The sequence below is a fragment of the Magnolia sinica genome, chromosome 16 (assembly GCF_029962835.1).
Source record: "Magnolia sinica isolate HGM2019 chromosome 16, MsV1, whole genome shotgun sequence".
Lineage (NCBI taxonomy): Eukaryota > Viridiplantae > Streptophyta > Magnoliopsida > Magnoliales > Magnoliaceae > Magnolia > Magnolia sinica.
This window is the reverse complement of record NC_080588.1, coordinates 3210912-3335911: the sequence shown is the minus strand read 5'-3', so window position 1 is coordinate 3335911 and position 125000 is coordinate 3210912. Positions and strand designations below refer to the sequence as shown.

General features: G+C 40.2%; 4 protein-coding genes, 1 long non-coding RNA gene and 2 other non-coding genes across 9 annotated transcripts; 6 read left to right on the top strand and 1 right to left on the bottom strand.

Annotated features, from left to right (window-relative positions):
- The first annotated feature begins 24422 nt into the window (after nt 1-24422).
- On the top strand, nt 24423-24529 carry LOC131230032 (small nucleolar RNA R71). The gene has a single exon (XR_009163760.1). It is a non-coding gene; the product is annotated as a small nucleolar RNA R71 (small nucleolar RNA).
- Nucleotides 24530-36854: 12325 nt separating this feature from the next.
- Nucleotides 36855-38255, top strand: LOC131229738 (wall-associated receptor kinase 5-like). Its single transcript, XM_058225750.1, has one exon. The coding sequence runs from the start codon at nt 37411-37413 to the stop codon at nt 38170-38172; it is 762 nt and encodes a 253-aa protein (XP_058081733.1). The 5' UTR covers nt 36855-37410; the 3' UTR covers nt 38173-38255.
- Nucleotides 38256-39875: 1620 nt separating this feature from the next.
- LOC131229737 (wall-associated receptor kinase-like 1) lies at nt 39876-43600 on the top strand. 2 transcript variants are annotated; one of them, XM_058225748.1, is made up of 3 exons: nt 39876-39946; nt 41925-41995; nt 42415-43600. In XM_058225748.1, the coding sequence occupies exons 2-3, from the start codon at nt 41983-41985 to the stop codon at nt 43383-43385; spliced, it is 984 nt and encodes a 327-aa protein (XP_058081731.1). In that variant the 5' UTR covers nt 39876-39946; nt 41925-41982; the 3' UTR covers nt 43386-43600. The 2 variants fall into 2 exon arrangements, with proteins under 2 accessions (XP_058081731.1, XP_058081732.1); XM_058225749.1 differs by having other exon boundaries at nt 39897-39946; nt 41933-41995.
- Nucleotides 43601-53999: 10399 nt separating this feature from the next.
- Nucleotides 54000-75732, top strand: LOC131229733 (protein TORNADO 1). Its single transcript, XM_058225735.1, has 3 exons — nt 54000-55652; nt 59434-60683; nt 74320-75732. The coding sequence occupies exons 1-3, from the start codon at nt 54143-54145 to the stop codon at nt 75721-75723; spliced, it is 4164 nt and encodes a 1387-aa protein (XP_058081718.1). The 5' UTR covers nt 54000-54142; the 3' UTR covers nt 75724-75732.
- A 6240-nt stretch (nt 75733-81972) lies between these two features.
- On the bottom strand, nt 81973-84826 carry LOC131228633 (uncharacterized). Of its 2 annotated transcripts, none has more exons than XM_058224422.1 (2): nt 84684-84826; nt 81973-83501 (listed from the first exon to the last, which is right to left on the bottom strand). In XM_058224422.1, the coding sequence occupies exon 2, from the start codon at nt 83477-83479 to the stop codon at nt 82181-82183; it is 1299 nt and encodes a 432-aa protein (XP_058080405.1). In that variant the 5' UTR covers nt 83480-83501; nt 84684-84826; the 3' UTR covers nt 81973-82180. The 2 variants fall into 2 exon arrangements, with proteins under 2 accessions (XP_058080405.1, XP_058080406.1); XM_058224423.1 differs by lacking the exon at nt 84684-84826 and adding an exon at nt 84525-84676.
- Nucleotides 84827-95076: 10250 nt separating this feature from the next.
- On the top strand, nt 95077-95858 carry LOC131229727 (uncharacterized). The gene is made up of 3 exons (XR_009163562.1): nt 95077-95176; nt 95382-95584; nt 95720-95858. It is a non-coding gene; the product is annotated as an uncharacterized LOC131229727 (long non-coding RNA).
- A 27059-nt stretch (nt 95859-122917) lies between these two features.
- On the top strand, nt 122918-122998 carry TRNAL-CAG (transfer RNA leucine (anticodon CAG)). The gene has a single exon. It is a non-coding gene; the product is annotated as a tRNA-Leu (tRNA).
- Nucleotides 122999-125000: the final 2002 nt, after the last annotated feature.

Here is a 125000-nt window from a genome sequence, read left to right as displayed (position 1 = left end):
GGTAGAAAAATTATAAACAAACTAAGAGTGGGACAGGCAATTGTTTATGTTTGATCTGAACTTATCAAATCTTATGACATTGATGATGCCACGTGACAACGATACCTTGATTAGAGACAAACCGAAGATATTTTTATTTTTCTAACCTTCTTTTTTTTCCACATTGCATTTTGCCAACTATGCATGGCACACGTGCGATTATTGGAGTTGTTCATCAGATGAGCTCCTCCTTGTTAACAACAATAGCATCATCGTTTGACCCTTATCCTAACTAATTGGGATCGGCTACACGAATCTTGTTCATACTTAAGGTTCATGAGAAAAAAGATGTGGCCAAAATTTACACACCAGCTGCCAACTTGATGTAAGGCTATATAGTACATGAAACAATTGATAGCTGAAAAAACTAAGAAAAATTTTGTAAGTTGTTCATTTGTTTTAAACATTGAGCCCCTTCTGATGAATGGACTAACTACATTTCGGGTCCAGACCATCTACATGGAGAGACCCACTAAATTAATTGCTTGGATCCATGCATGTGGTAGCACATGGAAGGGTCGTGTAATTAGCAGCCTCTCTTTTATAAGTTGAAGCCAAGTCCAATCACTCTTCTAATTTCAGATTTTGGAATTACATAACGTATGATGAGTTCTCAAAAAAGTTCGCATGAGTTCAGTGCCAACAGGTGCGCAGCTGAGCATTTTGGCTATATGTGTATGTGTGTTATGCAAGGATGAATTGACATTTGCACTGGCTAATGAACGGCCTAACTTCAAGGTTGGATGCAGACAACACGAACAACACATTATTTTCTAGGGGTTGACCTGTACACGAGTCTATCTAAGTCGAGCTCAGCACAGCTCGAGCCGAGTTCAAGCATGTGCGATATTTTCTCAAACGCTTTGAATGCATCTTCAATTTTTCATAGAATGCAAAACAATAACTAATCTTTATAGGTATTTCATCAAACACTTGGTGAGCAAAATCAAAATCAAGATAGGGGATCAATTTTATGCTGTAAAGTTTTTTTTAGTGGTTTGTTTTATATTCACTCCTTTTCCACATACTGATCACGCAGAGAATGTACACACCTTGAAACAATAGTTCGTTGAGTTATTTCATCAAACACCCAACGAGCAGCATCAATATATATAAAAAATAATTGAGTCATCGAGCCAATTCGAGTTGAAGTTTGATATGAGTCGATTCGAACTTAGGCAAGCTTGAACTCGGCTTGAAATTTTCTCGAGCTCTAAGATCATATCGACATAGTACGAATCCAATTTCCCAGGTGAGTCGAGCGAGCTGACCGAGCTAACTCGACTCGTGTACAGTTCTACCTAGGGGTGTCATTGGGCTGGGCTGGCCCATCGGGCTTTCAAGCCTGGCCTACCTTGGTCTGAGTTTGGACAGGACTATGAGGCCCAAGGGCTGGGCCGGGCTCGAGCTTAATCTTTGGTGCGGTTCTAAATCAGGCAATGCTACTTCACGGCGCAAGAGGAGTTGCCACTTGGGTAGGCCCGACCATGGTATTTTCATGAAATGTACCCCAACCGCTAGGTGTGTCACACCACGCTAGGCCTAGGGCCCAAAAACCAGCCCCATCTGTATTTCATGTGCACCTCACAGTTAAAAATAGTGTATAGGGCAACGCTGACCCTCCAAACTATTATCTGATGTGTGGCCCACCTAAATAATGGATGGACCTGATTTTGATATCTGATACTCATCACAGTGGGTCTCCTAAAAAATAAAGGGTTGGTGTGCGATGATGGTTATTACGTCCACATCACGTGGTGGGCGGGCGTCTCCGGGGGAGTGGATTAGGTGTGGCCCATAGCTACCATGAGTCATGAACCAAAAATTGAAGCAAATCCAATTCTCAGGTAAACCATACAATAGGAAACCGTGGTGATTGACTGTTAATAGGTTACAAAAGTTTTGGATGAAGCGATGGTCGGACGGGGATTTCCTGCGAAAGCCTTTCACAGGAATTGTGCAAGGATGTTGGGTGAGGCCCACTGCAATGTATGTAAGAAATTCATTCTGTCCATCCATTTTGTGAGCTAATTTTAGGACGTAAGACTAAAAATGAGGTGGATACAAAACTCAAGTGGATCACACAAGAGGAAAAATTGAGGAAAGAAATTCCCACCGTTAAAACCTTCTTGGGCTCCACCTTGATGTTTATATGCTATCCAAACCGTTTATAAGGTCATTCTGAATGGGATGAAGCGAAAACATAAAAAATATAGCATGATATGGAACTTTTACGGCCATGAGAATGCTTCAACGGTTCTCACTGAATTCCAACTATTTCCTCTCGTGTGGCCCACTTGAGTGTTGGATACACCTCTTTTTTTGTCGGACGTCCTAAAATGAGATCTCAAAACGGAAGAAGCACATATGAAACGTTGTCCTTAAAGCGTAATTTGCCCCTATCAAATAGATTGAGTGTGCTAAAAGGTTACAGATAAATCACTTCTAGGATACGAAGAGCTTGATGTGGACCTCGCACCATCCCCTGACCGAGCTCGGGTGTTACACGCAAGCCCGATACATCTCAGACTAGGTGGGTAAACATAACAATACTTAACTATTATTGTATATATCAAAGAATTTTTCTTCTCTTTTTCCAATATGGAACTATTCCCAAAACACTTGAAAATGAGTTTTTTTGCAAACCTTTTTATTATATATATATATATATAATATTTTTATTTAAAAAATATATAAAAACAATATTTTATAATAGTCGAGCCATTTTGTAACGATGTATATGTTTTTTCCACGCCGTTGATCGAATTTTCCTTTAATTTTAGGGCATGAGTTAAAAAATAGACAAATTTAAAGCCTACTGGACCACATCACAAGAAACACTAGGGATTGAACGCTTACCATTGAAAACTTCTTAGGGTACAAAAGTTTTCGATCAAGCTGATATGTGTTTCCTTTCATCAGTCTGGGTGACCTTATACGACAGGTTAGTTTTGACAAATAAACATCACCGTGGGCCCTAGAAGGTTTCAGTGGTGGACATCATTCTCTCTATTGTTTCCTGTGGTGTGGTCCACTTAAGCTTTGGATCTGCCTCATTTTTAGGCTCGTTTCGTAAAATAAGCTAGAAAAAAGGATGGACAACGTGGATGAAACACATAAATCATGATGGGGCCCACAGAGCTTTGACACCAGCTAGCTGGCTTAAGTTGGGGTCACCAGCAAAAACGCGTCCCCGCATTTCGTATCTTGTAGATTCTCTGGGAGAAATGACGATTTTACCCTTCTCAATGGACATATATATAGTGTGTGCGCGCGCGCGCCTGTGAATGTCAGTCTGGTGTGGGCGGCAGCCTAACATTGACCAGCTTCAAGTCAAGTCTTTTTATCGTCAAGTAATGAATGGCCTAACTTCGACGTTGGATGCAGTCAGCACAAACCACACATTCTTCCATTGTTAGTCCCCTGCTATTCTCATTTCACATCTGATTACACGTCCAGATTCAAAGGCGGATTTTTTAAAATTTATTATTATTAGAAAAAAAAACCTCACGGACAGTCCTGTCAGGGGATCTGTGGGGACCACCATGATGTATGTGGTCTATATACACCATTCATTTATTTTGACAGATGATTTTATAGGATGAGCCCAAAACAAGGAGGTAGGCTGAAGTTTCACGGGTACAGAACTTCATCTTACGGTACCTGGTCCATAGCTCAAGTGATAGACTGAGTGAAAGATACCTCGTTTCAACATTGAGGTCTTGGTACGGATTCCCTAGTGGGGTGGCTACCAGTGATGTGTGAACTGACGGTGGGTGTACTAACAAGCTAACAGAAAAAGGAAAAAAAAAAAAAATTCATCACCGGGCCTTAGAAGTTTTGGATCAAGATGATATTTATGTTGTCTCTACCTGACCTTATGATCACGATGATATTTATGTTTCCCCCCTTTTCAAGTCCATGTGACCTTATGAACAGGTTGGATGGCAAATAAACGTCAGGTGGGCCTAGGAAGTTTTCAACACTAGGATTTCAATCCCCGCTACATTCTCTAGTGTGGTCCACTTAATACTTCAATTTGCCTCCTTTTCGGGCTCATGCCCTAAAATAATCTGTCAAAATGAATGAACGATATGGATAAAACATATACATTAAGGTGAGCCCCACGGATCCTCTACCTAAGTCCTGGTGGGGTAGTTACCAATCCACCTCCAGTAGAAGCTTTCGAACACTTCTTTCTTCTTTAAGTAGAAATGATATAATCAGCAGCCTGCTCTCTAATCTATCAATCTATGCTGTTCATTAGATTTAATGCACATTTCATAGGCCACCATGAGCACATCTCCATAAATATGGACGGTCAAGATTATTTTAAAAAATTAGTCTAAGCAAGAATTTGATTCATTTATTTGTTAGGGACCATCATCGCTTGGCTATGATTCTAAAGAAGCACCTTTGTTTTAACAATGTAACCATCCCATCCATGGCTTTATTGAAAGGATGGCTATAGAAAATAAGGCCAAATCAAAGATGTATTGGATAATCCGATCAGTGTTATTTTTATATGGTGGTTCATGAAATATGTTCTGAACTAAATGGACAGTTCAGATCAATCAATTGGACCGTCCAAATGAACTGATGCAATAAGGAGCACTATAACTTATAGTGCTCCAAAGGCAACTAAGCATTTTCTATTAAAATAACGGACCCAGGGACTTGGAGAGATCCGGTGAATTGGGTGAGACGGTTCTGGTATCCGTGGATTTAGGTACCCGATTACAGCTCTAGATTCATGACTGTAGTGGCATGAGGCTCATTTTGTGAATCCACATTGTTTGGTGTGAGGCCTATAACATCAAATGGTTACAAATGGTTTGGATAAGTTAGCAATGACTCGAGAACTTTGTTCTCTCATCTAAGCAGTTGATATCATGGGCCCCATTGTATGGCACATGCATAGAAAATATCCCAATGAAAGGACAAATATTCTACGGTTTGGATCTGTTGGTGTGGTGTATATTTTGTGGAAGTGTCTCAGACTACTGTATTGTTCTACTTTTTTAGACAGAGGAGGGAGTGCTGAACGGAATCCTATCCAGTCTTCTCCATTCTCTGTTTATGGAAGTAGAAACAAATACCATCTTATCTTCTCTGTCACTCAAGTCTGTATTTCATTTAAGAGGGATTCCCTGATCTGCAATTTCTGAAGTGAAATAAATTTATGTTCTTCTTGTTTTTTAGATTCTACAATTTCCTATTTTTGAGCAAATTTTTTAATTGAATTTTTATTTATTTATTTATTTATTTTATGATGATGGCACCAAGTCCTCGAATCCTTGACTTTGGAGATTAAGAAACCATTACTTTCAACGCGTTCGGATGTAGCACTGTCAAATTAAATTGTAGTTACCAGTCTAATAGCCGGTATTTGGTTGTGGAAAATATTATGGAATCAGATTGATTAATCATGAAATTTAATGCAACCAAACACACCCATTTAATCAAAGGGAAAAAGTTTGTAATTTCCATAGAATTGGTACCGAGGAAGTCGGCTTCAAATTCCAATCACAACAAGTTTAAATTCTTTAGGTTACTTCCTCATTAAAAAGTTGGTTTTTTCACTTCATTTGTGCACTCGAGCCATAGATAGCAAAATGGCATTTGGGCATTTGGAAAAAAATTGTTCATGTTTAATTCAATCTCAATCATTAAAAAATGTGGTTAAAAAAATGAAAATGCTAAAAATTTGGTAAATGAGAAGTTCGCCTTAAATATATTGGGAACGCAACAAGCCCTAACATGACTTATCTGATGCGAAAGCAACCATATACGGAATCACATAATGCAATAGAAAAATAAAAATTCAAACAATTACAGAGAACGCATGAATTTTACGTGGAAATATCATTGCAGTAAAAAATCATAACACCAAGCAACAAACAATTGACTATGAACAGAAAATTACAAGAGAGAACAACTTACAGATGTCAAAACCCTGGCTTTCTCCCTCTCAAAACTCTTGGCTATTATGCTCTCTCAATCTCATCCACCCTAATCATGTATTAACCCAGTTTATTTAACTCATGTATAAAATTAGAAACAAAATAGCGTACTTTTGCGTTCCGCTTAGTCGCACCTTCGGTCAACGGAGACATCAACAATCTCTTAGTCAACCGAAGAAAATTTTGGTCAATTGGGAATATCATAGCGTGCTTCAGTCGACACAAGAATTCCTCAGTCGACTGAACGACACCGCAATAGATTAAAGACAATCTAACAACAATCTCCACCATGACTTTAATCCTAAAGCTCCATTACTCTAAGTTGTTAATATCTTCTTTACTTATCTTTATAATAGCACTATCATTGTCGTTTCTTGTGCATACTCCATCTTCATTCCTTTTTTAAGCGCAAAGAAGTCGAGCAAAACCTGAACTTCTTTACAGAAACCACCTTCGTAAGCATGTCTGTTGGATTCTCCCTAGTGTGGATCTTTTCAATAGTAACATCGCCTTCCTCTAACATTTGTCAGATAAAATTATGACGAACATAAATGTGTTTAGTCTGGGAATGGTATACCGAGTTCTTTGCCAAATTGATCATGCTTTCACGATCACAATGCATAGGCACAACTTCATGCCCCCAACTCATTCATCATTCCTTTCAGTCAAATAGCTTCTTTGAATACTTTCATCACTGTCATATATTCTGCTTCGTTTGTGGAACATTGCAAAAAAAACATGACAACGCCGATGGCTAAAAACTGTCAATGTAATCCTTGCCGGACATTAAAAGCCATCTAAAGGGCCGTTGGAAAAGGGGGTGTCGGCGTTGCTCGCCGATAGCCATAACCGTCAGGATTGCCAATGGCCTAAAAGCCATCGGCATTTCTCATTAAATAAACAAGAAAACTTACTATACTATATCAAAATATTAAACCAACCAATCATGTGAACAAGTCTCTCCCATCAGACTACAAGCTTCACCTCTTAGCCCTAGCTAAGAGGTTTAGCCAGTCATGGACATAGTGAAATCAAAACCCTTAAAAGCAGCAAAAGAAGAAAGAAACTAAAGAAGAAAAGGAGAAGGAAGACTCCTCTCGTGCCAGCAGTTTCAAGCTTTCTCTCTCTTCCCACGTCAAAAGATGTTCCCAAACTACGATCCCCCCTCCTCCTCACGTGCTTCTCCTCTTATAATAGGTGTAGGTCTGCTGGAGTGGAGAAACTTCATGCGGAAGTTTTCTTTACGCAGCCCAGCAGCGTGCGTAAGAGCCATGCGAAATACTCACGTTTTGGAAAAGAATTTCGGCACGAAATCAATTCATCTATTGATTCTGACATCTTGGCTAGGGTTATGGCCACCTGTTGTAACATGTGTACGGTCCAGATCATGGATCCGACGGTGATCAGAAGAACACAGGGGCCTACAGCGTCCGGATTTTACGGACTGCGAAAACAGAGCCAGCGCTTCTTGCGCTGGCTGTCGGTGGGACCCACTTATCGGCTTCGAATGATAAATCCACTCCGTTCTTTGGATTCCTTACAAAAAACTGGTCAGGAAGGGTGGGTTTTCTTCAAATTCTGCATGGTCCATTGTACCAGATCCATTCACCGTCCATCTTTCTTTTGGACGATCAAAAATGGATCTCTGGGACCTTTTGAAAATGACTTTTTGACCAGGTGTGAATGATTTCCGTAGAATACGTTGGTCATGAAACGCCTTCATTCTGTCTTTGTAAATTCTCGAGTTCTTGTACGCATCGTTCCGGATTTCTTCAAGTTCATTTAATTGAAGTTTACGTAGCGAGCCAGCGTTGTCTAGATTGAAATTCAGATTTTTGGTCGCCCAGTACGCTTTATGTTCCAACTCCATAGGCAAGTGATAACCTTTCCCATAGACAAGTCTAAAGGAAGACGTTCCAATAGGGGTTTTAAAAGCAGTACGGTATGCCCATAAGGCATCGGTCAATCGGATTGACCAATCCTTATGATCAGGGTTAACCGTTTTCTCTAGGATATGTTTGATCTCCCTATTGGAAATCTCAACTTGTCCACTTGTTTGTGGATGGTATGGGGTACTCACCTTATGAGAGATACTGTATTTCTTCATTAAGCTCTCGAATGGTCTATTACAAAAGTGTGAGCCCCCATCACTAATGATGGCTCGAGGCATTCCGAACGGTGAAAGATTGTTCTCTTTTAAGAATTTAATGATCGTGCGATGATCATTATTTCGGCACAGAATTGCTTTGACCCATTTAGTGAAATAATCTACGGCGAGTAAAATATACAAATTTCCAAATGATTGGGGGAATGGTCCCATGAAATCGATGCCCTAGCAGTCAAATGCTTCTATGATAAGGATGAGATTCAAAGGCATCATATTTCGACGGGATAATGCTCCCAATTTTTTAAAATGCTCACAAGCCTTGCAAAACTCATGAGTGTCCCCGAACATAGTGGGCCAATAAAAGCCACACTGTAAAATCTTGGTCGTGGTCTTTTTAGCAGAAAAGTGACCACCACAGGCCTGCGAATGACAGAAGGAGATGACACTCTGATACTCGTTATCTGGCACATATCTCCTTAGAATTTGATTTGGGCAATATTTGAATAAATATGGATCGTCCCAGAAAAAGTTACGCACCTTGGTAAAGAATTTCTTCTTATCTTGTGCAGTCCAATGTGTCGGTATGGAACCTGTGGCAAGAAAATTGGCAATATCAGCGAACCAAGGTGAATGAGAGATTCTGAACAGTTGTTCATCAGGGAACATGTCATTGATATGGGTCGCCTCAGGGGAATCAGAGGTATTAAGGTGAGAAAGGTGGTCGGCCACTACGTTCTCTACTCCCTTTTTATCTTTAATCTCCAAATCAAACTCTTAGAGTAGAAGGATCCATCGTATCAGGCGGGGCTTAGAATCATTCTTAGAAAGAAGATACTTAAGTGCCGCATGATCTATGTAGATAATGATCTTGGATCTGATCAAGTAGGACCTAAATTTATCCAAAGCGAATACCACGACTAGGAGTTCCTTTTCCGTAGTCGAGTAGTTCACTTGGGCAGAATTTAAAGTTCTACTTGCGTAATGAATGACGTAGGGCTTCTTATCTTTTCTCTAGCCTAGAACCGCTCCAAGAGCATAATCAGAAGTGTCGCACATAAGCTCAAAAGGAGGGCTCCAATCGGGTGGTTGTATGATGGGTGCACTATTATTAGGGTTGGCTGGACGTGAGCACGGTTTGGGCTTGAACAAGAAGACAGGGAGAAAAAGGGAATGTTTTTTTTTACTATTATTTTTTTTCTTTACTTTCTTTCTCTTATGACTTATAAGGTTATTAGCCTAATCATGGTCGGCTAAACCTCTTAGCTAGGGCTAAGAGGTGAAGCTTGTAGCGTGATGGGGAACTTTTAGCTGGTATTTTTTTTATTGAATTGAATTTGATAAATAGTTTACTTTCATGGAATGCTTTCAGTTTTTAATGATTTGTTGTGACTGAATTACAATAGATCTGCGATGGCTTTGAGTATTTCTTTCTCCTTTTTATGTTTATGACGTCAGGAAGCCCCGTTGTTCGCCATCGTCTCATGGGCATGGTTGGATGACGCTACCCTTCCTAACCTTCATACATCAATGATTGGTTGCCAATTAGTTGAATTTTATTGTTTGCTTTGTCTCCTGGTCATGGTTTGGTGATGGAATCCATTCTGATTCATATACCTTTCACCATTTGAAAACTATATCAAAGGAAGTTCAGTTTAAATTCCATAATTCTTGATGCAGGCATAAGATCTCCCTGATCTCTAAAGTGGATCCTTTGAATCCCTAGTTTCCTACTTTTGAATTCTACATATTTTTCTATTTCATCATTATCCCTCAAATCCACCTGATTTAGATTTCATCTTTTTCTAGTTCTAGTTATTTTCAGATTACGTACAGGTATCAGTCCCTTGGGATTCGACCTCGGTCTTACCGAGTTTATTACTACATCACAACCCTATACTTGGGGAGTGATGTAACACCCTGAAATTCGGGGGTCGAGCATAACTCAGCTCCCAAGTTCCAAAACATCACTTATGCAACATATTTAATGATGGATGTATGTTGTCTGTATTAGTGCATAAAACATGGAATAGATTAAGCCAAATAGCAAATATAATTCAGGGATAAGTGAAGAACTCAAGCGGAAGACTTAAAGAAATATGTGAGTACGTGTGCAAATCCCTGAAGTACATATACATACCAGGTCGTATTTCAAGTGTTACTATCAAAATTATAAGTGTCAAATTACATCATTTAATTCCAAAAGAAATCCCAGCATCCCAAAGATGAACTACAGATTAGGGTTAGGTTAACTTACCCAAAGATGAACTCAGAATCGCCGGAATAACGATTCTAAAGTGAAGGTTTAAGGATGAAGAAGAACAGGAAAGAATCTAAGATGATTCACCAACTTCTCTCTCACTTTCTCTCTCTTTTCCTCTCTCTTTCTAAGCTAGGGTTGGGAAAATCGTATGGAAAAGAGAGCTAGGGTTTTAAGGTCTATAAATAGGCCTAACATTGATGAAAATAACCCCAGGGCCAAGGTATAATTAGGTTATAACCAAAACAAACCTCTCTCGATCCAACGAAGCACTTCCGGTGGGCTTAATACCACGAAAGGTTGGACTTAAGCTCACTGACCATGGATCTTGGTCAGGCTGAGTTTTCGTACCGACCGGATCTTCAGATCAACTGTGGCGGACCACACTCAAAACAACGGTCACCGAATCTCAATCAGGTCCACAAGCACAAGGACATGCCTGGGCCACTTTTCCTGATCAGAGGGTGAAATTGGGTCAGAATCCAATGGTCAGATTGCTTAAAATCATCGCGCAAGCGACACGACTCAGATTTCATAAAATCTTATTAAATTTCCAACCGTTCTCACATCTTCACTCCGAACTCAATCAAATCAACCCAGAACATCTTCTGGGCTTGAGTTTTGAGGTGATGGTCAAGCCCAACATGGTGACCGCAACAGCCTAAGATCATCGCTATCGGACTTTCGACGAGCGGTCCAGGTCCGATCCAGAACTTCCAAAAATTTCCAAGAGCAACTGGCTTTAGCGATGAATCCTAGATTTCAGAGTAAGCTAGCGCTAACTATTCTACAGGTTTAGAGTCATGCAGATCAAATTTAAAGTGATTGATGCAAATTTCACAAGCAATCGAGTTTAGCACTAATTACCCCAAAAAAAAACTTCTAAGGAAAATAGAGGTAGTACTCGGGTCTTGGCACAAAATTTTTCAGGTCATTACAATCTACCCCCCTTAAAGAAAATTTCGTCCTCGAAATTCATACCTTCTCATATTCCTCAAGGATCTGAGGGTAGCTCTTTCTAACCTCAGCTTCAGATTCCCAAGTAGCCTCTTCTTCACTATGATCGTCCATAACACCTTCACAAGAGGGATAACCTTGCTACGCAATACCTGCTCATTCCTGTCGAGAATACGTGTCGGTCGCAGTACATATGTGGCATCCTCGCTCAACTGCACCTGCTCCCAACTAATAATATGCGAAGGATCAGGAACGTACTTCTTCAGTATAGAAACATGAAATACGTTATGCACGCCCGTAAGAGGTGTGGGCAAAGCAAGGCGGTAAGCTACCGCTTCCACTCGATCCAGAACTTGAAATAGACCAATAAATCTCGGCGTAAGCTTCCCCTTCTTGCCGAACCGCAGAACTCCCTTCATAAGAGAGACCTTCAGAAATACATGGTCTCCAACCTCAGACTCAAGCGGTTGCCGCCTCATATCAGCATAACTCTTCTGCCTACTCTGGGCTGTCAGAAGTCGACGTCGAATGGTGTCAACTTTCTCTGAAGTCACCTGCACCAACTCCGGGCCAATCAAACTACGCTCGCCAACTTCTGCCCAGCAATGCGGTGCTCTGCACGGGTGACCATACAACGCCTCATAGGGAGCCATGTCAATACTCGCCTGGAAACTGTTATTATACGCGAACTCTGCATACTGGAGACAATCATCCTAACTGTCCTTGAAATTCAAAACACAAGCTCGCAACATGTCTTCCAGGACCTGATTCACGCGCTCCGTCTGCCCATCTGTTTGCGGATTAAACGCGGTGCTGAACTTCAGTTTTACACCCATCGCTTCCTGAATACGAGTCCAGAAGATAGATGTGAAACGCGTGTCTCTATCAGACACAATCTCCAAGGGAACTCCATGCAGACGTACAATCTCCTTGATATACAGCTTAGCCAACTCGTCTGCAGAGTTTGTGACTCTGATCGGTAAGAAATGAGCCAACTTCGTCAATCGATCGACAATCACCCTAATAGAGTCATATCCTTTCCTCGTTCTCGGCAACCCAGAAATAAAGTCCATAGAGATGAAGTCCCACTTCCATTTTGCTATGGGCATGGGCTGCAGCAGCCCAAGAGGTCGGGGTTGCTCTGCCTTGACCTGCTAGCACGTGAAACAACGAGAAACAAACTCAGCAATATGGACCTTCATATTGTCCCACCAATATGATCTCCTCATATCCTGATACATCTTCGTGCTACCTGAATGCATCGCAAGCTTAAAACTATGGGCTAACTCGAGAACCTCCCGTCTAAAGTCAGGGATGTCAGGAACACATAACCCGCCACGAAATCGTAGGCCCCCATCAGAACTAACACTCCAGTCGGAGTTCTCATCTGTACCAACCCGCTTTCTCATCTTCGCCAAAATCTCATCATCTGCCTGAGCTGCAACGATCTTCTCGTCGATAAGAGGTTGTACACGAATGTGTGCGATAACCTCATACGGCTCAACCACCGTAAGCTTCTGCTCAAAATCTCGCACGAACTCCAACGTATCCCACTCTGCTATCATTAGCGGAGCTGCAAACTCAATAACCTTCTTGCTACTCAACGCATTTGCCACAAAGTTCGCCTTGCCCGGATGGTAAGAAACATCGAACTTAAAGTCCTTCAATGTTTTCATCCATCGGCGTTGCCTCATATTCAAGTCACGCTGCGTGAAAATATACTTAAGGCTCTTGTGGTCACAAAAGAGCTCGAACTCCTCACCATAGAGGTAATGTCTCTAGAGCTTTAATGCGAAAATGATAGCTGCTAACTCCAGGTCATGCGTAGGGTAATTCTCTTCGTGTTTCCTCAACTGACGCGAAGCATAAGCAATCACCCTATCCTTCTGCATAAGGACACAACTCAGACCAACGCGAGAGGCGTCAGTATATATAATATACTTAACCCCTTGCTCTGACAATACTAGCACAGGGGCAGACGTCAACTTGTCCTTCAGCTCTTAAAAAGCTTCCTCCGCCCTCTCATTCCAAGCAAACTTCAAATCTTTCCGTGTCAACTGCGACAACGGTCTGGCAATCTTCGAGAAGTCTTGAATGAAGCGTCGATAATAGCCTGCAAGACCCAGAAAGCTCCTTACCTTAGTAACTGAACCAGGTTGCTTCCAGTCCTACACTGCAGCTACCTTGGCAAGATCGACAGCTATCCCTTCCTTGGACACCACATGTCCCAGGAACTTGACTTCCTCTTTCCAGAAATCACACTTCTTGAACTGCTCAAAAAGCTGATTCTTCCTAAGAGTATCCAAAACTGCTCTTAAGTGCTCCTCGTGTTCTTCCCGGCTCGCAGAATAATCAAGATGTCATTGATAAAGACAATGACGAATCGAAACAAGAATGGCCGAAACACCCTGTTCATCAGATCCATGAACACGGCCGGTGCATTCGTAAGACCGAACGACATCACAAGGAACTCATAGTGACCGAAGCTAGTCTTGAAAGCGGTCTTCTGCACGTCCTCATCCTTGACGCGCAACTGATGATACCCTGACTGCAGGTCAACCTTTGAAAAGTACCGTGCCCCCTTTAATTGATCAAACAGATCATCAATCCTGGGCAAAGGGTACTTATTCTTCATAGTTACCAGATTCAGCCTGCGATAATCAATACATAATCGCAAGGAACCATCCTTCTTCTTCACAAACAAGACAGGTGCTCCCCAAGGAGACACACTAGGCTGAATAAAATTCAAATTTAGCAAACCATCTATCTGCTTCCTCAATTTCTCCATTTCACTCGGAGGCATATGATAGGTGGGCAAAGAAATGGGCGCCGCACCAGGCATGAGATTGATAGTAAAATCAATCTCGCACTGAAGAGGTAATCCAGGAATCGACTCAAATACATCTTCAAACTCTCGAACTACCGGCGTGCTATCAATCGCCGACTCAGTCATATTCTCCAACAGAGAAGTATAATAATCAAGATGAAAAGAGTAACTGACCTGAACTAGGAAAGTAACTGTCTCGCCCTCAGGTCCATGGATAGTCACCGACCTTCCTTCACAATCAATCTCAGCTTACATCCTCGTGAGCCAATCCATACCCATAATAACATCGTAATGATAAAGAGGTGCGACAAAGAAATCACCATGGATCGATCCACTTCCTAGATCAACCAAACAATCCATACAATGCTTGCTCATAGCAGAGGAAATCCCCATAGCGGTAGTAAGTGTCACTCCTTGCATAGAAACAGTGCTCAAACCCAAACGCCTAACTGCCACATATGATATAAGAGGTAGTGGACCCTGTATCCACCAATATAGAAATGGGAATACCTTCAATGTGCGCTGTAACCTCGAAGGATCTCGGCACCAAGTCAGACATAGGCGCTTCAGCTGAGAGCGTATGAACTCGAGCCTGCTGCTGACGATTCGGCGGAGGAACCATGGGTCGATGAGGTGGCCTGAAGCTAGGTACTGCAGGTCTGAAGGATGGATGAGCTGGCGCTGAACGAAGAAGTAGAGGAGAAATAACCTGAGGCATCGGACGACTAATCCTCTGCGGTGGAGTAAAACCACTGGCCTGCATACGCGAAAAGCAAAAACGGTCCAAATGCCCTATCTTCTCACAATACGAACAGTGAAGATCAACTCGCATCTGCTGAGCGGGCGGCGTTGAACGCCTAGGAGGAGAATCTGCTCGCGGCCTCTTACCGAGAAAAGGTGCACCCTGAAAGTCAGGTCGCGGCCTAGGAACCATAGGTGCTCGCATACGGGACGACCTGTCCCCATCCTGCTCTGCTCGCAAGGACATGCTCACCAACTCCGTATAGGAAGAAATGCTAGCACAACATATCTTCGATCGGATCTCAGGCCTCAATCCCTCAGAAAAGCGCCATATCCTCATCGGCTGATCACCCAAAATCAAAGGCACATACTGACCTAGCTCAGTGAACCGGTTCTTATACTCCATCACCGACAGCCCTCCCTGGCGGAGGCGAAGGAACCCACTCTCCTTCTCATGTCGGTACGTAACCGGAAAATACTTCTCGTGGAAGCGTGCCTCAAACGCCTGCCACGACTACTCAAATCCTTCGTCGACAGTGCGAAGAACACTGTCCCACCATAGACTGGCCTCCTTCTCAAACATGAAAGAAGCAAGCTCAACCTGCTCAACCTCAGAGCAGTGCAGCGGTCTCAGTATCTTAGAGATGCGATCGATCCAATACTCGACCTCCTCGGGTCTATGAGAACCCACAAATGTGGGAGGTCGTAAGCGCTGGAATCGCTCAAAAGTGCCGCTCGCACTGGCACTCCCAGATGGAGGCATAGGTGAAGCGAGAGGAGTCGCCCCTACTGACTGAGCAAAGATGCCAGCCATGGAAGATAGGAGCTGCTGCTGGTGCTGCTGCTGCATCAACAGCATCATCTGCTCAAACCTATCAGTAGGCGGAGCAGACGAAGATGCACGGTTCGGCTCAGGAACCGAAGGCGTGACTGGAGGAGCCATAGGTGTCGGTCCAACACCGGCATGAGATGGGCCCGTTTGTGGATCCGTCTAGCTATCGCTCAAGGGAGGAACCCCAGTAAGCGACTCAACCAATGAGAGACGGGTCGAAGACTTTGAACCCTTAGGAGGCATACCCTACATTCAACAGAGGATGCAACCTGTAAGATTCTACGTTCACATAATCCATCTACACAACATTCATAGCACAACTTCAAAGATAAACAACATGCATTCCATTAAACAAAATTGTCGCAATACAAATAGTGCAGCATTACATGAATCACGATAGGAAAAGCATGTAAACTACAACATCTAACACTTCAAACAACCACAAACAACTACAAACAACTCCAACTACAAAGCCAACAATGGCTACACATAGAAAGAAACAACAAACAAAGCAAAGGACGATAACTACTCGTTGAAATCAAGAGATGAAGGCGGGGCACCCTTATCCTACAAACAACACAAGATAGACTTTAGAGTTCGAGTCACCTTCTTAAATTTATGCTTCACAAGGCCTCGAAGATCTATAATATCCTGGCGTAGAACAGCCTGCCCTTCCTCAAGCCGAGCAATACGGGCATCCCTGGTGGCCTGATCTGCGCTCTGCTTTGGTGCCACAGGAAGAGAGCTCTCACTCGTATTCTGTGCCTCTACTTCTTCCTCGTCCTGCTCTGTTTCTTCTTCAATCTCAGCACCACCTTCAGCATAACTCTCATCCTCATCACTCTCTAACTCATCCTCACTCTCTGAGGCCTGTCGACGAGGACCAATCTCCATCTGCTTAAGGGTCGTCAGATTAATATGACGAATAGGAACCGGCTTCTCTGCTCCAAGCCTATAGCCAAACTCATGTGCAAGCTTATATATGAGGCGGCCAAAAGGAAGTGATTCGGTCCTCCTAGTCGAACGAGCGATAAGGATAATCTGACGCAAGATGTACGTCGGCACACACAACTTCGCTTCTTACCCCACCTGATACAGAAAATCTACCATCAAGCGCGTACACTCGCTGTGATTGCTCCACCTAGGATATACATTGAACGTACACATGTGGTGAAGCAAGCGGAAGTCATCCGTCATGTTGGTAGCCAGAAGACTTCTATTCGGCTGCCATTCGACCAGAAGACCACACAGGAATCGGGTGCGACGGTCCCTCTCGCGCATACTGTTCAAATTCTTCTCACTGGCATGCACCTCACTAAGTGGCACATTCAGAAGTCGGGATATCAAAGGAACGTTGACCGTGGCCTCCCGACCGCTACCACAAGGAATCTTGAACTGTAGAGGCTCCAGCAAAGGATCACGAATATTGACATAAAAAGCTCGAACAGTACTCGCATTCGCGCGATACTTGCCCTCAAACAAGAGACACCAACCAGCCCCTTCCAGACGCTCCAACAACAAAAACTCACCAAACAGCCGCGAATCAACATGAGCCTCAAAAAGGACCCTACGGCCTTCATAGACTCCAGCGATAGCTCCGCCAACAAGGTTCTACCAATGGGACCTCGAGGATTAAGGTCCTGCTTGGTGTGGAACTCACGGGTGGCGGTCGTGCTAGCGGCGACACCTCTCGGCCTCCGTGCACTGGTTGGGCAGCTAGGCCCGGTTTTATCCACGGGCGCTCTCTTCTTCCCCATCAAAGAAAGAAGGGAGGAAATGAAAAAGATGGCCATGATAAACTCAAAGAGGGCCATGAGAAATGAGAAAAAGAGAGAAATAAGAAGAATGGTGGAGCTTCCACACACTTGAGATCCCAAGGAGGATTTGAGAGCCCAAATGAGAAGAAAAGGAGATGTAGACAGCAATGGGGGTGAGGGTTTTGAGATGGGTTGGTAGGGTTTGCATGAAAATGGAAGAAAAAGAAGATTTGGAAGAGGTTTGGAGAAGTTTGGAGAAGAACTTGAAGGAAAAGAGAGCTTGGGAGGGAGGATTGTGAAGGAAGTAGGGTGTAGAAAAGGTTTAAACCAACAAACCATGGAAGGGTGGGCCACACTAGGCCATGCATTCGTCGGCCCTAGCCGGCCCGCCCGGCCTGGCCCACTAATCGGCGAGGCCTCGCTGAATCGGCGATGACATCACCGGTCTCTGGACCGACCGGCAATGGCTCGCCGTTTGGGCGAGGTCCTCCTGGTCCCTTAGCTCCCAAAAGATGTGGGTCCCCCCCTGGGCCCAACTGGAAATGCCCCGATCGGCCCATTTGCTTGATTCGACGCCTATCGGGCCATTCGGGCAGAAATCTGATACAAACAGAGATTTCTTGAAGAATGAAGGGTTGAAATAGGATGATAAACCATCTAAACTCATTAATAGATAGTTTAGGAGAGGTTTCGGGTCGATGTGTGTGATCAGGAGAGAGCACAGACTCGATCTCGGCGATCGTTTTCAGTAAACTTTCGCCGATAGAAGCAATGGAACCAAAACATACAAGCTACAATAAACTCGCACCCAAATACACTAAAGTGGCGACATCGTGCAGTGTGTGACCATAATCCAGGTCCGGTTTAATCTAAATCATGCTCTGATACCAACTTGTAACGCCCTGAAATTCGGGGGCTGAGCATAACTCAGCTCCCGAGTTCCAAAACATCACTTATGCAACATATTTAATGATGGATGTATGTTGTCTGTATTAGTGCATAAAACATGGAATAGATTAAGCCAAATAGCAAATATAATTCAGGGATAAGTGAAGAATGCAAGCGGAAGACTTAAAGAAATATGTGAGTACATGTGCAAATCTCTGAAGTACATATACATACCAGGTCATATTTCAAGTGTTACTATCAAAATTATAAGTGTCAAATTACATCATTTAATTCTAAAAGAAATCCCAGCATCCCGCGCATCAGAACAAGGCTTACTAGAACCTGTCTGAAAACTGTATGAAAGAGAATGCAGCCTCATCATCATCAATCTCTTGCTCTGCCTCAGAGGTCGCCTCAACATCTGCAACATCAGCAATTAAGACAGAGTCTGGTGGGTGTTTAACACCACCCCAGAACGTGGGAGTGAGTGATCAACTCAGTGGAACAATAAAGCAAATGTTAACATGTTATCAGTTCAGTCAAGCAGTAATGATAAAGCAGAACAATTAAACATGTCCTAAGTACTCTTGTTAATGTAAGGATGTATGAAGAATAATGCGTGCCCTCACGTGTACACCCTCAGCGTCTTCATCTTACGTTAAGTATGACATCACCTCAAAGTACGCCACGTCTACAAAGCACATGCAAATGCGGTGCATGGACATGATTACCAAGTTATTATTAGTCCTTTTCATATAGCAGGATTGGGAAGCTAAGGTACCTTCCTCATATCACCATCCAAACAGTGATCCATTCTAGGGTCGTCAGTCCTAGACAATCTCATACGATCATATGTTTTCAGGTCGTTGCAAAGGGCTCGTCACCAATCAATGCATGCCTATCATACCATCGTTACCACAATAAGGCTCGTCACCTCAATGCGGTATCCAGGCATGCTCGAGGTCACTACAGAGGGCTCGTCACCAATTAATGTAAGCCGACAACACGAATATAGTGTCCCATACCACCATAATCGGCTCACAAGTTTGGTTGCTCACTGGTCACTACGGGGAGGCTCGTCACCCCAGTATAGGCCGACAGCTCGACCACGGTGTCCCATACCACCATGTCCGGCTCATGAGTCTTAGCGGATCAAGGTACCATGGTTAATAGGATTTCATCGGTAAGTTTGGTACCCTAGATTCAAATAGTAGCGTCCATACATGGTGAACATACATCGGACAATCAGGTTACTTAACGAACTCGACTAGCACGAGCGCACGTTGGGTTGAAGACATAGAGTGCGCAAACACTCCGCGTGGCCAAACCACTGCCGACAACTCTAATACGACTCGGGTTCGTCTAATCACGTCCTACGTGGCGAAAGCAACCTCAGCCATGAACTTAAGGCCGATTACCGATTTCCTGGACTAACTCATAGTCCCACACACATTCCACTACAACAGATATTCATATCTACAATTTAGAATAGTAATGGAACAACAACCCAAATCATATGGTATGTAAGCATCTGAAGAATATCAACTCAACATGGATTTTCACATAAGTAAGACTTGAAATTAAACAACAAGGAATGTAACTTGCATGAAGGAAATCACACACACTAGTGGGAGAGTTGAGAATCGCTTCTCAACGCCCATACTAGGTTGATATATCACACTTTAGATCATTTAGACATTTCTACAAACACTTAGAATACATAATACAACATACATGACATATGTTGAAATACACACATTTGGACAATTCCTTTTACCAAGGAGTTGCCGCACATACAATAAGCATAAGTACACGACAAATAATCATGGCAATCACAGGTTCATATTTTATACGCATACGGTACTTTATACATACACATAGAATACACAAATCTCAATGTAACACATGCATATCAGGAACGCAAAATAAACATAACATTTGGCATGTGAAATCTCATCCATAGCAAGAATAAACCATTCACTAACATTGAAAGCCTTGAAAACCATAACCTATACGATTAAAGTCCGCACCTTAATCCAGAAAAGAACACCGAACTGATTTCAGACGATTTGTCTTCGTCAACGGCGACAGGATAACCTAAGGCAAGAATAGAAATGAGCTACAACAACACAAAGACTCTTCTATGCTCTAACACAGATTAGGGTTAGGTTAACTTACCCAAAGATGAACTCAGAATCGCCGGAATAACGATTCTAAAGTGAAGGTTTAAGGATGAAGAAGAACAGGAAAGAATCTAAGATGATTCACCAACTTCTCTCTCACTTTCTCTCTCTTTTCCTCTCTCTTTCTAAGCTAGGGTTAGGAAAATCGTATGGAAAAGAGAGCTAGGGTTTTAAGGTCTATAAATAGGCCTAACATTGATGAAAATAACCCTAGGGCCAAGGTATACTTAGGTTATAACCAAAACAAGCCTCTCTCGATCCAACGAAGCACTTCCGGTGGGCTTAATACCACGAAAGGTCGGACTTAAGCTCACTGACCATGGATCTTGGTCAGGCTGAGTTTTCGTACCGACCGGATCTTCAGATCAACCGTGGCGGACCACACTCAAAACAACGGTCACCGAATCTCGATCAGGTCCACAAGCACAAGGACATGCCTGGGCCACCTTTCCTGATCAGAGGGTGAAATTGGGTCAGAATCCAATGGTCAGATTGCTTAAAATCATCGCGCAAGCGACACGACTCAGATTTCATAAAATCTTATTAAATTTCCAACCGTTCTCACACTCTTCACTCTGAACTCAATCAAATCGACCCAGAACATCTTCTGGGCTTGATTATTGAGGTGATGGTCAAGCCCAACATGGTGACCGCAACAGCCTAAGATCATCGCTATCGGACTTTCGACGCGCGGTCCAGGTCCGATCCAGAACTTCCAAAAATTCCCAAGAGCAACTGGCTTTAGCGATGAATCCCAAATTTCATAGTAACCTAACGCAACTATTCTACAGGTTTAGAGTCATGCAGATCAAATTTAAAGTGATTGATGCAAATTTCACAAGCAATCGAGTTTAGCGCTAATTACCCCAAAAAAACTTCTAAGGAAAATAGAGGTAGTACTCGGGTCTTGGCACAAAATTTTTCGGGTCATTACAAGTGAACACTAGTCAACATGCTCTTAAGCTTAGTGAAAGCTTTCTGACATGGCTCAGTCCACTCGTATGGTGTATCCTTTTGAAGTAGATTACATAAAGGACGAGAGATGAGACTAAAGTCCTTTATGAATCTTCTGTAAAACCCAGCGTGTCCTAAGAAGGATCGCACGTCCCGTATATTCTTGGGTGGAGGTAGGTTAGAGATAAGATCAATTTTTACCTTATCCACTTCGATTCCTTTGGACGAGATAATATGTCAAAGGACAATTCCCTTATGAACCATGAAATGACACTTCTCCTAATTAAGTACCAAGTTCTTTTCTTCACATCTTCTCAGCACACATTTAAGACTCTCTAAGCACTCGCTGAAAGATGAACCGAAAACAGAGAAATTGTCCATGAAGACCTCTAGATATTTTCCCACCATGTCAGAAAAGATACTTATCATACATCGCTGAAAGGTGGCAGAGGCATTACATAATCCAAATGGCATCCTTCTGTAGGCAAAGGTGCCGTAGGGACATGTAAATGTGGTCTTTTCCTGATCCTCAGGAGCGATTTCAATCTGATTGTAGCCCGAATACCCGTCAAGGAAACAGTAATAGGAATGACCAGCTAGCCTTTCCAAGATTTGATCAATGAAGGGTAAAAGAAAGTGGTCTTTCCTCGTGACGGTATCCAACTTCCTGTAGTCAATGCACATTCTCCAACCAGTAGTAACTCTTGTTGGTACGAGTTCATTATTGGCATTGGCTACGATGGTGATCCCGGACTTCTTAGGAATCACCTGAGTTGGACTCACCCATTGATTATCAGATATGGGGTATATGATACCCACATCCAATAGTTTAAGAACCTCGGCCTTAACCACTTCCTTCATGTTTGGATTTAGTCTACGTTGTGATTGCTGAGCGGTCTTCGCATTATCCTCAAGATATATGCGGTGAGTACAAATCGAGTGGTCGATTCCCTTGAGGTCTGCTATCGTCCATCCAAGGGCTCCCTTATGCTCAATGAGAGTAGATATGAGTATACTCTCCTGCTCTTTCTCCAGGTGGGCAGAAATCACTACCGGGTATGTCTCATCTTGACCTAAATAGACATATTTTAAATCAGAGGGCAAAGGTTTTAGGTCAAGCTTCGGTGGCTTGAGGTTAGACGGTAGATGCACTACATCAATTTGGGGCAACTCTTCAAATTGTGGCCTCCACGGGTTAACTTCAAGTACCGGTGCAATATTAAGCAAGGCACACGTCTCCCTAATCATGTCATCATCAAAATCATGGGAGTGGGCCAGGCACATCTCTAGAGGGTCAGAGGATAAGGTCAGAGGTGTCATATCTTCCACTAAAGAGTATCATGTTAATGTCGTGGAAATAGTCATCATCCTCTAAGTTTCTGCCGTTATTGAAAAAGATGTTTGACTTCAATATCATATTCCCAAAGGACATAGTTATGACATCATTCCTGCAATTGATAATTACGTTTGAAGTGGCAAGGAATGGGCGACCAAGAATGACAGAAATCTGAGTGCTCATGTTATTGATAGGTTTGGTGTCCAGGATGATAAAATCTACAGGGTAGTAAAATCTATCAACTTGGACCAACACATCCTCAATTATCCCTCTTGGTACACGAACAGAGCGATCAACAAGTTGTAGTATGGTTAGGGTGGGTTTTAATTCACCCAAACATAACTGTTTATATACCGAGTAGGGAATCAGATTGACGCTTGCTCCTAAGTCAAGAAGTGCATGATCAATTCGATGGTCCCCGATTATACATGATATGGTTGGGATACCGGGATCTTTGAATTTCTGTGGCACGTCTTGCTTTAGGATGGCACTCACTTTCTCGGTCAAGAAGATCTTCTTTGAATACTCTGCCGTCGTTTGGTCGTGCATAAGTCTTTCAAGAATTTGGCATATGAAGGTATCTGTTTTACGACATCAAGTAGAGGAATATTGACTTTCACTTGTTTCAACACCTCTAGGATATCCTGAGAGTTAGAGAGAGGTTTTGGTGCGACCAACCGTTGGGGAAATGGAGCAACTGACTTTTCTAGAAGTTTCGGTTCTAATTTTTGTAGGGCCTCACTAGATCCATCATTGTTTTCCTCTTCTAGTTCTTGAGGCTTTTCGGGCCTAACCGGAAGGGTTTTATCAATGATCTTCCCACTCCTAAGAGTGGTGATAGATTTAGCGTGCCCCATTTGATTTGAAGAGCTGGGATCACTTATCTCATATTGCGGTTTAGGATTGGGGAGCGGTTGTGCAGGAAGCATCTCTTTTTTTATAACCGTCATACGTGAATCCATCTTTTGCATAAAGTCTCGCATTGCCTGAGTTAGCTCTTGCATGGAATTTTGAACCAGTTCTTCTTGAGGTTTTCCCTGATTTGATTTTGATTGAAGAAACTTTGAGGGGTAGCAGTTTGTCCATTTCTCCAACTAAAGTTTGGATGATTTTTTCAACCAGGATTGTACATATTAGAGGTCGGTCCATTGAAAGGTCTTTGATAATTATTTACGGCATTGGATTGTTCATTCAACACTTCTCGAAAGGCAGGTATTGTAGGACAATTTTCAGTTGTATGAATGTTGCAATCATAGATGCCGCAAACACTTTCATTAACTTTATCCTTCTTTCCTTCCATGGCCTCAACTTTTCTTATAAGTGTAGTCACTTTATACTTGAGATCACCCTCTTCTTTCAAGAGATACCATCCACCTTTCTCCTTTAATTGAGTTCGCCTAGACGTGGTGTTCGATTTTGGATAATAATCCCATGATTGTGTTTTTTCAACAAGACTATCGAGGTAATCCCATACCTCGTCGACATTTTTATTAATGAATTCTCCGTTACACAGTCTCGACCATTTGGCGCATAGAAGATGTCAGTCCATCATAGAAAAAATTTGTAATGCGCCACGTTTCAAAGCCGTGTTGTGGGCATGCACTGACCAAATCCTTGAACCTTTCCCAACATTGGTAAAATGTTTCATTCTCCTTTTGGGTGAAGTTCATGATTACTTTTCTAAGGGTAATCGTTTTATGATGTGGAAAGAATTTTTTTATAAATTCCCTTTGCATATCATTCCATGTGCCAATGGATCTAGGACGCAGTGAATGTAACCACGTCTTAGCCTTCTCTTTTAAGGAAAAAGGAAAGAATCTCAGCCTGACTGTGTCCTCAGACACATTTTGAAAATATAAAGTGGCTCTGATCTCATCAAACTCTTTCAAATGTAGATATGGTTCCTCAGATTCAAGCCCATGGAACTTAGGAAGGAGTTGGATAACCCCTGGCTTGATGTCCATATGTCCTGTATTTTCAGGAAAAATCATGCATGAGGGCGTACTCACCCCCGCTGGTTGTAAATAATCTCGTAAAGTACGTGGCGAGGGTGCTTGATACACCTCATTCTCATCCTGAATGTCATCCACCCTAGGTTGGGCTAGAAGAGGTTGGTTTTCAGCCATCACTTCAATTAACTCAGGGGATTTCGAGTGGTGTCTAATATGCCTATTCAAAAAATTGTTCCATAGATACTAGTTGGGGGTTGTGTTGAGGGTCAAATATTGCATATTAGACCCCAGTTATTGCTTGGATTTACGAACATGATACCGTTTAATGGCCCGCTTTAATCATGTTTGTGATGCAGAGTGTATTTACGAGTATGGACTGAAAAGGAAGCTTAAAGCATGGATTTAACACTCTGATGGCACTAAAGGCAAGGGATGGACTCTAAGGGACCAAGATCGACGGAATTATACGCTAGGGATCCACGAAAATCGAGAAACTGAAGCTCAAGCGGCCTGAAAGTCAGCCAGAATGCAAGATCACTGGGTTTCCATCATCTGTTCGGCTCGAAACTTTATACATGACTCGAGGACCAAAAACTAACCGTATACATTAAATTTCAGCCATTGGATCCCTCTGGAAGTGGTCCAACGGATAGATCAGCCCATAAATCAGTGATTTGGGGCCCGCCTGGTATCTGAAAATGCTTCAATTTTGTTCTCAACCCCTTAAATGGAGTGACACATCAAATGAACGGAGCAGATGTCTCACGAACATCTCTGTAGGACCTCATGTACATCACGTATGTACGGTGAACAAGTGCACTACCCGAGCACTGAATTTCTCAAAGTCGGTCAGTGCATGCTGACAGACTCTCTCTTCTCCAATTCAAAAAAGGAAACAGCGTCCTTACGCACGTCTGTCGTTTTCGTGCAGTGGGGCCCACCCCTCATCCAAATCATCAATCTGGACCGTACATTGTGTGCAGAGGAGGGGTATTAACCTCACCTAGGTGATCTTTTGACACCATGTAATCTAAGGAAAAATCCTAGCCGTTGAACGCAGGATGGACGGTGGAGTAGAATATCGTGTGGATCACACCGATTTTACTTCAAAAACATCCCTTACAGAATGGTTTTTCGAGTATATTCCAATGTACGGGATGGATTTCCTTATTGACGTCAATTAGTGGGACACCAGCCATCACAGCGTCGACGTACACCGACTCTGTTCGCAAGCAGGGGCGTCGTCGATCGCTGTTGGGCCTCCATCTTAGTTCAAAAGATCAATCCGAACCATCCATCATGTAGAGGGACTCAATATTGTCAGAACCATTCTGACCGTTTTCAGCCATACACGCATAAATGTCCACTACAACGATCACAAAAGGACCATTCAAATACCGTTACAGCAGGAATTCTTCCCTGGGCAGCATCAACGGAGGATCAAAACAGACCATGTCCAGTCGAAATTTCGAAGAGAAGCTGATGGACAACATGGATCTCTCAAATGATAGATAAAGTGGGCCCCACCAATCATCCTTACGCAGGAAGCCTCGTTGTTGCGCGATTCAGAGTCCGGCCCTATTACAAACAGCCTGCAAAAGGCAGGGCGGTGCTCTACATACATCCACCGTCTTCAGCGCCTATAAAGGGTGAGAGAGTGAGGGAGAGAGGGGGTAATTTTTGGAGGGAGTGCTTGAAGTCAGAGAACGTCAGAGATAGAGAGTTTGTTCTTTAGAATTTTAATTCTTTTATTTATTTATTTATTTATTTATTATTTGAGAGATCAAGCCCAATCATGTTGGGCTAAACCTCTTAGCTAGGGCTAAGAGGTGAAGCTTGTAGCGTGATGGGGGACTTTTAGCTGATGCTTTTTATTTACACTGAATTGAATTTGATATTAGTTTGATTTTAAGGGAATGTTTTTAGTTTTTAATGGTCTGTTGTGACTAAAATTACAATAGGTCTGCAATAGTTTTTAGTATGTTCCTTTCCTTTTATGTTTATGACGTCAGGAAGCCCTATTGTTCACCATCGTCTCCTGGGCATGGTCGGATGATGGTACCCTTCCTAACCTTCATACATTGTTGATTAGTTGGTAATTAGTTTAATTCTGTTGTTTGCTTTGTCTCCTGGGCATGGTTTGGTGATGGAATCCATTCTAATTCATATACCTTTCATCTCTTGAAAACTAGATCAAAGTAAGTTCAGTTTGATTTTCATAGTTACACCCTTCAACTGGATAAAGGTGGGACTCTAAGTCCAGTTGAGTTCTTGAAGCAGGCATAAGATCTCCCTGATCTCTACAAGTGGATCCTCTGAATCCCTAGTTCCCTTCCCTGAATTGTTTAAGTTTTAGATAATTATTCCACAATTATTCCTTAAATTCTATTTGATTTAGGTTACATCTTAGTCTAGTTCTAGTTCTAGTTAGTTTCATATTACGTACAAGTTTCAGTCCCTTGGGATTCAACCTCGGTCTCACCGAGTTTATTACTACATCACAACCCTATACTTAGGGAGTGAACAAAGGGATGTCTACAAATGATGGGGTTCTGCAATACTTACAATCTACAACTTAGCACGTCAAGACAAAAGCAAATGGGAAATGGAAGTGCAATCAATCAACCTTTACAAACCACAAAATATCATTAAAATCTGGGGGGAAAAACACTAGACAAATTTGATTTCATAGTAATGAAGAAATAAGATATTAATCTAGGTATCTTCTAAATATCAAAACGGACAACCCATTACCTCTTGAATTGCAGCCAAAGCTTATAAGCCCAACACCTCCTCTCCTTAGACCTTCCCCAGCTCAACCAATTTACATAGTCAACGAAGGAAGAAACAAGCGACCAATTATGACCAAAAAAAAAAAAGAACATTTCCAATCAAAATCATTAGTCAGTCCAAAAAACCTCAAAATTAATAGAAAACTGTCATGTTTTTTCCATTCAAAGAAAATTAAAAATAAAACCAGCCCATTAACCAACATTGAGGGCACATTCCGTTGCTCCGAAATATCAAGAAATTTCATGAATAAATAGTCTAATTTGGTGTAAATTTTCATGATATTCTTTGCAACCAAACACTAACAACCAATTTATTTTTATTTTTTATTTTTTTAAAAAAAGAAGAAATCAAACACCCACGAAATTGAACTGAAATTATAAATTATTTTTATTGATTAACATTAAGTATGGGGCTAAGGCACACCCAACCTAACATCCAACTAAAAGCCTAACCATTCTGAGCCATACAAAAAGTAGAGTTGTGCGATTTTTGGGCATGTTCCCAAATCCTAACTGAAAAATTCTATTATGGTATCAATCGGGTCTGAAATTGTGTGACAACTATTAATAAGGCCCAAGAACTGTACGGATCAAGATCGTGTGAATTGGGTTATATACTTTGTGTTGTACAGCACGCCAACAACGCAGTGAACCGAGATCCAATCTCCGGTCTCACCCGCAAACGATAAACAGGAAGAAATAAAAACTAGAAGAAGAATCAAAGCATTCCAAACAAACCACAAGACAAGATATACGTGGAAAAATCCCAAATAAGGGTTAAAAAAACCATGGATGTAAACTTTCACTATGAAGAAAAACGAATATTACAAGACAATATACTAACCTCTCCCTTGGAAGTACAGAGAAAACCCTTTGCCCACACCTTAGAATAACTTTCATTATACCTAGAAAAGCCTTAAGGACCACTATTTATAGTTTAGGAAACTTTCCTTTCACACCACTGCGAAAACCGACTCAAAAATCGGCAGTCTGCATCAAATCCGGAAATGAATCTGTGTAACCTCGATTGGTCGAGCAGGCTGGGCTCGACCGGTCGAGTACCGCGGAACCAAAAAACCGATACTCGCTAGACTTTGAGTCAAGCATGGGCCTTGACCTGTCAAGTACCGCGGAACCAAAAAATCGATACTCGCTAGACTTTGAGTCGAGCCAGTCCACGACTAGTCGAATGGGCCACTCGACTGGTCTAGCAGGGCACTCGAACGGTTACAAATGGTTTGGATAAGTTAGCAATGATTCAAGAATTTTGTTCTCTTATTTAAACAATTGATATCATGGGCCCCATTGTATGGCCCATTGATGTAGAGCGGGTCGCGGACAGTTACATGGCCAAGATGGATCAGAAAAGGCTCGGTCGACGACAGAAGTGATCCAGACCATCGAACCTTAAATCGGGCGTATCTTGCAATCCGGAATGAGTTATCTGACGTAAAATATATGATTTTGGGGTAAAACGAGCTACTGAAGCCAACCAACCCCACTACGCCGGGTTACGCAGCCCGAAATTGTGAAAAACCCCTGGATCGATGGTCGTTTCCCTGTTTTAATTCAGTTTTTACTATAAATAGTAAGTTTTAGTTTGATTATAACTCTTCATCCGTCGGGCTTTAGGAGTTGCGCCCAACGTGAAAAGAGCTTAGAATAATTAGGAGAACGGTTTGGTGAAGCCAAATAGGACACTTACTATTTTTGGCCGAAAACCTTACGCACTAGTAGACATCACGACCGTCTATAAATAGTAAGTTTACTATTTATAGTAAGTCGCGGATTCTAAGAGTTTGAGTTGTAGTTTGATTCTAATTTCTTTCCCATTGCTTGGTACCCCTATTTAAAGGGTTGTGAACTCATTTTTATTCATCAATTAATCAATTTCGAATTTATTAGAACTTATTTCTATTTTCTGCTTTCTTTCCTCGTGGATTCGAGAAGTCTCTGTGAGGAGTCCAGAGAAGCTCCGTGGATTCGGAGTAGTTATCCTCATCACGTTCATCCCTGCATCAATTGGTATCAGAGCGAGGATTCCCCTCGGGCCGATGGCAAACAACGAAGGTATGAATCAAAATCCTGTGGACGGTGATCCAGGGATTCGTTATCTTTCGGAAAGAATAGAAGTTTTCTACCGGGAGAGTCAGTTGACTATGCAAGGACTGCAGGCAACTCTCGACCGTCTTGCAGATGCGCTAGTTCCGCCCCGAGCCCTAGGCGGTGCTCCACCACCCATGGTTGCTGTACGACACAACCCCGATTTTCGTAGAGCACTACCAGTGGCAAACCGTAGGGCTACACCAGATGATTCAAGTTCTAGCGACGAGGACTTTAATGAGGATTTTGCTCGACGACCAATCCATGGAGGTAATCATCTAGATCGTGTTGAAAGAGACTATCGAGGTAAGGCTGAACTTCCTAGTTTTAACGGTTTATTACGTATAGAAGATTTTCTCGATTGGCTAGCTGAAGTAGAGAGATATTTTGATTACATGGACGTGTCAGATCATAAAAGGGTAAAATTGGTAGCGTTTAAATTAAAATCTGGTGCTTCTGTATGGTGGGAACAATTACAACTCTCACGAGCCCGCCAGAACAAGGCGCCCATCTCATCATGGCCACGGATGAGACGTCTTCTTCGATCACGATTTCTCCCCAGTGATTATGAGCAGATATTATTCCAAAGAATATCAAAATTACGCATAAGGAAATCGAATCACACAGATTACATCAAGAATTTCAACGGTTGGCTACACGAAATGATCTGTCAGAGTCAGAGAAGGTGGCACGATTTATAGGTGGGTTGCGGCCGACAATTCAGGATTAATTCAGATACACCCGATCGGGACCGTGGATGAAGCGATTCAATTGGCAGGTAGGGCAAAACAACTTGCAAGAGCTCCGCTCGTCCATATCCTTCAAATCGACTCCTATGACGGGTCCCACGCAGGATCCAGTGTTGCCACGAGGAAAAGATCCAGAACCTCAACTTCCTACAACCGCAAACCGTGATACGGGAGCGACTCATCCAGACCTCAAGCACCCACAACAGCAGGTCCGAGTAGGATTCCAAATCCTTATACTCGGCCAAGGTCGAACAATTGTTACCGCTGTGGCCAACCAGGCCACTTATCAAACACTTGTCCTCAACGTCCCGTAGCGCACTTGACTATAAACGAAGGGGACACTGAAGATGAGGCCGCAGAAGAAGACCATCGCTTTGATGAACATGAACAAACCACTGAAGAAATAGCAGGTGGCGATGAAATGACGGGCGAGGATCGTGGCGAATTTCTAGTTGTGAGGCGATTACTGTATGCCCCACGAAAAGAATTACATCCACAGCGACATAATATATTTCGTACTCGGTGCACCGTCAACGGAAAGGTCTGTGATGTGATCATAGATAGTGGTAGTAGCGAAAACATTGTCTTGAGAGTAATGGTGGATAAGTTGTGGCTACCAACGATGAAACATCCTTCCCCATACTCAATTGGCTGGATAAAAAAGGTGAATGAGACCAAGGTAACTGAGCAATGCACTATCTTGTTTTCAATTGGCAAAAATTATAAGGATCAAATACTTTGTGATGTGGTCGATATGGAAGCTTGTCATATGTTACTCGGTCGACCCTGGCAGTCGGACCGTGATGCGACCCATCGGGGACGAGATAATGTCTACGTATTCGTCAAGGATAGTCGAAAAATAATCCTTGCCCCTACAGCACCAGAGAACCACCCTGAAGCCTCTAAAGTGGAGGGGAGTTCCCTCTTAACCATTCAGGATTTCATGGAGGAATCTAAAGAAACTGGGGAGGTATACGCCGTAGTAGTGAAGGGCGAGGAAGAGGAACCCTCAAACATTCCTCCAAGTTTAAGACTGTTGCTAAACGAATTCAAAGAAGTCTGGCCTGAGAATTTACCTGATGGATTGCCCCCCATGAGGGACATCCAACATCACATAGACCTCGTCCCTGGGGCTAGCCTGCCCAATCGTTCTCTTTATCGGATGAGTCCGAAGGAGTATGAGATACTTCAGGGGCAAGTGGAGGAATTGATCCGTAAGGGTCTCTTGAGAGAGAGCATGAGCCCATGTGTTATACCAGCATTATTAACGTCAAAAAAAGATAAAAGCTGGCGCATGTGTGTTGACAACCGAGCAATCAACAAAATTACAATCAAATATCGGTTCCCAATACCACAGTTGGACGACATGCTCGATATGTTAGAAGGGGCCAAGGTGTTCTTTAAACTAGATCTAAGAAGCAGGTACCATCAAATTCGTATTCGACCCGGTGATGAGTGGAAAACGGCATTCAAGACCAAGGAAGGGTTATATGAGTGGTTGGTCATGCCCTTCGGCCTATCGAACGCACCATGTACTTTTATACGTTTAATGAATCAAGTTCTAAAACCTTTCACTAGCCGATTTGTGGTAGTATATTTTGATGACATATTGATATATAGCCAGGATGAGGCGGAGCACAGGAAACATCTCAGGCAGGTGCTACAGGTCTTACAACTTAACAAGTTGTACCTCAACTTGAAGAAGTGTAGTTTTTTAACTGACAGCCTATTGTTTATAGGATTTGTTGTAACGTCCACAAGCATTCGTGTGGACGATGAAAAGGTGCGAACAATTAGGGAATGGCCGATCCCGATAAACATTCCTGAGGTGAGGAGTTTTCATGGGTTGGTGACTTTCTATCATCGATTTGTGCGAGATTTTAGCACCATAGTCGCGCCTATAACAGATTGCATGAAAAAAGAACCGTTCCAGTGGACCGATAAAGCTGATAAGAGCTTTCATGAGATCAAGCATCGTTTGTCTACAACACCGGTCTTAGTGCTTCCTAATTTCGACAAATTGTTTGAGGTTGAGTGTGACGCTTTATACGTCGGAATTGGAGGAGTATTATCACAGGAAGGCAGGCCGGTAGCCTTCTACAGCGAGAAGCTCAGCGAAGCCCGAAAGAAGTGGTCGACTTATGAGCTTGAGTTGTACGCAGTTGTTCAAGCGCTACGACATTGGTGGCATTATCTGATTCAAAGAGAGTTTGTTTTGTACACTGACCATCAAGCATTAAAGTTTATTAATAGTCAGACTAACGTGAATCGTGTGCATGCTAGATGGGTTGCGTTCTTACAGGAATTCACGTTCGTTCTGAAGCATAAGTCAGGACAGCAGAACAAGGTGGCTGATGCACTTAGCCGTCGTGCATCACTACTAGTTACAATGAGCAACGAGGTAGTCGTCTTCGACTGTCTGAAGGAGCTATATGCCGAGGATGAGGACTTCAAAGATTCTTGGATGAAGTGTCAAGAAGGTCACCCTAGTGATCATATACAGGACGATTTTCTCTTCAAAAGGAATCGATTGTGCATCTCCCAAAGTTTTCTGAGGGAGCAGATAATTCAGGAGCTATATGGAGGTGGCCTTGGTGGACACCTGGGGCGAGACAAGACGTGAGCTCTTGTGGAAGAGCGGTATTACTGGCCGCAGTTAGTACGCGATGTGGAAAAAGGCGTACAATGTTGTCATGTTTGTCAGACCTCCAAGGGGCAATCTCAGAATACAGGCCTCTACACCCCGTTACCTGTGCCTAACGGCCCTTGGGAGGATTTATCAATGGACTTCGTGCTTGATCTCCCACGAACATAACGCGGCATGGATTCGGTGTTCGTGGTGGTAGATCGTTTCTCAAAGATGGTGCACTTTATCCCATGCAAGAAGGCCCTCGATGCAACACACGTGGCAAATTTATTTTTTAGGGAGGTCGTTCGGCTACACGGGGTCCCCAAGACCATTACTTCCGATCGTGACACGAAGTTCATTAACCACTTTTGGCGGACTTTATGGAATCGATTCGATACACTACTTCAATTCAGCAGTGCTTACCACCCACAGACTGATGGGTAGACCGAAGTTGTGAATCGCACAATGGGAAACCTCCTTCGCTGTATTTCAGGAGAAAAATCGAAGCAGTGGGATTTGCCCTTGTCCCAAGCAGAGTTTGCATTCAACAACATGGTGAACCGCTTGACAGGGAGATCACCATTCCAGATTATATACGGACGAGTGCCTCGCCACACACTTGACTTGGTCCCTCTACCCAAGCACCGAGGCACGAGCATTGCAGCAGAACATATGGCAGACAAGATCATGGGCATCCATGCAGAAGTGCAGACAAAGCTACATGCCTCGAACGAGAAGTACAAGTAACAAGCGGACAAGCATCGGCGACAAAAAGTGTTCGAGGTGGGCGACCGCGTTATGGTTCATCTGCGCAAAGAGAGATTTCCGACCGAGACATACAACAAGTTGAAAAATAAGAAGATTAGACCGGTCCTAATCATCCGAAAGATCAATGATAACGCTTATATTGTTGATATTCCAGATGACATGGCAATCTCACAGACTTTCAATGTCACGGACCTAACCGAGTATCATGAACCAGAGCATGACGAGAACTCGAGGACGAGTTCTTTTGAAGTGGAGGAGACTGATGTAGAGTGGGTCGCGGACAGTTACATGGCCAAGATGGATTAAAAAAGGCCCGGTCGACGACAGAAGTGATCCAGACCATCGAACCTTAAATCGGGCGTATCTTGCAATCCGGAATGAGTTATCTGACGTAAAATATATGATTTTGGGGTAGAACGAGCTACTGAAGCCAACCAACCCCGCTACGTCGGGTTGCGCAGCCCGGAATTGCAAGAAACCCCTGGATCGACGGTCTTTTCCCTGTTTTGATTCCGTTTTTACTATAAATAGTAAGTTTTAGTTTGATTATAACTCTTCATCCGTCGGGCTTTAGGAGTTGCGCCCAACGTGAAAAGAGCTTAGAATAATTAGGAGAACGGTTTGGTGAAGCCAAATAGGACACTTACTATTTTTAGCCGAAAACCTTGCACACTAGTAGACATCACGACCGTCTATAAATAGTTAGTTTACTATTTATAGTAAGTCGCGGATTCTAAGAGTTTGAGTTATAGTTTGATTCTAATTTCTTTCCCATTGCTTGGGACCCCTATTTAAAGGGTTGTGAACTCGTTTTTATTCATCAATTAATCAATTTTGAATTTATTAGAATTTATTTCTATTTTCTGCTTTCTTTCCTCGTGGATTCGAGAAGTCTCTGTGAGGAGTCGAGAAGCTCCGTGGATTCGGAGTAGTTATCCTCATCACGTTCATCCCTGCGTCACCCATGCACCAAAAATCTCCCAATGAAAGGATAAATATTCTACAGTCTGGATCTGTTGGTGTAGTATATATTTTGTAGTTGTGAGGCCCAGAACATCAAACGGTTCCAAATGGTTTGGATAAGTTAGCAATGACTCTTAGGAGTTTCAACACCCGATCAAGGGTTCGAGTATCCATAGGTGGTGAAATTCCACTAGTGTGTGTGTGTGTGGGGTGCGTGTGCGTGTAAAAAAAAAAAAAAAAAGAGGTTAGCAATGATTCGGAGAATTTTGTTCTTTGATCTAAACAATTGATATCATGGGCCCCATTGTATGGCCCATGCACCAAAAATCTCCCAATGAAAGGACAAATATTTTACAGTCTGGATCTGTTGGTGTGGTGTATATTTTGTAGTTGTGAGGCCCACAACATTAGACGGTTCCAAATGATTTGGATAAGTTAGCAATGACTCGAGAATTTTGTTCTCTTATCTAAACAATTGATATCATGGGCCCCATTGTATGGCCCATGCACCAAAAATCCCCCAATGAAAGGATAAATATTCTGCAGTCTGGATCTGTTGGTGTGGTGTATATTTTGTGGTTGTGAGGCCCACAACATCAAACGGTTCCAAATGGTTTCGATAAGTTAGCAATGACTCAGAGAATTTTGTTCTCTGATCTAAACAACTGATATCATGGGCCCCATTGTATAGCCCATGTACCAAAAATCTCCCAATGAAAGGATATATATTCTGCAGTCTGGATCTGTTGGTATGGTGTATATTTTGTGGTTGTCTCTCAGACTACTGTATTGTTCTGCTTTTATAAACAGAGAACTTTTCTATACTCTGTTTGTAAAAGTAGAAACAAATACCACCTCTCTCTCTCTCTCTCTCTCTCTCTCTCTCTGAAGTCTTAGTTCTTTTAACAGGGATTCCCTGATCCGCAATTTCTGTATGTGAAATAAATTTATGTTCTTCTTGGCTTTTGAGATGCTACAATTTCCCATTTTGAGCACATTTTTTTCTGTTTTTTTCTTTTTTTCTTTTTTTATGATGGTACCAATTCCTCGAACCCTCGACTTGGAGATCAAGAAACCATTACTTTGAACGCTTTTGGATGTAGCACTGTCAAATTAAACTGCAATTACCAGTCTAATAATAGTCTGTGTTAGGTTGCACAAAATTTCATGGAATGAGACTGATTAATCATGAAATTTCATGATATTTAATGCAACCAAACACACCCATTTAATTAAAGGGAAGAAGTTTGTATTTTCCTTAGAATTGGCACTGAGGAAGTCAGCTTCAAATTCCAATCACAATAAGTTTAAATTCTTGAGGCTACTTCCTCATTACAAAGTGTTGATTTTTTAATTCACTTGTGCACCCAAACAATAGATAGCAAAATGGCATTTGGCAATATATATATATATATAATAAATTGTTCGTGTTTAATTCAGTCTCGATCATTAAAAAATGTGGTTAAAAAAAAATAAAAATGCCAAAAATTCGGTAAATGAAAAGTTCAGGTTGAATATAATTTAGATTAAAAATGAAATGAAAAAAATGGCTATATACATGCATATATGTGTGTAGATAGCATAGATGAATAACATTAAAAAAAACTTTAATTAAAATATTTAAATTGCCTCAAAAAGGTTTTTTTTAATAAAAGTTTTTTATTGAAAAGAAACGTGTTTAATTCAGTTTGCCCACAAAATAAAATTTTCCTATCTTAAGATATACAGAGTTTTGAACATTTTATCAATTACATGTGTATTGAAATAAAAAAATATGGAGTTTAAAATGGAGTTTTACTAACCATGATCCAAACACAACCCTATTTGTTTCTCTAAAAATGCAATCCAAGGCACCACAAGTCATATAACAACAACCTTTGAATCTCTTTCCCATTGTATGCTGCTTCAACTCATTCTCATTTTTATATAATTTTTTTTTACTTTTTGAAGATTTTTAGCAGAAAAAAGGAAGGGAAATTTGTGTACACTTCTAAGTAACATGGCACTCAGACGATGTAAGTTATCCCAACTAATAGTTGATCTACTTTTTGTACCTTTTCTCTTTTTAAATTTTATTAATGTTAGACTATAGATACAAATAATGATGAATGTGTTGGAGATTGGAAGGGAAGGGAGATGGATGACTAGGATTAGGGTTAAATCATAACTCTGATACCATATTAAATTTTAAGAACTACATTTTACAGAACTGTTGTGTCATTATTTCACTTAAAATAAGTAGAATGTATAAAAGAGATGGGAGATCTGTAAAAAAATCTTAATAGATATACATGTATCCATCCACATGCATATCTATATTATATACAGTTGTACATAGATATACTATACTCTAACAATGAAAAAAGATTTAATCTTTGAAAAGTGAATTTTGTGGTCATTCTCACAGGCTACAACAGTCGGTTTGGTTTTGGCTTGAGACCAAAAAGGAACGATGAGTTCTTCTTAAACAATGGAGCTGAGTTATTAGAAGAGTTAATTACTTCTTCTGAAGGTAAAAGCAGCCCAATCCGCATCTTTTCCGTGCAAGAGCTTGAGAAGGCAACTAACAATTATGCAGACGACCTATTTTTTCATGAAGATTTATGGTACAAAATGTACAAGGGAACCATCAATGGTCGAGCTATTATTGTTTCTAAGTCAAAACAGTCCAATTTAATTTCCTCCTCCAGAGCCTATGAAGTTGCTGTGCTATCCCGAATCAACCATGTGAACATAGTGAAGATACTCGGATGTTGCCTCGAGATCGAAATTCCAACACTAGTGTATGATTTCTTCTCCCAAGAGACTCTTTATGACCGTATCCACAAAGCTGGAAGTTCATGCTATATTTCATGGGAAAATTGCTTAAAGATTGCAACAGGAGTGGCGTATGGACTTACCTATTTGCACATAGACATGGCGACACCAATCATTCATAGGAATATAAAATCCAGTCAAATTTTGTTGGACGAACATTGTAATGTCAAAATCATTGGTTTTGATATATCACTGCCTATGCCCTTGGGTGAAACAGAGATAGAATGCGTTGTTATGGGGACCTTTGGGTATTCGGATCCATGTTATATTGAGACGGGGCTAGTATCAGAAAAAAGCGATGTTTATAGCTACGGGGCAGTAGTGTTTGAGATGTTAACCGGAAAGAATGTTATAGAGATTGAGGAATCGGAGTTGGTTTCTAAGTTTGCTGAAGAGAAGCTTGTTAGCTTTGTTGAGGCAAGTCTTCTTAAAGAAGTGAAGAAAGATCAACTGATGGCATTTGCACAGCTTGTTAGGAGATGCCTTTCGGAAAGATGGGATGAGAGGCCTACAATGAAGGAAGTTGTTCAAGAACTCCGACGAATTAAAGGGTTATGAAAGTTTCAAGAAAGCCCTGCTCTTTGATCACCATAAGCCACTTTGGGATGTACTAAAGATTCATTTTCTCCGCTTTCATGTTATCAACGTTATCGTCGTCATAGCTTTGGCCCAGCTGTTTCAAGTGAATATCCAATCGAATAAAAAAGGGGTCCAACTTTGTGGGGCCTACCAGAATGGGCCCAAAACGGCTATCCAGGCCATTAAAGTGAAAGTTCTTATGAAAAATAACCAGAAACAAAATGTTTTTTTTTTGTCATTTTTCATAAGATCCTTCTCCTTAACTGCCTGCCTTTTTTTTAGGCCCACCTTGATGTGTATGTACAATCCACTCCAACCATCAGTTGCGTCATCCATTGTCAGACCTAGGGCCCAAAAATCAGACTGATCCGTTATTCAGGTGGGCCTCACTAAAGGAAACAATTGGGAGAGAGATGACTACACTTTATTTTTTTTACAGGGCCCACCATGATGAGTATGTGAAATCAACTCCAACCATTGGCTGCCTTGTGGAATTTTATGCCAGGGGCCACCATGTTTAGGCCTATCCTTGATTAGTGTGGGCCACACCAAGGGAAATAGTTTGTAGGTTTGGCATCTCTGCGTACTGTTTCCACTCGTGTCATGATTGATAGAAAATTGATAGAAAACTGTCATGATTTTTCCATTCAAAGAAAATTAAAAATAAAACCATCCCATTAACCAACATTGAGGGCACATTTGGTTGCTCCGAAATATCATGAAATTTCATGAATAAACAGTCTAATTTGCTGTAAAATTTCATGATATTCTTTGCAACCAAACGCACTATCAACAAAAAAAAGGTTTTTTTTTTTTTTTAAAAAAAAAGAAGAAATCAAACAACCACGAAATTGAACTGAAATTATAAATTATTTTTATTGATTAACATTAAGTATGGGGCTAAGGCACACCCAACCTAACATCCAACTGAAAGCCTAACCATTCTGAGCTGTAGAAAAAGTAGAGTTTGTGCGATTTTTGGGCATGTTCCCAAATCCTAACTGAATTTGTCTATTATGGTATCAATCGGGTCTGAAATCGTGTCACAACTATTAATAAGGCCCAAGAACGGTACAGATCAAAATCATGTGAATTGGGTCAGATGCTTCAGGTATAGCCTCACTCAATTCGAGATGGAGAGAATCATCTGCACAATACACGATAGGGATTATGTCAAATATAGAAAGTCAGAAATTCATTGAAAATAACGAAATAAATGAACGTCAGAAGAGGTACAAATCGATAAATATAAAAGACCAAAAAACAAACGTGTCATTATTTTCGTTATTTTCCATAATATTTCCAATAAAAAGAAAGTCATTTAAAAAATCCATGGATTTTGGTACCCGTTTACAGCTCTAGATTCATGACAGCAGTGGCATGAGGCTCATTTTGTGCATCCACATTGTTTGGTTTGAGGCCCAAAACATCAAACGGTTACAAATGGTTTGGATATGTTAGCAATGACTTGGGAATTTTATTCTCTGATCTAAACAATTGATATCGTGGGCCCCATTGTATGGACCATGCACCAAAAATCTCCCAACGAAAGGATAAATATTCTTCAGTCTGGATCTGCTGGTATGGTGTATATTTTGTGGTTGTCTCTCAGACTACTGTACTGTTCTACTTTGATAAACAGAGAACTTTTCTATATTCTCTGTTTGTAAAAGTAGAAACAAATACCTCTCTCTCTCTCTCTCTCTCTGAAGTCTTAGTTCATTTAACAGGGATTCCCTGATCTGCAATTTCTGTAAGTGAAATAAATTTATGCTCTTCTTGGCTTTTGAGATTCTACAATTTCCCATTTTGAGCACCTTTTTTTTTTTTCTTTTTAAATTTTTATTTATGATGGCACCAATTCCTCGAACCTTTGACTTGGAGATCAAGAAACCATTACTTTGAACGCTTTTGTGACACAGGGGAGGACATGAGGTCGATCACCGTCTTCCTTAAGGATGACTACTCCAAATCCACGGAGCTTATCTGGACTCCTCACCTTCTTGAATCCATGAGAAAAAAAGAAAGCAAAATAGAAAATAAATTCTATAAATTTCAAAATTGATTGATGATTAATGAAATAAACGAGTTCACAGCCCTTTAAATAGGGATACCAAGCAATGGGAGAGAAATCAGAAGCAAACTGCAACTAAAACTCCTAGAATTCGCAACTTATTATAAATAGTAAATTTACTTCTTATAGTAAGTTTTGTATATAGCTTAACCACGTTATTCTCCTAATTATTCTAAACGCTTTTCATGTTGGACACAACTCCTAAAGCCCACCAGATGAAGAGTTATAATCAAACTAAAACTTATTATTTATAGTAAAAACGTAACTAAACATGGAATTTGACCGTCGATAGGATGGAATCTCGCAAATTCCGCATGGGCAACCCGGCATAGCCGGGTTGGTTGGCTAAAGTAGCTCGTCCTACCCCAAAATCATTTATTGTTCGTCGAGTAACTCATTCCGGTTTGCGAGATATACTTGTTTTATGGTTCTAACGGTTTTGATGATTTCTACCTCTGATCGAGCCTTCTTTGATCCATCTTGGACATGAAAGTGTCCGCGACCCGCTCTACATCATTTTGGATGTAGCACTATTAAATTAAATTGTAGTTACCGGTCTAATAATAGTTTGTGTTAGGTTGCACAAAATATCATGGTATTAGACTGATTAATCATGAAATTTCATGATATTTAATGCAACCAAACACACCCATTTAATCAAAGGGGAAAAGTTTGTATTTTCCTTAGAATTGGTACTGAGGAAGTCTGCTTCAAATTCCAATCACAATAAGTTCAAATTCTTGAGGCTACTTCCTCAGTACAAAGTGTTGGTTTTTAAATTCATTTGTGCACCCGAACCATAGCTAACAAACTGGCATTTCGTAAAAAAAAATAAAAAAAATTGTTCTTGTTTAATTTGATCTCGATCATTAAAAAATGTGGTAAAAAAAATAAAAACGCCAAAAATTCTGTAAATGAAAAGCTCAAGTTGAATATAATTTAGATTAACAACGAAATGAAAAATAGCTATATACATGTATTTCGAGACCATTTGGGCATCCGTAAGTGGGATCGCAATCGTCGGTCCTAAATATTTCCTTCATCTCCTTGTCCAATAGTAACCCTCATAATTCTCTCTTTAGAGGTCGAATTAAGATTATTTCAGGTCATTGGAATGGTAACTTATCAAGCTTCCAAATGGGACAAAAATTGCCTAATTCAGAGACCGTTAGATATCCCAAAAGCATGTTGGAACTCTTCGATCGTCATTTTTCAATATGAATTGTTAATCTTTCCAAATTGCGCGTTCCAACGGAGACGCCTATAAATCCATCATTTGATGTCGGTTTGGGTCGATTTTTGGTAATCTGAATGGTACTTTAGTGCTCTTTCATTCCTGACTAGAATCATTATATTCCGAGACTATTTGGGCATTCGTGAGTTGGATCGAAAGAAACGTGTTTAATTCAGTTTGCCCACAAAATAATTTTTTACGATCTTAAGATATGCGGAGTTTTGAGCATTTTATCAATTACATGTGTATTTTTAAAAAAAAATATGGAGTTTAAAATGGAGTTTTACTAACCATGATCCAAACACAACCCTATTTGTTTCCCAAAAAATGCAATCCAAGGCACCAAAAGTCATATAACGCCTTTGAATCTCTTTCCCATTGTATGCTGCTTCTACTCATTCTCATTTTTTATAATTTTTGGAGATTTTTAGAATAAAAAAGGAAGGGCAATTGGTGTACACTTCGAAGTCACCGAAGTAACATGGCACTCAGATGTAAGTTCTCCCAACTAATAGTTGATCTTCTTTGTATACTTTTCTCTTTTTAAGTTTTATTAATGTTAGAGTATAGATACAAATAGTGATGAATGTGAGGGAGGTTGGAAGGGAATTGGATGATTAGGATTAGGGCCAAATCATAGCTCTGATATCATGTTAAATTTTAGGAACTCTAATTTACAAAACTGTTGTGTCATTATTTCACTCAGAATGAATATAGAATATATAGAAATTATTCCACTTAGAATAAATAGAATATATATAGAAGGGGTGGGAGATCTGTACGAAATCTTAATAGATATACATGTATCCATCCACATATCTATATTATATAGAGTTGTACATAGATATACTATACTCTAACAATGAAAAAAGATTTAATCTTTGAAAAGTGAATTTTGTGGTCATTCTCACAGGCTACAACAGTTGGTTTGGTTTTGGCTTGAGACCAAAAAGGAACGATGAGGTCTTCTTAAATAACGGAGCTGAGTTATTAGAAGAGTTAATTACTTATTCCGAAGGGAAAAGTAGCCCAATCCGCATCTTTTCCGCGCAAGAGCTTGAGAAGGCAACTAACAATTATGCAGACGACCTATTTTTTTGTGAAGAAAGATTGTACAAAATGTACAAGGGAACCATCGATGGTCGAGCTGTTATCGTCTCCAAGTCACAACAGTCCAATTTCATTTCCGCCTCCAGAGCCTATGAAGTAGCAGTACTATCCCGAATTAACCATGTGAACATATTGAAGATACTCGGATGTTGCCTCGAGATCGAAATTCCAACACTAGTGTATGAATTCTTCTCCCACGAGACTCTTTATGACCGTATCCACAAACCTGGAACTTCAGGCTATATTTCATGGGAAAATTGTTTAAAGATTGCGACAGGAGTGGCGTATGGACTTACCTATTTGCATATAGACATGGCGACACCAATCATTCATAGGGATATAAAATCAAGAAAAATTTTGTTGGACGAACATTGTAATGTCAAAATCATTGGTTTTGATGTGTCACTGCCTATGCCCTTGGGTGAAACAGAGACAGAATGCCTGGTTCTCGGGACCTATGGGTATGCTGATCCGTGTTATATGGCGAAGGGGCTAGTATCAGAAAAAAGTGATGTTTACAGCTACGGGGTAGTTGTGTTTGAGATTTTAACCGGAAAGAAGGATAGAGAGCTTTGGGAGTCGGCTTCTGAGTTTGCTGAATGCACAGAAGAGAAGCTTGTTGGCTTTGCTGAGGCAAGTCTTCTTCAAGAAGTGAAGAAAGATCAACTGATGGCATTTGCACAGCTTGTTAGGAGATGCCTTTCGGGAAGCTGGGAGGAGAGGCCTACAATGAAGGAAGTTGTTCAAGAACTCCGACGAATTAAAGGGTTATGAAAGTTTCAAGAAAGCCCTGCTCTTTAATCACCATGTCCACTTTAGGATGTACTAAGATACATTTTCTCCATAGTCATAGCTATGGCTCAGATGTTTCAACTGAATATCCAGTCCAACTTTGTGGGGCCTACCAGAATGGGCCCAAAACGGCTATCCAAGCCGTTAAAGTGAAACTTCTTATGAAAAATAACCACAAACAAAATGTTTTTTTTTTTTTTTTTGGTCACTTTTCATAAGATACTTCACATTAACTGCCTGCCTTTGATTTTATTTTTTTTAGGGCCATCCATGTACAATCCACTCCAACCATCAGTTTTGTCGGCCCAAAAATCAGGATGATCCGTTTATTCAGGTGGGCCTCGCTAAAGGAAACAATTGGGAGAGAGATGCCCACCCTTTATTTTTTTTCCAGGGCCCACCGTAATTATTATGTGAAATCAACTCCAACCATTGGCTGCCTTGTGGAATTTTATGCCAGAGGCCACCATGTTTAGGCCTATCCTTGATTAGTGTGGGCCACACCAAGGGAAATAGTTTGTAGGTTTGGCATCTCTGCATACTGTTTCCACTCGTGTGGTCCACTTGAACAATGGATGTGGCTGAATTTTGGGCCTTGGGCGTAATGTGTGCTGATGCATATGATAGTCAGAGTGGATTTCATGCACACATTACGGTGGGGGCACTCACATCATATACATTTGGAAGTACAAATCAAAATTTTAAACTCTCCACTAGTGAAAGAGAACTGAAAATCGGCATCAGTGTCCCATATCAGTTACGGCTGTGATCTAAACACGTCATCGAAGGTGTTTTAATAATAATAAAAGTTGATTAGACCAGAAGTAATATTCTGAGTAAACGTGCTACTGTCACACCCTTTTCACGTTATAATGATCCGAACCATTCATTCTTCAGGCCACACAATTCTCAGTAAATATACTTTCAAAGGATCTTTGGATTCTTCGTGTTAATGCGCCCATTTAATATAAGTGGGGCCCATGGTTCATTGAACCAGACCATTGATCTTGTGCGTCCAACCACAGAGGAATATCCAATCTGCTAAATGTTTGACCATTGATTTGTTGATTTTCCCGGGCTTTGTAGTAGTAAAAAAATGTGTTTCAAAGTGCCAACCAAACACTATAATTACGAGATGTTAAGGCTATTGGCAACGAAGGATTGAAGGTGCAGATCATGACACGTGTGTCAATGTAACACCCCTGTGTGAGATGCGAGCCATTCCTTGAAAAGACCTAGTGACTTGGATCGACTCGTCTGGTCCCAAGGCCACTCAGGAACTCACCTGAGCCGGGGTGGAATGACCAGCCTGACTACACCTAGATCCATAGCTCAGGTGGTAGACTGAGTGAAAGATACCTCGTTTCAACACTGAGGTCTTGGTATCGATTCCCTAGTGGAGGTGGCTAACACTGAAGTGTGAACTGACAGTAAGTGTACTAACAAGCTAACGGAAAAAGAAGAAAAAAAATAAAACTGCACAAAAAATAATAATAATAATAAATAAATAAAATTCCATTCAACCAAAGAAAAGCCAAATATTCTTGAGCTCCATTCTTCCCATATGTGTGGTTTTTTAGCTCATGGGTCAGTCATTCATCGCAAGTCAACCTCGGCCCAATCCCATCTAAGCCACAACTCGACCACACCCTGAAATCCTTTATACTCAACCTAAGCCCACCTATCTGACCCAGACCCAGAACCAAGTATATGTGATTATTTCCAACCTTAGCTTAACCTGGCCGGTAGAAAAATTATAAACAAACTAAGAGTGGGACATGCAATTGTTAATGTTTGATCTGAACTTATCAAATCTTATGACATCGATGATGCCACGTGACAACGATACCTTGATTAGAGACAAACAGATAATATTTTTATTTTTCTAACCTTCTTTTTTTTCCACATTGCATTTTGCCAACTATGCATGGCACACATGCCATTATTGGAGTTGTTCATCAGATGAGCTCCTCCTTGTTAACAACAATAACATCATCGTTTGACCCTTATCCTAACTAATTGGAATCGGCTACACGAATCTTGTTCATACGTAAGGTTCATGAGAAAAAAGATGTGGCCAAAATTTACACACCAGCTGCCAACTTGATGTAAGGCTATATAGTACATGAAACAATTGATAGCTGAAAAAACTAAGAAAAATTTTGTAAGTTGTTCATTTGTTTTAAACATTGAGCCCCGTCTGATGAATGGACTAACTACATTTCGGGTCTAGACCATCTACATGGAGAGACCCACTAAATTAATTGCTTGGATCCATGCATGTGGTAGCACATGGAAGGGTCGTGTAATTAGCAGCCTCTCTTTTATAAGTTGAAGCCAAGTCCAATCACTCTTCTAATTTCAGATTTTGGAATTACATAACGTATGATGAGTTCTCAAAAAAGTTCGCATGAGTTCAGTGCCAACAGGTGCGCAGCTGAGCATTTTGGCTATATGTGTATGTGTGTTATGCAAGGATGAATTGACATTTGCACCGGCTAATGAACAGCCTAACTTCAAGGTTGGATGTAAACAACACAAACAACACATTATTTTCTAGGGGTTGACCCGTACACGAGTTTATCTAAGTCGAGCTCGGCACAGCTTAAGCCGAGTTTAAGCATGTGCGATATTTTCTCAAACGCTTTGAATGCATCTTCAATTTTTCATACAATGCAAAACAATAACTAATCTTTATAGGTATTTCATCAAACACTTGGTGAGCAAAATCAAAATCAAGATATGGGTGCAGTTTTATGCTGTAAAGTTTTTTTTTAGTGGTTTGTTTTATATTCACTCCTTTTCCACAGACTGATCCCGCAGAGAATGTACGCACCCTGAAACAAAAGTTCGTTGAGTTATTTCATCAAACACCCAACGAGCAACATCAATATATATTAAAAAAATAACTGAGTCATCGAGCCAATTCGAGTTGAAGTTTGATATGAGTCGATTCGAACTCAGGCAAGCTCGAACTCGGCTTGAAATTTTCTCGAGCTCTAAAATCAGATCGACATAGTACGAATCCAATTTCCTAGGCAAGTCAAGCTTTTTCAAGTCGAGTCGAGCGAGCTGACCGAGCTAACTCAACTCATGTACGGCTCTACCTAGGGGTGTCATTGGGTTGGGCTGGCCCATCGGGCTTTCAAGCCTGGCCTACCTTGGTCTGAGTTTGGACAGGACTATGAGGCCCAAGGGCTGGGCCGGGCTCGAGCTTAATCTTTGGTGTGGTTCTAAATCGGGCAATGTTACTTCATGGCGAAAGAGGAGTTGCCACTTGGGTGGGCCCGACCATGGTATTTTCATGAAATCTACCCCAACCGCTAGGTGTGTCACACCACACTAGGCCTAGGGCCCAAAAACCAGCCCCATCTGTATTTCATGTGCACCTCACAGTTAAAAATAGTGTATAGGGCAACGCTCACCCTCTAAACTATTATCTGATGTGTGGCCCACCTAAATAATGGGTGGACCTGATTTTTAGGCCAAGACCTATGTCTTGGTGTGGTATTTAATGGTCGGAGTTGATATCTGATACTCATCACAGTGGGTCTCCTAAAAAATAAAGGGTTGGCGTGCAATGATGGTTATTACGTCCACATCACGTGGTGGGCGGGTGTCTCCAAGGGTAGTGGATTAGGTGCGGCCCATAGCTACCATGAGTCATGAACCAAAAATTGAAGCAAATCCAATTCTCAGGTAAACCATACAATAGGAAACCATGGTGATTGACAGTTAATAGGTTAGGATGAAGCGATGGTCGGACGGGGATTTCTTGCGAAAGCCTTTCAAGGAATTGTGCAAGGATGTTGGGTGAGGCCCACTGCAATGTATGTAAGAAATTCATTCTGTCCATTCATTTTGCGAGCTAATTTTAGGACGTAAGACCAAAAATGAGGTGGCTACAAACTCAAGTGGATCACATAAGAGGAAAAATTGAGGAAAGAAATTCCCACAGTTAAAACCTTCTTGGGCTCCACCTTGATGTTTATGTGCTATCCAAACCATTTTTAAGGTCATTCTAAATGGGATGAAGCGAAAACACAGAAAATATAGCATGATATAGAACTTTCACGGCCATGAGAATGCTTCAACGGTTCTCACTGAATGGTTCTCACTGAATTCCAACTATTTCCTCTCGTGTGGCCCACTTGAGTGTTGGATACACCTCTTTTTTTGTCGGACATCCTAAAATGAGATCTCAAAACGGAAGAAGCACATATGAAACATTGTCCTTAAAGCGTAATTTGCCCCTATCAAATAGATTGAGTGTGCTAAAAGGTGATAGACAAATCACTTCTAGGATACGAAGAGCTTGATGTGGACCTCGCACCATGCCCTGACTGAGCCCGGGTGTTACACGCAAGCCCGATACATCTCACAGTAGGTGGGTAAACATAACAATACTTAACTATTCTCGTATATATCAGAGAATTTTTCTTCTCTTTTTCCAATATGGAACTATTCCCAAAACACTTGAAAATGAGTTTTTTTGCAAACCTTTATATATATATTTTTATTTAAAAAATATATAAAAACAATATTTTATAATAGTCGAGCTATCTTGTAACGATGTATTTGTTTTTTCCACACTGTTGATCTAGTTTTCCTGTTTAATCTTAGGGCATGAGTTAAAAAATAGGCAAATTTAAAGCCAACGTGGACCACATCACAAGAAACACTGGGGATTAAACGCTTACTATTGAAAACTTCTTAGGGTACAAAAGTTTTCGATCAAGCTGATATGTGTTTCCCTTCATCAAGTCTAGGTGACCTTATACAACAGGTTAGTTTTGACAAATAAACATCACTGTGGGCCCCGGAAGGTTTCAGTGGTGGACATCATTCTCTCTATTGTTTCCTATGGTGTGGTCCACTTTAGCTTTGGTTCTGCCTCATTTTTGGGCTTGTGCCGTAAAATTAGCTGGAAAAAAGGATGGACAGGGTAGATGAAACACACAGATCATGGTGGGGCCCACAGAGCTTTGACACCAGCTAGCTGGCTTGAGTTGGGGTCACCAGCAAAACCATGTCCCCGCATTTCGTATCTTGTAGATTCCCTGGGAGAAATGACAATTTTACCCTTCTCACTGTGGGCCCACAATTAGTGATCATGAGATGCATTTTCATCTGGTCATGTCAACTGTTATGAGGGATCCGGAGAATTCAGCATCCAGCCGAATCGCCTGTAGATGATTAGGGTTGTACATGAGTCAATCTGAGTCGAACTGGGCTCAACCCGGCCCGACCCTGTCACCAGCCAAACCCAGCCTGAACCCGGCCCGACCTGGTCACCGGGCCAACATGTCCAGCCTGAACTTGGCTCGGTCAGCAATCGGGCGAGTTCGGGCTAGTTTTGGACCTTACAGCAAGTTTATGAGAAGGGCTTTGGCAGGTAATCCGTGTCCCAGTTTTAAGTTTATGAGAAGGGCTTTGGCAGGTAATCCGCATCCCAGTTTTAGGTCGATTTAGGATTTTTTTTTATTTTTTATTTTAACATTACACACACACACGCACATACACAAAATAAAGGCCGGGTCGGGCTGAGTCAAGTCGAGTTACGGACTGAGTCGGGCCTAACTAGGACCTATGTGAACTCGGCCCGAACTCAGTTTTGAGCTGAAGAAACTGGCCTGTCCCAAACTGAACACAGTTCCAGGTCAGGCCAAGTCGAGCGAGTTAACGGAGCTAGCCCGGTTCATGTACAGCCCTATAAATGATACAGTCACGATACGTGCTGGTTTCTTGGTTGCAGCTTAAAAAGGCTTGCTTTGAGCTGTCACGCGCCTACGACTTTTGCTAATAGCTTTTCTTTCAGATAGCGACCTTCGTTTAATCGTTTTTATTTTTTATTTTTCAAATGAGTGCTGATTCATCACAGCGTAAATAATGTCCTAGCGTGCCCATTTAATACATGTGGGGCCCATTGCTCGTTGATCTAAACCGTTAATTTAGTGCATCCAGCTATATATTGAAATATCCAAGCGATACAATCTTTGTCCTTTTCTCTCAGCCAGTGATGTATGGATTTTCTTGAACATCTATACTTTATGTCATTCTAGTAAGGGAGATCATTTTGGGCCCTCCATCTACACTACAAACATAAGATCAACGGTCTGGATGGTCCAACCATGGCCCCCATTGGTATATAAATAATAATTCATTAGGATACTAATATGTGACATTGCATCAAGACCGTACAATTCCTCAAACCAAAATCATCCCATAAAGGTAGGGAATTTTGTCTCCCGCCCTCCTTTTCTTTTCTCCTTTATTGGATGCTCTTGATGTGAAATAAAAAAGAAAAAAAGAGAGAATTTCCAAAATACAAAAATATTGATAGTCTGGGGAGCACGAAGATCCATAGGCATGCACTTGTCAAAACGTTCTAAATAGTGGGACCCATTTTATATGAATTATAATCCAAAAAAGTACACGGACTGGATCTTCCTAATTGTCTGATTAGTAACCATCACATCAATGGTTAAAAATGAAAAGCAGTCAATCGTCCAAATTCAACAAATAAATTCAATTAATCAGAGACAAAATCATCCAATTGATCTTATTTGTCATTGGTGGGGCCCATGATTTGGACGTTTTTTATTCGGGTATATGTACAGTGGTTGTATGCATGTTCATGGATTTCCGTACTCTCTCGGAGCATCCAATTACAACTATTTATGCATAACAGCTCTACAGTCCAAAAATGAGGCTTCTCCTTTTTCCCACCTCCAACCATTTTACTTTTACCCCACGTCCTCTTCACGTGGGCAATATTGCTTGAGCAATATAATGGTGGGCCCCATCTATTCTTACGCCAGAAATTGAATGGTTAAGATTGTTTCATCGAGGAGATGTTTATGTCTGATTCCTACAATGGTCAGAAGCAAACCAACGGTCGGGATTATCATGGGGCCCACTTGTTAGAATTGATAACTAGTGTATACCGTGCCAAGATGTGGGCCATGTATCATATAATTTCTCATAGTGCATTTTAGCATCCGATGCACCGTTGCTTTTGGAATAACTACTGGAGGGAGCTTATGTACATGCCACAGATGTGCCAGCATGGTATATAGGTGCGAGATCCAATCCATCCATCAGGTTGGTCCGAACATTTACGTGTTTTCCCATGAATAAATCTGGTCCAATTAGTACGTATGTCCCACTAATGGAAAGGTTCTTCAGAGCCGTAGATTTGATTTGCCATCAGTGGTCCACTTGAGATTGAGCAACCTGATTCGTGGGCTAGGGCATCAACATGTTGGGGACGATCCGATGGATGGATTGGATTTAGGACCTATCTTTCCATGAAGGCACGTGTGGCGTGTACATGAGCCTTACTGCACACGCGAGTGGGCCCCGCAAAACTCTAAACCAGAAAAAGATGACTCGAGTTCCGGCTGAAAGTTGGGCGGGTTCAACCGGACCTTCTTGTGAGCGACCTGTTATTGGGTTGGGCTCGGGGGCAGGATATATCGGTTCGATCTCAGGCTTTGGCTATACAAACACCAACCAGATAAAACTTGGGTTGGGCTCGGGTTGAGGTCTCGGGTGGCTCGACCCAACCTGAACCCTGGGTTGGGCTCGGGTTGAGGTCTCGGGTGGCTCGACCCAACTTGAACCCGATCAATATATTAGTTATTTATAAATTATAATTGAGTGTGGATTGTTTGTGTCGAAGGCACACTAGTGATGTCGGGTCTCATTTGTCCATGTCATTTCCAAGTACTCAAGCTAATAAGATATGCCGAATTTCTCTCCTAAATAGATTGCGTGTTATGCTACACTTTTAAAGGAGTGGTCTTATATTTTAGCTTGTTTTTTTTAAGAAAAAAAATGAAATTATTTATAATAAATAATCACATATATAATTATAAAATCATAGATACAAAAAATAAGTCTTATATTAAAATATAATAAACTAATGTAATAACGAAAATACAGTACGTATACACTCGACCAACCCGGTCAACCCGACCGAGCCCGCTTGGGTTGGGCTTGGGTTGAGAATTCCCAACCCGAGATTGAGTTGGGTTGGGTTAGGGTTGAGGCATAGGAGCCTTGGGTTGGGTTATGGTTGAGCACCAACCTGGCTCAACCTGCCAGACTTTCAGCCCTAATTCGAGTATGAACTGAGCTATCTTGTGCGCACAGTGAGAAGGTGCGCACCTATCCCCCACCATCCATAAATGCTGGGCGGGAATCCCATCACGTATTCCAGAGTGGGCATTTCGAATTTTGCATTTTTGAAACGCTTGCTAGATTCCCGCCAGCGGTTTTGAGTGATGGGAGATGAGTGGACACGAGTATCTCAGTGTTGTTTTTGGCCTATGGCCAATATAGTAAGCGATAAGCAATTAATCGGGGTGGCCCACCGTTTGATCAGTGCTGTTTTGGACCTGTGCTCAATCTGAGAAGTGGCCCATCGTTTGGACGGTCTGGAAAGACATGTCACAAATCAAATCAATTTGATGAAATATGAAACAGTTCTGCCAAACAAGCAATGAGATTTTCATTACATTTCCAAAATTAGAATCAAAATAGAAAATTTTCAAAACAAATCTATTTATTCTTATGATCCCATCCTTAGTTTCAAATGTAGACCTAACATTAATCCCAGCTTTCCATCAGGTGGGCTGCACTGTTTAGATCTTCTAACTTAAAAATCACATTGATGAATAGAAAAACACAAATATGGTCCACTTGATGAGTGGATGTGGTTGATTTTTACATAAGGTCATACTCATGGGCCAACCTATTGGACGGATTGGATGTTGCGCACACAAGAAGGATTGGAAGTTATCATCTGGGTGGACCATTCTTTATAATCCGCGTCTTGGACTTAGGACCTCCTTTAAATATGTTATAAACGGGCAGGAGCTTTAAGTGGCCACAGTGATTAGGGCTGAAAGTTGGGCTGATTGGGTCGGGTTGGTGCTCAACCCTAACCCAACCCAACCCAATCTCGGGTTGGGAATTCTCAACCCAAGCCCAACCCAAGCAGGCTCGGTCGGGTTGATCGGGTTGGTCGGGTTTATACATGCTAATATTTTCGTTATTACATTTCTTTATTATATTTCAATATAGGAATTATTTTTTATATCTATAATTTTATTAATTATATATGTGATTATTCATTATAAAGAACTTTATTTTTTCTTTTGAAAAACAAGCTAAAAATAAGACAACTACTCCTTTAAAAGTCATGTAGCATAGCATGAAGTCTATTTGGGAGAGAGAAATCTAGCAAATCTTATTAGCTTGAATCCTTGGAAATGACGTGGACAAATGAGACTCGACATCACTAGTGTGCTTTCGATACAAACGATCCACACTCAATTTTAAATTATAAGTAATATATTGATCGGGTTCGGGTTGGGTCGGGCAACCCGAGACCTCAACCCGAGACCTCAACCCGAGTTTTATCGGGTTGGTGTTTGTATAGCCCAAGCTTAAGATCGGATCCAAAATATCCTGCCCCTGCCCAACCCAATGTCGGGTCGATCACGGGTCGGTCGGGTTGAACCCGCCCAACTTTCAACCCTAACCGTGATGTATGGGTCTTATCTATATTGCTCTTATCTTTTTCTTTCTTTTTTTCGTATCATTTTAAATTATAAGATAAAAAAATAAGGTAGATCAAAGGATCAAGTGGACTACACCACAGGAAGCGGCGTTTATAATGATTCTCACCATTGAAACTTTTCTAGGGCCCACCCTGACGTTTATTTTCCATCCAACCTATTCGTAAAGTTCCATAGACCTGGATGAAGAGAAATCACAAATATCAGCTCCATCCAAATCTTCTGTAATCTGAAAAAGTTTTCAACAGTAAGAGCTTAATCTCCATTGTGTAGTCTACTTGAGCCGGTCTTATACCCTAAAATAATACAAACAAAAAAAAAAAAAAGGACGGTGTGGATAAGACCCATACATCACAGTGGCCACTCAAAGGGTAGGACGCAATCCGTGTCCGTTATAAGCATTATTAAATATTGAGTTGAGTCGGATCGGGTCTGCATGTCAACCCGACCCAGCTAAACACCGAGTACAGTTGAGTTTTCGCATTTTCAAACCACCGTTCAGATGCACGTGATGAACTGTCTTTTTAGAGGCTGGATCCAATGCAAACGTTTCTATGTTAAGTTATAAATCAATGTATTGCACCAAATGGTGTTTTAATAAAATCCAATCCATCCATCACATGTGCCCCCTCCTATTCTCCTTGAATCCCAAAACTCAGAAGATTCTAAAATCAGGTGGGCCACAGCACAAGATTTTAGTGTTTTTACACATAATTTTACAATGACGTGGCATAGCTTTGGAATGACCTTAATTTATAGGTACGCATTCATCCTTGTCAGATGTGCCTTATGAAAGGATTAGATGGAACATAAAAAACATAGTGGGCCCCACAAAAAATCTGTAAGATTTTTAATGGTGCACATCCTCATCCAAACTGTTCCCTGAAGTGTGGTCCAACTAATGTTTTGATCAGTCTAATTTTTTATTTAATGGTATAAAAATAGGGGAAAAAAATGATGGACGGATTGGATATCTTTAAAATCTTCATTCTGGGCCCCACATATCAAGTTGTACCTTAAGCTTAATGTAGTAAGTGTTTTGTATTGGATCCAGCCTCTTCTTCTTTCATGATTCCTTACTTTCAAAGAAAGCTATCTATCTTCCATTCACTACTAACAGAGTCCTGAAAAGAGGAGATTGAAAAAAAATCAATGGCATCCAAACAGACTGTCAGAGATCTCCATTGGGCATTGCAAGCATTGCAGTCAGAAAACACAAACCTCCACAGCATTTCCTTCCACCATTTCCAGCCCACATCAAGCTGCTTTCAAGAAACAGAGAATTCCCTACACATAAACATCTCTACAGACACAACTAGCCTTTCATGCTTCTCTCCACTCCTGACAGCACTCTCATCATCACAAAAAACCCACAAATCTCTCAAAATTCTAGAGTTCCATCGGGTCGAATGGGACCCGCCGCAGCTGCGAAGCCTCTGCGCTGCACTGAGCAACAACCCCAACATCAAGCAAGTCATGTTTCAGAGGAATGTTTTTGGAGTGGACGGCCTATCGGAGCTATCAGAGATGTTGAAGAGAAATGCAGGCCTGAAGGAAGTCATTTTCTCCGAATCGCGAATTGGGTCTGTCGGGGCCGGGCTACTTGCGTCGGCATTGAAGAGAAATGAGAGCTTGGAGGAGCTGCAGATATGGGACGATGCGATCGGTTCAAGAGGCGCTGAGGAGCTGTCGAAGATGATAGAAGTGAATTCAACGCTGAGGCTGTTGATAATCCTTGATTCACATACAATCACGGCGACACCGCTGATCTCGGCCGTCCTGGCGAGAAACAGAGCCATGGAAGTCCATGTCTGGAGTGGAGAGAACAGGGACAAGAGCTCCAAGGTGGTCGAATTCGCACCTGAGAAGAACGCTTTGAGAATTTACAGGCTCGATACGTCGGGCTCGCAGAGAGTTGCCTGCGCGCTGGGATGGAATTCGACAGTGAGGACACTCGACATGAGCGGGGTCCGCCTGAAATCGACGTGGGCCAAGGAGTTCAGAACAGTTTTAGAACAGAACGGAAACCTCAAACACGTTAAATTGTCAAAAACATGCCTTAAAGATAAGGGAGTTGTCTATGTAGCGGCGGGACTCTTCAAGAACGGAGGCCTAGAAAGCTTACAGCTCGATGGGAACTGGTTCGGCGGAGTAGGAATCGAGCATCTATTGTGCCCACTGAGCCGGTTTTCACAGCTCCAAAACCAAGCAAACTCGACGCTGAAATCAGTGACATTTGGAGGGGGGAAGACAAAGATTGGTAGAGACGGAATTATGGCGATTTTGCAGATGTTGGGGACTAATCAGAGCTTACTCCATTTGGGTATTTACGACGACGAGAGCTTGAGATCCGACGACTTCATCAGGATTTTCAAGAGCTTGGAGAGGAATGCTACTCTGAGATACTTTTCTTTGAAGGGCTGTAAAGGAGTGCAAGGCGAGTTGCTGTTGCAGACGATAATGGATACATTGCAGGTGAATCCGTGGATTGAGGGCATTGATCTGAGCAGAACGCCATTGCAGAATGCTGGCAAGACTGACAGCATATATCAGAAGCTAGGACAGAATGGGAAGATGGAAATGGAGATGGATTTGCTCGAGGACATGCCACAAACAGTGCCAAAGAGTTGCCGGGTTTTCGTCTGTGGGCAGGAATTTGCTGGTAAGATTACAGATTTCTCGTCAAGTGGGATCATAGTTCTAAAACTCAGAAACTCGACTCGAAACTCGGCAAATCTACTCAGTTGAGCGAGATTATGAGCTCAGTCACTAGGAAAATTACTCATCTCGAATCGACTAATGTTACCTAAGGAAGTTAAGCCTCTTTTATCATTTCATAATTTGGGATGATAACGGCGAGTGAGACCATACTTCTAAAACTGGGTAATTCGAATCAAAACTAGGCCGAATCAACTCAGTTCGACAAGATTATGAGCTCAATCACTAGGAAAATTATTCATCAGTGGATTCTGTCTCGAATAGACTAATCTACCCAAGAAAACTAAGTATTTTTTATTGGTTCCAACCAGGCATAGTTCTAAAACTCAGTGAATCAACGCAAACTCGACCGTTTCAACTTGCCTCAGCAAGATTTCGAAGCAATTCACTAGTAAACTCACTACTGAGCTCAACTCAGTTTCAAACCGACAAGACTCGTTACGTCAACCCGCTGACTCGGGCAAGCCAATGCAACTCGCGGCAACTCAAGCTGAGCGAGTTGCAAATGATTAGTTCAAAGTAAAAAACCGGATGGGTAGCTGGGAATTCACGGCGGTGACCTCCAACCAGCAGCACAAATACAATCCTCTTGCTTTATCTATTTTATCATCTCTAATGTATTTACTGCATTTGATTATGCCTGCCTTCCATTTAATTCATTAGATATCGAGTCGAGTCAATGAAGACTCGATTTGATCATTGAGTCGACTCTATCCAACTAGGCATTTAACTGAGTTTTTGAACAATGCAATAGGGTTAACACCCCAACTTCCAGAAAGCTCGCCTTAAAGTTCTGGTCTTTTTCACCCCCTATCAATGGATGCTTGTAGATAATACCTGCTCCATGAGATCTACTCAATTCCACTACTGAATTCAATTTTAGGGTTTTAATCATGTTTCAGAAAGACAAAAACTCAACTCGAAAGTCGATCAGGCCAAGTTAACACATATTCTGCCCGAAAATTCAACTTTGACTGAAAGTAAAAGCATAATAATTAGCAATAGTTTAAAACATGCAAAATGTAATACATTTTGGGTGCGTTTGGGTGTAAAAATATCACGATATTTCATCATTAATCAGTCAAATTTGGTGCCAGTTATCATGAAATGTCATGCAATTTGGTGCAACCAAACGCACTCTGTTTTTACTGTTGAGATGTGGAGCCACATCTGGGGGCCACACGACCAGTCGTGGCCCTTGCTCGACCAGTCGTGCAGCCCCCACGACCGGTTCGTGGCCCCTGCTCGGCTCAAAGTCCAGCGAGCATCAGTTTTTAGTTCCGAGGTGCTCGACTGGTCATGGCCCATGCTCGACTGGTCGTGGCTGGTCGTGGCCCATGCTCGACCGGTCGAGGGGTCCGCTCGACTAGTCAAGGTTATGCAAATTCGTTTCCGAATTTGATGCGGACTAAGGAAATTTGAGTGGTTTTCGCAAGGGTGCGAAAGGGAAGTTGCTTAAACTATAAATAGGTGTCCCTTGGGCTTTTCTAGGGTATGAAAAATAATTCTAAGGTGTTGGCAAAGAGTTTTCTCTGTATTTTCAAGGGAGGGGTTAGTATATTACCTTGTAATCTTCATTTTTCTTCATAGTGGAAGTTTGCATCCGTGATTTTTTTACCCTAGTTTGGGGTTTTCCCACGTATATCTTGTCTTGTGGTTTGTTTGGATTGCTTTGATCAGTTTCTAGTTTATATTTCTTCTTGTTTATCATTTGTGGATGAGACCGAAAATTGGATCTCGGTTTACTGCGTTGTTGGCGTGCTGCGCAACATTTACTTCTTTTTCTTTTCTTTTCTTTTCTTTCCCCTCCTTTTTGTGAAATTTGAAATTTTAATACAAAAGCTAATTTTAAAAAATGGCCTAGATTCAACTGGGTTGTCTCAATAACTCTGGGCAAAAACCCAACTTGAATTGAAACTAAAAACACAATAATTAACCATCATTTTAAAACATAAAGAATGTATTACATTTTGGGACTGTTTGGTTGGACAAAATATCATGATAATTCATAATTAACCAGTCGAATTTGGTGCAAAACATCATGAAATTTTATGCCATTTGGTGCAACCAATCTCATCCTCCTTTTTCCTTCTGAAATCTTCATAAAAATCAAGATATAAAATAAAAATAAAAATAAAAAACCCTCACCAAGCTTTGAATAGGTTGAGCGTCCATCCACTGGACTAGACTCGAAAACTCAATGAAAATGAGTTGTTGATAGTCTACTTTTTAAAATCTATGGTTTTAATTGTATTGGCAGATTAATGAGGGGTAGGTGCCTAATTCATAGTTTTACTAGGATTGAATATTCTGAGTTAATTTAAAATTAAAGAGTCCTTAATGAGATTTTACTAGGATTATGTCAGCCCGCTGACTCGGGCAACCCAATGCAAATCGCGGCAACTCAAGCTGAGCGAATTGCGAATGATTAGTTCAAAGTAAAAAAACTGGATGGGTAGATGCGAACCCACGGCGGTGACCTTGAACCAACAGCACAAACATAATCCTCTTGCTTTAACTATTTTATTATATCTAATTTATTTACTGCATTTGATTATGCCCGCCTTTCATTTAATTCATTAGATATCAAGTCGAGTCAATGAAGACTGGATTTGATCATTGAGTCGACTCGATCCAACTAGGCATTTAACTGATTTTTTGAACAATGCAATAGGGTTAACACCCCAACTTCCAGAAAGCTTACCTTAAAGTTCTTGTTTTTTTCACCCCCTATTAATGGATTCATGTAGATAATACCTGCTCCATAAGATCTACTTAATTGCACTACTGAATTCAATTTTAGGGTTTTAATCATGTTTCAGAAACCCAAAAACTCGACTCGAAAATCGATCAGGTCAAGTTAACACAGATTCTTGCTGAAAATTCAACTTCGACTGAAAGTAAAAGCATGAAAATTAACAATATTTTAAAACATACAAAATGTACTACATTTTGGGTGCATTTGGTTGCAAAAATATCACGATATGTCATGATTAATCAGTCAAATTTGGTGCCAGTTATCATGAAATGTCATGCAATTTGGTGCAACCAAACGCATCCTGTTTTTTCTTTTCTTTTCATTTTTTTGTCCTTTTTTCGTGAACTCTGAAATCTTAATACAAAACCTATTTTTTAAAAATGACCTAGATTCAACTGGGTTCGCTCAACAACTCTGGCCAAAAACCCAACTTGAATTGAAACTAAAAACACAATAATTAACCATCATTTTAAAACATAAAGAACGTATTACATTTTGGGTCTGTTTGGTTGGAGAAAATATCATGATTTTTCATAATTACCCAGTCGAATTTGGTACAAAAAATCATGAAATTTTATGTCATTTGGTGCAACCAATCACGTCCTCTTTTTTTCTTATATGAAATCTTCGTAAAAATCAAGATTTAAAATAAAATAATTAAAATTTAAAAAAAAAAAAAAAAACCCTCACCAAGCTTTGAATAGGTTGAGTTTCCATCCACCCGACTAGACTCGAAAACTCAATGAAAATGAGTTATTGATTGTCAAGTCGACTTAACTCAATGACTTTTTAAAACCTATGGTTTTAATTGTATTGGCAGATTAATTAGTAGGTGCCTAATTCATAGTTTTACTAGGATTGAATATTCTGAGTTAATTTAAAATTTAGAGTCCTTAATGAGATTGGTCTAGCATTTCTCACTGAATCATGATCTGATTATGGTTTCCTTGGGGCTGTATGTTTGCAGGTAAAACCACAATCTGCAATTCCATATCACAAAACTTCTCATCTTTCAAGCTTCCCTACATGGATCAGATCAGAACACTGGTAAACCCAGTTGAGCAAGCTGTGAGAACAGAAGGAATCAAGATAAATACCCTCCACGACGACGACACAAAGATTTCAATCTGGGATCTTGCAGGCCAGCACGAGTTCTACGCCTTCCACGACCTGATGTTTCCAGGACATGGGAGCCCTTCATTCTTCTTGATCATCTCCAGTTTGTTCCGGAAACCAGACAACCGAGAACAGAAAAGCCCATCAGAGATCGAAGAAGACCTCGTGTACTGGCTCAGGTTCATAGTCTCAAATTCAAGAAAAGCACAAACACAATCACAAGCCATGCTACCGAATGTTACAGTAGTTCTCACCCACTTCGACAAAATCAGTCAATCATCAGAGAACTTGCAGCTGACAGTTAGTTTGATCCAACGGCTGAGAGAGAGGTTTGATGGGTTTGTAGAATTCTATCCGACCGTCTTCACCGTCGATGCAAGATCATCCGGGTCAGTGAGCAAACTCACTCATCACGTCCGAAAGACCAGCAAAACAATCCTTCAAAGGGTCCCGCGAGTCTATGAGATCTGCAATGATCTGATACGAATCCTATCAGACTGGCGATCGGAGAACCATAACAAGCCTGCTTTGAAATGGAGGGAGTTTTGTGAATTGTGCCAGGTGAAAGTACCGGCATTGAGGATTCGATCAAGGCACAATGATATGGATAAGGTGGCGATGAGGCGGCGGGCCGTGGCGAATTCCTTGCATCACACAGGTGAGGTGATTTTCTTCGAAGAGCTCGGGTTCCTGATATTGGATTGTGAGTGGTTCTGTGGAGAAGTGCTTGGCAGGCTGACAAAATTAGAAGTTAGGAAGCAGAGTTCGGCGGAGAAAAACGGATTTTTGAGTCGGAAAGAGCTGGAGAAGATTCTTAGAGGTAGCCTACAGAGTCGGGTCCCGGGAATAGGCTCGAAGGTGTTTGAAAATCTGGAGGCTGGTGATCTTGTTAGGATGATGCTGAAGCTAGAGCTGTGTTATGAACAAGACCCAGGTAACCCGGATTCTCTGCTTTTGATCCCAGCTATCCTTGAAGAAGGCAGGGGAAGATCGCAGAGATGGCAATTGAGCGCACCCTACTGTGTTTATGCTGGTCGGCATCTCGAATGCGATGATTCAAGCCACATGTTTCTCACGCCAGGATTCTTTCCAAGGTTGCAGGTACTAAAACATTCATGTTCTACCATTACCAGTAGCTTTTTCCAATCCAAACTCTCTCTTCAGCATTTGGGCTATGTTTGGATATTCAATTGAGTTGAATTGCAATAATTCAATTCAATAAAGGGGCCATGATCAAAGTGGGGCTAGCCCCCAACTATGCAATTCACAGAATTAAGATTCATTTCAGTCATTTCCTCTATAATGAATTGCAATTCAGTTCAATTAAGCATCCAAACGCCTCCTTAGACACACAAAATGAGTTTGAATCACAGAGGGATGTAAAATGCATGCAGCTGAGTGTTATTATAAATGTTTGAGAAAGAGTGAGAAAAAAAATGCATTTTACATGAATTGATCACTTAAAAAAATGAGGTGGGTCATACCTAGGAAGGAGGGGTGAGCATGGTCAATCATCATTTCACAAAAACCAACATGTGTGGTTCATCTCAGCCCTCGTCGTGGTTAGTTTTTAGCACAGACCAAGAACTGAAGAACTTGGATAAAGGCATATATTTCAAATTGAAAGGACAGAAACCGCCCTGAATATATGAAACAAGGACAGCACTGGACACACATCTCCGACACCATTTGACATGGCTCATTGCACAACGCACATTTTTAGGTTTATTACTTGCACATAAAAGCATTTGATATTTAGGCTTACTAGTGCTATTAATATTGTTTGAATTATCTCCAATATTATCATTATTTCCAGCTTGGCGATACCGATAACACTGGTAGTATTAGCAATTCTAGGCATCAATAATATATCGTTAAGTATCGCCAACATATTGATATCGCCAATATTTTCAATTGTGTAAATTCTAGGTGTCTAATGTAGAGCAGGTCGTGGACACTTTCAAGGCCAAGATGGACCAGAGAAGGCCCAATCCAAGGCGGAAGTGATCAGGACCATCATAACCAGAAAATAGTCATATCTTGCAAACCAGAATGAGTTTTTCGACGTACCATATATGATTTTGAGGTACGAGAAGCTACTTTAGCCAACCAACCCTGCTATGCCGGTTTGCTCACTCTGGATTTGCAAGATTCCATCACATCAACGGTCGAAAGTCCATTTTATTTCCCTCTTTACTATAAATAGTAAGTTTTAATTTGATCATAACTTTTGATCCTTTGAGCTTTAGGAGTCGTGCCAAGCATGAAAAGGGCTTAGAAAAATTAGGAGAATAATGTGGTTAGGCCAATTTGGAAACTTACTTTTTTTGGCTGAAAACCATCAAGTCTAGTAGGAATCATGACCGTCTATAAATAGTAAGTCACGTTTTTAGCGAGTTTGAGTATGAAACTTCGTCCCAGGTTTGAGATCACTATTTAAAGGATTGTAATTTCATTTTTTATCATCAATCAATTTATTTTGAATTATTAGAAATTATTTCTATTTTCTTCCCTCGTGGATTCGAGGAATCTCTATGAGGAGTCCAGAGAAACTCCGTGGTTTCGGAGTAGTTATCCCCGAGGAAGACTGTGATCGACCTCATCACGTCTTTCCCGGCATCAGTGTCACTTATATTGCCAATGTATTGATATCATCAATATTTTTGACTGCATAAATTTTAGGTGACGCTTGCATCACAAGTGTATTAGCAATATTTCAATAATATCGCCAATGTAGAGATATAACAGAAAGTTTATTTATAAAAAAAAAAAAAAATCTATTCCATTTTTTATGAGCACATTGTTGTATGCAATTTCCAATTTGTCGTTGATAATATTGATAATATCTCAATATTATTGTTATCACAACATGCACAATATCAAAACCACAATCTTTTATTTCCTTTCCAGTTGTTGATGATTTTTTGGTAAAATATCATGAGTTGTCGATATTCTACAATATCGATGGATGTTTGGATGGAAGGTTGGATGGATGATAATATCGATGGATGTTTGGACGGAAGGTTGGATGGATAATTGGATGGTTAGATTGTTTCTTACATTAACACATGCTTCTAAGCCCCCATTAAATGGAAACTTATTGTGTATACATTCTTTTTGCAATGTTGTTATTCCTAACTATGTATATATGTGTATTTTAGTATCTCTCGAAGTTTCACTGAAAATTCTACCATTTTACCCATGTTTTCCCACATTTTCAATTATCAACGATATTATTAGTGATATCAATATTGTTTCTGTATCCCTGGCCAGCGAAACTTGTAGTGATACCGATAGTTTGAACAACGGCTATTATTTATTTTTTATGGGTAGTTTTCTGCAAATAATTACAATATATTTTTTTTAAGGGTAAATAATTACAATATATTATTAAATTATAAAATATTAATCCATTTGTATGGAAGTCCCCCCGTGGGAATTTTGTGCTCTCATTACCAATCCCAAGCCTGGATGGACGGTTGCATCAAATTGGCAAGCAATGTCATGTAAGACTTCTATTAGGTGGGCTTGCATGATCAATGGCTCAGATTGATCAAACCTATTGATGTTGGATTATTTGGACTGAGCATATTCGTGGACCATAGTAGTTGTGTTTGGTTCAAGGGGTGGTGCACTTGGACAATACTACGTATAGACAGCATTTCTGAGAAACATGGACTCTTACAATGTGGAGACTCCTCGAGGAATAGTTGTGATGAGTTGAACTAGCCTGGGCGTCATTCTTATATATAAAGTCTTGGTCCCTCCTTACCCACACAAACCTTCCCATTCAAGTATGTGACTTGGATTAAGTGTGAAATCTGAGATTACCAAAATAGAAGTCCTTAGCTCAATGTATTGAATTAGATATTTTGAAAAACCCCTTTTGTTCTGCTCTGTTTTGACCTAGAAACCCAGTAAGTGGGGTATCAGAGCGATCACATTCTGCAATAACCGTCGGTCTTCTAATTTTTCCAGCAATGTAAGCGGATTCCATTTGGCGCTTGAATCAATCATATTCTAGTATTTGGAATGAGGATCGAGTATAACTAAGTTTCAATGAAAATGAATTCCTAGATTGGGAGATCCAGCCGTTTCAATTCCATCGTGTCGCCAACGGTTTAAATTGAAGAATGGACTGTTTGAGTGCGCGTAGGGAAATCTAGACCATTCTTTTTCGTTTATAATGATTTTTTTTATGTTTATGTTATGTGTGGTGTGTATATTGATTCATTTTGTGATTTAAATTAATGATTCCATGTTTATCACATGATTATACAGCCTGTGAAAAAGCAATCGGTTTTGGGCCATTCTTATGTTGCGCAGCACGCCAACAACACAGTGAACCAAGATCCAATTTTCGGTCTCACCCACAAACGATAAACAGAAAGAAATATAATCTAGAAGAATAATCAAAACATTTCAAACAAACCACAAGACAAGATATACGTGGAAAAATCCCAACAAGGGTAAAAAAAAAAAACTACAAGTGCAAACTTCTACTATGAAGAAAACGAGATTACAAGCAATATACTAACCTTTTCTCTTAAATGTATAGAGAAAACCCTTTTGCCCACACTTTAGAATAACTCACATTAACCCTAGAAAAGCCCTAAGGACCCTTATTTATAGTTTAAGCAACTTCCCTTTCGCACCCTTACGAAACCGACTCAAATTTCCGCATTCCGTATCAAATCCACAAAACGAATCTGCGTAACCTTGACTGGTCGAGCGGACCCTCGATTGGTCGAGCATGGGCCTCGACTGGTCGAGAACTTCGGAACCAAAAAACTGATGCTCGCTGGACTTTGAGTCGAGCTAGCCCTCGACTGGTCGAGTGGCCCACTCGACCAGTCGAGCACCCCTGTCCAGATGTGGCTCCACATCACAATTTTCAACTTGGAGACACATCACCATAAACCTTTATCTTCTACATCTAGAGTGCACCATCAACCCGTCTTCAATCCTGAAGACCAATCAAAGTTAAACAGAGCTTCAGCTTCTCCCGTGTAACTACCTTGGTCGGCATATCTGCAAGATTCTCACTTGTATGAATCTTTTATAGAGCAATCTATCCATCTTCTAGTAACGAACGTATGAAGTGATATCTGGTGTTAATATGCTTGGTCCTAAAATGAAAGGCTAAATTTTTAGCCAAGTGTATTGCACTTTGACTGTCACTATACAGCTTGCAATCTACTTGACTCTTACCCAACTCTTCCATGAAACCTTGCATCCACACCATCTCCTTGCACGCTTCTGTAGCTGTAACATATTCTACTTCCATTGTACTGATAGATACTATCTTCTATGACTGAGAGACCCAACTGACTGCAACACTACCCAGAGTAAAGACATAACCTGTAGTGCTTCTTCTACTGTCGATATCTCCTGCCAAATCTGAACCTCGATAGCTTTGTAGCTTGATTTTCGATCGTCCATAACACAGCCCTACATCAACAGTACCTACCAGGTATCTAAGGATCCACTTCACAGCTTCTCAATATTCCTTCCCGGGGTTATTCATGAACCTGCTAACAACTCCCACTGCTTGAGCAATGTCTACCCTCATACTCACCATAGTATACATGAGACTCCCAATAGCTGACGCATATGGGACTTTAGCCATGTAGTCTCATTCTTCCTACGTCTTTGCACCTTGCTCATTAGAGAGCTTGAAGTGGTTGGCTAATGGAGTGTTAACCGGCTTAGCACCTCTCATACTGAATCGATCAAGTACCTTGGTTATGTACTCTGCCTGTGACAAAACTAGTTTCTTATTTTTCCTGTCACACTTTATCCTCATGCCTAGGATTTGTTTTGCAGCTCCTAAATCCTTCATGGCAAATTCTTTAGACAGTTGTCTTTTGAGATCTGAGATGTCCTTCATGCTTGATCCGGCCACAAGCATATCATCAACGTACAGAAGAAGGATGATGTAAGACGTATCAAACTTCTTCAAATAGTAATAGTGGTCTGCATGATATCTCCTGAAATCATTTCTCGATATGAAACTGTTAAACTTCTTGTACCACTGCATTGGGGCCTACTTCAGGCCATATACCATATAGACTCTTCTTCAATCTACACACCTTGTTCTCCTTTCCTAGTGTCACGTATCCTGTCGGCTGATGCATATATATCTCTTCTTCAAGGTCCCCATGAAGAAAGACTGTCTTAACATCTAGCTGCTTTAGATGTAAGTCCTCTGTAGCCACTATAGTAAGACCATGTGAATCGTAGACATTTTTACCACAAATGAAAATATTTCAATAAAGTCGATACCTACCTTTTGTTAGAAATCTTTCACAACTAATCTGGCCTTGTACCGTTTCGAACTATCGTGCTCCTCCTTCAGTTTGTAAACTCACTTGTTATGAAGAGTTTTCTTACCCTTAGGTAGAGTAACTAGCTCCCATGTACGATTAGACTCAAGAGAGTCCATCTCATCATCCATGGCCTGCGTCCACTTAATCCATGTATCTGACTGTAATGCTTCTTCAAAACACTCTGGTTCACCATTATCTGTCAACAGTAGATAATGTAAGGAGGGTGAGTATCGGGTCGTGGGTCTCCTCTCTTGAGTAGACCTCCTCACAACCGGTATCTATGGCTCTGCCTCATAATACTCCTGCGCATGATCATCCTGTAGCGCTGTAACACCTGTGTCCAGTAACTCTTCCAACTCTACGAATTCTTTACTCTTCCAACTCTACTAATTCTTTCTCATCGACCTTGTTTTGCTGCATATTGTCTTTATGCATCACTTTTTCATTGAAGACTACATCTTTGCTTTTGATGATTTTCTTGTTTTCTGTATCCCAAAACCTGTAGCTAAAATCATGTTGCTCATAGCTTATAAACGTGCAGTTCCTGGACTTCGCATCCAGCTTGTTTCTGTGCTCTGCATCAATGTGAACATATGAAGTGCAACCGAACACTTTAAGATGTGCAAGGTTCACTTCTTTCCTAGTCCATGTTTCTTTTGGTAGCCAATCATCCAATGGTGCTAAGAGACTTCTATTGATAAGATACACAGCAGAGACTTCTATTGATAAGATACACAGCAGTATTCACAACATCTACCTAAAACGTCTTGGGCAACCCTGCATGTAACCTCATGCTCTTGGCACGCTCAAGAATGGTCCTGTTAAGGCGCTCAGCCACACCATTCTGCTGTGGTGTCCCTGAAATCGTTTTCTTATTTTTGATTCCATTTGTTGCACAATACTCCTCAAACCTCTTATCACAATACTCTCCCTCATTATCTGATCTGAGACATTTTACTGTTTTACTTGTCTCGTTTTCTACCATTACTTTTCACTTCTTAAATACATCAAATACATCAGATTTGTGCTTTAAGAAATAAATCCACAGTTTTCTACTAGCATCATCAATAAAGGAAATAAAATAACATGAACTACCAAGAGATGATACTTGTACCGGTCCCCACACATCAGTGTGTACAAGCTCCAACATATGAGTCTTTGGAGCGCATCCTGTTTTCTTGAAACTTACCCTCTTCTGCTTGCCATATACGCAGTCCTCGTAGAATTCCAAGTTAATAGACTTCAGCCCTGGTAGCTTCCCTTTTGACAATAGCACTTTCATCCGTTTCTCACTCATATGTCCCAACCTCTAATGACATAACTGCCCATTCACTCCAGTTGATGCGACTGCGAGTGAACTATACGATTCTGAAGTCACATACAAAGTACCTTCCTTATTACCTCGAGATATCACCAAGGCACCTTTTGTGATCTTTCAGGAATCACTAGTGAATGTCGTCACATATCTGGTATTGGCCAACTGCCCCACTGAGTTCAAATTTCATTTCAAACTCAGTACATGTCTAACATCATTCATTTTTAAAGTCATTCTGTCTTTCTGATTTATATGAACATTTCCCTTTCCAACAGTACTGCACGGCTCATCATCACCCAGGTAGACTCTCCCAAAGTCACCTGACACATAATCACACAGAACTTCCTTACACGAGGTAGCATGAAATGAAGCACCCGAGTCTATGACCCAAGACTCATTCCTCGCATCAAGAGACAAGATCGACGCCTCTGTGTCACTCTCCTCAGATAGATTCACCGAATCCTTCCTGCCTTAAGAGCTTTCTTTTTATTTCTTAAGTGCCCTACAATCACATTTCATGTGTCCCTTCTTACCACAATGCCAACACCCGTTTTTGTCTTTCAGTCCCTTAGACTTCTTCTTCGACTTAGAACGTCCATGTTTATTGCCTCCTTTATTCAACAATCTTCCCCTTCTTTCAATGTTTAGAGCATTCCTTGAATCCCCTGAAACTCTTGATGCCTTTCTTCTAGATTCTTTGCTGAGAATTAGACTGGCCATATCATCAAATTTCAACCTTGTCGACCCTGAAGGATTGCTCACAATAATCACCAAACCATCCCAACTATCTAGCAAACTGGACAAGATCAATAACGCCCTGACCTTGTCTTCAAAAATAATGCTAACGGATTCCAACTAGCTCGTGACTATATTGAACTCATTTAGATGTTCAGCCACACTCCCACCATCTGACATCTTCATGTTGAATAATTGTTTCATAAGATGAACCTTGTTGGACGCTGAAGGTTTTTCATACATCGTAGCTAGGGCTTCTATTAATTCTTTTGTGGTCTTTATCTTAGATATATTGAAAGCGACGCTCTTAGACAAAAAGAGTCGGATCGTTCCTAAAGTCTTCTGATCCAATAAAAATCATTCATCATTCATCATCTTCTCTAGTTTCTTCTCTTTTCCTCCTACATGAATATAGAGGTCCTTCTGATACAAATAATCTTCTATCTGCATCTTCCAGAAGACAAAGTTTGAACCATTAAACTTCTCAATTCTAGTATTCCCTTCTTCCATCATCGCTCACACTTGAACTAAACCAATAGCTCTGATACCAGTTGTTGCGCAGCACGCCAACAACGCAGTGAACTGAGATTCAATTTCCAGTCTCACCTACAAACGATAAACAGAAAGAAATATAATCTAGAAGAATAATCAAAGCATTCCAAACAAACCACAAGACAAGATATATGTGGAAAAACCCCAACAAGGGTAAAAAACCACGGGTGCAAACTTCTACTATGAAGAAAACGAGATTACAAGCAATATACTAACATTTTCTCTTAGATGTATAGAGAAAACCATTTGCCCACACCTTAGAATAACTCCCATTAATCCTAGAAAAGCCCTAGAGACCCATATTTATAGTTTAGGCAACTTCCCTTTCGCACCCTTATGAAACCGACTCAAATTTTCGCAATCTGTATCAAATCCGTAAAACGAATCTACGTAACCTCAACTAGTCGAGTAGGCTACTTGACTAGTCGAGCAGACCCTCGACTGGTCGAGTAGGGGCCTCGACCGGTCGAGGACTTTGAGTCGAGCCAACCCTCGACTGGTCCAGTGGGCCACTCGACTGGTCGAGCAGGGCACTCGACTAGTCGAGCACCCCTGTCCAGATGTGGCTCCACATCTCAACATCTTAATTGTTTTCTTTACGATCTTGCGTCTAATGATTGATCTCATCTTACCTTTGAATTAGACTACACAGATTTACCGAGATCTTGATGCGCGATGTAGACCTAGTGGATGCATCCAAGCCACTGAAATTAGATCATGGACACCATTTAGAAATCACATATACACATGGGTTTCATTAAAAAGCTTGTGGACAGAGAGGAATTGTGGATGGTTTAAATCATCCGGAAGGTGGCTCATGGCGTCGTCATCGCCCCCACCCAAGTCCGTCCATGTGGACGTAAGAGGGGGAGGGAAGGCGTGCGCAAGCTCTCTCTCTCTCTCTCTCTCTCTCTCTCTCTCTCTCTCTCTCTCTCTCTCCTTTTTTCCATTCCACATTATCCCTATCTTCTCATTAGTCGAAAATTCTAATTTGGAATCTCCCAAAATCTCTACGATTCTAAATAATACAAAATTAGGATTTTGGGGAGATCCCAAAATCTATAAATTAAAAATTACAAAAAATAAAAAAAAACCTTGATTAATGGTCCATATGTCCTCCGCAATCCACAATTTTGTCATATTGCATATATATATATATATATATATATATAAGATGTTTTTTATTCAAATCTGTCCATCCATGCATGGATCGGACCATATGACCACTTGAGGATGTGGGGCCCACCCTTGGCTAGGATTGAGCCCCACAACCACTGCATTATTGGATCAGCATGTGGGCCCTGAAATTCGTACATCTGTCGGCCCTCATGTAGTCTTAATGACATCAGCAAATTGTAGCCCGCTAGGTCTTTTTTGGCTCCCCTATGGGAGATCTAATTCATTAGTTTTGTTCTCCTTGTCGACATCTTTGAAACAAGCGGTCACTCAATTAGAGGTTGGATCACAAAGTTATTAGATGAACAATATTGGTCATAAAATAAGTGGGCTATATCTCATGATCCACTGGTTAGGATGAGATGAAGATTAGTCTTAGGTAATGTTTTCAATACGCTTTTTCAAGATGGTCCGATTGGATTGGATAAATCTTGTCTAGATTTGGCTGGATTGATTGTGGTTGTTTATGGAATATTTTGGACATATCCAATTCATTTCATATCAGATTTGACTTAAATTCGCTTCTTAGCCCGATTGGCACGTTTTGGAAATGTTCGTCAGCTTAAATTAATCGAAGTATAGACCAATCATGGAGATTTGATCAAAACAGTCCGTGAAACAAAGATGGTCATTATGGAGATGCACACGACACACTAGGATTTTTAGCTTAGAGTACGAGTGGGCTTATAAGAAAACAAATGGTTGGTTCAATTAAAAAAATACGACAACCATTATTTCACATTCTTATATCAAGTCTCGATTAGGCTCAAGTTTGGGCCTTTACCCATGCTTCCAGGGCTGATACTAACCATTGGTAAAAGGAAAAATCCAACAATTATCATACTTCTTTAGGATGATTTCACTAGGGTGGGACCGTGGAGCAATCCTTGAGTCTAAGATTCATAGGTTGAAACTGGTTGTGCTAGTCACTGAAGTGGCTTGGTCAATGAAAATCTTTTATTATAAACTTGTAAATGTGGAATTCAATAATTCTCCATACAAATTGAGGATTGCATTAGATTGCATTTGTGTTCATAGTAAACAATGATTGAAACGAAGAAAGATCATTGTTTGGTGTGATACAAGAGGTGTAGAGTGATTGACGCTAGTAATATAAGTTTAAGAGATCCATCTTAGATAAAGGTGTTAAGTGTCTTAAATTTATGTAATCAGCATTGATCAATTTCATGTTCAATGAAACCACTTCTGTATCGTGATTTCACCCAAAAGATGAGTCACGATGATACGTCAAACTCTTGCTAGAATTGATGAAGAAGGCCCATCATCATTTTGAACAATTTGATTTAAATGCCCGAATCAATTGAATGAAAGTGCAATGCGTATTTTTTTCCTTTAGTTTATGTCGATGCAGTATGTAGATAGACGTATTTATTAATTTGTGCGCCCTCCATAAAGCGTAATTAAGTTTCTTATTTAGACATATATGGTTATGTGTTTAAATTTGAAATTGAGAGATTCATATTTATTATTATTTGAATGTGATTGGCATTAGCACTTTAGTTAATAACATTTACTAATTGAACTTGAATGCCTAACACATTTACAATGTTAGTTCTTTAAATGGAAAAGGGAGTCACGCTAAGCGTAGCTTATGTGCGCGCAATGGCTTTTCAATCATTGCTTGCTGGCTTCAAGGAAATTCCATCCAGTTATGGAATAAGCGATTGGTCACACCTCTGTGAGATAATGGGAAGACTTGTATGAGAAGGAATTCTCCACTCTCTAGACTTTTCAGACTTTAAAGTATGCATTAACTGCATTAAGGGAAAGAAAAATGAAACTGGGAAGAAAGGTGCCGCTAGGATCGTAGGACTCTTAATGGTAATACAAAAAAGCATCTACAGACCGTTCCCTGCTGCATTTTGGAACGTGCAGAAGTATTTTTTTCATCACCTTATAGATGACTGCTCTTACTATGAGTACACGTACCTTATATGTGATAAATTAGTTATCTGAGATGTATTTGAGTTCTATAGACCTATAGGATTATGGCATCAACACCCAATACAACATGCCTAAGGCACCATAGCATAATGGTATAGCTGAATTGCACAATTACACCCTAGAAGACATAGTGTGTAGCATAATTAATAATTCAACGATACTAGAACTTGTGGGTGACGCAATAAATAAATAAATATAGTAATATATATCCTTAATTGAGTCCCAAGCAAGGTTGTATCGAAAACCACGTTTGAATTGTAAATTGAAAGCAAGCCCATTTTGTAACACCTTCATGTATAGATTGTCCTATCAAAACCGAGCTTTTCAATACATAAGAAAGAAAACTTGACCCAAGACGGTTAATTGTTGGATACATAGAGAAGTCGAAAGGTTTCAGGATCTATTCTTTCCAACTCTATTAGGATTGTAGAAACTAGAAATGCAGAGTTTATTAAGGATACAAAAAATAGTGCGAGTATTAACTCTACCCAATAGATCGATACCATGAAGAATGAATTAAAATTCATAAAGGACAATAAATTCTAAAATCTTATTTTATTGCCCAAAGGAATTAAGCCGATTGGTTGCAAAGGGAGACTTTATGAGTAATATCAAAATATATAAAGCCAAATTGGTTGTTAAGAGTTTTAGTCAATGTAAAGGCATTAACTTTACAGAGATTTTCTCTACAATACCAAGAAAAGTGTTGTGCTACTTATAACAAACAAAGGACTTTATATGTAGATATAGAAGATTCGATCGTTTGGGATTGATTGGATACCCAAACTCAGTTTCTGCTAGAAATTTTTTTATTTATGGGTTATAGAGACCAAAACCATTGAGAATGTTTGTGACAATTCACCAATAACTAACTTCTCCAATAACAAAGATTCACCCACGTCAAAGCACATTGACATAATGTAGCTTGTTTTGAAATGAGAGTACAAAATCATCCAGTCTGTAGAACTTAATTGCCCAAAGTAGATGCTAATGGATTAATTCACCAAAGGCCTTGCTATAACACTATGATGTATGTACAGAAATTTAAATATCTCATTATTTTGATGATTCTGTTAGATAGTTTATTTTTCTACTTCTCCTTCAGTGTGCACATTTTTTTAATAAGAAAAATTTTGGATCCAATTGAGACATTTAGAACTCTTAACATAAACAGTTAGTCTACTTGGAGATAAGCACATGTACTCATGTTATGCATGCAATCTCCAAACCACACTTTCATATGCTTGATATATATCGTTGTGATTCTAATACTCATGACTATGATTCGTTTCATTTCGAAAATATTAAATGTTATAATGACTACCATAATCTAATATTAGTGAGATTAATGGATAAGATATGAGAAGTGTTACTCATATCAGCTAGTGGTAGTGATTTTAAAAATTATGTGGATGCCCATTAGGAAGTTCTAAACTCATATGTTTTATAAAATATTATTTTTTTTAAATGACATTAATCATTGCGGCCCAAGTGGGATAACATAAGACTTATATTAGATGGACCTACGTAATTAATGGCTCAGATTGATCAAACATATTTACCGTTAAATTATTTAAACTAAGCATACTGGTGAGCCCTGTAGTAGTTGTGATCGGTTCAAATACGCAAGGGGTGATGTGCTTGGACTGTACAATATTTCAGAGAAACGTGGACTTTTAGAATGTGGAGACTTCTAGAAGAGAAGTTGTAATGGGTTGAACTACTTCATCTCTCGCTCTTATAAATAAAGTCTTAGTCTCCTCGCCCACACATATACAAAAAACCTCTTCTTTCATCTTAGTTTTCTATAAGGTGCAGAACATCAAGTTCTATCATCATCCATCGACATCAAACATGGCTTTCCATTTAGTGTGATTTAAATTAAGTATGAAATATGAGATTATCACAACGGAGATCATTGGCTCAATGTATTAAATTGGATTTTCAAAAAATCCATTTTATTCGGTTGTGTTTTGACCCAAAAACCAACATGTCAAATTTCAGCCATATTTTTTTCTCATGGACCTTAAAAATCTAACATTCCATTGATTTGACAATCCAACGTTTCGTCCTTAATCTCGAACAATATAGAGCTTAGATAATGATGATCAAAAGTTGCCATCTTGGACACTCGACATGTGTCCAGTTACATGTAGTCGTGCATGGTTCCAAAACTCAGTGACTCGACTTGAAACTCAGCTGAGTCACTCAAGTCGACGAGATTTAGAGCTAAGTAGGGGGGAACTTGATATTGGACCTAACTCGGTGACTCGACTTGAAACTGAGCTGAGTTCACTTGACTCAGCGACTCAATGGCTCGTTCGAGACAACATAACTCAGCATAACTCAAACCGAATCACTCAACTCCTGGGTGGAGATTTTATTAAAAACATAGGGAGTGGGATTAGAACCCCCACCCTCAAAACATTAACCAGTGAGGTATTTATCTAGTTGGTGATTTGAATTACATTCTATATTGCCTGTATAAATTTAACTATTTTTAATCTCTCTTTCCTTTCCTAATATTTTCAATTTACAAATAATGAAATATCAAGGTCAAGTCTTCGAGTCAATCCAACACAGCTAAACATCGTGTCGAGTCGAGTTTTTGGGTTCTTGAACTATGATTAAATGACCTCAAAATCTCACTTGTTTCCCAACCCAGGTCCACCTCCACAACAAAATCATGGGATCAAACAACCAGCATGCTGCTACATACAGCCTAGAGAAATACCTGATATCCATAACCATCAATGGCATCTATGTCCGAGTTGAGCTCGGCGGGCAATTGGGCTACTACATCGATGTCCTCGCATGCTCTACGAAGAACATGACTGAAACTCTGAGACTCTTCCAGCAGCTCATAATCCCAACAATCCAGGGACTCTGCCATGGCGTTACCTTGACAGAGAGCGTCCTCAGGTCGGAATGCATAAGAAACCTGACCCCACCCAGATTTCGAAAGACCCAGTTTGTGTCACTGCAACAACTGAAACAGGCGCTACTCACGGTTCCGGCGGACAGCATGTATGACTATCAGCATACATGGAGTTCGGTATCGGATGGTAACAGGCCCATCTTACCATCTGGATTCGACTTTGCCCGAGACCTGCTTTCGGATGAGGACTTTCGAGAAGTACTACATCGACGGTACCATGACCTTTACCATCTGGCCGCCGAACTAGCTGTCCCATTGGAGAACACCCATGACCCACCTGCTGAAGATGAGCCCGATAGCACAGTCGAACCATCAGTAGCCGGCATCGCCAAGGGTGTTGAAGCTGTTCTACAGAGGCTGAAGATCATACAACAGGAGATTAAGGACCTGAAGCAGGAGATCCAGGGGCTGAGATATTACGAACACAGGCTCCTGATCGAGCTTCACCGAAAGGTGAACTACATGATGAACTACAGTGTGCAGTTAGAAGAACGGAAAGTACCAAACATGTTCTATTTCGTCCAGACGGAAAATTATTCAAGAAAGCTAGTGACGAACATAATCTCTGGCATGACGGCGCTCCGGCTACACATGTTGTGTGAATTCCGAAGAGAAATGCATGTCGTTGAAGATCAGATGGGTTGCGAAATGATGCAGGTCGACAACACAACTGTGAGGTGTTTAGTCCCATACATGAACAAGTTCATGAAACTGCTAACGTTTGCTCTGAAGATTGGAGCCCATTTCGTGGCGGGAATGGGAGAGATGATACCGGATTTGAGCAGGGAAGTAGCCCATCTCGTTGATTCGTCGGTTATGTATGGCGGGGCGGCAGCGATGGGAGCGGGGGCCTTAGGGGTGGCTGCAATTGGACAAATGGGGGGGAGCAGATACAGAAGCCAGAACAGGATGTTGGGTGGAGAGCGTTCGAGAAATGTTCAACAGGATCTGAGAACGGCGCAGCAATGGCTCGTGGATTTCTTGAAGGACCGCAGGTGTTCGACGGGGAGAGAAATTGCAGAGAAGTTCGGGTTGTGGAGGGTGCAATACAGGGACGATGGTCAGATTGCATGGATCTGCCGACGGCACAGAGAAATAAGAGCAAGTGAAATCATCGAAGTGCCCGTTTGAAAACATGTCAGCACTACCCGTTTGAAAACATGTCAGCACTACGGAAGAATACGATCACCGTACCATCTCATCGGTACAAAGTAGCCTGTAATTGTAGAAACTACATAGATTGCGAAGTACTAGTGAAAGTAGTTTAAGTACTATGGCATTCTCTACCAAATCCAATACCACAGGGAAGAAGAATATCTCAAAAAGAGCGACTGCTCCTCATATGCATTTGCCAATCTGTAAGTCAGCATGCATGTGCATATCAGAGTTTAAAAACCTGACCACTCGACTCCATATTCATCCATATTGGGTCAACTCGAGGACTCGACCCGACTCGACTCGATAGTGAATAAACATAAACTAAAACTCTTAAAATTAGTAAGGAATATTTAAAATAATTACATATGTTATAAGCTTTGCATTCTTCTCTGTTTCAAAAGAAATGCTTCAGATAGAAAATATGTGCGTTTGGATAGGAGATACCGCATATTGGGATTAATTATAATCTCGATTTTGGTGGGCCCCATGCCCTCCATGTAGCATTTTCTGCACTAAAGTGGCACTTTCCTCTGCATAAATGCAATTAGCAGAGTTTCGAGTTTTTTCCTTTTTTCCTGAAATGGCAGTAATTGCACTTATACAAAGGAAAGCGCCACTTTAGGGCAGTGTATTTAACAAGAAAGGAGTGGGGCCTACAAAAATCATGATTAGGCTTGATCCTGATTTAGCAGGATCCCCTACCCAAACAGATCCGAAAAAGTTTATAGACTGGTTATAGATCCCATCTTATTATTAGGCCACTACATGTTGTCGAATCAAATAAAACACCCATGCCGGGTCAAACAATACATACCATATACCCATTCAATTTCAAGTAAGGATGATTAAGGAATGCCAAATCCATCTTAGGCATAGATTATCACAATGTCCCATTTTTGTCATGGCCTCGTGGACCCTTCTTTTTCATCACGTAGATGTGGATTACCTCAATAAATAGCAACAGAGCTTTTCCAAACAATAGGTTGCTTCTAAAATAGGAAGTGCTTAAAGTAAAATTCAGGAGAAAAGAACCAACTATATTTAAAGACTTCGAGAAGTCATGTAGAACTACTGAATATTCACCCTGCATAGATCAGGCCCAGGTTCCTTTATGTTTTTCTGGCTGCTTTTTTTTTTACACACGCATTCACACCCCCACGCACTCACACCACAATGGGTACTCGAACCCATGACCTCATGTTGAAACTCACAGTTCTGTTATTTTAACGAAATCTTCTGTTATTTGCTCAAAAACAAATCAGTCGCATGGACGCTCCAACCCGTTTTAGTAGAAGAACACACTATTTGTTTGCATCCATTAGTTCGCGAGGGACCCTCAACTTGCATCAACTTACTCCTAACCAGTGCAGTTTTTAGTCTCTGTTGCATATGACAAAACCATCTAAGTCTACTTTCCTCATAAGATCAGGTAAAGTAGAATGGTTTGATCAGTGGCTCTGTGCAATGGAGACCAAGAACTGCACCGATTAGGACTCTCTCTCTCTCTCTCTCTCTCTCTCTCTCTCTCTCTCTCTTGTGTGTGTGTGATAAAACTATATTTCATGCATTGTATGTGTTGGAGGGACGCACATGATCCTACCCTTAGCATACCATGTATTGGAGGAAGAAATGTACTGCATACCCATTCCCATACCATGTACCAAAGTGACCCACAATCCAAATAACCTTCCATCAACCCGATAGACAGGCAGAATGCTAACAGATTCCTCACGATGAGAAACAGCATCCGGGTCTGTTCCAATAGGCTCAGAAAGAAAAACCAAATGGCAACCGGAGAGGGTCCTTACTCTTGCCCTGGTGGTAGACTCACAAGAGTTTCAACACCAGGTCAAGGGTTAGAGTACCCATAGGTGGTGAAATCCCACTACGGCGTGAGTGTGTGAGTGTGTGCGTGTGTGCGTCTGTAAAAAATATTGGCAACTGGAGAAATTTACTCAGATTTTATCGAATTTAATCACATTAACATCGTCATCAGCGTCATCATCATCATCGTAGACCATCCCAGATATTTGGGGTTGGCTTTACAAATCATGTTTCTACAATCATTAAGATTCAAAACAGGAACAAGCAACCAGTTGCCCACCAGACATCAACCCTCCTCCATGTGGACTGGAAACCAGTTGGCACATTGCTCAGAGCATCTAAGAAGTTAGAATTTCCAACTTTGCAAATCAAGCATAGGTTGTCAATCCTAGTATGTGTTCGTTCACTTAATGAAATGACTTCTTTTTTGAAAGGTAACACTACCAGGGATTGAACCCTGGATCACTCACACATGCTACACTTAATGAAATGGCTTGTTTGTTCAAGCAATGACTAAAATGGAATTCCCGTCTAAAGGAAAGACTTGGGTTGGGCACTCATTGTCAAGGTCTGGAAACAAATCTACTTTCATTTTTCAAAGAATAACCAAATTACTCCCAGCTATGGAGAGATGAGCAAGAACTTCAGACATTTTGAAGATGCAGCAGAATGGAGATGTAGCATCTGTAGTAGCTAGATCTTTAAGCTTCGCTTGCTCGTTGCCATGTTATCTTGCATTTCACAATGAACGTGGGCTCCAGTCATCACCCATGCAATCGAATGAATCTAATTTGGGGACTGCAGAAGACGCTTCCTTGTGCGGGAGTTTGTTAGGAAGGTCAAGCTTCACGTCCTTCTCATACAAGAATCAAAAGTTCGAGAATTATGGGGACTGAAGGTATACGCATGGCCATTCTCCCTTCACAAGGCAGGTCGGGAGGATGGATTATGATTTGGAATACCGATGTAGTTGATATGATTGCGAAATAAATGGGCGAATTCTCCATTTCAAACAAAATTCTATTTGAAGGACAGTGGATTTCAATGGTCCCTCTCTAATGTATATGGCCCACTGATCCTACTGAAAAGGAAGCATTTTGGGAAGAACACGATTCTATTCCCATCATGATGAAAGATAGATTGGAGAATATGGTGATTTCAACACTTTGATTCTCTTTCAAACGCCATTCTCATGGTGGGTGATGAATATGGTGATTTCAACACTTTGATTCTCTTTCAAACGCCATTCTCATGGTGGGTGATGAAATTCTAGAAGGTCAAGAGGATATTGAATGGGAAATGAGTAGTGACTGACTGACTTCTTTTGGTGTTCGAACTCAAAAGGAAAGGTTGATAAACCTCTTATGGATGACTCCTATTTCAATCCTATCCCCACCTATACAGTATCATGGTTGGAAAGAGATTTTGAGGTGGAGGTGAAAGGGCTAGTCATGGAGATGAAAGGAGAAAAGGCACCACGATCCAATGGTTTTTCAATGGCATTCTATCAAGACTGTTAGGAGGTGAACCAAGGAGATCTCATGGAGGTACTTAAGGAGTTCCATGAGAGAGGCCATTTTCATGAAGGTGCAAATGCAATTTTTATTATGCATATTATCCCTATGCCCACTCAATCACAAGTCCAGTTTCATTAGGAAATGCCACCTTCCACAAGTTCGACTTACCTTAAATTCCCTATTGTTGCATCCAAACCACACCAAATCAATTTCAGTAAAAATGCCATCACGGGAATTGGCATTTCCGAGGAGGAAGCAAGCATCCTTGCCAAACTCTAGGTTATAGAGCTTTCTCACTCCCTCAATCAGGGCAAATCTGAAATCCTTGGCCACTTGGGACCCTGTGATTGAACATTTTAAGAAGAAATTATCAGCATTGAAGCATTCATATATTCCTGTGGAGGAAGAATAATGCTCATCGACTTTATGTATTATTCATCATTGTTCAAACCCCCTCCAAAGTGGGAAGCAAACTTGAGAAAATCCAAAGAGACTTCCTGTGGAAAGGCGATGAGGAAACCCACAAATACCATGCAGTTAATTGGGAGGAAGTCCAAAGGCAGAAAGAAGAAGGGGGTCTTGGCTTGGGTGGAATCAAGGAAAGGACTGGACTCTCCTTGGTAATGGTGGTGGAGATTCAGAAGTGCTAAAACGGCCTTTTGATGAAGAGTAATTGCATCAAACTACGTGGTTGGTCTCCATTAACAGCTACAAGGGGGAACGAATCCTTTGCTTGGCAAGCAATAGCAATGTTTGACATCTTCAAGAGTAGACAAATCTTCAAAGGAGTTCAGTTCAAAGTGGGCCAAGGTGATAGTGTGATTCTAGGAAGATCTATGGATGAAGAGAACTCTTTAGCTGTGATGTTTCCAAGGCCCCATTTCTTGCTACATGAAATATGCTTATAAAAGATGCTTATGAATTATGATCTGGTAGACAGTAAACTTGTCTGGAATCTCCAATTCAAATAAAAACTTTGGGATTTTGAAATTTCCATGGTTTTGGAATTATTGGATCTCCTTAATGGGGTAGCTTTACCTTTAAAGAAGACACTTGATGGTGGAACCCCTATCCTAAAGGTTGTTTTTCGTCCAAGAATTCTCTAAAGGCTGTGTCTAGCGGTATCTCCTAAGCCTCTTTAGGTGAAAGTCTGTGGCACATATGCTCTACCTCAAGTGGAGGCATTTTCTTAGGCACCTACAGACAACAAGATTCAAGAGAAAGTGCCCGCATCCAAATATGTACTTAATGTGCTTTAATGAGGAAGAATTGGTAGATTATCTCTTTCTTCATTGCTTTGTAGCCTCTATATGGTCCTTCTTTCACCTATTTGAAATCAAGTGGATTCTTCGTGGCTCTATGTCAAATCTCATGACTGGTTGGAATCGTGGACCATCCAAATCTAGAAGAAAAAAATTATGGAGGATGTTCCTGCTATCAATTATGTGGAGTATATGGAAAGAAAGAAATGGTAGGATATTTGAGTCTAAGCAATCACGTATCGGAAGTGATTGAAAAAGCAATAGGGTCATTGGTTAATCAGGACCATCTGTCCAAGAATTTTAAGGAGACTTCAAAATCCAACCTCCTTTGTAATTGGAGATTACTCATTGACAACTTTTGGAAGCCTTCTCCAGCTAATGCCGATTGGAATGTCCCTCCTCCAGGAAAATGGAAGCTTAACAATGATGGGATTTCCAAAGGAAATCTGAGGGTGCCTGGGATGGGAGAGGTTTTGAGAGAGGAACATTGTATCATTGAACTTTCCTTCTACAGCCCAACCAACACCAGAAACTCAATAGGGCGGAATCATTGACCATCAAGACCGGGAACACAATTTTATTGATTGTATTGGTCACTCAGGAGTTTTGGAGGGAAATTTTTCCAATACAATTGCTTGGCCATTCAGAAAATATGATCCTCCTTGGGAGTTAGCATTTTATGTCCAACTCCATTAGGCTTCAATCTCGTTTAATGGACATTTCTTTCATCCTTGCTCATAAGGAGGCCAAATGTATTATGGATTCTTCTAAGGATTAAGGAGCCCCAAGGCCCTCATTTGTATGGGCCGCTCTTTTGCATTGCCTTAATGGATCTGTGTATTTTCTAGCCCTTTGGGTTAATAAAACTAGGGAGTATGGCACGTGCAGCACGCATGGAATGAGGGGATAGAGAGAAAATAGGGAGAGATTTGGATGGGAAAGAAAATAGGAGAGAGAAGCTGAGGGAAAGGTAGGGGCTATTCGGAAGTGTGTGCTGCACAAAGAGAACAATAGAAGGGAATGGTGGGTGACTCATCCGCATTGTTTCCCTTGTTGTGGCCCACTTTAGTCCCTGATTCACCTTATTTTTGGGCTGACATCCTAACTTGAGTAAACGTAACAAACGTACAGAGTGAATGTCACGCTGTCATCAGAGTGGGCCCCACAAAGCCTTTGTCGCGTGGTCTCCCTAATTAAATGTGTCGTGCTCATGCAAATACACACACGGTGCAAGTTATGCACATTAAAAGAAGTGAAAGGAGGAGGGTGCAATCTATGCCATTCGTTGTTCCATAAATCAAATGTTCCCTGCCAAGCAGCTAATTTTTTATGATGTGTTTGCCCTCTTCTAACCAATGATGCGAAGACCGATTGCAACGGCAAAAATGTCCACAGCTACTGGCATCATATATAGTAGAGGCTTTTGTTGCACATCAAAAAGAAAAGGGTAGTCTAATGAAAAAGGGTTGCTTTTCCATGCCGGTATCTTGGTGAATGATTATGCAATGAAAACCGACTTTGATACAGTAACCAGTTCAAATTCAAATGAACATAAAACTACCTAACAAAACTAACATCCACATAAATCAATAGTGAAAGGCAGAACAGAAGAAGCCATGGATTGAAAACAAAACATAGGATAAAAAAGATAAGATAATCGCATACATATCACAGTTCTGATAGCACAAAGCTTGTAACACGTACAAGTCGTGTTGCCTCTATCCTCTGAAGTTATTCAAGACACGAAACAAAACACTCCCTTACTATACTATCAGTGCTAACTCTAGAGTCACCTGTATATGTCCCTCCAAAATAGCCAAAAGAAGTTCAGAAGAAAGCTCTACTTCCATAAAACACTCTCGAGCCAGTGCCCTTCGATGCCTGTAATTTCTGATCAGAACTCGACTTTCCATTCTCTGAATTGGTATTGCCGTTCTCAATGTCCATTGGAAGCTTCATTTTTGCCAATGATTCTGTAAATTGCTGCATGCTTTTCATGTACATATCGATAATCTCCTGCTGCACAACCGATTGCTCCGGCTCCACCTTCATATTGAGAACGGATTGAGCGAACGTGTTGTTTGGCGGCCCACTAGATGAATCAGCCTCCCCCTCTGCAACATCCGTGCTCTTTACCTCCTGAGGTGAAACATTGTCTTCATTCAGAGATTTAGAAGCTCCCAAAGGACCAGAGACCGATTGAGAAGTTGCAGGAATGGAAGCAGCCGGAGATCCATTTGTAGAAACACTGCTCGGAGGAGTATCGCTTTTCAAAGCTTCAACGGAATCAAGACTACCTGTCGAGAAGCTTTCCACAGCATGGACTCCAATTTCCGAACTCAGCTGATTATCATTATCCGAAGTGGCTAAGCTCTCAGAGCCTTGGGAATCCAAATTGGCACACTGAATCTCAAAATACTCCGAGACCATGAGCTGATTCTCATTCACCATCTTCAAATCTGGGAACTCAATCTTAGTGTATTCGCTCGGGAGTGAACTGTTCTCTGCTTCGGAATCAAGTATGGTAGTGTCCTGGCCCACCGAAGACTGTGGTGCAGAAATAGCCAAGACATCTGGCGAAGACCCGTTATAGGAAAGGGACAATTGGACGAAACCCGCTGGGGAATGGAAAAGATCAGTCGAAGACAATGAGAATTCTTGCACCAATTTCCCGTTCCCGACAAGCACATCGGATAAAGGCACCAACGCAAACCCAAGCAACTGATCTTCAAGATAGTTTTTCACCCTACTCAGCATCCATACCTCGCATTTGAGCGATGACTCAATCGTTCGGACATTGAGCCTAAGGTTCTCATTGAAGACGGGATTCTTCCCACCCCCATTGACGATTTGGGTTGAGACAGTGACTTCCGGATCACTTGTGAGGCAAAGCTTGGCATAAACATCTTGCTTATGATAAATGCAGATGTTGTGGATATCTCGAGCTTGATGTATGAAAATCTCGAGAATGCCGATGAAACCATCTGAATTTTCATCCACTGGTTCCTTCTGATGGACACGCATTCTGGAAGAGAAACTGTTAGAGAATTCTGACCTTGGCGTTTCTGACTCAGCAACAACGGATGAGTTTGTAAAGGACTGCGAGAATGGGCGGTGGGAATCCATTATCAGAACCAGAGGGAATCACCTGTTGATCAAATGAACAAGAGTTATGGAAAAACTAAAAATGATCGAGTTATGGAAAAACTAAAAATGAAGGATGGAAATTGCAAACTGATTACTGAAAACAAAACCCAAAAATGCAAAAACTACACCCCATATGCTAAAGCTAAGGATAGACAGAGCCCTCAAACTAGTAGAAGTTACACTGAGATTTTTACATAATAGTCCTTGAAAACCATAAAGATACAAAATTCAGCTAATACTGCAACTGCAAATTGATTCTTCAGTCCAAAAACTCAAATTTCAGAACCCAGACTTGGAAATAGAAAAAGATATCTTAAGACCTAAAAAGAGCGGAAAATTCAAATCCAAAACTCCCCCAACTTAGAATTACAGAGATTCTTCAAAACCCAAGAACTAAAAATTCAAAAATAAGTCTCCTGAATGAATGGCAAAACCCCAAATTCCAAATTCCAAATTCCAAAAATAGGACTCCCGACAGATTCGAAACACCCAAAAAGAAAAAGAAAACCAAAGATTAAAACTACAAACCCCAAAACTCCATATACAAAAATAAGACCCTTGAAAGATTTTAAAACCCAAAAAAAAAAAAAACACCCAAAGATTAAACAACAAACAGAATCTTAAAACCTAAAATCCAAAAGACTATTTAAAGAATCTTAAAACCCAAAAAAAAAATCCCAAAGCCAAACAGAAAACTAAAAACCAAAAGAAAAAGCTCAAAATCCAAAAAGAAGACTACTGAAAGATTTTTAAACCAGAAAAACGAAAAAATAAATAAATAAATAAGAAATAAGACTACTGAAAGAGGTAACAAAAACCCACAAACCCAAAGTAAAAGTACAAACAGGTAACTAAAACCCACAAACCCAAAACTCAAAATCCAAACACAAGATTAGTAAAGAGTCTTAAACCCCCAAGAAAAGAAAAGAAAATCCAAACACAAAAAAAGGGAAAGAAAAAAAAAAACACAAAATTCAAACCCCAAATCCTTGATTTTGAGATAGATTCTTGCGACCCAACAAACCTTACAAACTACAGATGGATTCACAACACCCAGATTCCAAAACTCAAGACCCCAACAATAGTTACAGCAGCAAGCATGAACAGACACCAGATAAAGCTACAGACAAACAGACAGACACAGAGAGAGATAGAGAAAGAAAGATAGAGAGAGAATCAGTACCAGAATCCAAGGAGTAAAACAGGGAAAGAATATCACAGTAACTTAGATTTTCTCACACAATTTTAAGCAATTTCTATGGATTTTGAAAGGGTACTCCACAGACGAAGACGAAAAATAAAGAAAGCTACAAAAGAGAAAAACTTTGATACTCTGGCAGACTGTGATGGATGATACAAAGTCACTTCCAATTTCCATGTGTAAAATCCAATTAATCAAATTAAACCGTCCAAATTATGTATAATATCTTAGATGTATCATGAAAAAAAATCTACGAAAACTTTTATTTATTTAACTATAAGATTAGTGGACATTTATTGGACGGTTCGAGATCCAAGATATGCCTTAATCCTACCTACGCAAACAAGTTTCGATGAGTCAGCGGCTAAGATTGTGGACCAGTATGATTTTTGGAAGGGATTTTGCGTCGTATAGACCCAACGAACTATTCATCTTTTTTCATTGGCCCAAAATAAACTTAAATCATTAAAGTAAACCTCTATTGGTACTGACAGATCCAAAAAGATAAAAATATTTTTATTTATCTTTTTATTTTTTTCAGCCGCTTTACTTAAGGGTATTTTCATAAAAACGCTACTTTTATGTACTAACAATCTATTTTAGTGAGATAAATTTTCGAGTAGGAAAAAAATAAAAGGCAAAGTACGGGCTCTCTACAGTTCTAATTTTTTCTTTTTGGAAAGTAACTTGCGAAAGCCGGCTCCTCAATTGACACGGTTTGAATTTTCTTAATACATGCCACGTATATCATTTGGAGTGACTTGTGTATCAACGTCACACGCCGACCGAGTATGAAATAATTACACCAGTAGATAAAGCATTCAAAAGGAAAATTACTTTGATGCCCAAAGAGAGTACGGAGTTTTATACTCATCCAGGAGTGTTTCGAACATGGAATTAAATAGAATGAAATTACTTTAGAGATGAAATTAAGATGAATTAACTTCAAAAGCCCTCACATAAATTCCTACACTGAGCAGCTAGGGAGGGGGGAGGGGAGGGGAAGCTACCTTATCCATCTATTTTTCTGATGGGCCAGAATAAATCTACCTTATCCATCCATTTTTCCAACTCATTTTAAAGCACGCGACAAGAAAGTAAATCTAAAACTTAAAAAGCTGCATGAGAAGGAGAGGTGAAAAATTAAACATACACGGTTGAAATCTTCTTGAAATCTATCTTAATGTTTACATGCCATCCAAATCACATACATGAATTTATTTATTTTATAAAAAAAAAATACTAAAAACTTAGCTTGATATAAATTTTTAACTATCACACAATTGTTTCTGTTAATCAATACCTACTATTTCCTCTCATGCACCTCTGTAAGTTTTAGTTCTAGCAAATTTTTAATTGTTCTAAAATAAGCCACCAAAATAGAAATTAGATATACAAGATAAATTTATAACAATCATCGTAGTGGCCCCACCTAGCTTTACAGAACAGGAACTTTTAGTAGGGAATCCACATCCATTAATATCATTATTGTACAATGATTACATGTCCCAAAACACCACAAGATTTTGACCATCTAATCCTTAAATAAGTTTATTTAAAAATAAAAAATAATAATAAAACACCATTGTATCAAATAAAACTCGACTTAACGTGAAATTGTAATAAATTGACTAAATTTCACAATAAATGCATGTGAATGAATGGAGCGGATAAAATGCATACATCAAAATGAGGCCATTCATGTAATGGATTAAATACGATGAGAATCCTACAATATGTACTATTAGGATTGGTTGGTATGATAATCAATTAATCTAACTTTATTGCATCATTTTCAAGCTTTGGATGGAATTTACATGAGATCAAATGCAATTCTTTATCACCTAATCTCACCTAATCTATGTTCTGAGCCCGCCCTCGATCTCATGTCCATTCCATCCCATCACAAACCGCCCATTCAGTAGACAGCTTCCACCTTTCATGTGTGTGACATCTGATCTATGTAATAAGTTTTCTGCATCATGAGTTATTTTCTACAAAAATCAGCCACATCCACTCATTAGGTGGACTATACTTGTATTTTATTTTTTATCAATGGCTAGACATTTTCTATAGTGTGTGGTCTACTTGATGATTGGATAAGACTTATTCTTACACAATGATATCCTTAACTTAGATAAACCCATGAGAAGGGTGGGATGTCGCTATCAACGAAGGGTTGGAAATTATTCGTAGGGTGGGCCATAAATAACGGGCCACCTTGGTTCCACTTGACCCTTTTCGATTTTCAACAAATTAATTCAAATTAAACCGTCCAATAGTATCTTCCACTTTAGATGAATTATTATATAACTAATTAAATAATTGGCGGATTGTGACATATATACTAAATTTACCATTTTTCAAGTGCATGTGTACGAACCATCATCCTCAATCAGAGTATCAAATAACTGATGGTGTGGTTGGAAGGGAATTGTCACGAAGGAGGAGGATAAAAGTGGAAAAATGGACGGAGGAATGCGAGTGCACTCTGTAAGAATACTCGCCTCACGTGTAAAGACGCGGCACGTGTGTGTAATCTGTACCTGTTCATCATGATGACCCAAAGGTTTACTTTTCATTTGCCAAAATCAGGTCCATTCGTTCACCCTACTGATAATGCGTGTAAACGTGTGTAAATCAAATTCGAACCGTTGGTCAATTTCTAAGCCTTCATATGATGATCTTATCCGTCCAATTTTTAAGAAATAATGATATTCATAAAGTAGGGAATAGGAATTGTCTGATGAACGGGGCCGATGTTACACTTGCATTCCTCATTTCACGTGTGAGGAGAGCGCACATAAAAAGTGCACTCTCAGCATTTAGCGAAAGGGATTACCAGAAAAGGAGGAAATATAAAATACACCGATCCGTCGCTTTGCACGATATGCTGGAGCCTTCGATTTGATATGTGGGCCCCAGATCCGATAACCCATGCTAGTCTGTCGCATCTGATTTTATAGGATCATGTAAAAGAATATCATCGTGCTTTAAAATAGAAATGATGACGGTCAACATCCAAATTAAAAAAACTCCAAATACTGACCAAAAACATCTATTTTTATTAGAAATTTTCGGGATTTAGTCCATCAGTGATGACAATCAGTAGATCAACGGTCTGGATTACCTAAAAGTAGGGCCCACTTATATAAATTTGAAGGAATGTATACCGTACGAAGCCTGGGGTTGATTATACTATAATTCTGGAGGGGTATAAAGTCAACAGAATTTTGGTAGAAATTTAAGTTCTTATCCACATCTGTCGACAAACAGATGGTTTTATACAGTACGTCTGGACGTAAAGCAATAGGATTACGTCGGGACTGTAGCCGTTGGATCTTTGGTTATGGACGGTAATCCAAACTGTTGATCTCTCGAAATAGATAGCTGGTAGTTGGATGCCTAGAAAATATCAAGATTTTGACGGTCTGAAGTTTTATGGATGGTCCATAAAGCAACAGTTGAGATAACGGTCCAGATTCAAAGGAAAAGAGTTAAATTATCAAGATTATTATGGACAGTAACCTCTTTGATAGTGAGGTCCACCATATAACGGTTTGGATCATTCAAATATACGCAGATCCAACGGATATATTACCGACGGTTCCTATAACTGTAATTAGGGTAGTATTGTAGCAAAGATCGACAAACCGCCCACCTACGGTCTGAAAATGCACTCGTATGATTATAATAATCAGGTATGCTGATCCGACCAGCGTCCGTGGGCGGCTCATCTAGAACGTCTACACGTGTCCATATGGTGGATATCTGTCCATCAATGAGGTGGGCCCCACGGTGTGGATACCCTGGAGCAAAGGGCAAGAAGCCAATTCAAACCGGTTTTTGGTCAAGATGGCCTCTTTACTGTAAAGTTGTTGCGGTGGAAGCTTATACAGATCACATTTAAAGTTTTGCAGTGAAATTATATTTTAGAGTGGATCGCTGGCTATGACCGTGGATGGTTGCTATTTTCACTGTGCATCATAAGTATACTGTAAATTTTTAATCTCATATAAATGAACATAATTGTCTCATTATATATTTGATTTGATTAATTTAATACTCGTTAGAAAGATAATTTGATGAACTTTTAAATGAATTTATAATCATATAATTTAGACACCATTTGATTACTCCAAAGTTAGCCCAAATTTCATTATTCATTATGTATAGTTGACGTTCATTGTGAACCATTGATCTGACAAAAATGATTATAACTCCCTTGTTACATATTCGATTTAAGTGATCTTGTGCTTGTTAAAAGAGAAATTTGATGAAATTTAAATTGGTGTTAGAATCATCTCATTTGGATACTATTTGATTATCTAAAAATAAGTCCAAAGTTCATCATTAATTGTTAATCGTTGATATTCGTTGTGTGCCATCGATTTGACAAAAACGTCCATAACTCCCCATTACATGTTCTGTGTGATTTTGTACTCGTTGGAAATACAATTTGATGAAATTTTAAATGGATTTATAATTATTTCATTTATATACCATTTAATTGTCCAAAAGTGGGTTCAAAATTTATCATTTATTACGAATCATAAATCAACTTTGGGCCCACTTTTAGACCATTAAGTTGTAACGTCTCGAAAAAATCCGTACAAAAATCCGAGTACCACCTCAAGCAGAAATCCTTAAAGACCATATACTATGGAAATTAGATGAAAATTAATTAAGTACTAAACTAAATTAATCGGTAGACTTGCTTGAACCACTATCTATACGAACTACAAAACCCAAAACTATTAAAATCACTAGCTCAACATTACTTAAAAACTTAGGAGAAATCTCAAAACTCAGTTGCTCTCGAGAGCACATTAAAACTCCGTATCGGACCTACACCGCGCGTCGAAAGTTCGATTACCGCGAAACTATAAGGTTATGATCACCTTATTGGGCTTGACAACCATCACGGGAATCGAGCTCAAATAGTATCTAGAAACGCACAACTTGAGCCCGGAGCAAAGTGTGCGAGAAATGCAAATATCTCTAGAAAATGAACTCAAACTTAAGTGAATTGGACCATTCACTTACAGGCGAAATTGAAGACTTCAGACTGTCAATTTCTGACCAACTTTATCCTTTGATCAGGGAAATTTTCCTGCACGTGTCAGTATACTTGTGACCCTGATCGAGTGACGATGACCATTGAACTGAAACAAGTCCTCCACGATCGATCCACAAATCCAATCAAACTGAAAGCATAACCTAGCTTAGATCTATGGTCAGGGAACTTACTCCATGACGCAGGTGAGTAATGGGCCTTTAGATGAGTCCCGTTTGCCCGAAACAGACACCCTTTGGCTATAACCTAAGTATATCATGGCCTTGGAGCCAATTGAACCAGTTCTGGGCCTATTTAAGGACCTTAAACCACCCCTCTCTCATTCCATACGAATTTCTCTAACACTAGGAGAGAGAATGGATAAAAGAGGAAAAAGGAGTGAGGAGAAGAGAGAGAGAGAGAGAGAGAGAGAGAGAGGGAGATCATTGCTGGGATTCACTCCCACTACTCCACATACCAAATCACCACCCCACCATCGCTATACCAACGATTCTATCTTCGATTTGGGTAAGAAATCCTAACCCTAATCTTGTTTTAGGAATCCAAATAGAGAAATCGGCGAAATAGCTAACCTATTTTGTGATTCAGGTAACTATTGTTCTGTAAACAGAGTCGTAGGATTCAAACCGAGTTTGAAATGAGGAATCTGACGAAAGGTGCGGATTGTAAATGTTTAAGTTATGGTTTTTAAGGCTTTCAATGTCAGTAATGATTTATGTCTGACTTGATTACTACCATATAAGCTTAGTTACAATATATTCGATAAACTATACATGTGTGTGAACTATGTGAATATATAATACATTCCATGTGTTTGTTAAAATGTTTGAATGAAAGTGCAATTCTGATTTATGTTTGCCATGACTATCAACCTAGAATACATGTTTGTTGTATGTATGACAACTCCTTTACGAAAGGATTTGCCATAATATATGTTATAACTGATCTAATTTGTGTATGTAGTATTATGTAGTCTAAGTGTTTAATAAAATGTCTGAATGAGTAATTGTTTGGTAAATCGCTTTTATCAAAGGTGTTGAGATGGGATTCTCAACTACCGTATCCATATTAGTAGTTTATTTTATATAACTTAAATTGTTGTTATATGATTTATCGATGAAATGCATATGTATGTCAACATGCTCAAGGTGTTTGATAAAATGCTCAAATGAGAATTATGTTTGAATTGTTCGTTAAATGCTCAAATGAGTAACATATGTGATTTCCTATGACATTTAAGTATGTTTGGGACTACCACCTAGTCTAGGCAATCAGTAATGACTCCTGATTAAGTGGTCGAACTAGTTTCGCCACATTAGATACATTCGATGAATCCGAGTCATACGCTGATTGTCGACAGTAGTTAGGCCACGCGGAGTGCTTACGCGCTTTATGTCGATTAATTCAACGTGCGCTCGTACCAATCGCATTTGTCAAATAACCCCACTACCAAAAAAAGGGCAAATGATTCAAACCACGTTACTTTTTTACTACGAATATAAACCTTAGCTATTGTTGCTACGGTTTTAATCTGTAGCTAAAAAGTTGATACATCATTAATAATTAATAGTGTTGTAAGGGGCTCTATGAGGCCTAAAAAAAACTATATGTTCTATCTAAGTTGTCTATATATTTTTAAATATTACTTTAGAGGATGAAAAAAAAAATCAGCTAGTTCGAAGGCTCAAGTGGACCACATGGTAGGAAATGTTGATATTAAAGTATAGTTGCTTCTTATGGTGTGGTCCACTTGGGCCTTCAATATACCTGAAATTTGGTGTCCTAAAGTAAAATAATTTATTAAAAGTATAGAGCAAAATGGATTAATGAAATACATCATGGTGGGCCCCACAGAGCCCCTGATTGGACCGTCTACGTCGTCCGTCTGAAGATCTCCAAATTTGGGCGCGCGCTCAAAACAGAGCCACGCCCAAACACGAGCATTTCACTCTCTCTCTCTCTCTCTCTCTCTCTCTCTCTCTCTCTCTCTCCATTGCAGCAACCGTGAATCTCCTTCCCAAAGAAACACACGCCGTGAAGCTCCTCTCCATAGGTTTGATATGTTCTTCTATTTGTATCTCTTTTCCTGTCTTTTAAATTTGATATACGCTAACTGTTTGATGAAATGGCATGCTATCTGTTTGTTGAAATGGCATGCTATCTGTTTGTTGAAATGACATTCATGAAAGGAGATCTTTTTTTTTTTTGACAAAACACCATAGATATGTATAACATTATTGCCACAAACTGTTGAAACTTAATGGTATTTCTACACCCCTTCCAATGTAAAACTGAAAAATTACTCCATGGACTCGAAATTACTAAGACATGTTTCATCGACATGGTTGCATCAGTTAAAATTACTAAAAAAATCAACGCAACTTCATCATGTAAATGTGCTGGTGATGATCTGATCAAATTAAGGCCAACTTCATCATGTTTGAAGAAATGCTTCAACCAAGATATTCTCGTTGAGGGCCTGTTTGGACAAGGGTGGCCAAGATGGATGGATTCCGATTGGGTAGCCCTGTCCCTTCCGTTTTGGGCAACAGATGAAACGGAGTTCCAAAAGGTGGCCTTCTTAGTGTCTTTGCCACTCCCCACATGACCTCATGAATAAACCAAACACCAGGTAAATTTGGATCCTACATTCTCCGGTGGAAAATCAAGGAGGGTTGGTATTAGGCCCTGCTCCAAATAAACCCTTGGTGCAGGACAGAGAAAAAGGTGTGGTATGTTACTACATTTTATGATATTTGGACATTTGCTTATAAGGCCTTGGGGCTTAGGCATATCTAAAACAGGTTGGTAAGGCGAATCACGTTTCTTTCTTCCCTTCTTTTTTTTTTTTTTTTCCTTTCTTATTTCTTCCTTTCCTTTTTTCTTTTATTTTCTTTTCTTTGGTTATGATAAGGTTAGAAATGTGTATTAACTCGAGCCCAACATGACCTTTAGAGGACCCAACATGACCTCAGGCCTTTGGTATCCACAAAGTTCAACTGCTTTATGGGTTCCTTTTCTCCTCCACTTGACACTTCAGTTATCAAGAAGTACTCTTCCGGATATGGTTTGTTGAAGCCAAAGGGAGAACACTTTGGTTATTACGATTTACATGTATGATTTATAAGGGCATGCTTGAGTTGAGTATAGGGTTTGTGCACGTGTTTTGCTGTGGTTATCGGGAGAATGGTGGCCTCCAATCAGCTCTCAGGTGTCCCTTGGACTATCATGATCTTGAATCACATTTTGGATTCTCATAACATGAGCTTGTGGTTAACATCCTACAATTTACAATTCAGGTTCTATAATCTGATTCATTTATCATGGAAATCGAATTAGTCCTCAGTTTGATCTTTGTTTAATAGGCATCCCACAAGATTTGTACAATTTACTTCACTAATAGAAGGGATGGCATGGGGATCTCATGAGATAGCAGTGGACTATCGAGCTTCTAGGTTTGTCTTGTTGTTGACTAGGATCTGGCCTGGGTCTGCAACAGATTCACATGTTGTTGTCTATTTTCTCTTTAATAGATGCAAATGGTTACACTCACACTATCAGTTTAGATTTTGTTATAGTGTCATAGTTCATTTTTTAGACTGTTGGACATTCATTTTTTGTAATATCCTTTATTTATGGAAGAGATCTTAATGTCAACATGGATCTTAGAAGTCAAGGCTTGAAAGGTTATATAACGATCAGATTTTTTCTTCTAAAGTTTATAGCTAAAAGATCCATTCTCAGTTGCATTTTGTCAATTGTTTTGCAGTGCAGGTTTGATCATTGCATCATATCATATTGTCATGAGTTTCTAAACACTTGGATCTGTTCTTCTCTTTAGGTGGTCATCCATGAATACATGACAAATGAGCGTTCTTATGTATATCATATAGTTACCAGCATCAACCTGTACCCTCGGATCTTTTTTTGATATCTTATCTGAAATGATTTCAGGAAAGAGGATGGGTGCCTCGGCATCTTATTGCTCAGGATAAATATATATGAAAATATTTTAGGTGGTGTTCCACTTTACTTAAAAGGTTTAACATCTGCAATGTTGTCCATGTTCTATTCTTGTTACTTTTTCTTGTTTAAATGGTTATTTTTAACTTTTACAATCAGCTTTTAGTTGCTTCTGTTTGATAGTAGCTGAACTATTTTAGTTACTTTGAATTGCAATCACTCGTATGGAGAATTTATCTTTGACTATTCTTGGGCTGATGCCTACTACAGCTATGGCGCTCAATATTATCTAAAATTATAATGTTGTGTTCTTTTACTCTAGTAACAGATCCCAGGATATTAGTCCGGAACACTTGGTATCAAGATCAAGTCTTTGACAAGTTAGTATCAACAATGAAGGATCTTACAACTAAGGCATTGTGCTGACTGAATCAAGCTTCTTTCAGATTGATTATTGTTTCTCACACATTTTTTCTACTCCATCTGGTCTTTCTGCACATGGATTTAGGAATGGTAAAAAGCCTCTTGAAATAAATGGGTTAATGTCTAAGGACTTTCATCTAGTCTTCCAGTTCATCTTTTGCATGCAGAGTAGCTACTAGATAGCTTTTATCAGATTATTTCCAACATTTGTTCTACACTAACATGTATGATTGTTGCAGGTATTTTGAAGATAATGTTTTGATTGATTCAGTTCTATTTTTCACTGCGGCTCATTTTGTGTTTACCATACAATCCATTCATAAGTTCACCCATATCCAAAAAATCAGACCATTCCAAAACACAGGTGGTTCACACGACACCCAATGATTGGAATGGGAAGCCCGCCATGTTTTGTGTTTGTCATACAATCCATTCATAAGACACACCTCACAAGGATGGATTGACACCCAAAAGATCAGACCATTCCAAAACTCAAATGAGCCACACCACGTGATTTTAGCGGATTTGGGCATGATTTTATATGGTGTGACCCACCCGAGTTTTGGGTCAGCCTGATTTTTGTCCTCCAAAAGGAAAATGAGGGGGGCACACATGATGGATAGTGGAACCTTGCACAGATCATGATGGGCTCCACACATATTGTAGAATAAGCTTATTCTACAAATGTCATTGAGCAATCTGCCTAGTTGTAGAATAAGCTTATGCTGCTAATGTTGTAGAGAAACTTGCCTAGTTGTAGAATTAGCTTATTCTGCTAATGTTGCAGAGAAACCATAAGAAAATATATGATTTTAGTATTTCTTCCGTTAATATAAATCTTATTTCAATGTTGCAACCTGGGTGATTGACGAAATGGCCATATTTAGGGATGCATCTCCTTCATGAGAACTAGTTTATCTAAGAAAATGGCCCTTGATGGAGTGCATTGGCAGAAAAGGATTTGTGTAGCTGATTCCAGTTAGTTGGTCTTTAGATGATGCTGATTTTCTTGGTGAGAACTACATAGTGGATTTTTTTTTTTTATTAGTGGTTATTACATTCGTTTTTGAAAATGGCATTAAATCACGCCAGTATTTATTTCTTTTAGATTGAATGGCAATATCATTTTTAGCAGTTGAAGTTCTGTGATATTTGGTGGAGGTATCTAGAAATGGCTTCTTATGATATTTATATCACTCAACATTAATTTGTTATAGGCTATGGTGAGTTTAATGAAAAGAAGATTGAAGAAATGCAATTGGAAGAGATGCAGCTTCAATTCAAAGAAACTGAAAAGATGCTAGTGAAGGAACAAGAGGCTGTGAAAGAAGCAACAAACCAAATTCCTGTCATACAGGAGGTCCCAGTCATTAATAGTGTGTTGTTGGATAAATAGACTTTTGAAAATGAACAACTGAAGGTGGGATTGCCATCTCAAGGAGTTTTGTGATGAATAACATAACATTTCAAATTAGTTTGCCTAAATTCCATGGGTGAACATCCATTTGCATTTCTACTTGTGATATTTATGTCACTCACCATTAATTTGTCGAAGGCCATGGTGAGCTCACTGGAAAAGAAGATAGATGAAACTGAAAGAAAGTATGAAGAAACACACAGGCTTAGTGAAGAAATGCTTAAGCAGGCTATGGTTGTAGAGTCAAAGATAATTCAATTGAAGACTGACATGCAGATGTTCTTGTAGTTTCTTTGTTAACTTTCTTAGACTGTTAATTGTTGGTGCATGGCATTTCAGTTGTTATATCAGTGACGAAAGAAGGTGTAAGTTCTCAACTAGAGGTGATATTGGCAGTGCAAATATAGTATGTAGGCAGAACAACACCGTAGACAAGGTATGCAAGTGATCCCTTTGATTCAATTATTTCTATGGTGTGTAGGAAGAGAGGGAAGTCATTCTTCAAGAGAAAAAAAATTACAAAAGGTTATTCTACCCATCACCAGATGGCCAAAAAGCATCTGGTTTCTTGGAATTTGTTAGACTGTTGTAGATTTTGCCGAAACCTCTTGAAAAAAATGAAAAACAAAAGAAAGAAAGAAAAGAATTTAAAAGTCAATTTTGTTGAAATACACTACTTAAATGCGGCTCGATTTAGTAATCCTCGTGGAGAATGGTCCTCCCATTTGCTGCTGCAGTAGAACCATTTTGATCCACCAACTTTAAGATTTTTTAAAATTCATTTGGGTAGTAAGTTTCATCTAATTAGTAGGTCTTCAAGCTTATTTTAGCAAAATTAGTTGAATTTTTAGAACTAATTCATCAATTTTTGCAGTAATTTTCAGTTGGTAAAACTATAAGCCTCCTGTCATTGTCATTACTAGCTAGTTTTGTCACTATTTGTACATATGTCATCTCATGAGTCTTACTTTTTGTAATTTTCTTACCCCTATAGTGATTATCAGAAGCAGTGGGTCATCATTGAGATTACCCTTGTAGTGAGTCCAATCAAGGTATGGATAATATATGGTTTTAGTTCATGGTAAATGGTAACTTTTATTGTAGATCACCCCTGGACCAAAGACCTGGTACCTTTTGTTGTTGTAAGTTCCTAATTAGTTTGTTTCTGTATTTGTGTCGGAGCTATTCGGATATTGAGCGGGGGTCCCTGGAAGGTGGGAACTGCTGTTATGACCATGATGAAGCTGTCCATTTTCTATGGACAACAATATGGTAGCCTGGCCATTTAGACAGACCTTTTTTATGTATTATCTCGAAATTGATGAAGAAGATCCGGATGTGCATCGGAGCTATCCGGATGTTGAGCGGTTGTCCCTGAAAGGTGGGAACCGCTGTTATGACCATGATAAAGCTGTCTATTTCCTATGGATAACAATATGGGTGGCCTAGCCATTCGGACAGGCCCGTGTTTATGTATTATCTCGAAATTGATGAAGCAGATCCGAATGTGCGTCGGAGTTATCCGGATATTGAGCGGGGGTCCCTGGAAGGTGAAAACCGCTGATATTTATTTTTTTTCATTCATTACTATCTATGTGATCTTGTGAACAGGTTGGATATAAATAAACATCACTACATGCCCTAGAAAGGTTTCAATGATGGAAGTCATTATACCTACTGTTTCTTGTGGTATGGTCCACCTGAGTTTTGGATATGATTCAATTTTGGTTTCAACCCCGTAAATGATCTGGAAAAGCAGATGGACGGTGTAGATAAACTACATATATTTATAGTGGGTACAATGATTTCCTAACCCTAAACCTAAACTTGAAAACCTAAATCTAAACCCGAACTCGAACCCGAATTCCTAAACCTAAACCTATAACCTATAACCTATAACCTATAAACTAAACCTATAACCTATAACCTATAAACTAAACCTAAACCTATAACCTATAACCTATAACCCTAAACCCCAAACCTAAACCCAAACCCGAACCCGAACCCCAATTCCTAAACCTATAACCTAAACCTAAACCTATAACCTATAACCTCAATCTAAACTTATAACCTAAACCTATAACCTAAACCTAAACCTAAACCTATAACCTACTTATAACCTACACCTAAACCTAAACCTATAACCTTAACCTAAACCTAACCCTATAACCTATAAACTAAACCTATAACCTATAACTTAAACCTAAACCTAAACCTATTCTCAAATCTCTAAACCTAAACTTAAACCTATAACCTAAACCTAGACCTATAACCTATAACCTATAACCTAAACCTATAACCTATAACCTCAATCTAAACCTATAACCTCCACCTAAACCTAAACCTATAACCTTAACCTAAACCTAAACCTATAAATTTTAAATAAATAAATTTTAACACTCCCTAAATGTAGGGGACCATGATAGAAGTTGTAATTTGAATTCCCTAAACGTCTCTTTAGTTAAAAATAACATTTCACATAAATTTCAGCAATTAGAACTAATTAGAGTTGAAGTTGGTATAGTTTCTGTTTAAACTGGTGAATGTCCGATTCAAGTGTCATTTAATGTTTATTAAGCCACTGAAATTCGATTGTTGAATGTTGCCGTATTGCTTTGTGTTTGTTTCGATTCCGTTCTTTTTATTTGAATTTCTGTTATGATTTTGATTTTGATTGTGATTGTGATTTTCTGGTGATGTTCTTAGTTACTGTGTATACGGAGTGATCAATGCAATGAATTATACATGTGGGTCCCACCATTTGGCAATCCAACTGACCTGTTCATGTGGCGGACCATGTTGTCGATAGGAAATGCGATAAAAGTTTCACCCATTAGATTATTCTAACTGTTTGATTGGGCCACATTTGATATGAACTATAGGTTGCCTCATGTGGGGAAATTTGGGCATGACCCATCTCATAATGTGGCCCACCATTTCAACCATTGGCTCAATGAATAGTGGCTGCACTCGTAAGAATACTAGATTTAACAAAAATGATGACATTACTTCCTAATATCATCTGTACTGATTGAGGGGTTTGTATATTAATTTGCTTTTATGTTGTTTTTGTTCTTTTGATCTTTGAATTTTGTTATCTGTTTCCTAAATTAGGTTCCTGTTTTTTGTAGTATTCTTCTCAAAACTTTTAGTTTATTATTTTTGTAGAATACAATTGCTTGGAGATTTAGTTTCATTGCTCCTCTCACTTTATTTTGATTTTTTCCTATATAATGTTACACAAACCAATAGTCCATCAAACCACATTACTCATGTTGGATTTTACCATAGTTTAGAAGATTAGCAAGTACATTTTTTATTTCTTCCTATATAAGTGTTTTTTTTTTTAAATCTTTCTTTCTTTTGAGATGTGTACAAAGGCATGCTTGTTTGATTGTGTCTACAAATGTTGTTTTATACAGGCTGACAAGCTAAAGAAGTCACTGAAGGATGAAATTCATTTTCTCAAGGGAAGGGTTTCAGAACTTGAAAGTGATCTTGTGTCAAAGTCCACAGAAGTTACATCTGCAGTTTAAGGGAAAGAAGAAGTTCTATCTTTTGCATTTGTTGAAATTGACCGTCTGAAGGAAGAAAATTCTGTAAAAACGTGAGCATTATTGCATTATATGAAGGGTGTTTACTGTATTGGAGTGTATTTGTTTCTTACACATGAGGACACGCTTTAGTTGTAATTCTTATGATGGGTTGAGCAAAGTGAAGTATTGTTTATTTAGAAATGTGAATGTGGGATGCATTGTATGATTTAATTGTTATTTGTAATAAATGCATCATTTTTTTCCTGATTGTATTTTATGTACTATTCCTATCAGCATTAAGCTTAGATGAGTTATCAATCACAACAGGTTCTTGCAATGGAAATAGGCATCATTATTACAATTTTTTTTTTAAATAGCTACGAATTTTGGCCGTAGCTATTATTCTGAAAACCATAGCTATTGCTAACTACAGCATATTGCTACGGATTTCATTCCACTTTTAGCTACTGATATTATCCGCAGTCATAGGTACATTTTACTACAGAAATTATAGCTACTGCTTTTTTCCGTAGCTAGTGATATCTACTACTACAGATCTAATCTGTAGTCGTAGGTATATTTCGCTACAGAAAGTATAGCTACAGCCTTTATCCGTAGTTAGTGATATTTATTGCTGCGGATTTAATCTGTAAGTGTAGCTACATTTCGCTACAGAAATTATAGCTACGGCTTTTGTGCATAGCTATTGATATCTATTTCTACAGATATAATCCATAGCAATTGGTTTTTTGACCTTTAGCTACCCCACCAATAGCGACGGACGTGCTACGGACTGGGTCCGTAGCAAAAGGTCTTTAGCTACGGTTTTTTGTAGTAACCTTTGCCCATTTTTCTTATAGTGCCTGATTAGCCTATTGTGTGTTTACCATATATGGACGCTACTGTTTGAATCTAAGGTACCACTCACCAATGTAAAGCCCATTTCAACCATTGTACCAAGATCCACTAAGACTCATGAGTCGGGCATGGTGGTATGGGACACCATGGTCAAGATGTCGGCCTACGCTGGGGTGACGAGCCTCCCCATAGTGACCAGTGAGCAACCTAAACTCATGAGCCGAATACGATGGTATGAGACATTGTATTCGAGTTGTCGGCCTACGCTGAGGTGATGAGCCTTCCCGTAGTGGCCTTGAGTATAAACTAGGCCTACGCTGAGGTGACGAGTCTCTCCGTAGTGACCTCAAGTGTAAACTCGTGAACTTACCTATCCACTGCTTTCATCAGGGGTGATGCCCTACAACTTGCGTATCGTATGTGATTAACTAAGATTGACGACCCTAGATGGATCCTTGCTTGGGTTAATGATATAAAGGGAGATAACTTAGCTTCCCGAATCTGTTGTATGAATAATCCTAATAAATTACTTGGCTAACACGACTATGCACCGCATTGCATGTGTTTTGGCGAAGAAGCGCACGTTTAAGGAGTTTACCATAGCAATCGTGAGATGATGTCGCTGAGGGAGTGCAAGCGAGGGCATGCATCAGTACAACATATCATTCCTGTATTAACAAGAGTACTTAGGATATGATTGTTGTATTGCTTTATCATTAGTACTTGATTGAATTGATAACATGTTAACATTTGCCCTATAGTACCACTGAGTTGATCACTCACTCTCACTCTGGGACGGTGTTTTAAAACACCAACCAGATTCTGTTTTAGATGCAGATTATTCCGAGGCTTATGCGACGGAGCCGGACTTCTTCGACGAGGAGGAGTTCTCCTACATGCAACTCTCAGGCGGGTCTATGTAAACCTAGAGTTGCATCACCGAAACTTTGGGACTATGGATTAGTTGAACCTTTACACTTGATATTTTGTAAATTTTAGAACCATATATGTATTTATTTAGCCTGGTAACAAACTCATACTCTGAGGATTGATAAACACTTACATACTTTATATATTCATCTCAGTCTTCTGCTTGTTCAATTTAAGTAACTCTGGAGTATGATATGTTGATTTAGTGTAATCTCACTCATGTTTAATGCACTAATATGGATAACATTTAATCATCATTATCTATGTTACATAAGTGGTGCGTTGGAATTCGAGAGTTGAGCTTTGCTCAACCCTCCGATTTTCAGGGCGTTACATAAATGGTGTTCAAATTAGATGATTATAAATTCACTTGAAAGGTCATCAAATTATTTTTTCAACGAGTATCGAATCGCCTAAATCGTACATATAACGAGGGAGTTATAGTCATTTTCATTAGATCGATGGCCCATAGTGAATATCAGCAATTCATAGTGAATGATGAATTTTGGACCCATTTTGGGGCAATGAAATGATATTCAAATGAGATTATTCCCAATACATTTGAAAATTCATCAAATAATCTTTCAAACGAATATAAGATTACCCAAATCGAACATGCGATGAGGGAGTTATAGTTGTTTTCGTGGGATTGGCGATACATAGTGAATATTTGTGATACACAATGGAAATATCAGCGGTTTACAGTAAATATCAGTATTCACCCTTAATATCACCAATCCACAGTGAATATCAGCGGTCCACTCTTAATATTAACGGTTCATAGTGAATATCGACAATCTACACCGAATATTGACGATGCACAGTGAAAATATCGGTAATCCAAAGTGAATATGGGTGATCCACATTAGATATCGATGATCCATCATACAACATTTATCCATTATAATATACTTCCATCTTAACATTCTTCCATTATAACTAGAGGTGGGCAGGATCCAACCCGACTAGTCAGATTCGACTGCACCGAACTGGATGGATCCGATCCGATATGAATCGAAAGCCAGGGTCGGGTCAGATCGAGTAGACCCACTCGGATCTGACGCCAAACCAAGTCGAGTTCGGGTCATGTAGCAACTTAATCCGATCAGATCAGATCTGATTCAAACCGGAATCAGGTAGTATAAAGTCAAATTTTAGTCTCTCTTTTTTTACATTTACCCTTCTTCTTCGCAAACCCGAGCCCTACCCGCAGCCCAAGCTGACTTTCTCTCCTTCCCTCCTTCTTTCTCTTCTCCTTTCTCTCCCTCTTTCTCTCCCGATTTCCCTCTTCTCCTTCTTTCTCTCCTGATTCCCTCCTCTCCTTCTTTCTCTCCTCCTTTCTCTCCCTCTCTCTCCCGATTTTCCTCATGTTTCCTTCCTAGCATGAGAGTCCCCGGCTCGGCTTGACTCAGCCTAGTCTGAATCAACCGGACAGACTCAACTCAGTCCGACTCGGTTTCCCTGTCCGAGTCGGACTCGGTTCGGGTCAGGCCAACAAAGAATCGATTCGGATTGAGTCAGCCCTACTGGACTCAGTCCTAAATCGGATCAAGTTCGGCTCAGGTACTTACAAAAACCAGATCGAGTCGAATTGGACCTAATCTGATCCGACTCGACTCGATGCCCACCTCTAATTACAACAACCATCCATTACAACAGTTGTCCATTACAACATTCATCAATTCCAATGTTCATCACATTTATCCATAACGACATTATTTTATTACAAAATTCATGCATTACAATATTCTTCTATTACAAAACTCATTCATTACAATATCATTCTATTATAAAAATTCATTTATTATAGTATTCTTTCATACCCTCTTTCCTTTCACAAACTCTCACCATTTATACCAAATTTAAAATAAAAAATTCCATAAAATAAGTATAAAGAAAACCAAAGAAAGGAAGAAGGAAGGAAGAAGAAATGGAACAAAAAAAAAAACCATCTTTCCCATAAAAAAAAGAAGAAGAAGAAGAAACAACCAAATAACCCTTATGCAGAAGGGCCTCACGTTTTGAACACATTTACATCTTATGTAAGGCCCACTAGGTTGTTGTAAAGTAAATTCAATTTGTTCACATGTAAAGGGTTTTAATTTCATATAATCAATCCAAATTTAATAGGAAAACTCATCACAAATAGACCACATCAAATAAAATAGTACAAAATTAATGAACAACATTATTATAATTGTGGGGTGTAAACATCTTTTAATAAAAAATTGAAAAACCCTTTTTGTCGGTTCACGACTTTGTAGTTAAAATTAACTGATCAAATCAACTAAGAAGTAAGCTGAATTTTAATTTTTAGTGAGGATATGTCCCTTTTTTAAAGTACATTTATCTTTTTAAGACAAAAACTCACCCTAAAAGTGATGAGGAATATATTCATCCTTCAAAAAATTTCAACTTGATCCAAAACGTCTGTGCCCCAAAGAAGTTTTTAATGGTGGGCTACACCACTGTAAGCAGCGGTGATAATGATGCCCACCGATTGAAACTTTCCTAATGTCCAGCGTAATGTTTACTTGCCATACAACCTATTCATAAAGTCACATAACCTGCATGAAGGGAAAACAAAATTTTCAACTTGATCCAAAACTTCTGTGACCCCAAAGAAGTTTTTAACGGTGAGCGTTCAATCCCCACTTTGTGGTCCACTTAGGCTTTTAATCGAACTCATTTTTTAGGTCACACCCTAAAATGGTATGAAAAATTAGATGAACTGCGTTGATAAATCCCATACATCACTTTGTCCCCCACAGAGCCCCTAACTGGATCGATTCGGTCCAGGCGGGGACAGGACTCATTCCGCTTCCACAAACGTCGAACAACGTATTGCTAGTAGTGAAAGCCTGTGGTAGCCGTCCGCTTGTTTCAAACAATCTCACCCAATCATCGGATATGCCAGCTGGCGTACGCATACGACATCCCACCATCCATCTAGTGGATTCCATGGCTTAGATTGCCTGCCCGAAACACGCCAGTCGCTTCATCAGGTGGGACACACAGTACAGAACAAGTTGCCAGCCAGTCAGTCATCTGTATGTTCTTGCCAGCATGATGAGTGAATGGACCTGATTTTCGGAATATAACATATATGAAGTATGTCCCACCTGATTGACGGCTTGGATTTGTGATATGTATGCTAGCTTGCTAAACTGTACCTGCGTGTATATGAACTGAGCTATACACATGCGGAGCATTAACAAAAAACGATCGACCTTTTCCGTGCGCGGCTAAGGTTGGAAAGATTTCAGCCGTCCAATTGCGACCCAGCCTATTAACATCTGGATTGTGGACAGATGGGATCGTCTTCCCGTGATTTTTTTAACTTGGCTCATCTAATGTGGGGCCCACCAGATGAATGATCTTCTTTCACTCCTGCTTGTTTTTTAGCAGAGCCTTCACACGTGCCAATGTGTTTATCCCAGATCCAAGCCGTCCATTGGTCTCTCGCCAGCGGTTACAATGGACAAAGTGAATTTGATGGTAACATTTTTTCTTTTCTAGCCGTTCATTTGTTTTGAAATGCGATGGCCCACCTCAGGTGTGAAATGCCTGATCCATTTCTCGAACATCTGATGAAAAGCTCAGATCTCACGCACATGTTACATTTTGAAACATGCGACTGCGTGTGTACGTGAAAGGCTCCGCACGCTTGTGGAATTAGCAAACCCCTCAATCAACGGCTTATATTCGTTCTTCATGAAGGGCAAGCAATGCAAAATATCAGAAATTTGAGGTTATAATTGTCATTTTGTCTCATTTCAATCCAATCTGTTCTTTTCTTCTGGAAAAAGTTCACGTGGGGAGCACAAGATTTCCCTTTTTTTTTTTTTTTTTTCCTCTCACTGTCTATCCACCGCCATATAATGGCACGATCCTAGCCATTCATCCTAAAGGAATCCACGTGGATGGGTCATAGCCCAAACCTGGCAGCGATCTTTCAACCCTATCTGTGCGGTCGGAGGACTTTTATTCGGTGAACGAAGTCGACTCTTGTCTTTTTGTCGACTTTGGTTGTGGAATTTAGACCGTTGGCTTTGTTTACAACCGTCGATGAGGTTGATGCTGAGTGGAAGGATTGACTCAACATATTAACGGTCTGGATTAGCCAAATATGGCCCCACTCGTCAGAATGAAAACACGTTGACTGTGCAAGTGTGTGGCCGCGTATGGGGCAACTCCTACTCGTGCGCATAGCTACAGCATAAGTGGCATGTGTTTACTCCAATCCAAACCGTACAAATGGTGGGACACACTTTAGATAAATCAAGTAAGGAAAATTAGACTGATTGGACGGTCCTTTTCTCCACCTGAGAGTTCTGTAGGCAATGATGTGGTACTATTTCATTGACCAATAAAGACCAAACAATCATTTGAAAGTTTGTGGGCTCCTTTCTATCGGTCCAATGAAATGATGCTACATCAAAGTTTGACAGACCTTGATGTTACATCAGCCTCATGAATTCCACTTACATTGAAAATGCTTAATGGAAGATGACTGGGTGAGACCTGATGTGGTGAGATTTGATTAGTCACATGCAGGGGATGTACATGAACCGAGCGAGCTAGCTCGCTCGACTCAACTCGAAAAAGCTCGATTCGACTCTGTTTGAAGTTGAGTAAGAGCTGAGTCAAGCTATTTTTTGAGCTCGAAAATGAGTTCGAGTCGAGTTCAAGCGAGCCCCAGCTCAACTTGAGTTGAATCGAACTTGGATCGAACCAATTCAATAACTCGATTACTTTGATATTGATGTTGCCCACCAAATGTTTGATGAAATGACTCAACGAAGTGTGGCTGGTTGTAAGGAAGCTAAGTATATGAAACAAAAGTCATTTATTTTTTTTGGGTTTTTATATTGCTTGGAAGGTATTTGATAAAATACTTGAAAAACCTTTGCTGCTATTTTATCGACAGTGGGATTTTAAAGGTGTAGTACAAGTGTTTGTGGAAATGCCTCACAGGCGAACTCGGCTCGGACTTGGCTCGAACTCACTTGAGTTGCTGATTAAACTGAGCCAAGCTAGCCAGTCAGGTTCGAGGACCGAGCCGAGCCGAGTTAAAGCTGAGGTCAACTAGTGCTCGGGCCGAGTCAAGCTGAGGCCAACTCGACTCGGTTCGGCTCGATACATACCCCTAGTCATATAACATCTACATAATATGGTTATCTTAATTTATGTAGTCTACAAACATACTTGTCTAGCTGCTTATACAGCTTATTTTTAAACATGATCTAAAAAATGAAGTAAATTGAAATGTCAAATGAACCGTACCACAGAAAATAATGGTGATTGAATTCTTAATATTAAAAACTTCTTAACAACCACCAAAATGTTTATTTACCATCCAACCTTTTGATAAGGTTATAAATGAAAGGCTTATGGCTTGATCCAAAACTTTTATGGCCCCTCATAAGTTTTTAATGTTTAAATCGTGGTATGGTCCATCAGAGATTTGGATCTACTTTAATTTTTAGAAAATTCTCTAAAATAAGCTATCAAAATGGTTGATATATATATATATATATATATATATATATATATACACACGTGGCCCACCTTTTTTTATCAGGGTTCCGCCGAAAACCTTGCCCAATCCAACGTGCTTTGCATGCATATATATATAGCGGAACGCTCACCTGCGAACCAGTTCGCACGTACTATATACGAACTTTTTTGAGAACTCATCATATCTGATGAGTCTCGAGAATTTGAACGGTCCACATGAAGCAGAACCTCTTGAAACTCCTTGATACCAATTTTTACTTTGAACCAAAACTTTGGTGGGTCATGAAAAATGCAAATAGTTTCTTCCCTTGATTTGAATTTCTCTTTGCTATGGTCCACCAGAATCTTAAATCAGGGTGCAAATTCACCTCCTAAGGTTTCATGGGATTCTGCATCTTATGGACCGTTCGGATTCGACACCCATGACACATGTGAAAAGGTGCACACGTGCGTAAGTGCATAGGTGAGCATGCCTCTCTCTCTCTCTCTCTCTCTCTCTCTCTCTCTCTCTCTCTCTCTCTCTCTCTCTATATATATATATATATATATATATAAACGTGGCCCACCTTTTTTATCAGGGTTCCGCCGGAAAACCTCGCCCAATCGAACGTGCTTTGCATGCCCCATCTCAAGTATTAACTCGTGGCCCAATCAAATATCACCACACGAGCTTTTTTTTATCGGATTTGTTTTATTGTTTGCCAAGTGCTAGGTACACATGGGTGTTAATTTCTCTAATGTGAAAGAAATTACTTAATATGCATGAGATCCACACCATCCATGAGGTTCACGCACTGCCCTATTAATGGCCCTTATTCCAAAAATAGATTGATCTAACATTCAAGTGGGCCACTCTGAAAATTATATCTTAAACTTCTAAGCTCTAAGTTCACGTGGTACGGCCCACTTAAGTTTGGAACGTTGTGAATTTTGATGAATGGAACGATGGGCATTCCATCCAAGCTGGCCATGTACCACACACCACAGTCCAAAAATGAGTAGCATCCAAAGCTTTAGTGGACCACACCATAAATATCAGTGAGGCAATTTTCTCACTGTTATAACATTTATAGGGTCCACCATAAAACATTTATTTTCCATTTTATTTATTTATAAGGTCAGATTAACCTGAATGAAGACAAAAAAATAAATATCATATTGATCCAAAACTCCTGACCCTAAATGGGTTTCAATGGGTCCACTTAATCTTTAAATCTATTTAATTTTTCGGCTCAATCCTTATGACAAGCTCACCAAATGAACGGACGGTTTGGATATAACGCAGACCTCATGATGGGACCCACAGAAGAGCCAGGTAGGTAGTGTGTGATACACCACCCAATCCGCTTCCGAGTCGGTGTACCTGACCGACTGGGTCTATCTCAAGAAAGCTAGGCCCACGTTTCTGCGAGGTATGCTAGTGCGGTAGTTAATAGGCATTTCTTTGTTGAATAAGGACCCTTGATTTTCTCTGTTTTTATAACCGTCCATCAGGTGTTCAAAAATCATCCGACTAGGATCATATGCTTAGTATGATTTTTAGATAGTGAGACCTCATCCAGACCCTTTGATTTAGTGCACCCATCGGCCACGTGTCTAATTTCTGTGTGCATGTGTGTAGAACATCATACTCCAGCGACGTATCAAATATTTTATTTTATTTTATTTTATTTTATTTTATTTTATTTTTTTCCAGATTGGCTGCATCCGGGAAGCCATAATAATTGTCCTTCTTTGTACGTTGCTGGTGTCATTTTCAAGGAATCAAATCTAATGGGATCGAGATTTGGTTGCCAAACATGTCCTTAAAGGTTGGGGTTGCAGGCGCACGTGCCAATATGGAACGCATGTGTGAGATCTGGGCTTTTCATCTGGTTTGAAATAATTCCTAGATCTTCTGTCTCAAAAATCAGGTAGTTATACTCCTTGGGTTGGCCACGATATACCATGCAATCTGACCATTAAGATGATTTCTTGAAGTCTGCTGTTGCTTATCCGCAGTAAGGAACATATTGATTTTTTGGACAAGTGATCTAAATGATGTGATCCACCTGATGATAAGATCTGATCTCATACATGTGTTCTATATTGGCACGTGTGCCTGTAGGTGTGGGATCAGCAGACCTCTCTCATTAATTTAAAAAAAAAAAAAAAAGGAAATTTACGGCAAAGCTCCTCAGAAATTTGCATTTTACCGATCAATCCCATTGCGAGATTAAAATCCATAGCCTATTAGGTACGGCCCTTACCGTGGGGCCCACCTTGATGTGTGTAATCTATATCCACTCTGTCCATCAGTTTTAACATATCATTTTAGTGCATGAACCCAAAAAAGAAGAATATTCAAATCTCAAGTGGACCACACTAAAGGAAACGGTGGTGATTTAACATCCTACTGTTAAAAACTTCCTAGAATCCACCGTCATGTTTTGGTAATGTTTATTTACCATCCAACCCGTTGATAAGGTCAAAAAACATGGATGAAGGATAAAAAATAAGAATCAGCTTGACCCAAAACTTTTATGGCCCACTAATGATCAATCAAAACTGTTTCTAATGGTATGGTCCTTCCTATAATTGGATCTACTTCATTATTGGGATTATGCTCTAAAATAATCTAGAAAAACGGATGAATGGTGTGGATGTAGAATAAACATATCAAGGTGGGCCCCATGGTACATGCTGCACCGGTTTTGGTGAGGCTAGGGCGCACCTAATCAGATTCGATGATAATCCAGGGAAGCTGCTTTTTCAACGCCTGAGAGTATCAAAATGCACTAAAATGGGACCCACCTAAATTTTCTTTTTCAAAGGTAGTGAATTTCGAGAAATGAGGAGCCCACCTGGTCTCTGTATAACATCCAAATTGTCAAACACATGAGACCCACAATGACATTGACACCTTTAAAAATAGGCTACACATTAATTTAAATGGTATATATTAGTTTTTATGATTTTGCCCATCTTATCATTTGATATGCTAGAGTTTTAGTCCAACTAGTAATTATAGTATGATGAGTCTGTTGAACGGTTTGGATGTTAGACATATACCTCATGGAGCTCACAACTCTCAATTCATTAATTTAAAAGAAAATCTAACACGTGGGTGTTTAGATAATTTCCCTCCTTAATGTTAATTAAAATCCCACTTTCTAAGAAATTTTGTAGCTTTTAGAAAAGTTCATTATTATTGCAATGATTTTTCAGGTTTGTTACTTTACAAGCCTTTGTAGAATCCATTGATCTGGTTGCTAGCGGCCCACCATAGCGTCGGTGTTCCTTTCAATCTATCCCATAAATCTCTCCACTATTTAGACACCTTAGGCTAATCCAACCATCATGTGGGTCACCACTTGAATTTGGAGGTTTTATGCGCGCGTGTGTGTGTATATATATTGACGATAGGATGCTTCAAAAATCAAGCATATTCAATTATTAAGTGGTATATATGGTATATATATATATATATATATATATATATATATATATACCATATATACCACTTAATAATTGAATATGCTTGATTTTTGAAGCATCCTATCGTCATGTTAGGGTTCCCTCAATGTGCTAGTCAGATGACAGATGTTTAATCTACCCAGTAAAATCTCTCCACTATTTAGACACCTTAGGCTAATCCGACCATCATGTGAGTCATCACTTGAATTTGGTTGTTTTATGTGTGTATATATATATTATATGGCTCTATTTAATGATTGTATATATTTGATTTTTGGAGCATCTCATCGTCATGTTAGGGTTCCCTCAGTGCGCTGGTCAGATGACATTCACGCAATAAGGTGGGCCTAATAGGTAGGTGAATAATCTTTTACACTCAAATAAATAAATATTTATAGGCAAGAATAACTCAGACAATAGATTTTACAAGATCTTGTAGAAAAATGGCCTCATAATTATAGACCATACATTGAAGTTTGGCGTATACACATGACTTGTCAATTTTGTCAAGAAAGCCAACGGATAGTACGAAATATCATCCGTCGGTTGTGGCCAACCAATAGATGGAATATGTTGAGGAGAAAAATTTTCTACTTGAGAGTAAAAAAACCACCACAACTATTCACACTCAAACGATAAATGTCAAAATATTGGTCCCTTGGATGATTTAATGCAGTAGACTTTGGAGGCATTCTTCATACACCATGTGACTCCAAAGTCTATGGGTTCCAATTGAAATCTATGGGCCCCACTTGTCGAAATTTCTAATTGAAATGGGATGGAATTGGGTATGATTCCGTCCCTAGTTAGGAACGGACAAGGGCTCTGAAAGTTTGATATATGAGTTTTATCCACACCGTCCAGACCTTGGAGGCACTCTTCATGTACGACATGACTAAGAAGTGCACGGGTTTCAATGAAAACCCATGGGCTCCACTCACCTAAATTAAAATTAGATGGGAGGGAATTAGGTATTACCCCATCCCTAGCTAGGAACGAAAAGGGGCTTTGAGGGGTCACTATGATATATGGGTTTTATTCATACTATATATCTAATTTAGGGCTTTTGAGGCACTTTTCATGTATCATGTTACTCGAAAGTCCACGGGTTCCAATTAAAAATTATAGGCTCCACTTGTCGAGTTGAAATTAGATGGGATAGGGATTGGGTACCAACCTTGTCCCTAGGTAAGAACAAATAAGGGTTCAAAGGAGCTATTATGATATATGAGTTTTATCCGCACCATCTATCTATTGTGCCGTATCTTTTTAAGGTATAGGCCTAAAATTGAGACAAATCTAGGGCTTATGTAGACCACATGGTAGAGATTAAACACCCAACGTTGAAAACTTTTTGAGGGTTATTGAAGTTTTGGAGTAAGCTGATGTTAGTGTTTTTCCTTTTATGTGACCTTATGAATAAGTTGGATGGCAATTAACTATTTATGGACTTGTATCCTAAAATGACATAGTAAAATTGATGAATAACATGGATAAAACACATAAATCACGGTGGCCCCTCATAGCCCCTGTCCATTCCTAGCTAATATGAAAAAAATGTCCAATTAGGTACTTCTATTATAAACCCAAGCTTGACCTATTCCATTTGGGAACACCAGTCAAAACCCAATTGAGATTTGTGTATTAAATCCAAGGAAGGTTCACTCAATTAAGAAAGCAAAACACCCAAACAATTCAAGTAATCCAACCATCATGTGGGCCATGCACCATGTGATCTTTTAAAAGTTTTTGGATGAATCTCGATGATTTAATGATTTTTTAGACCTAATTTTTGAAGCATCCTATCATCATGGTGGGATTCATCTAATATACAGGTTGGATGGCATACACGTGATGCAATGGCCCACAGGGATAGTTGAATAACATTTATACAAAAGTAAGTTTTATGTGTATATTAATGAAGTCTCCACACAGAGTTGTATGGGCTAGTAGAGAATACAGCCTCATTTCACTCATCTCACTAGTCAAGATTGCATTCCAGCATGGAAAGGTCCCCAAGCAACACGTGTGCACAAGTTGTACCATCTATGTACCACACATATGCCAACATGGTAGACAGGTGCAATATCCCAGCCATCCATCCGGCGCACCCACCGCCGTAGATGTTCTCACCCAAAAATCAAACTAGCCCACTTAGCACGCGGGGCACGATATTTCAAGCAACTGGACGGTTAGAAAACTCTATTCATTTTTTTCTCAGCCATACATTTGTTACCTAAACCCTAGCTCACCCAACCAATGAACGCGCCTGATTCTTGGGTTAGAGCATCTACATGATGATACCCCTCAGATGGATGGACTGGATTGGATCTTGCACCCATGTGCCATGCTGGCAAATGTGTGGGGGTGTACATGAGCTGGCTTGTAGCTCTTTCTAAGGCATTAAAAAAAGTGTGATAGCTTAAGAGAATGTTGCTTTATATCTCAATCCCCCACCTGCTAAAGGGACTACCACTAACTATTTTTAAGTCATATACTGTCCTTCTCCCAACGTAACGTGTGGTGTAATTCTAAATTTTTTTGAAATTTTGTTCTATACCATCATAAAACACATCCTCCACCCTTGAATTTGGACAAGTTGGGCCCACTGATTAGCGATCTAGACTCTTAGTTGGATGCTTCCCACCATAGATGGGGGGGTTCGTATAAAAAACCATCATGATCCAATGATCATAACTCTTCTTGGTATCTTGAAAAATAGACGGTTGAAAAAAAAAATACAACAATGGCCCACATTCAATTTATTTAAAAAAACCAATATTGGACAGTATCAGTTCTCGATCGAAGGGAGCTTTTATGGCATGTGTCCATTCATGTTGTGGCCCATCTAAACAATGGTCTAGATCGTCGAGCCGCCGCACTTTCCTGTTTGAACTCAAGGCTCGAGGATTTTGTTCGTGTCCTAGGCTAAGGGTTCATATAATTCCTCATGGTATAACCTATGAGCAAATAGGGTGGGGTCCACTTATTTAATTACTTAAAGGGAGTCACAATTCAACGGTCTTAAAAACAAGTCTTATTAAATCACCTATCAATCTCATGTAGACTTTTGAGGAAACTGCCTCATTAGTCCACCTAAATTGGATCTTTTTTCTTTATTTAAAGAGGTACTTTGGCCAAAAGAATGGGTAGTATTCCTAGGGATGGATGTGATTTATCAAGAGTAACATTCATGAACATGTGATTGAGAAATATTTTGATACTCTGACGGTGTGTGATGGATGATAGACGGGGCATGTAGACACTATTAAGAAATTTCATACACCTGGAGATGACTCCCCACCTTCACGTGGACATTAGCAACATATACAATATTTTTAAGTGTCATGTTGATGTAGAGTGGGTCGCAAATACTTTTATGTCTAAGATGGACTAGAGATGGCCTGATTGGAGGCGGAAGTGATCCGGACCGTCATAATCTTAAAATAGGTGTATCTCGCATGGAAGTGATCTGGATTATCAGAATCTTAAAACAAATGTATCTTACAAATTGAAATAAGTTATTCGATGTATCATATATGATTTTGGGTAGTAGAAGCTAATTTAGCCACCAACTTGCTATGCTAGGTTATCACGCCGAATTTGCAAGATTCCACCAGATCGACGGTTAAAAATTCATTTTATTTTTGTTTTTACAATTTATAGCAAAATTTAATTTGATTATAACTCTTCATCTTCTGAGCTCTAAGAGTTGTGTCCAAGATGAAAAGTATTTAGAATTATTAGTAGAATAAGATGGTTAAGCTAAATAGGACACTTATTAATTTTGCCCAAAAATTATAAAGTTCAGTGAAGATCATGACTATCTATTTATAGTAAGTTACAGATTTTAAGGAGTTTGAACTGGAGTTTGATCTTGAAACTTATTCGAAGGTTTGATATCATTATTTAAAGTGTTGTAAATTCACTTTTACTATTTATCAATCAATTTTTAAATTTCTATAATTTATTTTTATTTTCTTATTTTTTCTTGTGAATTCTACATAAGCTCCATCATTTCGGAATAGTTATCCCCTCAAGGGAGACAAGCAGTGATCAACCTCGTCACATCCATCCCTGCATCACATGTGCCATGGGCAATCATTAATCTAGGCAGTTTATTTGCTTGTTTCATTGAGTGAAAACCATGGTAAAAATAATCACGGCCGTTAGATGAGCCTAAGTCTTTTAATGTGGGGTCATCTTTCACGGCACTCCAATTTTTACAAACCATGGATTGGATGGTTAGCATTATCAAATCAAGATACTCCTTGAAATCATAAGCAATAGCAAGTTGGATATGTGGAATGGATTTTTCAAGACGATGATTTGACCTATTTTATTTCTCTGTTCAATTTTGACCGTTTATTTTGCAAGCCATTGATCAGATGGAATTAATGATTGGTCATCCCATCATCATACAAAAGCTTTGAAATCCCTTTAAATATTAGATTATTGAACATTTATTGGACGGTAAAAAATGAGAAATATCTTATGAGCTTATTTTAGAAAAACAAGTGTCCACAAATCAATGGCTAAGATTGTTTATAGACAGTAGATTCCGCATTTTAGTCAGTTTAAATTGAGTTATTATGTGTCATATGTACTATTTATAGGTGCGGGTGTATCAAGCGCGTAGGTAACCAGAGTTTCAATTAGTTCTCCCATGTGATTCTAGAGGAAGACCTATCATGCCAGTTGACTGCCATTCCGAGAATGGCGGTGACTCATCCTCCTACAGTGGGGGTGCAGATTTGGATATTACCCCCACCACGACCCTATGTTAGGGGCTCGTGGGGTCGACTGTGAAATAGGTGTTTTATTCGCACTGCCCATCCATTTTGAAAGATTATTTTAATGCGCGAGCTTAAAAAGGAGTCAAATGGAAGGCTAGAAATTAGAATGGACCACACCTCAAACACGTAACAATGACCACAACAATAAAACCTTTTTAAGGCCCATCGCAATGTTCATTAGACATTCAACCCATTCATAAGGTCACGTGGACCTGAATAGGAAAAAACCAAATATCAGATTGATCCGAAACTACCACCTGTAGGCATTTACTCTTCGTTATTACCTACAAGGCTGTGGGGTGTGGTGTGGTGTGGTGTGGTGTGCTTTGGTTTACTTAAACATTCGATATATATCACTTTCAAACTTATTATTTAAAATGATTTGTCAAAATGAATAGACATACGTATGGACAAAAAACATACATCAATGCGGGGCCCACAGAGCCCAAAGACAAGACCGTCCGTCTCTAGCCAGGTCTTGGTGGGGTAGTACCCAATCACCGCCGCTAATGCAGGAAATCAAATACAGCCAAGAAAAATAAATGTGAATGGTCCAAATTCCAAGGGAAAAATCAGATGGTCACTATCGTCTTCAGTGTGGTCTTTTAACTTATGGTCGGTCTGGATTGTCTTCTAAATATACCGTTTTTTCTACCGTTGAGAGTCACCACCATTGTGCTGAACTATCAAAGGAGTCAGACAAATGATTTTCGATGGTTAGATTTCCCAAGTCCGGGTGCTGATTGATGGACCTAGAGAGATACAGATGGTCCTATCAGGGGCTCCATGGAGTCCTCCGTGATGTATTAGTTTTATCCACGCCGTCCATCCATTTTGACAGATCATTTGAAGGCATGATACTAAAAAAAGAAGTAAATTAAAGGCTCAAGTGGACCACATCATAGGAATTACTTGGGGATTGAAAGATTACCGTTGAAAACTTCTTGGGGGGCACAGAAGTTTTGGATTAAGCTGATATTTACGTTTTCATGTATGTGATCTCATGAACAGGTTAGGATTGCAAACAAACATCACAGTGGGTATTAGGAAGCTTTCAATGTCAGGAATTCAATCCCCACTGCTTCCTTTGGTGTGATGCAATTGAGCATTCAATTAGCCTCCTTTTGGGGTTCACAGCCTTAAATGATATGTAAAAATGGATTAATAGCATGGATAAAACATACACAACACGGTGGGCCCCACAGTGCCCCTGACAGGAGCGTCCGTCTCTAGCTAGGTCCCACTGGTACGGACGCGGATTGGCTAGTGACGCGCCAGCAACCAGGTGGCTAGTGGTCGATGCGACTTGGACCGACCATGGTATATGTGTTTTATCCACACCGTTCATCCATTTTGAAAGATAATTTTAGTGTTGAGCCCAAAAATGATGTAGATCTAAATCTCAGGTGGACCACACCATGGGAAAACTACAGTGATTGAATGTTCACCATTAAAAACCTCCTGGGGCCCACTGTAATATTTATTTGACATCTAACCTGTTGATTAGGTCATTCAGACTTGTATTAAGGGAAAAAAATATATATCAGCTTGATCCAAAACTTTTGTGGCCCCCAAGAGGATTTTAATGGTAGGCATTCAATAAATACCGTGCGGTCTACTTGAGCATTGGATCAACCTCATTTTTGGGCTCATAACATAAAATGATCTCGAAGAATGGGTGGACGGCACGGATGAAACACATACATAATGGTGGGGCCCACGGAGCACCGACCACTAGCCACTAGCCATTGGCTGGTGGCAGGGGGAGTAGCCAATCCCTACCCAATCCGCGCCTCCAGATCGGACCCGGATTTCCTGCGAAAGCCTTTCGCAGGAAGTTCCTGCGCAGGGAATCTGAGTGGAGCCCACTGAGATGTTTGTGAGAAAGCCACACCGTCCATCCGATTTTAGAGATCATCTAAAATCAGATATGCAGCCAAAAATAAGGTATATTCAAAACTCGAATAGACCACATGAGAGGAAACAGTGGAGATTTAGTGACCACTGTTGAAACATTCATATGGCCACGAAGGTTTTTTCTCGGTCTAATTTTTGGTATTTTCACTTCATCCCAGTGAAAATGACCTTATAAACGACTTGGATGGAATATAAACATCAAGGTGGAGCCTAAGAAGGTTTCAACGGTAGACATTCCTTTTCCACTGTTTCATCTCGTATGGCCCACTTGAGTCTTATATCCTCCTAATTTTCAGTTACATATACTAAAATTAGCTTAAAAAACGGATGGACGGGTTAGATTTCTCATAAGCATCACGGTGGCCCCCACCATGCGTCCCAGCGCAGGAACTTCCTGCGAAAGACTTTCGCAGGAAATCCTCGTCCAAATCCCTAGATTAGGTTTGCTAGGTCAACGCGCGCGTGAAGCCGTGTCCCATTCATTGGGGCTGTGATTGCGCTAGGCCGTCGGTTGGGGTTGGGACTTGTCCGGTCTTGAGTCTGAGTCGTGACCACCTCTAGTTAGGGGAGAGTGACTCGTCCGAGTTAGGCTGAGTTAGGCATATTTTCAAGGTGACCCGTGACATGTGGTAAAGAACCGGATCCGACTCAACCAAGTCCGGGTGGGCTTGGGCGTCAACTCATGGACCTATCAAGCTAACTCTGTTCATGTTATTTTATTTGGTTGGGCTTGGACCCGGTCCATTTACATCATTGCCATTAGAGTTGGGCATAAGATGACTCGACTCGGCAAATTTACCTCATTTGACGCGTTCAAACGCAATTCGATCCGAATCAAGTAGGTGAGTCAATATGAACTTAGTAGACTGTGTCCAATTCAAACTCAAACTGAGTTGAGTTCAGGTTACCCAGTAACTCAACTCGACCCAACTCGAAATCCAACTTGGTACTTACTCTACTCAATCCAAAACTCAACTCGTGTGTGTGTGTGTGTAGAGTAATGCTCGCCTGCGCACCATTCTCATGAGAACTTGTGAGAACTTTTTGAAAACTCATCTCCAATGATATGAGTGTAAGATTTAAACCGTCGACGTGATGTAGCACTCCATGAACCCCTAATGCCCAACGTTTACCCTGAACCAATACTTTAGTGGACCATGAAAAAAGAGAGGCAAATTAAGGGAAGAAACTATCTCATTTTTCCATAGCCCACCAAAGTCTTAGATCAGGGTAAAAGTTAGGCCAAGGGAGTTTCATGAGGTGTTGTATCACATGGACGTTTCGATCTTGCACTCATGTAACGGGAGATAAATTCTCACATGGGCACCTTGCGTACCTTTGCAATTGTGTCATGGGCATAGAATTTAAATGGTCCACGTGATGCGGCACCCCTTAAAACCACACAAGCCCAACTTGCCCAACTTTCAGCCCGATAAAAAACTCTACTGGGCCATAGCAAAAGGAAATAGTTTCCTCTCTTGATTTGTATTTCTCTTTGCTATGGCTCACTAGAGTTTTGTATCGAGCTTAGAGCTGGGCATCGGACCGAGTCGGATCAGATTGGGTCCAACTCGACTCGGTTCGAAATTTGCAGAGCCTGACCCGAACTCGATCCGATCCAGCACTGAGTCCGGGCCATCTAACTCGAACCGATCCGAACCCTTACTGGCTTGAACCGATCCGAGTCCGACTCGATCAGAAAACCCGAGTCGGATCGGATTGGGCAAGGTTCGGATCGTTCAATTTTTTTCAACGGTGTGGAAATCATTACTCTCATTGTTTCCTATGGTATGATTTACTTGATTATTGGATATACTTAAAATTTAGTATCAACCCTTAAAGTGATCTGGAAAAACTGATGGACAGTGTGGATAAACCAAAAAATTTAAGATAGGCCTCACATAGTTTACTCAATAGGAGAAAAACGTATTGCTTGTTTAAAGCTCAGACCAGCTTATAGCTTCCTAAAGAAGCTTCACGTATTGCTGACAGTCTGCTGTCTGTAGCTAGTTGACACCAACTATATAGCAGCTCTAGGTATGTGTCATGCGAAGACGAGCACTGACTCTCCTCGAGCTCCGAGTTGTACGAGCACTGACGTTCCCTTCAGGTGGGCCACACCTAGCTTCCTTTATAAGGAACTTCCCGTGACAGTCTCTAAGAGAGTTCCTCACCTTTATGTAAGTGCAAATTCCTATGTGGGCCAAGTAGGCCCACATATGATTAACTTGGCCCACATATGATTAACAATAACCGTTGGATAGGATTTTTATATCATTAATAGGAACATGACCCAAAAATAAACATGAATGTATAACTAAAAAGCCACTCGATCATGGGCATGCTAAATGGACGATTACAGTAACAATGGTATGGCCATCAACTTTGGACACCCTTATTTTAAAGGTCAGGATCGTCTGAAAATGGCTGTTTTGGGTCCAATTTCAATCCACCATTGTCACTCCTATCCTGTGGTTTCACCTTGACATATGAGGCTACTTGGGCCCACACACCGTACAGGGAATTCCTATCCATTGATTTATATAGGCACACACATATATAGAAGAACCTGACATTAGTGGATTTGCTGGCAATAAGGTGAGATTGAGATCCATTGCTCGCCTGCTACTTCTTCCCTGACAAAAGAAAAAAAGGTAGATGAGTTGACCATCGTCTACATGGTAGGGCCCACCAGTCTACAGCTTGGATGTGTGAAGAAGTGGAGAAACTCACGTAGAAGGCGGTGCCGGTGCCGGCGGAGTTGCCAGGGACGCGCTTCAATTGCATGGTGATCTCACCGAAGAGATAGGAATGCTTGGATTGGAAGCCGGAGCTGGAGGTTTTGTCGAGAGATAGGATTAGACGATTCCCATTGTTGAGAATCTTAGCACGGCTGTCACCCCACGTGATATCGAAGTCTTGTTGGAAGTTATTTGTAGAGGCTGCCATTGATGAGGTTGATAATACTAACATTACCAGCATTACTTTGGCAGTGCAAGAGAAGGAAGAAGAAGAAGAAGAATCCATTTTCAGAGAGAGAGAGACAGAGAGAGAGCGAGAGAGATTGTATTGAGGAGGTGTGGGATGTTGATGGGTAAAAGGTCTCTATAAATATGAATGTAGAGAGAGATGAAAGGAGGGAAAGCAATATCGGAGAAGGAGAGCTTAGTTAGCTGTCTTCTTGCTGTTGAGACTTTGAAAAGCAACCACTTCAATTTCAAAGTGATAATTACATATTCCACGTTGGATGGTTCGGATCGGATTGGTCCGAATCAGATCCAATCGGATCGGATTACGGATCGGGTCAGTTTGGAACAGGTGCTATCTATACCTGACCCGAAAAAATGTTTCGGATATGGATAGGGGCTACCCGATCCTGACCGATCTAGACCATCAGTTCTGTTCGAATTGGGTCGGATCGGGTCTGATTGGGTCGAATCCACCAGATTGGATCTAAAATGCCCAGCTCTAATCGAGCTGGAAATTGGGCCAGTGAGGTTTCAAGGGGTGCCACATCATGTGGACCATTCTTGTGTCATAACATGTGTGCAAAGGTGCTCATGTAAGAAGGTGAGTAGATGAGCATTCACACACACACGCGCACGCGCGTGCACACACACACATGCCGACTACTTAGCTGTGCACTAATTCGCACATAAAATCGTGCGAACTTTTTTGAGAACTCATCGTACGTGACGTGACTCCAAAATCTAAACGGTCCACGTGAAGTAGCACCTCATAAAACCCCCCGGGCCTAATTTTTCTTTGATCCAAAACTTTGGTGGGCCATAAAAAATGAATACAAAATTCTCCCTTGACTTGCATTTCCCTTTGCTATGGCCCACCAGAATTTTAAGATCAGGGTGAAAATTTATCCCTTGGGGTTTCATCGGATTCTGCATCACATGGACTTTTCGGATTACACACCTATGATACATGTGCAAAGGTGAACACATGCATAGGTGAGCATGACTCATATATATATATATATATATATATATATATATATGGGAAAAGGTACTATGCGCTCGACCTCACAATAAGCTCCCGTGAGGTCGAGCTGTGTGGGTCCCACCGTGATGCTTGTCGACCATCAACACCGTGCATTTGATGGGTCCCCTCTAAATTATGGGATATCCCAAAAATCAGTCGTATACGGAACTCAGGTGGGCCATACCATCTAAAATCATGTGAAGACATGCCAAAAACATATAAAAGCACTTGGTGGGGCCCACCTGAGTTTTGAATGCTGCTTAAACTTGGTTTGAACCCTCATCCAAGTGGGAAACACATAATGGATGGGCTGGATTTGCAAACCACATCTCGGTGGGCCCAAAAAATGATTATGAATGTTTTAATGGTGCACGGCCCCTCCCCACTTCTGTATGTGGTGTGGCCCACAGAAGTCACGGATTGACTTGATTTTTGAGACCTAGGCCCACGATGGAATGATGCATTTGACTGATAGGGTAGATGTTCGAAACGCATCACGGTGGGGCCCACACAGCTCGACCTCATGGGACGTTCCCATCAGCTCGAGCGCATAGTACCTTTTCCCTATATATATATATATCCAAATGCTAAGCTGCACACTCATTCTCACGAATTTTCGTGAAAACTCATCATATGTTATGTGAGTCCAAGATCTAAATGGTGCATGTGATGCAGCACCCCATGAAACCTATATGGCCCAACTTTTACTTTGATCTCAAACTTTGGTGGGCTGTGGAAAAATAAAACAGTTTCCTCCCTTAATTTGCATCTCTCTTTGCTATAGCCTACTCGAGTTTTAGATTAGGGTATAAATTGGTCTTTAGGGTTTCATGGGATGCCGCATCACATGAACCGTTTGGAATAGAGGCACATGACACGTGTGCAAAGGTGCCCAGGTGAGCATGCATCTACACACACACACTCCTACGCACCGTACTGCTAGAGAACTTTTGCGCAACAAATTACCATCGGTCATGCAAACTTAAAATAAGTGTATTGTAAGTGAGCCTCACCATGATGTGTTCCGAGTGATTCTTTCAAACAATTCAATCTATGGTATCAATTGAACCGTTGGGTGCAAAAAATATGGCCGATTTGTGATTTACTAGGCCACAAAATAAAAAACAGTGGGAGAGGAGAAGCCTTCTATTGAATTTTTACGGGGGCCCAATATGACGTTTATGTGAAATCTATTCCGTCCATTAATTGGCTTGTGGAGGTTAATACATGTAGACCAAACATTAGACCCATACCTAATGTATGTGGATCACACCAAGTGAAGTGATTTTGATAGTAGGTGTTCCCTACATAGTTTCCACTCATGTGGCTTACTAGAATTATGGATGTGGCTGATGTTGAAGCAATACCCCTAAATTATCATCTTGACCCATTATGGTTGGAGTGGATTTTACATACATGTCAAGGTAGGCCCACATCTAGTTGACCTAGTATTGGTTGGGACGTTGTCCTACGCTGTGGATTACATATTGTGACGGCCATCAGCCACCTAGCAGATAGTTGGTACTAGTCTGGCCCAACAAAGATGTATGTGTTTAATTCAAGCTGTTCATCTATTTTTCCAGTTGAATGTATTGTATAATCCAAAAAATGAGTTAGATCCAAATATCAAGTGGACCATGTCATAAGAAAAATTGCTGGAAAGCCCGCCATTAAAAAATACCTTAGGCCAATATCAGTTTTGGATCAAGATATTTGTGTTTTACCTTCTCCAAGTATCTATGACCTAATCAATCGGTTGGATGGCAGATAAACTGTGCATAAGAATTTTCATTGATGGGCTTTTAATCCGTTTAATCACCACTATTTTCATGTGGTGTGGTCCACTTTAAATTTGGATCTTATGCATTTTTGGGATTATGCCATAAATTGAGATAGAAAAATGGATGGACAGCTCGGATTAAATATATACATCATCGTTGGGCCCACTAACACCAACCAGTAGCAATGTTGTTACTTACTAACAGGATCATATTATTAAAGGATTGGATGGTACATAATAAAAAAAAAAAAGATGGACCCCACACAGGTTTTAATTGTTTGCATCCTGAGCCAACTGTTCATGTGGTGTGGCTCGCTTGAGTTTTGGATTGGTCTAGATTTTGGGATCCATGTATAAAATAGGTGGGTGTAATTATACGATGGACGGATTGGATATCTGCTCCACGTTAAGGTGGACCCCATACGAAAAGTGCTGAGCCGAGCTCGATTCTTAAGCCAGAAGATCCGAATACTGTAACTTAGGCGAGGGAAAAAACATGGTCGGAGAGTTTACTTAATTAATAATATATATTTTAGAGAAACAATATCAAGTCAAGATGGCCGAGTTGGTCTAAGGCGCCAGTTTCAGGTACTGGTCCGAAAGGGCATGGGTTCGAATCCCATTCTTGACAATTTATTTTTTTCCTATGTTCATCTTCAATTTTTTTCCCTAGCCGTCCACAGTCTCATCCTCAATTTTTATTTTTATTTTTTTCTATTTTTTTAGCCGTCCATTTTCTCATTCTCTATTTTTTAAAAAAATTATTTTTCTTAGCCAACCATTCTCTCATCCCCACCCGCCCATCTAATGGTTTATAGAGTGTGGGCCATTGGTATCATGGCGCAGTAGGACATCCCCAAATTACTAACTAGATGGGTGTGTGCTTGGGCTCTCATCTCCATTTTTTTTTTTTTTTGTTATTTTTCCTAGCCGTCCATTCTCTCATCCCCACCTAATGGTTTATAGACTGTGAGCCATTGATAGCATGGCACACTGGATGGAGATCCCCATATTACTAACTAGATGGATGTGTGCTTGGGCTCCCACTATTCTGTATTTTTCTGCTATCCTTCTGTTGAGGGTCAAATATTGCATATCAGACCCCAGTCATTGCCAGGATTTACAAACATAGTATTGTTTAACGGCCTGATTTAATTATATTTGTGATGCAGGGCGTATTCACGAGCTTGGACTGGAAAAGGGTACTAAAAGTATGGATTTAACAGTCTAAAGTCACCAAGGCAAGCGACGGACCCCAGGAGACCAAGATCGACGAATGTGCACGTCAGTGATTCAAGAAAATCGAGAAACTGAAGCTCAAGTGGCCCAAAGGACATCCAGAATGCAAGATCACAGGGTTCCCATCATCCGTTCAGCTCGAAAATTCATACATCGACCGAGGACCACAAATTAACCGTACATGTCAAATTTCATCCGTTCAATCCCTGTGCAAGTGTCCCAACAGACAGATCAGCCCATAAACCCTTGATTTGGGTCCCACCTGCTATCTAGATATGCTTAAAAATTGGTATCTACGCATTAATTGAGTTGACAAAATGGATGGACGGAGCGGATTTCTCACGAAGTCTTCATAGGACCTCATGTGCATCGCATGTGCACGGTACACAAGTGCACTAGCCGTGCACTGAACTTCTCCAAGTCGGTTAGCGCACGCTGACCGACTCTCTTCTCCAATTCAAGAACGGACACAATGTCCTTGCGCCGTCCGTCGGTTCCGTGCAGTGGGGCCTATTCCTCATCAAAATTATCAATCTGGACCGTCCATTGTGTACAGAGGAGGGTTATTAACCTCACCTAGGTGGAATTTTTCTAGGAAGCAGCGTGTAGCGGATTTTGACCGTCGAAACTCAGGATGGACGGTGGAATACAATATCCAGTGGGCCACACAAGAACCTGCAAAAACCACTCGTCCCTGACTGGATTTTCACGAGGATTTCAATGGATGGTGTCGATTTCTCATAAAACATCACTATGGGGCCTACCGATCACGTCAGCAAGTCTGCATGAACCTTACGCGCCTCCGAAAAATTCGGAGATTCAGGGGAGTTGTGGGCCACGATCATCAATCTTTTCGATGATCTGAACCGTCTAAATGATAGAGAGGGAAGATTCATCCACTTCCACGCTGGCAGAATTGATCAGAAAATGAACAGCGGGCCGCACGAAGTCTCTGATTACTGGCTGCGTAAGCTGACCCGCGCCTCTTCTGCCGATTCCTTGCTGTGAAAGGGCTCTTCTGCGCGCACCGACTCCAGCCGGGACTCCCTTCCACCGGCCTTCCTGCTATTAAAGAAAGAAAGAGATGTGAATCCAGAAAAGAAAAAGGAAGAAACGTGAGAAACGGGAAGGAAGAAAAAAGGAAAAAGGGAGAGCTCGGTTGAAAGGTGCTCGGTTTTTTTTCTGCTGCTGCTGTAACCAGGGAACGTGGAGGCAGTGCACGGCTGGGGACGTGAGGCTTGAGGTTAGACAGGGGCTGCTGTAAACGGCTTGGTTGAGAGGGAAAGAGAGAGGAGATCAGCGCTGGAGCAGGTCTGCTGCTGGACGTGGGAGCTGACCCGGTTCTCCTTCTTCCTCTTTTTCTTCTTCTTCTTCTTCTTTTTAATTGGAATTTA

Bases quoted from the DNA above. Each gene is read 5' to 3' on its own strand.
- LOC131229738 (XM_058225750.1), top strand. From the start codon at position 37,411: ATGTACAAGGGAACCATCAATGGTCGAGCTATTATTGTTTCTAAGTCA.
- LOC131228633 (XM_058224422.1), bottom strand. From the start codon at position 83,479: ATGGATTCCCACCGCCCATTCTCGCAGTCCTTTACAAACTCATCCGTT.
- LOC131229733 (XM_058225735.1), top strand. From the start codon at position 54,143: ATGGCATCCAAACAGACTGTCAGAGATCTCCATTGGGCATTGCAAGCA. The intron at 55,653-59,433 runs GTAAGATTACAG...GTATGTTTGCAG, and splicing joins CTGTGGGCAGGAATTTGCTG to GTAAAACCACAATCTGCAAT. The intron at 60,684-74,319 runs GTACTAAAACAT...TTCCCAACCCAG, and splicing joins GATTCTTTCCAAGGTTGCAG to GTCCACCTCCACAACAAAAT.